The sequence below is a fragment of the Pleuronectes platessa genome, chromosome 11, assembly GCF_947347685.1.
Source record: "Pleuronectes platessa chromosome 11, fPlePla1.1, whole genome shotgun sequence".
NCBI classification, from domain to species: domain Eukaryota; kingdom Metazoa; phylum Chordata; class Actinopteri; order Pleuronectiformes; family Pleuronectidae; genus Pleuronectes; species Pleuronectes platessa.
This window is the reverse complement of record NC_070636.1, coordinates 12,831,329-12,975,507: the sequence shown is the minus strand read 5'-3', so window position 1 is coordinate 12,975,507 and position 144,179 is coordinate 12,831,329. Positions and strand designations below refer to the sequence as shown.

General features: G+C 43.5%; 2 protein-coding genes across 5 annotated transcripts; one reads left to right on the top strand and one right to left on the bottom strand.

The window, feature by feature from the left end:
- The first annotated feature begins 40,088 nt into the window (after positions 1–40,088).
- Positions 40,089–134,383, top strand: ralgapa2 (Ral GTPase activating protein catalytic subunit alpha 2). Of its 4 annotated transcripts, XM_053433878.1 has the most exons (41): positions 40,089–40,377; positions 56,680–56,790; positions 57,785–57,834; positions 66,967–67,024; positions 69,029–69,072; positions 69,533–69,713; positions 69,846–69,961; positions 70,498–70,636; positions 71,054–71,262; positions 72,043–72,288; positions 72,512–72,694; positions 73,263–73,394; positions 73,526–73,674; positions 73,766–73,877; positions 74,069–74,306; positions 75,029–75,208; positions 78,168–78,290; positions 79,533–79,618; positions 79,721–79,811; positions 80,023–80,196; positions 80,862–81,041; positions 81,734–81,927; positions 82,226–82,324; positions 82,676–82,831; positions 86,577–86,705; positions 87,584–87,712; positions 88,387–88,445; positions 88,528–88,636; positions 91,174–91,284; positions 91,538–91,606; positions 91,880–92,017; positions 95,138–95,315; positions 96,914–97,745; positions 99,404–99,475; positions 100,102–100,225; positions 100,327–100,482; positions 103,247–103,405; positions 106,179–106,306; positions 125,643–125,764; positions 129,589–129,627; positions 131,651–131,771. In XM_053433878.1, the coding sequence occupies exons 1-40, from the start codon at positions 40,272–40,274 to the stop codon at positions 129,591–129,593; spliced, it is 5,877 nt and encodes a 1,958-aa protein (XP_053289853.1). In that variant the 5' UTR covers positions 40,089–40,271; the 3' UTR covers positions 129,594–129,627; positions 131,651–131,771. The 4 variants fall into 4 exon arrangements, 3 of the variants coding, with proteins under 3 accessions (XP_053289853.1, XP_053289852.1, XP_053289854.1); XR_008340008.1 differs by having other exon boundaries at positions 125,643–129,627; positions 131,651–131,783; XM_053433877.1 differs by lacking the exon at positions 129,589–129,627 and having other exon boundaries at positions 131,651–134,383.
- Positions 134,384–137,543: 3,160 nt separating this feature from the next.
- insm1b (insulinoma-associated 1b) lies at positions 137,544–139,034 on the bottom strand. The gene has a single exon (XM_053433883.1). It carries the CDS (start codon positions 139,032–139,034, stop codon positions 137,544–137,546), a length of 1,491 nt encoding a protein of 496 aa, XP_053289858.1.
- Between the last annotated feature and the right edge of the window lie 5,145 nt (positions 139,035–144,179).

Genomic DNA, 144,179 nt, shown 5'->3' with positions numbered 1-144,179 from the left:
TTCGGTGCAGTATCTCTTTAAATTCACAAACCAGCAAGCTGCGGCCACGCTGCTGCAACTTGATTTTATTTTCTCTATTAAATGAGGAAATAAACAAAGACTCTATCTGTGGCTGCTTTAGCTAATGTCCAAGTGTCCTGATACCTCGACAGAATCTCTCAAATAGGCTACGTGCCGGAAAACAGAGGAGGGTTGAGAGGAAAGAAAAAAAAAGAAAGACCAAGACAGAACCTTGACAAATATCATCCATAACATTAAAATGGCCCCTATTGTCATTACGGACCGAGAGATTAAATTCATCTCATCAGACGTAAGTATGACAGGTGCCTCAATAGGCTGATGCCAAGCGGCAAGCCAAGAAGATTAGCAGGGCACTGATATCATTATTTCCGCCTATCAGGGATTCAGCAGGGAGGCAATTGTAATTTCTAGGCTTATTAGTCCATACTCGGAGGAGAGAAAAAACAGTGATAAAGCCGACTGTGACAGCCGGGCATTCCAGCAGCAAGTGCTGTCACTGTGACACTGACCAAATGCCAGTGTTGCCTCTGTCCCTGTAATCCTGCCTAATGGAGGTTAACACACAATACAGAGAGGTCCACAATAATGATCACAACGATCCACACATTTGCATTTTTAAGTTATAAGAGCGGTCACGGAGAAAATAAAAAATTTGAGAGGCGGTAACTTGTGGAAATGAAGAGACGCCGGGAGGAGGGAGGAGGATTTGCGCGGAGCACGTATAGGGATGCGAGCGAACACACATCCACACACATCAAGTGTGTTTTAAAGTTGTGTGGAGAAGTGGAGCAGCAATCTTGAGGGTGGCACGCAGGCAGGCAGATCCTCTTGGCAATTTGAGACATCTGCCTGGGCAGCCCGTGCCAACACCGGCCCCTGGTGAGAGCGCCGCTCCCAGTACACTAAAGCCCAGAAGTGTTTGTCGAGCCTAATAAATATTCCACAGCGCCTCCGCTTTATCTCATGGATGTTTGTGCATGTCTGTTGGTGGCTGTAGATATACAGTAAACAAGGGATGAGCATTAAGCTCTTAGAAAAAGACCAAAAAAAGATGGCTGTCATCAACGCCATCGTCGTCCTCCCTAGATATAAAACTTTGGTCGCCTTCCTTCAAACAGCAGAGCCACTGAAAGACTTAAAGCACACAGGCATTACTATCTGCTCCCCAGCACCTGAGTTCCTCCCCCTCTGTGTCTCCGGGCATGGGATTTCGGGTTGCTGTCATATTTTGGGCCGTGATGAAGATATCCGCGGCTCTGTTTGGCAACATGTCTCCTTAATTATGCCTAATTTGTAGACCAAATAGACGCTTATCACTCCCACTGTCTGTGACAGCTTAATAATCTCTAACCTCGGTGTGGGTGTGTGTGTGTAAGAGGGAGCTGGGGGAGCGTGACCGGGACCTTAATATGATTTGTGTATTTTGATGTCACGGTTTAACAGTTTTATAAGCCAGCCTGGTGATAAGTATCATGTTATTACGGAGTTACATATTTGACTTTATTTTTTTGCCTCAAAGGAAGCCACATTGTGGCCAATTGTATTACAATAATGGCATTAATCAGGGGTCTCCTGGGAGGAGGAGGAAGGCGATTTGCATTGCAGCAGCTGACGGCTCTCTGGTAAAACATGTAGCTTTGTATGCACTGTGGACTCTCAGTGTGCACTACAGAGAAGGTTATTCGTAGGAAAATAGAAACAGGACCTTCCTCAAGCTATAAAATGCCATTGTGGTCCTGTTCGGTTTAAGAGGCCTGGTAATCAGCATTGTCTTTTCCTCTCCCGCTACATTCCTTCTATCTCTGCTGTTTCTACGTTGATTGTGTGTGTGTCTGTGTGTGTGTGTTAGTATGTGTATGTGTGTAACATAAGGAGGGGGTATGGGAATGGAAGTAGAGGTGGGCGAGAGGGCTTTGATGGCCCTGCAATGAAATCTGCCTGAGCTTGCCTCTACCAGCTGCAATTATCATTAAGCCGCCGATGGAACCGGTCCACTCCAGAGACACCTAAAAGCTGCCGTGGACCCACACATAATATTGTATTAAATGGGACCAAAAAAATCAATACACAATGCAAATGAAAAGCAGGGGAGTAGGATCCACTCAGTATGCATATTTCCTGTCAAGTACACTTTCTGACCCGCTGAACGCTGTTCGCGGCGGAACTCAGTACTTTTGAAAATTACTGATGATCTCTTGTTATGAGCCCCTATCTGCCTGCCTGGCACTATTTGTGATATGCTTGTCTCGCCTCGTGCGCTGCGAAAACCCGCTCCCTTCCTCGCTGAATTAAAAGAGTTTGTCCATGAACTGAGGAGAATGTGCTGCTTATGTCCTTTTTGTACACAGTAAATGGAAATGTTGATAAATACCTCCTCCCATGAAGCACTTGTTTTGTGGAGGCTGTGTGCGGCGCACAACGGCACAAGAGAGCTAATTATGAGAAGGATGAGCCGGGGTGAGGAGCAGGGTGGGCAGCTACTTATTTTGCCGCCTTTCTTTTCATTGTGTGTGGATATTATTTCTGGGATGTAAACACGCGCGCTGCATTTGTGCGTGTTTGCTCGCACGTATATGTCGGATGGTGCATGCATGGGAGAAATCCTCCAGCAGGAAGGAGGGAGGAAGAGAAGGAAGCCTCTGAATGCATGTGCTCCCTTAGTGCAAACAGATAAGTGCTTATCATGTACCTGTAGCCAGGAGGTCAAATCCAATATAGCCAAGCAATTCCCAAAAAAACTTCCCCTGGTTGAATTTGCAATCTTAACTGGTGGGGTGGTCCCTTCCATTGTGAACAGGGCACACACTGGGCTGTCAAGGTATTCTCTCAGAGGCCCACATTCACTCTGTCCCACACAAGCTATTTATTCTCTCTCCCTATCTCTCTCTCTCTCTCTCTCTCACACACAAATGCACGCACGCACACACACACACACACACACACACACACACACACACACACACTTCTTGTTTACTGGAATCATTTTCAGATATAAGAATTTGATATCATGCAGGATTATTACACTATTATTTTCTGTTGTGGACTCTATTAATATTACCTACATAGTCCTGACAGAATTTAACCAACCAAATATTTTGTCCAACTTGATTTTTTATTCCTTTGTTTAAAAACGTGATAATAGGTAGATTAGGCTAAATAAGATACAATAATATATTCAGAGTGTTTAATTTAATAGCGCATTCCACTCATTGCTACGTGATCATTTTTCCTCTATAGTTTTTCTGTGCATGCATGTTGAACTTGTTTATTTTTTCAAAATAATTGTTATGTTACTAAACTAAGTGATGTCTCCTAGGAAAAAACCTGAATGACCTCATTTCTAATTTTTCATTTTCTATGAGAATAATTTTTTAGATGTATGGTAATTGTAATTTTCCAAGATTTTATTCTTTATTTTATTCTGATTCGCTATCCTCAACATAATGTGCATAGTGTAAAACATCAGAGCCCTTATAAAACTTGACGTTTCGACAACAGATCACCAGCTTTTTGTCGTCTGTTTATTTCTGCACAGTAAACATTACAAGTAAGTAGCAGGATCTTTATCACGCACTCGTTTCAGCATCACGATGCAGAGATGGGCTGTTATCTAATTAGCTCCCAGCTAACACGCCTGTAAAATGAGACTTTACACACGTGCAACGTTTGTCACGCTCACAGATCTCTCCTCTCCCTCCTGCTTTCTCTCTCCTACTTGCAACTGCACCTCGACGGTGGAGAACATTTGTGAATTTGTTTTAGGTCAATGGTTATGACGTGAACTCATTATAGCAAAGGTCAGACCCATACATAAATGTATACCATGGCTACACCGCGAGCGTGGCCCGTCTCAGAGGAGGATCTCAGGATACTTAAAGGGGCTCGCCCCGGGGAAGGGAGAAGGGCAGACCTCACAGGAGGTTCACAGGAGCTGGCTACTCTGTCTCAACCAGTCAGCCAATCCTGTGTCGCACTTCGCTGATTATGCACCCTTCCCAGACCGCACCGGAGATACTCCACAGGGAAAAGGGGACGAAGAAGCAAGGGTTTTATATGTGGCCGCTAAATAATGATGCCGGAGCCATGAGCACGGGTGCCCGCTGTATTCCCCTTGGAGTTTTAGTTCATGGCCTGTCGCATCTCTGGTTAAAGCTCCTGCGTCTAATGACCCATGTCAAAGACTACCTCGCACAGATGTAATGACATATCATACCTCATCACTTAAACCCCACACTGACAATTATAATCATATATATGTGGCTTTTCCTGCCGGGTCAGGCCACAACTATGACAAATTTATGTGGGGATGAGAGATGTGGAAGTGGAAGAAGGAGCTGAAGGGGGAGGCAAGAGCGGGGGAATGTGTCTGAGCACGGAGCACAGCACCGAGGGATGACTGAAGACACCTAGTGAGGAATTGCAGTATCAGTGTTCCTTACACAGGGTTTCATTCTTCACGCAAGTTATTGTTCATTCACCCCCTTGCCCCTTAAAGAGTCATATCCTGCCCTGTTTGGCTAAAGAACACTTTCTGTCTGTATGGGCCCTGTCACTCCCCTCTTGTTTCCTACAATGGGGAGGTTTAAGCTGCCACACTAGATGTGTAAAACCCTTCCCTCTCTGATGGGGCTGGGGCAAGGACCACCAGCATACTTGGCCCCTCTGCCCCGTGATGCACCCAAAACAAAAGTGCATTGAGAGTCCCCCCGGTTTTTGTTCCTCGACCTCGAGGTACCGACACCCACAAAGCACTGGACTCGCTTCCTGTGCAGTTCTTTGCTGTACATTTATTACCCTGATCTGCCAATAACAAGTCCTTCAAGCTCCGAGATGGATGTTTGCTGAATGAGTTAACCTTGTGTACATTTGACAGTGGCTACTGGTGGTCCACCTCTTTGAGGCTGACTTGGCACAAAGGGGCTTTTTGTTCATGATTTTTCGGTGTCTTTTTCCTTGTGTTCTTCTTGCTGTCCTTTGTTTCCTGCTTCCTCATCTCCTATTCTAAAAAAAGAAGCACCCTTAAGGGCAGGCTTTGCAATTCACATCTTTTTTTTTATTTCCCTTTGCCACACAATTTTCATACTTCCACAATATCTCCCTCTGGTCCAACCCCCCAGTTTCTATCCCCAGCCCAGCCTCCATGCCCCAGCGCTGCCTGTCCTGCAGCAGATTTAGCTTTTGTTGGCTAGTGTTAATAGGATTAAAATGGGTTACCAGCTCAATCACAGAGAGCTTCAAACCATCCCTAAATGTAAGTATCTCATGGGGGTCGGGGGGCATTGTGGTTCTGCCTTTCCCCCCTCGGGCAGCCCTCCTGATCGCAGGAGAGACCCCGGGCCTGATGGGGGTGGCAAAGGTTTGGCCTCCAGGAAAATCCGCAGGATTATGTCAGCACTCATTACAATGTACACAAAGACCACAGGATCAGTAGGAGCACAAACGGAGCAGTTAAGTCAAATAGGGTGGGCCAGGGGATTCTCCGCTTCCACCCTGACAGTGATTAGCCTTTGTGCCTTTGCAACTCCCAACATTCAGGCTGCAGCCGCTGGGTTACCAATAGGCGATGACTAAAGGTAGCAGTAGATTTTATACTGGCTAGAATCTACATTTTAGGCTTAGTCGTACTTGTAAGTATGGAAATAATAAATAAAGTCGACGTGTTTAACATGAGCAAAAGTATTTAGGGCAAATATTTAATGCAAAGTTATGGATTTTTACTCAATAGATAAAAAACAGTCAGCCAGCTATGATGAAATCAATTCAGGCTTGGCAAAGTGGATACTGTGGGTATACTGCACCGTTCCCAACACCCATACATAATTAGACAGTGGATGAGAATAGCAGGGGATCTATTGTGATAATGTGAGGTCACTTGGCTCTTGAACATCCATAATGACCATATCCGATGAAGTTGTATCCATTAGGCGGGCTGAAGTGTCCAGTACCGCATCCACACAGCCCCGAGACAAACACGCACACACACGCGCCGTACACCTCATTTGCATAGCGTTTGAACAAAAGTGAAAACAGATCATTAAAAAAAATCAAACACAATAAATAGGATTAATTTTCTGCTTGTCATTAAAAAAATGCCACAGATGCATGCTGGGTGGAGCTTGTGCCTGACTACTACAGCGGTGCCCTCCGAGGCTGGAAACACGAGGGGGCCCGACCAGCAATTGATGTTTGTGTTCATCTGAATAAGTGCTCAGGGGCCGAGTCACACACTCGTGCATTCACGTGCACTTCTTCACCTGCACTTGAAGATACATATACTGTTGTGTTCCCGTGCACAAACGCACAATGCACATCTTATATCGCACGCAAATGCTTTGTGCGCACACACAAGTCATTTGTGCTTGTGCAATGCTAAAAAAGGCTGATGAGTCAGTGTGTGTGTGTGTGTGTGTGTCCACTATGGAGCCATCACTGCAGTGACATTAGAAACTTTGCACCAAAGCTGAATCTAGTAAGAATTCATTTTAATATACCAACAAATAATATACAATCTCCATGTAGCCCACATTCAAAAGGTTGCACAAATGTTGCATTGCCAATTCGTCCTGGCTAAACAACAGGAGGCGATTGAAGGGATTTTGTTTCCATTTCTGCTGCATCAGGTTCGAAAACAATGCACTTGGTCAACAGTACACAGTGATTCCAGCTAAAGTAGCTTCTCAGTTAAGATTGCTGAGGTCCTTTAAGGAAAATTACAGCCATATGGGTTTTCCCTCCACACATATCTGTTTACTTATTTACCTAGATTAGATCATAAAATCGGGAAATTACCCTAAAATTGCTTTTTCGAGAATGCACACAGCATATATAGATATATGTTATTTTTTTCTGTTTGCCCCTATCCTCTCCTGTCAGCGTATTCATAAATGTTGTTGGAAAAATTTCTTATTTTAGCAATCCTCCAGATAGCCAGAGCCCATTTCCATAGCTTTAAATAATGTCAATCTGGGCATACCCTGGATTGAAGCCCCTGAGCCGGAAGGCACAATTTCTCCTTTGCCTAGAGTCTGATAATTTTCGGAGCTATTGGCAACTTGGGAATTTTGCAGCCTTATCACTTGGGCTCAGCGAAGTTCACTGCCACTAATCGGTAAAGGGATCACTCATTCAAGGATTGCACGATCATGTTTTTTTTTCCTTCCGGGGCAGTGACAGCTGTCTGCACCGGGGCATTAGCAATGCAGATGAAGCAGCCTAATAGGTTAAAACGTAACACAGAAAAATTTGGTTTAATCCCCGAGCGAAATAATCTAACATTTTCAAATTCCTTGATGTGGGAATAGAGACACTGCCTGTGTCTCAATTAGGCGCAATGCAGATCAAAGCAAATTTATCTAGAGGATGCTCGCTTGATCCCCATCACGCAGCCGTGTGTGTTTGTTTGGATTTGTGTGTGTGTTTGTGTGTGTGTGTGTGTGTGTGTGGGTGTGTGTGTGCGTACATGGCAGTGTGGGATATGGCAGTGTGCCTGTCCTCATAATGCCGCAAGCAAACCCTGGGCGGCAATAACATCATCATGACAGGACCTCTGCCTGCTTATTTATTCCCTTTACTTACTCACTGCTCAAATAATGTCAATGCGCACGGACATACACACCCTGACATGATGACATACACACACATGCACACACACGCACACACACACACATTTGAAAATGAATAGCCTTAGCCATGGAACCTGCGGAGAAGTGATAACTGAGACGGTGTGAGCAGCCTCCATCACAGCAGCAGTGTTTTCAACCTAATTGGAACTAAGTACCAGACACATATGGGAGCAAATATATGTGGTGATTCATATGCATGTGGTCAGGTTGGGATATATTTCTTATTCAAATCTAAATTGAACGGGGGTCGGCTGAATCCATTCCAAATGTAGCACTAATGGTGGATTCTAGCCTGCATCCTGCCCCATGATTACTATTAATAAGCTCCTGCCATGTGTACATCGCAGACCATATACAGTGCACTGTAATGGAAATGGAGCACCAGGGTGGTGGTGTGTGTGTGCACATGTGTGTGCACGTGTTCATGTGTGTGTATCATTAGCAGGGTGCAGCTGGCCATTAGGGTCCAAGGGTGGGTGTTGTTTTGCTGCTCTCCTCACTGTGTTCCTGTCGGGTTATTCTCCGACGTGTCACTGTTGACCACGGCCACTTTGGTAGAGGACAAAAACATTTCCTCATTGCCTCTCGCACAAGTGTGTGTGAGTGAGGTCGAGTCTGATTTCTCAAAGCAGGTAGCGAGTAATGAAAGACACACTCTAAGCCTCAGCGAATTGGCAATCGAGAGAGGAGAGACGACTTCAGAAATAAGCACTGTTTGGGGATGGCGAGCGTCAAAATGCACCAATTACTATCCCCAGACAGTTACCCCTCCAAAAAACACACACACACACGGAAATCAATGAGGACACAAACTGAACAATCAGCTGCAACTAGCCATCAACAATGGAGTGGAATATGCAAAAATGTCCATTAAATGTGTTAGCATACGCAGAGTTTTATTTTTTGTATGATATCCCAACATCTGTGGCATTAGCCGTGGCTCTCTTTATGTAAAATAGAGACAGGGAAATGAATACGCAATCTACCACTGTGTTTTCATCATTAGTGCGCTCCAACTCGCGGCTCCGGTGCCTCCCCAGCCGTCTGAGTGGGGAGCGAGCGGAACATTTGTGAGCCCTCGCTTGCCAAATTAATTCTTGTCTTGACATCTTAATTCTCGGTTCTTGTGTGTGGTCAAATCAGCCTACTATGGAAAAGCAATCAAGCAATTATTCCCAAATTATATTTGCCCAACACACACTGATTGGTTATTCTTTTCTTATTGAGTAAGCTCATTAATTCTGAGCAGCTTGCTTGTTATGCCTCTGCCATTACTCCTTTCCCCTCTCATCCCCTCACTCTCCCTCTCTCTCTCTCTCTCTCTCTGTCTCTCTCTCTCTCTCTCCGGGTCTCTCTAACACCCTGCTCTTCATCATGCACACTCCCTCCCAGCTCTCACTACCTCCCCCCCCCACACACACACACACACTCTCCTCTTCCCCTTCTCTCTCCAACAGATGCACCCTATCTTGCAGCCCCAGCCCGCTGATGTTTTGGAGATGACATACACTACAGAAGCCCCCATGATCTGTGGCATTGTCTAGTCGGCCAATTACTATTCCCATCTCTGATTAACTTTGATGTGGAACCTAATGAGATAAGGCGGCTTATCAAGGCGGCAGCTGATAGTGGTCTCATTTATTCCTGTGTCTGGCACCCGAGCCGAGTGACGAAGAAAAAACTAATGAGGAGGAGTTTGTTTGTGCGAGTGCAGGTCTGAGGGAAGTGCGAAATTGTTCATCTGCAGTTCATCAGCTCCCGCCTGAAATGGCCTCGGCGTCGTCGGCATGCGGCGTGGAGACACTCCACATAACAGTGCCGTGGATCACAGTGGAACAAGAGACCCCATGTTTCTCCCTCTCTCTGTCTCTCTCTCTCTCTCCCCCTCTCTCTCTCTCTCACCTCCTCTCTCCAGCATCTTTCTCTCAACAGCTCCTTTTCCCTTCTCCAGGCTCTAATGGTGCAGCTAATTGCTCAGGTTGTTTAGTTGTGAGGAATTTCAGTGTGCGTGCGTGTGTGTGGTGTGTGTGTCTGTGTCTGTGTGTGTGTGTGTGTGTGTGTGTGTGTGTGTGTGTGTGTGTGTGTGTGTCTGTGTGTGTGTGTGTGTGTGTGTGTGTGTGTGTGTGCGTGCGTGTGTAAGAAGCTCTTCCCTTTATCTGATCTCCAAAGGTGAAACCTTAATTTTCTACTTCTGTCACCTGTGTTTATTTTATTTTATTATGTGTGAGTGAGTGTTTTATTTTTTTCCACTCAGAGAAACAAATAGAATAGAAAAAAGAAAATAATAAAGCTATATCCTATTGATTTGATTAAATTACATTTGTTTACATTTTTTTACATTTCACTGTTAATTTTGTTTTGTTTTTTTCAATCACAAAAAATACACTAACACTAATTACTGTTTACTAAGGTCTCATTAAATTACCAGCCACTACAAGCAGTTCAAATAAATCAGCTGATTAGAGGTAAAAATAGCCTCTTTCTTATTTAAAATAAAAAATGTGGTTGCTTCTCGTGTTTCTGTGCCACCGCATGGCAATGTAATAATTACTACCCTTTAAAAGGGTTGTTAATATTTCCTTATCAACAGCAGCACTACATTGTAATGAAGCAGTCCTTTTAAATAATACTTTTGTTGTGGAGCAGCAGCAGCACATTCTTGTAAAGACGAGGAAGGAAAAAAGAGGGAAAAAACACCCTGAAGTGAATTGAACTGTGAATTCTCCTGCACGGACTGTGTGTGGAGAGGCAGGAAGTGTGTGCCTTTTGATTTGGAGTATAAAAGTAAATAATATTTGTACATCTAACACATACTCGAAGTGAATGAGCAGCCCCTGAATGTGTTTCTATGAGCGAGTGGAGAGCTCTACAGACTTTAAAGCCAGAGCCCAATTAAGCCTCGCCTCATCGGGAGAGGGAGAGGAGCTGAAAGCTGAATACATAAGATAATGCAGCCTCACTAAAGCAGCCAGCTCACTCAGTGTAAAATTAGAGAGGGGAGAAAAAAAAAAAAATCTTGATAAAGGGAGAAGAAAAAACAGGGACAGACATAGGGGGAAAGAGGGAAAGAAGTTCCTTTGGGCCAGCTCCCTTTGAAACTGGTTAACCAAATGCAGCTATTCATATTCAGCACAATTAATAGTGTCTCTTTCTTGTTCAGACGGCACATCATAACGGGCAGAGGAGAAGACAGAGGAGAGGATTTCTTTCTCTCTCCAAATTGTAGCCAATTTAGGGACAAAGCGGTACCCTCTACTTCCCCCAGAATGGGAGTCGCACTCATAAAAGAAGACTGACAGTCGACATCCAAATCTCATTCAAGGACGCAATTTCCAAATGCTAATCATAATCTGCAGATGTTGGCCACTGATACATCCATTTATTTATTTATTTTTGTGAGCATGTCTGTGCCCATTTGGACGACGTGTGAAATTTGAAACAAAGAGGGGAAAATCCCTTCTTTTTGAGGCACGTCGAGCAGCGTGTGCGAGACCCACCACGGCACGGACATCTGCACCGTCTTCACACGCATGCACGCACACATGCACAGAGGGAAGTGTACACGCCCATCTTCTTCCTCCCTTTTTTTTTTTTTTCTCTCTCTTTCTCTTCCTTTCTCTCCGGGTCGTTCTAGAGTACCTCAGATGTGTCATCAGACATTGGTTTCTATCTGAACCTGAGGGAAAAAAGAAATACTTGACAGAAAGGTATATGAAAAGAGGACACTCTGAATTTTTGACATTCTTCGCGCAGCCGCTTCAAAACGAGTGGGATGGAAACGCAACTCCAAGACGCGTGTTTGTTTATTTGCTGCCTTTTCTCCCTCCCCTCTTTCAGGGAGATGGAGGCTAGTGCGAGGCCACAACTCACTCATCCTTGTATAGGCCGACTCGGTGCAGGGCCATGAAAGAGAAATAGGAATGGCTAAATGAATTCTTGGATTTCTGCTATTCAGCCCATCTCAAAAAAAGGATAACCCCCTTTTTTTCCACTTAGAGACCAAATGCAAGGTGAAACTCAGCTCAGTTTGTCGATGAGGTGACGTTAAACGGCTTCCTTCGATAGGCGCAGAGATAACTACAGCTGCCAAACAATAAATAGATTTATTCAAATCCTGGCTTGTGTTCACTGATGTATGTTTCTGGTTTTAAACCGAGCCGGCTCACCATTCTTCACATACTTTCTATTTTTACCTTATTTATTCCTTTCTTACCCGTTTTTTGCTTAGGTGGAACTTTTTCCTATCTTTATTTGTGGGTGAAGCTGCCGGTAAATGCCCTCGATAAATAAATAGTTGGAAAACATCAATTTTTTTCCCCTCGTTCAGCTGCATTCAATTTGCCGTTGCGATTTAAATATGGATCACAGTACAGTGCACAAACAGCCTCAAGAGCGCGTTGAGAACACGGCGAGCACTTGTCTAGAAGGCAGTCATACAGCTCTACATGCCATCGACTGATTTGCTCTGTTTGTGTGATAATTAATATTCATGCTTCTCGACCTGCGATCCATCCTGCGATGGCCGCTCGATGCTATGGAGCCCACTCTAGCTCAGTGTGATGAACACAGACAAAAGCCATGGATGGTGGTTGTGCTATACTGTGCTGGTACATCCATACTACTATGTTTTCATTTGAAAATGACATTTTTAAACCGAAAAATTCTCTTTCCACATCTCATTTTGGCTTCGTATCAGTTTTAATCCCTGTCCATACTAACAGGCCTGCAAACACATATCATGTGACTGCTCACATATACTGGTCATGAATGTGCTGGTGTTAACAGGAAGCATTTGGTTCTTAGTTTTCATAAAAAGCTAGGCTACAATTGAGAAGCAGCATGTGCTCTACACTGGTAGAAGAGACTAATGCTAGTTGTTTCCTTCTCGAAGGGGTCATGTGATAAGAGTCTAACGAATCAGCCAAGGATACATTCTGTGCTAAAGGCCCAATCAACACGTGGTTGGTTTCCAAACATCTCCAGTTTTCAAACTAAAATGGAACCAGCAGCGTTTCCAAACTCCAGGGGTATCCGTAGCAGAGTTGATGCCTTCTCAAATGAAAACGTAGCTTTAGAGCAGCTTCCTTTGTGTTTCCTTTGAAGACTTTCTCTGCACATTCCCCAAAATCCACTGTTGGCTGCCGTGGCTCTCTTTGTTGACTTTGTCCTGCTTTCCCCCCCCCCCCGATAAACAATCCTCCCAGCTGATAGTGGGCCAGGTTCGAAAACAATCAGTTCTCGTGCCCCTCTCAAGCATGCCAGGCCAATCAAAAGGCAGGGGGAAGACAGACAGAGCAGTGCAGCTGTCCTCCGAACAAAATGAAGCACTTCCGGGGGCCAGCGGGGAGGACCGGGGCGCCGGGTGCACCCTAAATAGACCATTGTACTCTCCCAGAGAGAAAACCCTCAGGATCACACAGCACCCAATTGTGGGCCACATGTGACACCCCAACCCACCCGCCCACCACCCATACCTACAAATCACACATTTACCTTGACCCAGCCCAACCCTGCCCCTTCATTCATCCGCTGCTTCCCTCCCCCTGGTGGGTGAGACTTTGCTTGTCGTCTCGTCGAGAAGAAGAAAAGACTCACCCTGCCACAAATAGGTGGACTGGCCTCACAATCCCCCACCCATCCTATTCTCCAGTCTGCGGCAGACACCGAGCAAGAAACAACTCTGCATGTCTAGCCGCCAAAAACACTCAACATGCCACGGTAGTCTGACTAGGGTGTTGAAAGCAGTTCTGCATTTTAATATTCAGTGCACCACTTCATTAACATTCTATTCGAGCCCACAATAGAGACTGGAGAGGCTCTGACCCTGCAGTTCCCCCGATCAAGGTCAGCAACTAAGAAAATAAAATCTGAATTGCATCCTGGCACACAATTGGATCCTCCAGCCCTGCCATATCCCCGCTTAAGAAAATAAAATCACCCAACCCACTCCCTCACTCCCTGCTTCCCCCCAACCCGATGAACGCATTCACCGTGTTCTCAATAGAGGCACTTTGGAATGAAAAGACTACGCTTCAAAAGTAAAAATGTATTATTTTGATCTTGCAATATGAAAGGCAAATTCATCTTCAGGACAAGCATGTTGCAAAGTACTTCTATCGCCGTGAATGGATTTGTTAAAGTTTTACGTTTTTATGTTTAGGTTCCACAATGCTCATGCACATTGCACGCACAAACACACACACACACACACTCACAAAGGCAGCCACAAAAAGCCCCGTGAGTTTTGTAGTTCCCCCCAGCAGCTTTATAACCCATGCCAGCTATGCAGTGCAGTGTCTGTAAAAGGTCACTCTTACTATTTACGTCCCTGCACATATGGACCCACACACACGGAGTCAAGAGAATAAATCTAGCCGACCAGTCGATTATGTGATTGGGTGCCGTGACAAAGGGTGAGCATGTTGCTAACACGTTCCCTGTCAGTGGAGGGGCTATATGTGGGCAGACACAAAGCCTCATTAAAATACATACAGAGCCAGTGCTGCTCTGGTGGGTGGGAAAGATGCTCCATCAAGATGTCGTTACAACAACGCTATCTCCACCCACTGGCATGTATCTCCCTCACACTGTCCTCCCCCATGCCTGGACAGCACAATGGCAGGCTCCTTTATAGCCAGTGTGGGCCATTCCCTCCATTCCCCTGCGAGGTCAGGGCCTAATCCTCGGGGAGTTCTCACATTGTGTTTTAGCGAACTGGGGTCAAACTGTTTGAAACGAGGGGGTTTAGTTAAACATCTATTAGGCAGGCCCAGTGTGTCGGGGTGCGCTTGATTTATGCGCAAAGCTGTTGTGCTCAGCTGTCTCGACGCTCGGCAGCGTATTGGGCTACATGTTCTTTAAGTCCTGTTTGTGTCACCGCGAACAAAAAGAAAACCCTCGGCGTACACCGCCTTGAGTAACGCCCACTGACCCGGCGTTGCAACACATGTCCACATTCGGTGTGTCCTCCACAAGGATGGAGCGAATGTGTTCCTGAATAGTCCATGTGCCTGTCATCTTCTTTGCCACTGAGAGGCGCTGTGCTGGGTTCAGAAGAAAAAAAGGAAAAAGGAGGGGGTTGGGGTGGGGGGGGGAATTAAAGAAAAAATGTTGCAAGTGTTGCTGTGTTGTCAGCAGTGCCTTGCAGTCCAACTGCCCTGTTAGTGAGGCTGACATTCAAAGAGAGTCGGGACGCTGACAACAATCCCACTACCCCCTGCTGAGAGAAGACATTTCGTGTGGTGGCCGAGCGCTTTGATACGGCTCTTGTGATCCTCGCTGACGTGGCTCTGAGAAGGCACACACACAGCCCACAGCCTTGGCCGTCGCCATTATTCACCATTTGAACACAGCGCGTTTTATATATTCCGGGAATCTTGCATCGCCATTGTCATGATATCACCTCTTTCAGCCTGGTGTTTGTTTGTATGGAAATTTGGCTGTTTTGGCCCAAGCATTTATTTTTCATTGCTTGTGTCCATATAATATATAGATAACTAGAAAGAAAAGAGGTGTTACATAGCACCTGTTCAGATGCATGAAAAGTATTCCCCGAGAAAAGACCTCTTCATTTAAAGCTCCCTCTTGTCATAAGCAAATACAAATGATTAAAAGACGTCACTGTCCTCATGCTGCCCATTAAAAGCAAGCCTGTCTCAACAATTGGGAAATGTGACTGCGGGAAATAAGCAGCGACGCAGGTTAGTGGATATACAACCCACTTTCAAGACTAAAGGCAAACAGGCTCCACTAATTACTGAAGCACTATGCTGTCATTTTTCAGAGCAGGGGTTACTGAATGGTTGCCTATTACTTCACTCTCCCTGCACCCAATGCTTAAGATAATGACCAGTTACTAATTGGTGCTTATACCTTATATCAGTTTGCGCAGAATATAATTGCGGCTATTATGGTTCTAAATAATCATTGGAATTAGCATCTTTTGGTTAAAAAAACATGCTAAATAGAAGTACGGAGCATTTTCCAGGACAAGGTGTCAGTGTCGATGCACCACCGGTTGATTCATTGTTAACTCGAGGGTTCAGGGGCAGAGGCAATGGCTGTCGTGTTGTGGTGTCAGTGCATCTTCTACACCAGCTAATGGGGTGTGTGGTGTGTTTGTGTGCATAATGTAGATGTTTGCATGTGTGCGTGCTTTCCACCAAGTGCACAAACAAGAGGAGGGAGGTCTATATTCTATGCAGATCACGCTCCCCATGCTTCAGCAGCTCTTCCTTTGTGCTGGCCCTTCCGTCAGCTGTTGACTTCCTAAGTGTCTCAGACAGCCGTGTTTCTGTCTGCGCCTCTGTCCACTGCCTTGTCCTGCTCACATTTCTGAAGTCCGCTGACTGCTAATGGCCGTGTCCACACAAAGAACCCACTCTGTGGCCACTCTGCAGGGCCAGGCCGGAGGCCAGGGACAACCAGGAGGCTGGGGTGGGGGGGTCCAGGGAGGAGGTGACACAGGGTGGGCTGGGTTTGGGGGAAAAGGGAGGGCTGAAGCCGGGAAGAGTGCCCGGCACTGCCTGCCTCTCTGCACTCATGTCACGCTTGTGTGACAACCACTCCTCTGTGCTTGTTTGAACTGTCCTTCCCAATTAGCGCTAATAAGTCACTTTGTAAGGATGAGCAAGCATAGTGTGCCCAATCACCCCCTGGTTCACATAGGCATAAACAGATTTGTGCACAAAACGCAAACACGCACATTCTTTCTCCCCCCCCCCCCAGGCTTAGCAGCCCATGGAAATCCCAGGAGCACAGCCCCACTAATAGACAGAGGAAGTCCAAAACACATCTCGTTCCCGGCAAACAAGTGCCAGTAAAGAGGCAAATTAATGACAAGTCGTTTGAAGGGTTTGCCTGAGAATAATTTGACTCTGGCGTCTCACTACCACTGAAGAATTGATTAGATCCCTGCTCAATCAAAGTGCCCGAATCAATAAAGCGCAGAGCAAGGGATGCTCCAACTCAATTTATTCACAGCATCAAACTAACGTGAGAGTCACGGAGGAACAGAGAGAGAGAGGGGGATAGAGAGAGGGGGATAGAGAGAAAGAGAGAGAGAGAGAGATCATCGCTGACAGGTGAGCGTCCTGCTGAAACTAAAAGCCAGTGTTGATGGCAGAAGGGCAGGTGTGCCCCAGATCATGGCCGAGCACTGCTGATACTTCATCACATTAGCTCCAATGACTTCAGGCCTCTATCCAGGGATTCACTTCCCCGTCGTCCATTCAAATCATCTGACTAATAAACTCTGCATTTATACAAAAATATGACACACGGAAGGAACAATAGTTATTTAGTTTGGTGATTCAAAGTTCAGACATGAGCACAGACATGTTGAAGAAAGCCGAGGAACTCTGCAGTAATGACTTCACTTGTGTGTTGTCAAAGTAGCGAGCGGAGGACTTAGTCAAGCTCGGCTTTGCTCGGCTGTTTCTTGTTGCCTGCTTGTTTATTGTTATGCAAAAGGCAGAGGAGGTATTAAAGGCAGATTTCGTCCGTATTTTAAAATGTGGTGCTGAAGATTAGAGCGCTTGCCAAACACTGTGGAAACACTTAATTGATTTCCTTTGGACTGTTTACCTCCACTGTAGCCCTCCTAGAGCCCAGCACCCGCGCAGGCACACACAAACACACACACACACACACACACACGTAGAGTACAGCCCTGGCCCCATTGACGCCGACACAGGCCTGCCAAGAGCCTCATTAGTATTCACAGCAGTGGCATTTGCCAGCCTGAGCGTTGCCGTGGTGATGCTGCCCACACAAGTGATGATAAATGGTGCTTTCAGCTTCTCTGCCTTCCATAGAGCAGAGCAGGGAGCTGAGGAGTTGCTGGCTAGGACCCAGCTCCAGCCGCGGCTAGCAAGGCCTCATCCCCGGCACCGGGCAACTGACGCATGACTACACAAGCCCGGGGCTGCTTGAAGGCTTTGGGCACAGGGGAGTGGTGGGTAAGAGGGGTTTGGTGTGTGTGGATACGGAGAAAAGAGATTTAGGTTTCTGTGTGTGTGTTTGTGTGTGTGTGTGTTTGTGTGTGTGTGTGTGTGCGTGTGTCTGAGGGGGAGGAAGGGGCATGTTGGGAAGAAGTGTGTGCTTGAACTTGTTATTGTTGGCTTAAAAAAAAGTGATGTCCGCTTCAGTGTTTCTCGAGTGTGTTTTGTTCCCTAAGTATTTTTTTCCCCTCAAAGTTATGAGATAATCTGATTACAAGTCAGTGTCATAAAATATCTGAAAAAATGAAAGACACTTTGATATTGTTGACTCTTATTCATTTTCGTCATTAATAAACAGATCCAAAAAGTGAATTTTATAAAAAATGTTGCAAGATGAAAAGCAAAAAAGGCATGGTGAGATACAATACATATATACTAGTATTTACATTCACATTAATGCACGCAAAAAATATTAAGATAGAAAATGATCAAATAAACTATTATAAATTTAAAAAAAATTTAACTGAATTATTGAATTAATAAATTAAACAAAACGATTACTAACATTTTAGGGATTTGTGAGTACTGTTATTTGTACCTATTTGCATCAAATGAAATAATCACTACTGTTATAAAAATACAATTTGATTAAAGATATTCTTCAGAGGGTGAATCAAATGCTTCCCTGCAATAAAAAAAAAACATAATTTATGAAATACAGTTAATTCTGCAGCAGGTAGTCAAACTCACAGCAACCTAACACACCAATAACTGATTATTGTGTGAATAATTGTTTCATAAACCAACAACAGAGTGGAACAAATGACTCTGAAAGCCACTGCAGGCGGATTCAGTCCCTCCCCTGTCTGTGTTTGCTGCAGGTGTCGCAGCGAGGGCTGTGTGAGCCCTGAATCAGCGTAGACAAACAGAGGGTTAAGGTATCCAGCTACACTTTTCCTTCCCCAGAGCCCTGCACACACACACATGTGTAACTGAAATCCCCCTGATCCTAGTTAAACAGAGGGAGACGCTGTTATTCCCACATTATGGTGCACCGGTACGTAGAGCATTAAGGGCCTGATTTAAAATCGCGGTGTCTTATTAGAAGTAGCGCGACAACGGAAACGCACAGTGTCGCTATCTGATGCAAATTTCTAGTTTTAGCATCAACAACCATTAAATACACAATATTAGTTTATTGTGAATCACCTCATTGTATTTTTTTATTCGTAATTTTGTATAATAATAGCTAAATAAGTTTATGGAAAATATATGCAAAGGCAGGTTGACCATTCGAACGAGGACTATTTACATTATAAAAAAACGGAGAGAAGAGGCACACATCCTACATTTTCTTAATCCAATCCTGGAGTATTTGATTTTATTAAATTTTATTATCTCAAGGCTTCCCATTTCAGTGGCATTAAACTTGTATACAAGTAAACATAAAATTTCCACCTTACAATTACCCTCCAGCTGGTGCTTTACTCTCTACTTACGTATACTCCTACAATATTCCAAGCATGACAAAGTTGTTCTGTTCATCTTTTCCCGTCTGACTCTGTTAAATTCAAAACTAGGCAGTGAACACGTCTAATGCAACTACAGTAATTCTTGCCCAGACCACGAACACTGCCGTCTTCGTTCGAACTTGGGGGGGGGGGGGGCAACCGCCCCTTCAAAAGATGGCCTGACCCTTCCAAAATCAAGCCTGATTACCCATCTCTAGGACACTAAGAAGCGCCCGACTTCAAAAGGAGCAGAGACAATCACGGGTGGAGCGGCACAGGGAAGGGCGGGGGGGGGGGCTGGATGTTCGGAAAGCTCAGCCTCTGTGCTGTGGTGGTTTTGGGCCAGACCCGAACGACGGTCTCAGCCAGGGGGCCGGGGGCTATCAAAAGATAAATTTATTTCTCTGTTCCATTATTCATGATGCGAGGAGGTGGGGACGGAGGGTGCAGGGAGCCAGAGGCTTAGCGCAGCAGTGGATCCCTCCTCGGCCTCGTCAGGGCCAAGGCCCCCACTGCACCCAGAACCCTGGTGCAGGAGAGGGCGAGCGGGGCGGGCGGGGCGGGGTGGGACGGGCGACAGCTGTGAGGTGACAGAGGGATATAGAGAGGTAATGCAATAGTATGTATTCCCACGCACACTCACCTTAAACATCATAATTTAGTTTGATTTGAGATACATTTGTAATATTAGTAAGTAGACGTATAACATCTTAAATCAACTGATCACCTCGTCATTTCAAAGTCAGTGTCTGCTCAAGTGTTTTTGACCTGCATCAGACTGTGTTGCCGAAAAACCTCTCAGCTGCTGATTAAGTATTAAGGGTTTGGGCAAATATTTTGGTCACATATTGGACTTCTGCGACGGAGCGAAGGGAGAAGTGAGCTTTTGTGCGACTCGGCTCAGATCTGCGAGAAAAGCAGATTAGGATGACCCCGGTGTCACTCATTTGGAGATGAGTCATTGTCGAGGAAAACCAAACACACTGGAGAGAATGTCAAACAGCGGCGAGAGATAAGCCTCATCTGTGTGCTGCTTTTTCTTACAGGCAATTATTCTATTTTTTCTCAATGTGGATCATTTAGATTTTTGTTGATAATTCAAGACAAAATATGGGAAGGCTTTTTCAAATTAGTTTTAATTACATTTGATGTAAACATTTTTGCTCCAGTTTAATATAAGGAATAGAGTGATTAAGGGATAAAAACAATAGTGACTCACATGCCTCCGGATGGTAGAAACTACCTGTTCATGTTCTAAACAAATGCTTTCCAAATTGTTTTATAATTACATATAATTGAACGCACACTGGGCAGTTTTGCAGGTTTATGCCAGTATTTAGTCGCTGCAGTTGTTAAAATTACACAGGCTTTGTGTTTGCCTCAACAATGGCAATCAGAAACAAAACTCACCGTGTAAACTGTATTTAAAAAAACGTGTGAAAGTATAACTCACTGCTTTTCATTTTCAAGTTTTAATTTGATTGATTTAATTTAATCCATGTGCACATCATCCGTTCAGCAGACCAGAGTTGATGTCGCGTCCTTTGAAAAGTGCTTTTCCCCCTCGGCACAAGTGTTCCCCGTGGCTTATATTTACACGTTCGAGATACATTATAGAGGCATAAAATGCACACACGGATGCTGGGGAGAAAAGACGAGCTCTGTGACAGAGTGGAGGGTGGTCTGAACACATCAGTACTCCTGACTCCATGCTGGGATCATTTGTTTCCAGATAAGAGGGCGCAAGGGTGGGAAAAGGGGGGAATACAAGACGAGCAGGAGCTGTGTGCGGTGTGGGAGTCGCTGACGAAATGTGTATGTTTGTGTGTGTGCACTCAGATGAGTGTGTTTTATCTGTCCCTGTGTGCTTGTTTATGTGGATCTCTATTCTTGCTCGGCCACTTTACGCGTTCTGGCCTGAATTACCCACAAGAGACAAAGGGCTTCATATTTGCGCTTGCGTGTCAAGGATTACTTGTTCCATTGAATGTGTCCCCCATTATCTGCTTATCACTCTCTGTGCTCTTTAATCTCTTTCTTGTCTCTGCTCAATGGCTTCCTCTCACTGTCTCCCCATCACAAACGTAGCCTTTTCTCCCCCTTCTATTTTTTAACACTTACAAAACTGAAAAGGCCCGGCCTGGTCTGGGCCACCTGGAAGCACCAGTGGAGCTTTCTCTCCCAGGGCCTGGCTCCCTGCCACCAGCCAGCTGTAGCATTGTGAGTGGCCCATCTCAGTTAATTCCATGCATTGCAATTGTTGCCGGGCACTGTTTACAGCCACCTTCTACTCCGCCTGGGTAGCCCCTCCGATTGTCCCGGGGCCTCCCTTGTTTAATACTGTTTTGCAAGTTATTAAGCCCTGGAAGTCCATTAATCACAGTTCACGGGCTGTGTAAGCCCACACAAGGCAGCCAGAGGTGGGGGATGGGGAGGCACACTCGCTGTCCTCAATGGGCTTAGACGGTGGTCCATTCAGATCCCTAACAAGATCATTACCACTAACTAAATACAAACCTGACCCCGCGACCCGCTGGGAAATTACGTAGGAGCTCCCCGGTGCAAGACATTAATATACACCCCACCACCACCCTTCTTCTCCACCCCTCCCGTTTTCCTGCACCAGTGCGTAAACGCCCACCCCTAAAGTCTCCCAATGCAACCCAAACCGCCAGCACCCCCTCCCCTCCTCTCTTGTCCATTCTCACTTTCTTGCCAATGGACAGAAAACTAAACCTGTCATCAAAAGAGGCCTAATCACTGCTGTGATTGTGGTAAACCAAGCCTGACAGACATTTCACTGAGGCCTCAATGGCCACATCAGTGCCACCTCCCTAGCCAGCCCCCACCCCAACTCTTCTTTCTCTCGCTTTCTCTGAGTCCCTCGCTCTCTCTTTTTACCAGGCCTCTGGCCAATGAGCAACAAACACCCGGGGGCTTTTCAGATTACTTGACACACTGTGTCCACTTTTGGGAGGGAGACCACCTGGTAAGCTCATTTTAATACAAAACCAGTTCAGACTCCTCTCCCTTCTCCCCCCCCCCCCCCGACTCCTCTAATTCCGCCTCTCAAGCCAAGCTACCACCATGAATTCTGTCTAATCCAGTGACCCCCACAGAACATTCCTGGTTTTACACTCCTCGGAAGAGGCTGGATTTGGGCGGATTACATGCTTCCAGTTCTGTTTGGAGGCACCTGTGACTGGAAGTGGAAGGGAGGACCAACGATGACAGTGAAATATAGAAAGAGAGGAGTTAGAGAAAGAGAGAGAGAGATCCCTCTTTCTTCTCAACCTTTCACCTTTTAGACTCATTTTTTAAATCCTGCCCTGTCACCTTCCTGCTCTACACCTGTAACTTTTTGCCCAAGCAGCCTCAGCGCGGTCACGGATTGGCCCAGGCGTGGGCTGAGGGCGGGGACGTGTGAGGAGGGATGACAGTGCAGGGAGTGAAGGATGAGGGTGGAAGGAGAGGTTGGTTGGGGGGGTTCTCACTGACTTTCACTTTAGCCCCCTCAGCTTATGTTAAGATGTTGTCACTTTCACCATCTCAAGTGTTGCCACTTCAGATGCTGGAGCTTAGGGCTACAGGCGCTGAGGGAGGGAGCAAGGGCAAGAGAGGGAGGAAGTCTGGGAAGATTTCCATTTTTGAACAAGCGTAACTTTGTCACACTGTCACCTGACTGCCACAGCACCCCCTTTTCAGCATCTCCCAACTTCCTGTCGTCGTGTCTCCTTCTCTTCAGCTGCCGCTCTTCATCTCTCTTGAGAACTCTTTAAGGCGGCGTTTCCACCCTGAGTTCCTCTGCCAATTTGCAGAATTGTATCTCACAGACTTTTGAGTTTTGTGGGTGAGGCGCTTAATTGTTTCGCTCTTCTTCTTCTTTCCCTTTTTTTTTCACGGCAGCTGCTTAAGCTGTGGATGCAGTCATAGATGTGCATATTTTAAATTAGGTGTAATATTCCCCACTTTAATCCGTGATAAGATCTCAATTGTTCCATGATGTGAAATGGAGATGCGGCGACAAACCGGGGCTGAAATAAATGGAAATCTTAATTTACCTGGATATTATCCTCCAGTGAAATATAATCACTCACTGAATAACTGGGCACACCAGCAAACTCTTAATTGACTCTTAATGATTGTCATGGAGCATATGCTTGGGTGCAGATGCACAGACTAGGGAAAGACAGTTCAGTATAAACAAAACGGGGGGGGGGGAATGAGCCAAAACATACGACCATGACTGCATGCAAACATACTCACATAAATGCACTCGTGTTTTCAAATTATCCCCTCTGGAAAACATAACTATAAATACATAATTACACAGAAAATCCCGCGGCATAGGCCGGGAGTAGAGTGTCTACCTGGCGCCGCATCGATTGTTCCTCAACACTGACCAATTCTAAGCTCATAATGATGATCTCTGGCACGACAAGTGATTTTAACCTGCCTGCGGTCCGCCCCCGCACAGAGTCACAGATCAGCTGCCCCGCGTAAACAAAAACATCAGGAGAGCGTTCCACATTTAAGAGCATGCTAATTACAGTCATTCCCATCTGAAGTACTTTCTGCTGCAATTTGCTCAGATCACCAAACCTCCAATCCCCTCTCATGTAAACAAATAAACTCTCACGCAACAAAGAGATAAAGTAAATAATAAAATAGACACTGGCGCTATCGGAACTCGCTGGGGGCACTGTATTTGAAGTAGGCTTCAAATAGTATCATGCTACTCTACAGCGTTGAGTCCCCATGTTGTGCACATCCTCAGTGAGGGCTGTTGTCGAAGTGCTCAGAGGAAAACAATTCGTTTACTTTGCCATGGCAGAGAGATTAATGCAATGGATGCGAACAAAAAAAGAATTAAAATTGTCTAAATCAAATAAATAAATAAATTATACTTTGATCACTGCAGGGAAGCTAGGGTTTTTGAAATTGGTTCCTGCACGGTCGGTACTAACTGGACTAAATCACAATGCAGATTTAAATGCTTTATTTCGGTGCTGCAACATAAACATCACCGCCTGTGTCCAAAGAACATTACACTTAACTCTGGTGGCTACACACTCTCCACATGGCTCTGGCCGTGCGTAGCACAGTTTGCTAGTAGGTACCTGAAGCTAAACAATCGAAAGTAAGCTGTGTTTCACAAGGTGAGATGTTTGATAACAATTCTGTGAGAAGGGAGGAGCATGACAAACTTAATGAAGCACCCGCCGGCCCACAGGAAGTGTTTGAAAGCACACAAATGCCGAAAGACTTTTGCACTTATTTGTATATTTAAGTGAAGTATACTTAAAACCGTTGAAATCAACGTTTCTAACTTAAACGATCTCTGTCCACGTATCAGTTTTAATCCCCGTTCATACCAACACAACTGAAAAGCATATTCTCAAATGATAGCTCGTCCCCTACACATATAAGCAATTGGATCATTGGATCAACAGGTTCAGCAATGCTTATAATTGATTATCCATGTGATATTGGCCTGACAGCGAAGGCTACGGTTGTGACCAAAAATAACCAATCAGAAAGCAGTTATGAGTGTCCACATCATTGTTTAAAATAAATGTTTGCTCGTCGAGACTAAAACGCAGCCCGTGTTCAAACTTCTCTGTTTTGGCGACTCCACAGTAATGTGGTCAGAAGGCACAACTCCGCCAGAGTTGATGCGTAGTGTTTAAATGTAGCATTATCGATTTAGCACAAAACCCAAACAATCCCAGCCATATTTAGAAGTCCTGATCCAGTTTCTACAATGATGTTTTTAGAAATTAGTTTAAGGAGCTCTGCTAATTAATCCAAACCCAAGGTTTTACCAAAAGTTCACCTCTGCTTCCAGTTTCGTCTTGATAATGATTACCTATTCACCAGATCCCTCCGTTTCTATTCGCTCTCAGCCTTTCACCTTGGCCAATAGGCACCGGGGCTGATCCACGACAGGAGATGGGGAGGGATGAGGTTGGGGGTTGAATGTCACCACAGCCGCTCTCCAGCCCTCCAGGTGAGTGTGTTTCTCCAAACGGCGAAGGAAATGAAGCAAAAATGATGGAGTGTTTGTTTGGTGACATTTTGTCTCTCCGCGGCCTCATCAGGGCTGAGCCTTGCGCACGTCAAGTGTTAATTTGGGGCTCCTGCCGAGCGTGAGCCTGTCAGCGGTGCAGGCTCGGAGAAGGGAGGTGAGCTCTTGCAGAAAATGACCCTTCTGGTCTGATTGTCTTCTGGCCCGCAGTCTGGCACTGAGAGGAAAAACAAAGACATGGCGAGGGAGGGAGGGAGGGAGGGAGAGAGGGAGAGAGGTGGCTGACTGCTAATGCACCTTGCAGCAATTAGAGAGGTTTACCTGAGTGTGTGACCATGGCAAACACACATACACAAAAGGGACACACCCCCTTTTAAAAAACACATACTGCGCACTCAGGTAAATACATATGCAACAGCTTATGTCAGCACGAGCACCAATAAAATGAAACACTGTGTCCATTTTAAATAACTCACCAAACACACACATACACTCAAACAGACACACACTTTCACCATGGCCCATTCCAAGTAGATGGCTTCCTGCCACTGTTTAACCCAATGATTAATTGGCCTGAATTTGCGGTAGTCCAACCCTTTATTCGGTGAAACTTAAACAAAAAAAGGACAGGCCTCTCTGAAGATTACAGCAGCACATTAACCACAAAGTGAACCATGAAATTGCTTTTTCCCCTCCTGCAGTGTTGTCACTCTATAGTGGTCACTGCCAGTCACGGAGGAGGGTGCACGGGCATTAGTGTTACATCACCGATAGACAACAAAACCCAGAGGAGCTTATAGCCGATCGGTGCAGATCAGCTGACCAGAGAAGGTCAATGGTGAAACAGACGCTGGTTTTGGCGGCGAGAGAAAATCGCCCACTGTGCCGATGATATGTACCGCTGATTTATTTGTCAAAAAGTCAAGTTTTTTTTCCCCCAAGTCCAGAGCATCAAATTCAATGTGATAAAGAGGGTTTAGAGGGCTGTCACGGTGGAAAGAAAGGTTAATTCTGCAATTATTTCAGTGTGAAAAATAAGTAATATACCCTCTGCCTTTTTCCATCGTTTCCTAATTCACTTGGAAATTCATTTTCTTCCCTTTTTTTTTTCTCACTCCAGCTCGCCCAATTCAATCACTTGAGTTCATCTGCCTGTGTTATGCAAATCTGAACGGCGGAGATTGAACCCATTTGAATACCTGGTTCAACTCGTGAGCGCGAGGGGCTGATAGAAAAGATGAATTCTTCCGTTTCAATATGCCTCCCTTTTTCACCCAGTCGTGTGGTATCAAGGCTACCTTTTTTCACGGTGCTCTCATTTATTTTAGCCCATTGCACAATGCTGCTCTGGCAGTCAAATGTATGAATAAGGGGAGGGAGTCACTCTCGCGCTCTCTCTTTCGCCGAGGGGCAATGTCTGTCTCTAAGATCATGGACACTAGCAGTGTTTTGACGAAGTGAGAAGAGGGTTCATTTGGAGCTGAGGGATGCCCAAATAAATAAAAAAAAAGCCTCCATGGCTGCCACTCGCTGTTTTTCTTTGAAAAAAAGGAGACGACAAATGTGTCTTGTCAGTGTATCAGGGGTGTGCTGGACTGGGCAGATACAGTATGCTAGCTTCATGACATCCTGTCGAACTGGTCATGAGCTCTGATTGACAGCCGGTTCGAGGCCTGAGCAGGGCCGAGGCCGGCGTCTCGGAGGGATGCAGACATAACACCATTATTCCAACTTATCCCTATAGGAATAAACCCAGGCAGCCAGGGGCACAGCGGGAGGCTAATAGACTAGCCCCGAGGAGCCCCCCCTTGACGACTGATGCATTGTGTCAACGCCTTGTCTACTTCACGCACATTAAGGATCACATGCCACAATTTCACAGTACAGCAGGGGGACCGGCCCTCATCCCAGGATCTGATTGGCCTGTGATGGATGGTGTTGACAGTTACAAGCCGAGTACCAAGTGGAGCAACACAAAGGTCAAGGTTGAAGCTGCCAGTGTGGTCTGGTTAACAATGGAAGGTCTCCATGGTAAGAAAATGCTGTTTATGCTAAACACTAACTATGCAGCGTGTTAATATGCACACAAAGGACTCTTTTGGTCATTTGAAGCCATGGTTTTGGTTACACAGGCAGGGTTGCTAATCCCAGTGTTTAGAATTTAGGGGCCAGGCTATTGTGTCCGTGTGCCAACAAGTGAAAACACAATAATCGTCTTTTGAAAATAAATAAATAAATCCAGGATAAAGGAAAAGAATCGCTTAGAAATTGTTTGCATGAAGAAACCACCTTGTTCCAATTGCAGGTAGTGGTGGTCGTTGTAGTCTGGGCCAAAATCATTCTGAGTGGTGCAGAATAAAACAGTTCTTCCCACTGCAGTGTCCTGCAGGAGTGAATTTCTTCAATATAGCACTTCAGGTTGAAGACATTTCTCCTGTCATTTTCCTCCAGTACTTCAGTGTAATTCTTTTTTTTCCCTCTCCTCTCCCCTTCATTTTTTTCCCCGGCGACTGCAGTATGTGGCAGTCTGAATTGTGTGTTATTACCCAGCAGGAGACAATATCATTACCACATATTTGCTGTCAAGGGTCTGCAAAGAATGGTGCTGTCTTGGGCCTCAGTGATCTAACAACCTCACACAGGGCTCCAGAATTACCCACTCCTGGCTGGGGGAAGTCAAACACTACCAGTTAGAGAGGGGAGTGAACAAAAGAGAGGTACCCCCGCCACCGCTGCCGCCGCCACCCCTTCTCTCGCCCTCTCTCGTGAACACAGAAGGGGACACACCTCCTCTGCGCCAAACACAGGACGCAATCCTTCCGCGCCTCGGTAGAAATATATGTTTGGTTCAAGTGCTGCATGATACAAGACTGCAAGGTGGATCTGAACGGGCTGCATGTGCGACAGTCACACAAATTGTATTTTCAAAGGTGTAGTATTAGTGTTGGATGAGTATCACATACTTTTCCTGCACTTGTATCAAGCTTTTGCTTGAGACTGCCCCTGAAGTGTGCACAGTGTAAAAACAGGATAAGGTGTTACAGTCAATAATAACGTAGGTGTATATGTGCTCACGTTAAATGTTAAAAGTTTCTTTTTCTTTTGCTTCTCCTCTTAACATATCACACCGTGACAGGGGTCCCAGCTTTTTGAAAGGTTTCATGTAGATATGTCATATAATGTCTCGGGGGAAATAACTTCACAATGGACAATCCCTATCATGAAAAATACCATTCAGACTTTGTAACAATGTCTTCCTCGAAAGACAAATAAAATTGCTATCATTTCCGTTGACAGTGTACAACAAACGCACAACAGTTTATGCATACTGAGTGACAAAGCCATCTATTTTCTTTCCGGAAAAACAGGCAATACACACGCTGGCAATTGAGCCACAAATGAGGAGTGAAAAATTCAAAACTTTCTCTCCCATCCACCATCATTTATACAAGCCATAGAAATATTTGATTGCTCTTGCATATCGCCTCACGCTTAAGGAGGCAGCCGAAGCAATACGCCACCACGCCACGTAAACAAAGTCTGGGACTCTGTATGAGCCTATCATTTAAGAATCCGGGCGAATCAAGCTTGCAAACAATCAGGGGTTGGGGGGGAGCTCAGTGAGAGTGTCTTCCTCCAGCAGCTTTGAAGGTGTAAACAGAGACTCTTATTTAAGATAAGATGTGGCCGTGCAGCCTCGATACACCCCTGTGCTGAGCCACGGCGAGGGTCCTTGACTTTGCACAAACAATATTGGGCCAGCTCTTGAGGAAGACACAGTCATATTCATGCATTAAGGATTAATATTGAAAAACTATGAACATATACCTGCAGAGGAACATTTGAAACTCGCAAACCATAAAGATCATGCACTATATTCGTGCTATATACCTACTAATTAAACAAATGTCTTTCCGTCAGTATGTGAAAAGCATATATCATCTTAGCGGCTTCACACTTGGCATGTGTGTTATTAAGTGCCTGCTGTAGTGCAGTGTCAAAGTTATTGCTATTTGAACGCGTGATACATTCTATATTAATAAAATGTAAACAAACACGCGACCAGCATCTTACAGTCAATGGGGGTGGGGCAGGTTGGTGGAAGCTGTGGATCAAGTTGAACATGTTACATCTATGTCCTTGCAGCTCACTGGTTAAAACTGGCCTGCTATGAATACTATCTCTCCAGCCAGCTCATTTTGATAATTTGATTCATGGGCACCAGGGCTGCCTATCTCTGCCAATGTTCTGGTACCAACATTTTTCAAATTAAAAGCACAACTTTGGTTTTGTTGGTGCAATATATGCTTTATAAGTAGCTCCGGAGCATTAACACAGACCAGGTTCAGAACGGGAATTACTAAAAATTAGTTTCTAAAAAAAATATTTCTAGAGTATTCACTATGAACAAGAGGATCTCTATTTTGTATTAGATTTGATTGAAAGTTGGGCCTCCCGGAAAAGACGTAGAATGGAGATGTGTGGAGATAAGAACAAGGGAAATCAGGTTAAGCTGAGAGTTGAATGGTAACTAGCTCGTCATTTTACAGAAGAAGTACCTATCTGTGTACTCAAAGGTGGACCACACTGTAGGCTTATTATAATTGAGGATTTAATTAATGTGCTGCTCCTGCATTCACCAGTGTGCAAGTGATATCCAAGATCATGCATCAGTCAGATATGGTATCTGACATGATTAAATTTGAACAGGTACACCTTACAAACAGAGAGCACTCAAAGACACCAGCTGATAGGACAATACGATAAAGTTTTGAAATTGTTGGCACTAAATTAACCCGATTCTAATTGGATTTTAGGGAGATAACATGGGGGACGACTGTTTTCTTTTCAAGGCAATATACAAAACTGGAAGTTCTTCAAATTGATTTTCTATTTCCTCCCGAGATGCCCTCCCCACCACCCATGCATTTTCATAATTTTAGATGAGGCGATATGGGCATTAATATTCCCTATCTTATCTTGTCACATCCTGAAATTGCTGGAGAGGATATGATTAGCGGAACAATAGCATGAGAAATGCACTTTATGAAGGCTATCCAGGTTTTTATGACAAAGAGAGAGTGGAGAGGTGGAGAACGGGCCAGGAAGCAGACAAGATGGCAGGCCAACAGCCCCCTTGTTTTCTGGATCTAGATTTGTCACGGCAAGCATTCAGAAGAACCGGGGATTTTGACGATCCATGCATGCCCACCGGTGTTGGCCATTCACACATGATTAGCATTTTATTATTGTTTATAGGCCATTTAGGAAGCAGGAAGACAGTGCCGAGCCAATGGTGCAAGGAGGGATCCAGAGCACAGTGTTTTGGACCGGTTAAATGCGCCATTAAGCCTTTTAAAATTAGCTCCACCCGTCAGAGACTAAAAACAAACGTGGCTTTCTGGGTATCAATGGGCACCACTTAGAGGAAACAATGCCCTGTTGAGGCCCACCAGTTTCCTCATCAATGAACATCAAAGATGAATGAGCCCTGGCTGACAGCTTTGTTTTGACTCTGATACCCACAAAGCCCTGCTCAATATCATCCTGCTCCTGCTCCTCTGGGCTGCCCTAACAGGTGCGACCCTTCTTTTCAATGCACCGTTTGACAAGACCACGGATGGACAGGGGTGGTTGTGTATGGGGAGTGTGTGGGGGGGGGGGGCTGCTTTGGTCCACATCCTCCTTAATCCATCCGACTATAAAAACACTTTGAAAAACAAACGTTTGTCTGGCCAAAGTCAAAGCCCTGGAGCCCGGGGCTCATCCGTCTGTCTGCACAGGCTTTCTCCCCTTTTATTCCTGCCCGGTTTTTGTCAGAGCCTCAACTCTTCCCTGCTCATTTGGACAAGGCTTTAAACAACACCCAGGAGGTTGTAATTCGCTGCCATTTCCCACAAGAGGGACACATACAGTTACAACAGCCAATTGTTTGGATATGATAACAGTGCCCTGAAGAAGAAGAAAGAGAGAAAAAAAAGGACAAATCTCCACAGCCCCAAAAACGTTCGGTAATGAGAGAAAACAGCCGAGGATCGAACCTGATTACCATTCAAGTTACTCTTTTTTCCTGCAACGAGGAACTGTGCATCCTCCTGCCAGTGATAGCCTCCCACTACTTCATGGGGAGATTAGAGCTCCTCCACTCAGGGATATAGAAAAGACCTTCAGCCTGGCAAAGAGAGAGAGAGAGAGGGGGGGGTGGGGGTGCCAATGTTGAGCATTTTAATCTAGAGTCACACAGATAAGATGCAATGGCAGATCAATGTGTGCTCTATGGTGGCAGCTCCCTGAGAACTTGTCTCTCTGACTGTGCACCGAGAAGCCTTTCACCCTGCGCGCCCCATGGCTTCATTTCCAGCGCCGACCAGCCGTATCTGTAGTGACTGTCTCCGCCCTGACATCTCACACCAGGGCATGTTTAACCCCCGACACCACGCAAAACAGACGGTGAATATCTAAATGGGATCGCCTGTGAAATTTGCCACAGTAAATCTCTCCAGGAATCGCCCCGGCTTGAATATTTGATATCACATCTGTCCTCGGCTAGCTCAGGGGTTGAGGCAGGTACGATAAGAGAGAGTCAGAGGAGTGATGAGATAAAAGAAAAGCCAAATTCATTTTTGATTGAGGGGGATGCATGGCAATGGTATTTGCACTCTGCCATGTCTGTTTGACTGAAGTAAAGTGTATAGGCGACATTCAGGATGTCATTTTTTACTTAATTTGCTCTCCTCCGCATCACCGTAGCATTCCATCATGCCAGCATCATCAGATGCTCTGTCAGTGCTCAGGCACTGCAAGAAAAAAAAAAAAAACATAAAAATGATTGTGCGCTTTCGAGAGAAAAACGAGACACCTTGAACTCTGATCATTTTCAGCCAGATAAATTGCTCCCACTAAACGGCGTTATATTTTAGGCAGGCACCTAACTCTCATACAGATATCGACTTCCCAGCAGTCCCCGTCCGTCCATCTGTCCATCGCATTACAGCATCCTGCCTCTCACAATGCTTTTCAACTGTTTGCTGAAGAGAAATACATCATTAGGGTTGAAAATGTGAGGTATTGTGATGTTTTTTTTTGTTTTCATCCTGGGCAGCAGTTCAGATTTAGTAGTAGAGGCTCAGAGCCAAACACAGCCCTGACAATCCACAGCAAAACACTGCAAAAAAAAAAAAAAGAAGAAGAAGGGAAAGTGCTGAAGCAAATCAGCATTTGTGAGCACAATACATGTACTGTAAAAAGACAGCTGCAGTGCTTTGGGTAAAGGGTGGATGCTGCAAGATGTGTGTGTGTGTGTTTGTGTGTGTGTGTATAGATGAGCGTGTGCATGTTTGCATGCCCGCGCGTTGTGTGACAGCAGAGCAGACCTCGCCAAGGAGGACTAGCAATCACTCCATTCAGCATCTGCTGCCACACAGCTCATATTGTCATTCCCCAGTTTAAAGGAACCTTGAGCGGCTTCAAAGATCTTTTCAAAGCCTTAATCCTAATAGGTCGCGGTTTGTTCTGTCACATCAAAAGAGGGAGAGAGGAGGTAGGGGGAATAATGCATCAGGGCCTGGCAGAGATTCTTAAGGGCGGAAGATTGGCAGAGGATTTGCTGCGCGGGGAGGACTGAAATCTGAAATATCGGACACAGAATGCCTGCTGTAATAGATATGAAATAGGTCTTCTCAACAGCATGAAAGGCTGACATTTCCAGAAAGTTTGTCACAAGAAGACCCTTTTATACCTCGGCGTCTATCTGTGTTTGTACTGCCACCTTGTCCACAGAGGAAATTCGCAAGTGTCACTCTAACAGGTTATAGAATAGGATTGGACATTTAGAATTTTTTTTTTTTACCCACCGCTTCCGTTTTTCCTTTTTTTCATAGAATACTTCACTTAGAGTCATTTCTGGAAAAACTGGCATCGGCATGGCACTCCACATTCAGCACTTGTTTCCTGACCCTGTTTGATAGCCAACTGAAGGAAAGCTCAGCCTTAAAAATATTAATTTCAAAGCAACATCATTTCATATATTCACACATATATTATAAATTAAGAGTATTAATTAGATAAGAAAGGTGAGTATGTGAAGCGCTTCGTGGACAATAAAGCTCACATCGCATCCGCCATAGCATGGTGGGTGTGTGATGCCGTGCCAGACCATGAGTGTCACTTATGTGTTTACTCCTCACCTCTCTGACACTTTATCAGCTCTGAAGGTGTCCCCTCATGCATCTCACCTGATCGACTCGGCAGACAAAGAGATCCGGCCTGCGTTTCAACAGTGCACAAGTGTCCACACTAATTAGGTGCTCATGGGAAACCGGGCATTGATTATGTGTCAGTGTTCGTCTGCCCCCCCCCCCTCCCCAGAATGAAAACAGGGCTGTTTGTCTTTTCCTAATGATGCACCGTGAGCCATTGATAACGGCGATAAAACAGGCCGGGGGGGACGTAGCATCAGCAAACCTGGACACACCATACCCGTGGGAACCCATATATAATGATGGCGTTTAATTGTTGGTAGAGGTGGTGGGGGTTTGAGGATTAGGAAATAGGTAGGCTGTGAGAAGTGGGAAGTAAACAAAGTTTGTTGGGGGATGAGAAATGGGCCGAGTTTTTTGACAAAAATAAATATATAAATATATATATGTTCTCTTTTCAGCTCTGTAAAGGCGTGAAATCCCTCTTGTGCTTGTTATTTCACACTCCTGTGGCTCCAACTTGGGCCAGCGGTGGCACAGTAAACAGACAAAACACGTGAATTCACGCAAACAGCACACACACACACACACACATATATACTGTACGCACACAGTATACTAAAGAGGGGCGGATTTTAGATGTAAACTTACTAATGACCTCACATTTTCAGGATCCTCACTCACACAGAATATGAATCCTAGATTTTTTGCAAGTTATACCAATGCAGTACATTTCTAGCATAAAAAAGAGGTGTCATCTATATTTCCAGAATTAGAAAATAGCCAAGGATGCCACCTATCTCCTTCACCCCCCCCCCCCGACACACACACACACACACACACACACACTTTTCTCAGTCTGAGGAGGCAAACACGGCTTTGCTTTGCACCCAGAGGAGTGCTATGTATAAATAATGGTCTCAGTATCATGCTGGCCAGTGTGCCAGCCACCTGCTGCTCCAACCGCACGCAGGTAGCGCCAGACTGGGTGACACAGGGCGGCAGACGCGGGCTTTCAATCTGCCAGCAAACCAATCAGTGAAAGGGCTGAAGTCCAAGCTTATCCGAAGGGGTCACGGATGTAGGTGGAGGAGGCAGTAGTGGGAGAGCAGGGATGCTTTGCGCCGCCACAGCAGGGTGGCACGGGCCCTAGAATAGGAGAAGGCACGAGTCTCAATGCGGCAGGTTGGGAGAGCACAACCCGGGCAGTGAAGGAAGCTTTGCTGCCTGCCACCCACACATCACCTCAACACGTCTCAGTCGGATGCTAACACCCTCAAGATTGACTATGATATCATAGCTCTTCGCCTTGCAATGGATATCTCGCAGCCATTGTATCATTGTCAACACACATTTGTGGGTCCAAACACAGAGTTATTATAAAGTGCAGAGTGTAAAGTGTAAGAGTGATATAGAAATTGATAAAGAATTGCCTTGAAACCCATGCTTGGTAGTGCGAGAGCATTATTAAGTATTGCATTGTCTCTCAAGCACCACCCTGCTCAAGACCACAATTCATTCCACTGTATAAATGTCTGTCTTTGAAATGCAAGGCCCCAGATTGAACAGTTTGCCTTTATATCCCAACGTTATTGCAGCTCTTTAACTGATCCCCCGCTGGAAACCAGTCTGTATCAGCATTTAAAGGTACACGACTGTAATTCAGGAGGTAATTTCCCATCTTAACAGAATCCAATTAAAAAGCACGGGTGTTTCAATTAAACGTTCCCTCGGCTTGTCGCTGCAGTGTCACACCACAAGTTGAAATTGGAATCAGATTATGCCGAGAACCCCGAAGAAGTATTTTCCAGTGCAATGAGGATCACGCCATCCAGATAGAGACCCCTGTCATGCATACGGCGGGGGAGAGAAATAGCCTTCCTTCGCCGGCATTAGTCATTTAATTCTCCCTCCTTATTAATTTCACAGCAGATTACCTGAGAAGATACAAAATGTTGTCGGCAAAGAGTTTTAATTAAGTAGGGGGTATGTTGCCGTGAGTGCCTTATGTGAAACTGCTGCCTTATAATGCTCTTGTTTTAATTACTTCAGAGTGTCCCCCTCATTAACCTCTATGGAGATGTGCTCCAAAGTACAGTGTGCCTTACAAACACTAGACTCGGAAATTGCTTATATCCATATACATAACTTCATCATTCCGCCTAGACAAAAATAGGTTGTGAATAATTCAAAGCATGAAGATGAACCGTTTATGGTTGTGCTGTTAAAGGAAAGTGTCGATTTTTTTTTTTAAATTTCACAATAAAAGAGAGCAGAATAATGGATGTTGTGCTTTGAACTTGTTAATGGTGAGATAACCTTGATGGCTGAGGGCACCATGACGACCCCTGCTGGGAGCCACAATGCGCTCGTCTGTGTTTTGTTTGTAAAACCTGCAGTTAACAAATGGTAATACTTATATAGGTCCTACTATAATAAATCAGTGGGTCTACAGTATATTTTCTGAGATGCATCCAAGACATTTTATTCATGTAATTCTTTTAATGATTTCCCTTCTAAAGGGGCTCTCACTACCGACACAGAATAATAGAATAATACCAAAAAATGAAATCCAAAATGTGTACGTATGAGACGCTATGAATCCATGAGCCTGCTTGATAGGGTTTCTCTCATTATTTCATTTCTCCGTGGCTCATCTGTGTCAAGCAGCTGTGGGTGGTCTCGCAGCTTGAAAATCAGCAGCCCTGCGGACATCTTCCCTTTTGATCCTTTTCATCCTGAACTTCCTGAATGGTCCGATATAGATTTTTTTTTTTTTTTTTTTAATGCACCCAGTGTTGGCTCCTATTCACAGTAGGCCTATGCGGCGGGATAACTGTCCCACTGTCCACCTCACCACCTTAATGTGGTTTAACAGGATACATTAGCTTTTAATGGCACTTAATTGTACAAAAAGGAAATCCATAACCACATAAGGAGAAAAGTCAAGTATTTCCAAGCTCTTTATAAGAACAATTTAGAGCAGACAAGTGCTTTTCAAACCTTTGGATTGGAATCAGTCCGACTGCCTGGCCGTGAGAAGAGGTGGCTTGCATTTGTAAGGCTACAGTGCCACCATTTGGTCAGGACGGGGCCTTCATGTCACTGCCAGGGCTCTTGCACTTGACAATCCAAGGCTGCAGGAAAAGGTATAAATTATCATGGTTTATTCCCTGGAAATCCCATTTTAAAATAAATGATCTCATTCAAAATGAATGCCACTGTTTGCACTGTAATCGTCTTATTCGGCACTGGACTATCTTAGAGAATGCAGGGTGGGGACTCTGCAGCAGACTATAAAGCTGAATCGTCTTAGACTACATGTAAATCATTTAAAAAAGAAAAAGAGCCAAATAGCAAATACTTCCAGGTGCATGATTAGAAAGGGGAGAGAACATTCAGTCCCACTATTGTTGTTGATAGATCATCATAGGTACATGCCTTCGAGGGTTATGAGCAGTAACCTACCCTTTTAGAACAGGGGAGGTTTGCCAAGGATGAACGGTGATTACAATCAATTAAGACTGATGACAAAGCACCAACAATAACCCTGTGGGTCTGTGTCTGTTTGTGTGCGTGTATACATGTGTGTGTGTGTGTCTGTTTGTGTGTGTGTGTGTCCTTGTATTTTATTCACGCATCCCTCCAAACTACCCTGTTTTGTGTAATCAACATCTGTTGTGACAGGCAACCTCCTCCTTTCTCAGAATGGCCCACTTCAGATAATGAGTGTCATACCAAACTGCAGGGCAAAGGCTGATTTTACTCCTCTTTTTTTTTTACTCCTCCTCTCTGGCCTCCGCTCTCACCACCCTCTGTTCCCTCTCGTATCATTCAAGACGTTCACTATGGAGAACCTTGAGAAAGAAGAGACAAGCGCTTTCACAGCATCGCCAGTGCTCAACATGTGGGGGTGGTGGATGAAATAGAGGACAATCGTGTCTTGTTTACTGAGAGTATAGAATCCTTCACAGTTGACTCCTGAGCTCTGGATCTCTAGTGGGTGCTTTAATTTTAAGATTTGATTCAGTCAAACAAAACACAGCTTTATGAAAATGTTTTTATTTTCTTTTGTTTATAGTTTCTAGCGCTTGATGTTATATCAAATCTTTCTTTTCATTTTTTTATGCACTGATATCTTCACGTTTGAATGCCATGCACGGGGCATAATGCCCTCTATTTTAATGGTAACACTCACAATATTTCTAGCCTGTACTGGTATGTTTTATTTAGATTGCCAAACATTGCGTTTAGGCGCCATCTCCTGGTAAAGCCCACTAAGGTTTTGACCACGATAAAGAGCCAATAAACCTGTTTATTTATATTATCTCATAACACTGGGTCTTAAAAATACATCATTAGATAATGTAACATATAATGGTGGTGGACTAAGGCTCAGATAGTAATACATTGTTTTATAAAAGCAGACATTATCCTAGTCAGACTTGATTTTCCTCTTTAACTCCATCTTAACTCTACAGCCTTCAATGAGTTATGTCTACAATTTATAAACATAGTAATTTAACCCCAACTTAGCCCCAATGTTAATACCATCCAAAAGAAGACAGATAACTTCAGACAAGTGTGATGTTGCAAATAAAGAATGAAAATTTATAAGAGTGGATTAATACATACATGCAATCTCGTCAAACTTAAGATTCATATCAGAAGCTGTTTCTCTACCAAGATGAAATATGCTGTCGGCACAACCAAGGAGAAAACATTATTTTGAAAATCCATTCATGTCCTGGGCACACTGAACTCTGTTCTAATTTAACGTTACCTGCAGGAGATGCTCCTCCACTTAAACAGATTCCCTTGGTTTCCTACAATTCATCCATAAAAACTTGCAGTTTAAAATGTCAAGTAGCAGCGGCTTGAATGAGGGGGAAAGCTATCATAGCCTTTTTCCATGTGTCACCATAGCAGGTTGTAAATATCAGGAAGTTCATTCATAACTACATCGTGCTGATAGGGACATCTACAACAAAGAATTAGATGCACTGTAATGTTGATATAGACCATGACTACAGTGTTCCTGAGCTGCTGTGCACCACTGTTAGCACAGAGATTGGGAATTATTAACTATATTATATCAAATTATTGTTAATATATTATTTGAGGACAACATTGTTATTTGAGCTAGAACACTAAACCTGCCTTTAGTAAAAAATATTTTTATAGTGGACACTTTATTCCTCAATTACACACAAAAATCTACACAAGTGTCCTGGTAAACGATATCAGTGAGTCAGCATGTAGAGTACTTAAAGCCCTAAAGCCACTGCAACTCCTACTGGATGTCCATATCACGTCCATATCGCAATAGAAACTAAATAAGTAAAACACAAAATACAGCACAAAAATAATAGAGCACAATCCTCCCACTTTTTAAGTCCACAGGGATTAAAACACACAGACCTTTGTTTTAATGCCAAATATAGGATGAGTTGCTTGTTTGGCTCAGTCTTGACTTAACTAAGACCCTAATGACAACACTGTTTGAGAGTCAAATGTAATGCCATAGTGCACAGCACAACTTGAACACACTCTAAGCGGTTGCTAAACACCTTCACTGTAAGGAGTAACGACAACTAGGGCACGGTTAATAATACCCCCCCCCCCCCCCCCCCCCCTCTGTGAAAAGCCATTCCATAATTTGGCTCCCCTCTCAATCTTATTAAAAATTTACCTCTGCTAGAGCACGATCTAGTTAAATAAAAGTGGTCCTGGGATTTTGGTTTGAAGTGAGTCTTGCATTTTTCAGGGATATTATTTTCACTTGAGTGTATGTTAAAACTAAAAACACATTTGTCGATACATATTCATGTCATTAATAGTAAGAATCTGCATTTACTGAACTTTAGGAGGAGCAGCTGCTGCTTGAACACTAGAGGGCGCTTGGGAGCTATTACGACAACCAGATTCCAACCTGTTATCAAACCCTTCTATGAAAGGAAGTGGATTCTATCCATAAATCGGTTTCAAACCACTTAATTGTGTACAAACACACATCACAAATCAAATACGGCATTGAGCAGTGAGAAGGTCTTAAGACATCGGACAGGCATTTCCTCAAAAGGCTTTGAAGCGGATATTTGGGAGAAAAAAGGTTTAATGTAATACCTTTAAAAGATATGACAGAAAACAAAAAAGTGGTTTTCATCAGCCTCCAGTTCTTCTATTAAGTTATGGAGTTTCACTGAATTCTTCCTCTACATTAATTTCAGTGATAAGTAATGACACAGTTTTTTGAGTAACATTCTTTTCGAAAGCACACCGAGAATTGCATTTTCGTTTGTCATCATAGAGCCAGAGTTTTCAAACTTAGGATATAACAAGCGATGCAGATCTTCTGATTCATAAAATATATGTTCTGTTGTTTCAGACACAGAGGGCCCACTTGTTATGATCCAGATCAGATCTATGACCTGAAGGAAATTTGTCATGAAGAAAATCCAAAGTGGACAACCTTTGATTTTGGTGAATTACCTTTAGGAGAAATATTCTAATACGGGATTTCTATTTGTCTACAAACTGAAACTAAATGTTAGTTTACAATCTAAAACAGTATAGTGCACTAAAGCTAGTCTTTCCTTGACGGAGAAGGAGTTTGCTCAATGCGAAATCTTCTCCTTGCACCAGAAACATAGAGTCAAAGGTGAAACACTTCAGAATCAAATGCACGACGAGGACAAATGGAGGTGCAAGGTGGAATGGTTATAAACAAGGAGGCGTGTTCATCTCCGGTGACCCCTCCTCTTCTGTCAGCCTGCGCTTCCGTGTTTACACACCCACAAAAAAAACGAAGCAGGACGCCAGCGGCCGTCAGCTGAATGTTTACCGAGCAAGTATAGAGGGCTGGAGCGGAAAGTGACGGCCACACTGGAGCCCTGGTGCATGGTGAGACTCAGGTGATTTCAGCTTCCACGGTCGCAACTCCCAGCGGAATGTTCACTCGCAGGGGCCATGGAGACGTCAAGAAATCTACACAGAAAGTTCTGGACCCAAAGAAGGATGTGCTGACCCGGCTCAAGCACCTACGCTCGCTGTTAGGTGAGAGAAATGTCACCGGGGCTTCTGGTGCTGCTGCTGCTGCTGCTGCACCGCCGAGGCTAAGCTAGGCTAACTGGCTAACGTCAAGGCGACGGTTAGCCGGCTGGCTGTCACTGCGGCGACTGAGCTGAACTGGCACCTTATATACATTCAGAAAATGGCCCCAAAAATTTGGAATTGCACGTTCAAGTGTTTGCCACTCACAGCCAGTGTTTGTTCATATTTTCTGACTTGCTAAAAACAGACAAGTGCCGCTGTCATCAGGCATGGATGCTAGCCTCTGGGAGCTACCTCTCCTTGTTGCTAACTAGCCAGCCGATGCTAGCTGATGCTGCCTGGTCAGAGCATCCGTCGCCGAGCAGCAGATACTTCCCTCAGCCTTTGTTGTCATTGTTCCTGGGACATCCTCGCTGCTTTAAAAACGTAATAATGGGATCAGCACGTATGCAGCTCAACGCTGGGGCGCACAGACACACTGTGAGTCGCTGGTTGAGTCCTTACAGGTGAACTGTGGCAGACTGGTTGTCTGGTTCAGTTGCCATCAAGTGTCTTTCATTGATCAAGGAAGTGCAGTGTTTGTGTCACAACACCGAGGCTCAGCTGGTGTTCCAGCCCTGCCTTCGAAGTCATAGTCAAACTGAAAATACAGTGTAGACCATGGATCTTAAGGATGATCATCAGAAGATGTTTAAATTTGATCTGGAGTAGCTGTAGAGCACTGTATTACACGTAATGGGACATATTTCCAATCCACTTTAAAGGTTTAATGTGTATTGATCAGCTATAATAGAATTGTAAAGAGAAGAAAATTGGGATGTGTGTATTTCATTGCTCATGTAAATGTCTAAAAGCAAGTTCCACTATGCAAAGCATTGACGTACGAGACACATGACAGGGCGGCTTAATAGTTTAACGTCCATCCTGTTTTGTTTTACTGAACCAAAGTCCACATACTTTTATGAGCAGACGCACACTAAACAATGCTTGGTACTCTACAGCATTACCTCCTTTATTTTAGATGTGTGCATTGACATTTTTTTCAATTTCGTTCCACCAGAATACTCACATTTGGTTAGATGAGCTTCATAATATTGGGTAATGTAGTGTACAGTATATAACATGTATTCTACTCTCAGCACATCACAAATAAAACAGGGTTAGTAGGTGGAGAGGAAGAAGATGGTCAAGAGGGAACAGTGGGGCATGTAGAAAACATGCTCCTTATACCATTTAGTGTCTGGTTTCGTAAAGACGGACATCGAGTGATGCAGATTAATATCGAGGCTTATCAGCTTCTATATGTATTCATAGTTACACAATTATGTTGGATTGTAACTCCAGAATAGCTCAAAACAGGATCGGTTTTAAGTAGGACATGGAGGCTTTGAATAGCAGAACATCCCTGGTCAAGCTGTGCAATCAAGATTATTATTGTTGTGGTAATTAGCTTTATCATTATTGATATTTACCCAAATATCATAAGATATGGTTCAAAGTTACGTTTCTATATGTGTACAGCTGTGGCCAAAGGTTTTGAGAATGACACAAGCATTGGTTTTCACAAAGTGTGTTGCTTCAGTGTTTCTAGATAGTTTTATCAGATGTTACTATGGTATACTGAAGTATAATTACAAGCATTTCATAAGTGTCAAAGGATTTTATTGACAATTACATTAAGTTTATGCAAAGAGTCAATATTTGCAGTGTTGACCCTTCCTTTTCAAGACCTCTGCAATTCGCCCTGGCATGCTGTCAATTAACATCTGGGCCACATCCTGACTGATGGCAGCTTATTCTTGCATAATCAATGCTTGGACTTTGTCAGAATTTGTGGGGTTTTGTTTGTCCACCCTCCTCTTGAGGATTGACCACACTTTCTCAATGGGATTAAGGTCTGGGGAATTTCCTGGCCATGGACCCAAAATGTGGATGTTTTGTTCTTCGCCTGCCTTATGGCAAGGTGCTCCATCAAGCTGGAAAAGGCATCGTTCGTCATCAATCTCTTCTTGGATGGTTGGGAGAAGTTTCTCTTAGAGGATGTTTTGGTACTTTTCTTTATTCATGGCTGTGTTCTTAGGCAAAATTGTTAGTGAGCCCACTCCCTTGGCTGAGAAGCAACCCGACAGATGAAAGGTCCCAGGATGCTTTACTGTTGAAATGACACAGGACTGATGGTAGCGCTCACCTTTTTTTCTCCAGACAAGCTTTTTTCCAGATGCCCTAAACAATCGGTAAGGGGATTCATCAGAGAATATGACTTTACCCCAGTCCTCAGCAGTCCAATCCCTGTACCTTTGGCAGAATATCAGTCTGTCCCTGAAGTTTTTCCTGGAGAGAAGTGGCTTCTTTGCTGCCATTCTTGACACCAGGCCATCCTCCAAAAGTCTTTGCCTCACTGTGCGTGCAGATGCACTCACACCTGCCTGCTGCCATTCCTGAGCAAGCTCTGCACTGGTGGTGCCCCGATCCTGCAGCTGAATGAACTTTAGGAGACGGTCCTGTCGCTTGCTGGACTTTCTTGGGCGCCCTGAAGCCTTCTTCATAACAATTGAACCTCTCTCCTTGAAGTTCTTGATGATCAGATAAATGGTAGATTTAGGTGCAATTTTACTAGCAGCAATGTCCTTGCCTGTGAAGCCCTTTTTGTGCAAAACAATGATGGCTGCACGTGTTTCCTTGCAGGTAACCATGGTTAACAGAGGAAGAACAATGATTTCAAGCACCACCCTCCTTTTAAAGCTGCAGTCTGCTATTCTGTCTCAATCAGTTGAGAGAGTGATCTCCAGACTTGTCCCTGTCAGCACTCTCCTGTGTTAACAAGAGAATCACTGACATGATGTCAGCTAGTCCTTCTGTGGCAGGGCTGAAATGCAGTGGAAATGGTTTTTGGGGGATTAAGTTAATTTTCTTGGCAAAGAGGGACTTTGCAATTATTTGCAATTCATCTGATCTCTCTTCATAACATTCTGGAGTATATGCAAATTACCTTTTATAAAAACTGAGGCAGCAGACTTGGTGAACATGTATATTTGTGTCATTCTCAAAACTTTTGGCCACGGCTGTATATATATATATATAGATCCAAAATCTTTCAGATGTGTGACTGATTCTGGTGCCATTTAACCTAAATTCATTAAGGCATGAAAACTGTGAAGCACTAGTACTTTAAAACCACATGTCCTTACAGGAGGGACAGTGTGACCATAGCAGGGTTTGAATATCCCTTTCCTTTTAGCCGCTTGGTAGTGAAGTTATGTCTGCACTAGCAACCAGTAAGTGGGAATAAGCATCTTTGGGAACAAGGTGCTGTTGAGATGTTAAAGGTTTCAACCATTTGTTTGACTGGTGCATGTGTTGCCCGTAACCTTTTCATAGTGGCATCGTTGCTGTTTTATTGATTTTTTGCACAGTGGGGCAACTGACAGCCAATCGTGTTTAGAAGCTTATGGCAAGAGCTTGCTGCTGTCACAGCACACCTTCAATGTGAAGACTAGCCCAACCATACAGGAAATCAACATGGAACTCTGCACGCCCTCTGTTTTTCTTTCCCTCATGTGCCGTTAAAGATAAGGTTGGTTTGGCCAGCGGCTGATGGTAGCCTACGTGTCACTGTCCGCCAGCGGTGCAGATTTTTACGATGCCTTCAGGAAGGATTTCCTCCTGGTGCTGCTGGTTCCTGTGTGGACAGGACACATTGATGAAGGACGAGGACAGGGACGGAAGAATACTGCTGCCCTCACACAGTTTTCAGAGTTTTTATGTTAACAACACTCTTGATTTTATTTGCAAGAGAAGCCTTTACACTGGATAAAAAGTTTAATTTTCTCATATGATGATTGTAAAAATCTCACAACATAAAAAGTTTCAAAATGCCTCGGTGGAGAGCAGTTAAAGCTGCATTTTTCATTTCTAAATTAGGCGGTTGTCAAATTAGTTTTACTAATTTATTTACCACAATCTAATTTGTTCAAGGTGAAGATGATGTTAAGAAGAATATTAAGATAAATGTCTCAGGTTTAAAAATGTAACAGCATCTTTTCGAACAAAGTTGAACAAGTAAAAGTTACTAGCAGCCTGTTACCTTCCCTGAATTCATTGCCTATTTGGCTTCAAGATGTCTGATTTCAATATTACATAAGTTGTGTGTCATTGTCTCTATGGCATTTTTACCAATGACGCCAGAAATTTGTTAAGCGAGCTTGTTGAATCCAGTCATAGTATCGGCAGCACATTGTGGCTGAGCGCACAATCTGTGGTCGGGGCTATTTTCAGAGAGGCTCTGTATTGGTTTTCTGCTCACTGAGCTGTGGGATGGAGTGTGAAAGCTGCTGCATGTTAATTCACTGGTCATGCCTGGATTGATGTGGCTGAGGGTTGTTAATTACAGGAGCCCGGCAAACCACCTGATCACCCACTGCTTCTCTCAGTGGAGGCACAAACTGCTATTCCTCTAGTGTCGTGCCCTGGCCCAACTCACTCTGCATCCGCTGCTGCACCAACAGCTCCTCAAATAAGTCCCAAAATAAGCATGAAGTTAGTGGTCAAAAGGCTAACAGTAGGAGATCCATCACTGACTGTTGACATGGACACCAATATTTCAAACCCCATAAAGCCAATAGTCTGAAAATAACAAAACAACATTTTCTGATTTCCTAAACCTCAATAAGGTCATACTCGGAATAAGCTATTATTGAAATAAGACATGTGGAGTATTTTTATCTCAGTGCATACGTCTTAATCGCATTATCATTATTCTGAATGAAGTCAATAGTTGGAATATTAGTGTCCATGCAGACATAGTCACATTTTGTCTACATGAGTTTTTCTGGGGTAATAACATCTTGAGTCGCGACTGAGATATTTTTCTTTTCACTTGCTCCCTCCGCAGGGAGGTCAGAGTGCCAGCCTGCTAGGTTTGCTGTGGAGCAGTAAGTGCTGCTGGAAATAGTAGTCATTCAGTGGCAAGCTCAAATATGATGTGCCACTATCATGAGGACTTCGGCATGAGCTCAATGGTTGAAGGATAAGTAACTACATGACCTAATCAACTTAATAGAAAACGCAAAGTAGATGTTTTTCTCTCCTTTTGTTCTCCCCCAAGAAGGTAAACAAGCTAAACTTGAACCTGTTTCTGAACTGTATGGGAGCAACAGACAATGTGTTGTCAGTGATAACAGTCAGGTATGTTTGTTTGTGGGTGGAGGTGTTTGAGTTTGCAGCCCAAGGTAATGCGTTTTTTAAAAAAGCCCTACACTCAAAAGAAATGTAATGTTATCGCACCCTACCTATCTCCGTGTTCAGGCTCTAAGTGTTGCCGAGGTCAGGGTCAACTGAAAGCACTGCTGCTATAAAAGGAAATCACAAGGTGAAGCACCAGAGGAAACAATGAGCGCACCTCGGGAAGTGCTCTTAAGAAGGTCCTCCGTGTGGCTGAAGTAAAAGCTGAGATCACTCGACTTCTGATTCTCCTCCTTTGTGAAACCCTCAGATTAGACTTGTGAACAACTTCAGCCTCTTGTCATCTACCATGCTACACCATGTCGACATGATACCAGCACTTAAGGGGTTTTCTCCGAGTGTGGTTCAACTGCCACAGTGAAAAAGTTATAAATGGGTTTTTATCAACTTTCACTAAGCTTTCACACTCTGAAGTTGTCTGAAGTTAAGGCTGTGCACTGATACGGATAACAATTCACCAGCCCCTGCTCCAATAGTCCAGTTTTTGTTGCATAATGTTACAGTCCCAGTCAAGTGACCCTCTGTGGTGTTGAGCTTCGGAGTGAGATTCCCTTTCCCTCATCACTTTAACCACAGTCACAAGTCGATTTGAAACGCCAATTAAGCTACTGTGGTTAATGTTTTGTTTTGGGGAAAAAGCAAAATACGGGTCCTATAATTATGGTGAGAAATTAGACTCACAATGCTCACAAATATGTATTATATGATCTATATATGAAAAATAAGATTTATTTATTTATTGTTATGAATTGTGTGTTTCCTATCGACACACAAATACGAGTCAATTTGAATACACGTGAAACACATGTCCAATTTTACAAATGCATCAAAACCAGAATAAATGTTGTTACATTAACATTACATCCATATTTCTAACTTCAGCTTTTCAGTTGACTTTATTCGGAAGAAGATTATTTATCAAATCAGTAACTGGTGTTTGTAGTTAACGAGGGATGTCTTTAATGGCTATGGTTTATGGGTTTCTTTGCTTTTTGTTTTTAATGCCCCAGAAGGTTTAGATCAGTAATTTCTCATTAGTCTCTATAGAGCAGATTCCATAACTATCTGCCCTGTTAAAATAGATTGGAGTTGAATCATGTAAAGCTCGCATGACATAAATATTTGAATCTATTTCAGTTTCTTGTTTGTGTCCTCATTTGCACTTAAAATATAGAGAAATGAACAATTTTTTATGCTTTTTGCGATCAAGTACATTTCACTGATTAAGCAATATTTCTTTATTTCTAGCAAGCTGCTTTTTCTACAGGGGAGTTCAAAGTTTACCAATTATAATTTAGGTTTTTATTAGCCTACAAATTCTGTAAAGATGTGATTAACCCCCACGATGTGTTATATTCATGATCTATGAAAGCTTGGCAATATTCTTGGCTTTTCCCTTTTCAGTATTTGTGTTTACTGTCATGTGTCTCTGCAGCTTCCTTAAAACCCAAATTTCAAATATGATATAAATCACATGGTGCTGAATGAAAGGCTCTTTTCAGTTCGCTGCTGGCCTGCTGGCCTGCTGGAGAGATAAAGTTATGAAAACACCAGGGCCCAGTGTTCTAGGTGATAATATCTCTGGGAATTTTACATAGTCAATGAAAAACCAGTTTGTCTTGTTACATCGTGTACCTGTCCTCCTTTTTATAACTGAAGAAACTAGCCCAACACATGTGGTTTAAGTTGGGAAGCATATGTTAACAAGATTTGATCTCAAAGTGGATTTTACATTTTATGTTGCTCAAGCTCTAACTAATCTGCTTTGGATTTCCAGCTTTAACGCCAGAGGAAAAATAAACACTTAACTTTGGCTTACAGTGCTAGCACAGGGCTGCAGTGCAGCAAAGTGTGTTAAGACCATATTTTGAGTTGAGACTGGTCCTAGGTGATAAACTAATGTAGAAAAGGGAAACAAGTTTTTATTTTTTATTTAAAGCTTACACTTTTTTAATTGACTTTGAAGTTAATGTAAACTATGATTAATGCACTAAGGCCAGTGTCTCTGACCAAAACAACTGAGTAAAGATACACCGTGCACAGTAAAGCCGACAAAAAGCAAATCAGCTAACTGCCCTGCAGACTGGAAAAAATTGATCTGTTGTGTCTTTACAGCAGATTGGTGCTCCTGACTGTGTCATAGCCTCTGTGTGACATGCTTTGGTTGATAAACATGTTTTTTCTTAACTCATTTCAGTGCTGTGCTCACTGGTGGCTGCATTATTGATGGTTGTTTATGCATAATAGACCTTTCCAACCTATACAATATGACACACCCAATGACATCATCATGGTCTTCAACTGAAAACCTGCTTTGGTTTGGTTCCAGCTGGGAACCAACCATTAACGCTCCGAATCAATTTATCCTTGGTCGAAATGCTCTGACGGTTCAAAATTAGGAGGATGATCAAGAAAACAAACCACTCTGTCACCAAGCAGCCAGTTAGCATGGCTAGAACTTTTAGCATGCCTTTGCCCTGCTGAGTGTAGCCATAAACTGTATAAAATGATATGGATGAGCCGTGGTGTTTCTGATTTAACATCGCTGTGGTGGCAGGTGTGTTTACAGTGTTAGTCACAGCATGGAAAGGGGGCGAGGGGATTTACATTTCCTCCTGGGTGTTATGTTTACATCAGTGCTGATTGGAGCTGGAGCCATGTCACTTCATAATTGTAGGAAGGGCCAACGGTTTCACAGGGAGCGACTCGCACACATGCACCAACATGAACTTGTGCCCAGACCAGTTCTCTCCATTATTACACAGATAATAGTCGTTGGCTAGTACATCGAGATAACCTACTCATCTGAACCCATTACTGCATATTTATGTTGAATTACTACCAGAGGAAAGGACCTGTTGCTAAAACATTTTGTTTTCATTTGAAGTGTATTTAAGGCACCAAGGGTGGAGGCTCATGTATGAAAAAATACTTTTAGACCTTTCTTGAGAAAAAAAAACATCTCATAAGGTCTTTGAGGAAAATAATACAATCTTAAGGCTTTTTAACTACAACCTGCCTGTAGTCTGACTTTTCCCTTTAGATTCAAACACAAGAGTTTCTTGACATGAATTGTGGCATGTTGGAGGGGAGAAAATTATTGATATAGGAACATATTGCTTTTAGATTGCATCTATCCTTAATTTGAGCTTCTTTGTCTTTCAAAACAGTTTCAGTCGTATTCCAGGGAAATGAATACAAGCCCTATGTTGATAAAGATAAAAAAGTTATATCTACGTGAAGAAGAAAAATGAAAGTTGCCAGTTTATCAGCTCTTTAGTACTAAGCTGTAGAGATAAGCCACTCTCTAATGTGTGTGTGCTTGGACTGGGGTTGGGTCAGGCGTTCCCATTTTCTACCATGGATGTTTCACACTGCGCTCTGTTTAGATTCATTGGCCCCAATCTGTTACACAGCCAGACACTGACTGCAAGTCAAGAGGCATTCATGCAGTGTTTGGCACATTGGCATCATAATGAAATTACATGCATCAAAAGTGTTGCAGGAAAAGCCCTTCATAATAATTACATTTCTTGAGATTTATTTTATGGTAGCTTTATTTTGTACTGAGCTCTGAAATATAACACAATATGAATCATAATTAATAATAACCCACTTAATAATCCTAATAAGGATTTGATGACACTGCTGCTGTGTTTACAATGAGCTTCCTATTATTTCAGAGGCGTTACAAGGCTGTTGACCTTTTAAAGGTTCAGTTAGCACAGACGGACAAAGCCTATATAAAATGCAGCTCATCTCAGAGAGAGAAGCATTGCTTCATTGCTTCAGTTAATCATTCTCAGTGAATGTATTTCTCATAAAGGATGATATATGGCATGGCCAAGCCAAGTGTTCATATTTTCTCACGACTAGCAGTGGCAGCTCCAAATTGTCTACCCCACTCTCCACAATCCCAATATTCTGCAAACTGAAAGCTTTATAAACGACGTAAAGAAGACGAGTCTCTTGTCACTACAGAGAAAAGAGGAAGAGGGAAAGTATTGGCACAGCTCTGAGCACATTCAACAGCAATAGAGGCAGTTGTGTGTTATCAAGCCGCCCAATGAGGCTCGGACAGCCTCCTACCTATTGTTATTGTAACTGTAAATTGCATCATGTGACAGACTCGCTCTCCTCAGCTGGTTGCTACAGATTTATTATTAACCGCCATTCATTGTGGTCAAATATCAACCTCCTCACCCAGCTATGGATTACATAGCAGCCGTTTACAGCTTATCTAGTTTTTTTTTGTACACGTCATTTTTCTTTTATCTGTGCGGTGGCCATTGGTTTTTAAAATGTGGCAATAGACAGCATATAGAATACAATATACATCATTTATTAAAAATAAGAATTTTCCAGTTCATATCTGAACTTTTAGATGTGATACAACCTTGAAACAGACTAGAGAACTTAAAACTATGCAGCAAAATATATTAAAAGTGGTGTGGCAAAAAAAAAGAAAAGATTTTCTAATACTAACATCGCCTTAATCATAGAATTGCGATGTTTGATATTAAAAATGTATCTTTTGCAAGAATTTTTTTGGAACCCCTAATAATATATATGTCGTTTTTTATTTAAATCTCCTCCAGTCTCTTTGATTTTCTCTCGGTTCCCCTTTTGTTTGTAGACCATTTAGGCAAGGAAGTGCCTTCTCAGCTGCATCCATCAGCTTCCACTTTAGCTAACACCCCCATATCTCTTCTGTGTGTCGGCGCCCTCCAGGCATCCCTCTGCTGGGGCTCTTAAAGAGTCCTCTGTGTCAAATCTGAGCATACTGCCAATGAAACGTATCACTCTTTTCTCTCTGCCCGTCTCCTCCCTGGCATGAATATAGTGCACCTGCAGTGTTGGCCTGCCCAGAGCTATTGCAAATGAGGGCATGTGTGTGATCAAAGGGCAGATTAGACTGCTTTCTGAGTATAACATTGCATATTAATGACTTCAGAGGGTCTAAACGACATACATTGTAAGTTGCCCAGAGGGTCAAACTGTGGTTTGACACAAGCCTTTGAGCATTAAATGTGGGCTCTTATTATTGCATGCATTGTGTGAGGATTAAGTTTGAACAGGGAGCGGTGGGCAGAGAAGCCTGACGTTTGGTTTTTGATTGTGTAAATATGCATGCGCTTCAGCTGAGTAGATGACCTTCACCCACTTTCGCTAACAAGCCCAGTGTGCACTCCGCTGTGTGCACTCTCTTAGTGCATGCTGGGAAAACCCACTTTAACATCACTTCATTTGAATAGCAAGCAACAGAGCGACCAGTTGGGTGGCATCCTTCTTTCAATAGTTATCTTACTGAAGTTGTTACATATCGAAGGATAATGCTTTGAGGCGTTCAGCATTTCCATGACCCTCAGTGATGTGATGAAATCACTTAATATTGCCCTTGTTTGTGTTTGCCCATGCTCAGATATGAACAATTTTATGTCACAAAACAAATAATGCAAAAGGAAGACAAAAATTTCTATTAATTTCAAATTTGTTATATCTACAATTATTCTACAATAATAACAACAAAAAGCTGAGACTGAAGACAAGCTTATAGCGCCTACCCTTATCACACATAAAACTCTACCTCATGACGTGACTGCTAACACACTAGTCAGCATTACTAGTGCATAAAGCCAAACCCAATTCTACAATAATTCATTTAATATTTATCAAATTATCATTTATCAAGTCTTTGGTATTTTTCTATAGCTCTTTTTGAAAACAGCCTATTAAAACTGTAAATTGTATTATATGCTTTTCAATTCAGTTTCATAGATTCACCCCTTTTTATTTAAATACATTTAGTATAAACAAATATATTTATATTTATCCAGCCAGATGTCGGAAAACAATAACATATTGGGTGGGATCATTTTTTGTGATAGTTTTTGCTGGAATGACAGTGAGCTGATAATATCTGTTTTCACAGAACCGATATTGAGAAGATGCTTTTGTTTTTCTGCCTTCCAATATATTACATTATCCTTCAGCCCTGACTGCATGTTATTATTTTCCGGTCGGTCCTCTGACACGGGGGTGGAACATCTGTTCTTCCCAGACAGTTCAGCACAGGAAACGCTTCACAACAGGGGAACGTCGTCGTCCAACCCAAACCTGCCGCGGCTGCTCTGTTTGGCTGCGTTTATTAATTCCACTTTAGAAGATTGCAGGTCTGCGCATCATTAAGTCATCACTGTCAGCAGTATGCAGTCTGTGGTTTATTCCGTTCATTCGTCAATTAACGACAACACTGACTTAATGATCCCTTGGCAGAACAGTTGAGAAGAGTTAAGGCGGCTGATAAATGCGAGCTGAGTATTTAGCTTAATTCAGTACGAAGTAGAATTACTTGGAAAGTATTTGGAGCAATTCTCTTCTGGTTTGTTACCTTACGTAAACTTGGCTGGGTTCTCTCTTTTCCCTTTTCATTAACTCGTTAACATTCATCAACAAGAAAAGTGTTGAAAAAAAAAAAAAAAATCTCCTGGTGAAAAAGTGCTGATCTCCGCAGCAGAGTTAATATGTCACTTCCTGCCTCTGTCCGCTGCACCCGGCTGCTCAACGTTTGCCTGCATAACACAGACTTGATTTGATGCTGTTGTGAATGCATCTGTGCATGAGTGAAAGTCAAACTCTGGGTAAACTCCGTAGCCAATTCTCCGGATTTTACCTCCAGGTCATGCCGAAAAACGGCTACGGTTTTCTTCCGCCATAGCAGCTGTGAGTGTGACCCCGGCTCTCTGTAGCTGCTCTTCTTTCACCAGCGTTTTCCTGTGTTTGACTTGGGAGTCCTGCAGATGGAGGGATGACAATTGAAGGACACAGTTATTTTGTCGGCCTCAGAGGATACAGTGTCATCCCCTGCAATCCTAGGGCTCGGAAAACAGGTTCTGCCTCTTTCTGTCCACATACTGTTACCTGAGACTACAGTGAAGCCATTCAGTGAAGAGTCTCACTGGATATCAGCGCTCACAATGCTTACAACCATTGTCCAACTTCATCCTTCCATTCAAACGTTTCCTTTTTTACACAAAAACAGAAGACCTTAACCAGACCACTTGAAAAACTCCTCAGCATCATTGCTGTTGTGGATCGAGCTATATGAAGGGTAGGCAGTAACTCTGCAGCCAATTTGAGTAAAAAGAGCTAGGCTGGCCATCTGAATTTGACTACAGGCAGGCAGATCAGAGTCTTGTCAGCCTTTTCCAAGAGGGTTAGTGTCCACCTGAGATTCCTGCTCAGTGTCAGAATCCCTGTGATCCTTCTTTTGAAAGGTTTTCTTTCTCCCCTTGAGGCCCCTCCCACCATCCGTCACGCTCTGGCGGCTTGTTAGAGGCATCTGAGCAGATGGAGAGCAGGGAGTCTGTAGCCTGCAGAGCTGTGATCTGTGATGGATCGGTGACATGACATGTGAAACACCTCACCACTCAACAATATTCAAATTAGAATCATTATAATAAAAATCCTCCCCATCTTTTTTCTGTCATTCTTATATACACAGGTGTTGTAGTTGCAGATCAGAGTTTTTTGATATCAAGACGTTCTCTTAATTGATGTTTGATTAGAAATTCTTGAATCTTGCTTGATGTTAGGCAACAATATCTATCTTAAACTGATCTTGAGTCATGTTCTTACTGTAGAACACAGGCCAGTTGTCGGAGTAACTTTGGTGAATTTGAAAATTTTAAGCAAATGAGTTGGTTGTGGCTTTAACCTGTCCTACCTGAACAGCCCAACTCAAAATGCTTTGATAAACATGCTCATACCTTTTCAACACACACACTCTGCTGTGCTATGCTCTTCTTAGCTCCCCTGTTTACCTGAGTTTTTATTTGAAATCCTCCCAACAGAATAAACAGTGGTAAAAACTGAGACATGTCGGTGTCACATTTCTGCTCTTTAACAGCAGCACAACTTAAAAGCATTTGTCTTCTGCCAAAGAAAAGTGACAATACATTTTCTGAAAAACAAACCAAACCAAACCAAAATCTATTTGTACCCTTAAAGTGACATTCAGATCATTTGCAGCAACATTTCACAATAAAGTAATGTTTTTGAGACGTGTTTGTCTGGTGTAAAAGTCCATTCTCCACACTTGACTGCATATATCCTCTTGTTGAAGGCCCATGGGATTTTAAGACAGGAGTGTTGTTTTTGTACGGCAGAGCGGTTCATCATCCAGCTACCTATAGTGACAACCAGCTATCTGGATTAGCTGATGCTGCCAGCCCAGAGATAAACTCAAGCTTACAACACTGGGTGGGAAGAAACCAGCGTCTTTATTGTTTCTGTAAAGATAAATGGACGCTGCAGATAAAACAGTAGCCACAACAGTAGTATTACTTCCACAGCTTCTAGTGTTGCAGTTCGTACCAGAGCATTCACTGACAGCTAACTATCACTGGCTGTGAGACGGGGTCATTGCTTGGCCAATCATTACATGTGCTATTAAAGTGTTCCTCTAAGTCCATGGTGTTTGGGAGGGTGAGCACTCATCTGTGTCAGTGTTTGTGCTTGAAGGTGAATTGTGAATTTAGCAGATGTGCTTAACTTCAGGCCAGGAGCAAAGGAGCATTTAGTGAAATGTTTGCTTGTATTACTTGCCAGATAGTAGCAAGTAGCCTTAGTAGCTACAATAAAATGTAGGTGAAAATAGTCATTCTTTGTTTGTGCTGCAAACTAAATTGAAAGAAAACCAACGACTTTATCTGAAGTTACACATTAGCTTTACCTTGATTTTCCCCTCATGCATTTTCATCATCTTCAGGGTAAAGATAACGCATCTGAGTCTTACTACAACTACTGATTTCCAGCTCTGTAGCTGAGCTGGACTGCTTCGGGGCGTCCTCGAGTTTGCCATGTGGTAGAGGGGGAAATGGCAACAGAAGGTGAACTTTAATTGCCGTTATTGGGGCAGGGCTCCTCCTGGCCTATATTTGATTCTTCAGTCCAGGCCTTTTTATAACCACTATTCTTTAAGTATGTCAAACGAGAGGGATTCGTTACATGAGTTTAGGTTTTTGTCTCTGCCAGTGTGTTGCACGTCATCGGACCTCGGCTTGGCCTCGATCCAGGCCAGACTTTTTCATAATAATAAAAAAATCATGCTAAATAATCCCCAAACTCACTAAGCTGTGATGAGAATGTAACATCCTAAATAGCAACTAAATACCTATTTTAGGAAAATGAATTATCCTTCAGTATGTCACACCAGCACTTATTTACTGAGTGCACTTTCAGAAATGCTTTGACTCTCGATAAAAGAGCAGAAAATCCTGTGAATGAAACATTATCCGACATACTGTGGAGCAGCGTGTTGGTCAGCAGCAGTGAGACAGATACCCTCAAAACAGGAGCTTTCGGCCAGTGGCTCCACACGTGTGTCCTTGTATGGGAAGTCTTAGATCAGGCTGTATTGCATTATCAGCAGAAGAGGGATGTTTTGGAAATAAGAATTGTGAAATGATCATATGTGATGTGGTGAAGTTGCTTTTCAACATCTCCATAAAACCTGTCATCATCCCTCTCGTGATTACAGGTGGTTGAAGTCATGCGGGACAAGGAAGTGAAGCAATTTGCCTCGATGTAAAACAGATGTAGTCTGTGAAATGGGGAAGAAGTAAAAGTATGCAAGAGTGATTTTACCACTGACAGTTTTTAATTAAAGAGACAGCAAAGGGTCGGGGCTATTATCTCTCAGTTTAAGAAAGACACTCATAACGTACTCAGAAACAATCAAGAACCCAAAAATAATTTGGGTCAAATTTTGTGATTTTTTTTTTTTTTATTTGTCTACAGTGAGGAAAAATCAACGTTTCATAGGAGCTAGTGATACTGACAATCAAATATTGGCCTTTATCAATTAACAGTGACTGTGTTTTCAGCTGTTGGGGTCAGCAAATTATTTAAAAAAGATATTCTGAAGAAGAAAGTCATAAGCCATTGATGTTCTGACCAAACCAGAATATTTATTGTTTCCTTAAATGAGTTTGTGGAATTGTATTGTATTATTATCTGCAATGCAGCCACTTCCTTTCTAGTGTCCTTGATAATTGTTTTAACTCATTTGTCTGGGAATTATACCACGGAGCTAATTTACTATGTTTGACATTTTTGTGTTTTAGAGGCGCTATCGAGTCTAATGTTAATCGTAATGAGTCTGCAGAGCTATCGACGAGGTGGTCAATCTCAATGGAGCTCGGGTTTTTAAAGAATTAGTTTTGTTTATTTCTACGGATAATACGGGTTTAAATGTAATTGGAATTATTTCTTTAAATTTAGCTACAGCACTATCAGGTAGACATCTAGAAAATGAGTTTTTTATAAGTGGCATATATTCAGTTATTGAAAAATCGAAGGTTATTAAATTATGGTCTGATAGAACTGGATTGCGCGGAAGTACTGTAAAATGTTCAATTCCGACACCGTACGATAATACAAGGTCAAGTGTGTGGTTACAACAATGAGTAGGTTGGTGTACACACTGACTGAAACCAATTGAGTCTAGTATTGAAATAAATGCTACTCTAAGGCAATCTCTATTATTGTCAACATGAATTTAAAAGTCACCAACAATAATAATTTTATTGGTCTTTAGGACTAGGTTTAATAAAAACTCAGAGAATTCCGTTAAAAATTCAGTATAAGCCCTCGGAGCACGGTAGACTACAGCTATTATGATTGGCTGTTGGTGTTTCCTGGATTGGCATGGAAGACTAAGAACAAGACATTCAAATGAGTTATAGCAGATTTTAGGTTTAGGATTAATTGATAGACTGGAGTTAAAAATAGCAGCAACTCCACCTCCTCGCCCAAATTCTCTGGGAACCTGTGAATTTATATGACTGGGGGGAGTAGATTCATTTAGACTGACATATTCATCAGGATGCGACCCGTCTCAGTGAGGGACAATAAGTCTATGTTGTAATCGGAGACTAGTTCATTAACTAAAATAGCCTTAGTTATTTATCTACAAAGATGCATTCTAACAACAAGGTTGAATTTGTCGGCAACATTCTTCATTTAGCATGTCACTGACAGCGTTTCCCTTTTCTCCCACAGATATCATCGACAAGAGTGAACTGAAGGCATTCTTCGAGAGCAACTGTTCTCAGATTTATTTTATCTTCTATGAAAGTTTCATTACACTGGAAAGCAACTTAAAACAAAAAGGTGAGTTCAAACCTTTTTTCGGCTGGATGCTGAACCTCTGTATGTTCGTGAGCAAGTCGGTGATCAGTGTGTCGAGTACCGCCTGAAAGACTGAAGTTACACCATTGCTGCCAAAGTTTCTCTAGTGGCCATTGCTCTTTCTAAATGAGTTGGCATTTCTTTAATCGAACCCCTTTACCGACATTTTCGAATAAAGTATATGTAGCGACCTGTTTGACAAACCTTAGCTACTGTACTTTTAATAGAAGACAGTCCTGCCCTGCCAGTGAGAGACACACCTCTCTGCACTGCCTGCCCTGTTCAGTGAGTGTAATAGCGGGAGACGTCGCTGTGCACTGTGTGAGAAACCTTTCAAGAGTTTACCCTGAGGAGCTGCATTTCTGAACACAAATGTCAGAATCAGTTACATTTTTTTTAGACAGACTTAAACTTGCCAGCTCCCGAGAGCAAAGTCTATGTAAAATCAAATTGAGCTGATGTACAAACAAATAAAGGGCTGAGACCAGCTGACACTAAACAGGATGCAAATATGATAACGTCATGAAGATGTTAATCAACGTATTAACATTCCACAGTTTCCATATGTCCTTAATTTAGCACATTGACCATACACAGTTAGTCATACAGGAGTGTTTGACTTGGTCTGTTTGGTTTCAACGGCACACTGACTAGTTGACCACCACCCTCAATAGTGGTTCAATAATTAACCCTCTCGGTGGTGTATCTTACAGCGGGGGTGTATTTCCTTCTGCCCCTTAGCTACAGAGAAATGAGCCTAAGCCCATAGAAAAACAAATGTCCAGCATAACCAGTATAACCCTGACATGTGTAGGGGCTGCATTTCCACTGGGAGTATGCTTTCGTGGTAACAGCAGCTCCTTTGAACGAATGTTCACAAAGTGAACCCGTGTTATTGTTACATTATTGATGAAGCTAATGCAGTGCAGCTCCAGGCTATGTGTTTAAAGAGCTGTGTTATTTCCTTGTGTTTCAGGGAACAAATCTCAAAGGGAGGAGCTGGACTCTATCCTCTTTATTTTTGAAGTAAGTAATTTTGTTCTTTTTCCGTATCCATCTGTGATTTCCGCTCAACCTGTTTACTGCTGAACTCGGGGGTGGGACCGCAGTTTCCATGGTGCCATTCTGTATAACCTAGTTACTTCCTGAATTTGCCTCAAGTAGCCTGGAAATTAATTGGAGATTGTGCAGATGAAAAAAAACCTGGTTCTCCAGCTCTTGACAGGTTAAGTTTTTAATTTATTCCTGTTCTGTTTTTAAAACCTTGGGGTGTATACAAATTAGAGGAGGCACATCTTGTGTCTGCATGTTGTAGGGTATCCCTGGCTCTGTAGCCCCTCCCTCTGTTTTTCTGAACACTCATTTGTTGCACATTCGGGTTAAAGTCCCTAACCCTGTTTTCCCACCTGACAGCAGAGGCAGCTCCAGTTTCCAATACAAACAGTCAGCTCTCCAGTTACATTTGCACAGGGCAGGGCTGTACGGATGGCAGCAAATCAAAACAAGAAAAAAATATCTGGGACAGTCTGTTTGTCCCTCTTTGTGCAGTATGTGTTGTCCTAGTTTTTCTGATCACCTGGGACCAGTGTGTGGGTGTGTTCCTTGCATCATGTCCAGCGAAGAGTAAGTTCTTCTCATGAAAATGAAGACATCACAGCAGATAATAAAAATGGTATTCAGGCCAACTTCACTCTGGACATTTTGCGGAAATTTCCAGAGGGGCTGTATATGAAAACGCGAATGTCTGAGTCTGTTGCTGTGGACATTTGCCGTAGATTTTCCTGCCAGCTCCCCAGTAAAAAATGAGTGAGCTGATAAGTATCTCAGGATTAAAAAGACAAGAAGGGCACAGACGAAGATGCCAACTTCGAAAGACAACCAGATTCAAGAGGTTTTGTCGATGTAAACAATAACTTGTGATTCCCACAGTGCAATTTATATGTAACCTCCTGCTGCTCTACCCAGGTGCCACCCCTCATATGCATGTTCTGGACACTTTATTATCATAAAATATATTATATCAGTATTATATATTATTCATATGTGAAAGGCAAAGTCTGGAAAATGTCCAAACCTTATTTTCAGGACATTTTTGCTATGGATTCCTAATTTGTTTGTCAGGAATATGTACAACATGGCATCTGTTATCTTTTGGTCCTGTAGTTATTGTTCCTGTTTGCTTGATGCATTATGTCAAGTAGCACAATTCGTGTGTGCATTATATCCTATCTGTTTATTTGCTGATAGTTGGTGATAGGTTGGCATCCTTTTGTAGAATTCTGACTTTATAATGACGTCTTTTCTCTGGCCTTCTCGGGCCTGCTGGTTGAAAGCTTAATTACTAGCTAAATTAATTCACCAAGAATGGTCCTTCCTATCCCTTAACAAAGAAAACTACGAGATCGCGCTCCGGGTTTTCTCCACTCCTCACGTAGATAGCCTCCCTGCCAGTTCACATCCAGTCATCTGACCTGTAAATAAAGCCTGGATTCATTCCTGCTACATATTTATGGAGTCATCTTTTCAGGAAGAACTAATATTGAAAGCAGCTTAACCCTCGTTTGTCCCCTTTTAGCCCCTGCCTGTGACAACGTGTGCTTTTACCCATGCACTGAGAAGATAAGCTCACGTTGAGTGGTGTGTACAGGACAGATACAGGGTCGCTTTTATACCGAGAACTGAACTGACTTTGTGTGCCTATGTGACTTTTATGCCACATTAGATCAGCAATCAGATCATACCGTATGCGGTCATGAATATGGTTATCAATGGATGCGTTTGTGCTCACAAACATGCATTATTAACATGTGTAATATTATTTTAGTGTACGGTAACACAGGGACATGACAAATGCCTCAAAGATGAACAAATTGGATTAATTCCATACAAGCGAATTCGTAATCATTTCCTTTTTTCCTGAAGCAGCGATACAGTCATTTTACAAGCTGAACCGAAGCTAAATGCTTTTCAGAAATATGTGTCATTCACAGAAGACAGCGGACTAGAACATTAGCCTCTGCAGCCTTTGTCCAGCAAGCCTCCGAGCTGTGTTGTGTGAAAGTAGCTACTGGCTAACAGCTGCTGCGGGGACAAAAGCCGTTTTGAAACTCTGTGCTTTGAGATACACTATGTATGAAAGGTTAAGACGAACAACAAAGATCAACATCGCTGCCCCCTCTCAGTCACAAAGCCACAGTTATGTTCTCATTTCTCCGAGCAGATGGGAATTTGCACCCCCTCCCCTCAATATCCATCCATCCACCTGAGTCCCTCTTTGAATTCAAATCTGGCTGACATACAGTACAATTCTCCAGTGTATGCGTATGTGTTTGCTCCGAGCGGGCTATGTGCGGATTACTTCACTGTCATGATGAGGTATGTGACCCCCTTTTCCGTGGGTTGCTGTGTGGGGGAGTACGGTCCCCACGCTGAGCCCGTTTCAGAAATGGATATCTAGAAGGGGGTAAGCTTTTGTCCCTCCCCCTAAACTCTGCCGGAACACCCCACCCCCACCGCCACCACCACCAGCCATCGCCATTGCCTTCTAGGATTTCTTTGTGTCTGCTGCCTCAGAGGCATCCATGGCAGTTTGTGATGCTGCACCAGGACTGACAGAGCAGAGACCTGATCTCTGTGAGAATGCAGCAACCCTCGTACAAACATATATATATATGCAACATATTTATGCCTTTACATCTGAAGTATTAATCAGTTTCTTTTCTCAAAAGATCTGTTCTTTACGTTGGAGTTCTCGCTCTATTATCCAAATGCAACAATTCTGCATTGCCAATTGTTTACCCTTTTGAACATTACTCACCTAAATAATCACTGGCCTTTAAAATGCCTAACATGGGATTCGATTGTATTCGAGGTGAAACAAGTGATTTTAGCTAAATAGATTTGTATATAGAAGTGTGGTATAGTCAATTTCCTGGCAACACATATCTCATGAGGACAAAGGAACAAAAAGGCCTGTGAAAAGTGTGAGAACATTGTGACGTGTATCTCACCAGTGGATTAATGTTGAACGAGGCCAATCAAGGGTTTTTCCCCCATCTATCTACTAGTTCAATAAATCTGTCTGTCTGTATGTGACCAGCATATCTCAAGAGCCGTTCCTCTTGTCGGCTTCTCACTTCGCGTGTTTATTGTTTTGGACCCGAGGAAGAACACTGTCGATTGGCGCATTCAGACATGTTGTTCAATGTCGATAAGCTTTGAAAAATCAGTCGTCCAACGCTGTGTAGTGGCGTCAGTAGCGGCAATGCCAACTGATTCTCCAGTTCGTGGTTCTGCGTACTGAGTCAAGCTTCACCGAACTTTGACTAAGCAGGTGAACAGCTCTTTGTTCAGCAGCAGCGGAGGCTTCAGGATTCTTTGGGCGGAGTCCTGCAGACGGTCTTTACTTGCTGGGTCTCAAATAATGCAACGAAAGCTGCAAACAGCATTAGCACAGGCCAAACCGACAGACTATTCCGAATCAATACTTGGCCAGTGTTTAAGTTAACGTTATTGACAGTTGGGTTCTCCCTTGGGCAACCGATTCTATATCCTATAAGAGTTGGATTCTGACCACCTTTATATCACCTCTTTCTGCTGTAAACCTACACAAGAGTAAATATGAGGGCATAGTAAGAAAGGTACTGAAAATCTGCTGTAGACTAACACAGATTTCACAGTAAGTGTCTGTGTTTCTTGGAGAGAAACTAAATCAAATAATGTTCTGTCTTAATGGAGACTGGTTCTTAGTCACAAGACCAGAGTTAGCTTCTTGCTAAAGATCCTCGGGGACTCTTTACTCCCGTGACTGTAGACGGCAGGTCATGGTGAGTCTGATCTGAGGTTGTGGGACAGGTTAAGGGACAGCTCTGGGGCCACAATTCAAAGGGAAGTGTGTGTTTATCCACTTTCACTCCAGGATATGACCTTAGCATGACTCGTCTGTCATCCGGACCTGAGTCAGCATTCTGAGTTTCCCTTGCCATCCTGTCTGTATCCCCCCTCCTATTTTTTATTTGAGACGTGACCTGTTCAGTTGCCTTTCTATGGGTAAATCTGCCTATTAAATCATCTTCCCTCATTTTTGATAGATAGCTGTGGGATTAACCTAGTTAAGAGGGGATGGGAGTTTGGTCGTCTTTTAGAACGCAACAGAAAATTCGAGATTTGTGACTGGTTTATGTTTTATTTACCCAAGATAGTCACTTGAGATTAATATTTCAGGAGATCTATAAAATAACCAACATATATCAAAACTGAACCTACCAATGGGGAAAAGGGAAGACAAGAAGATGCATTTTACTAAACTATATATAACCATCATATTTGTCAGTTTAAGTGAGAAACCCCAAAAAGGAAAGCTGTAGTAAGGAGGGACGAGGTTTTTTAATTTCCACCTGGCAGCTCTTTCAAAGGATCGATTGTGCCTAATGTTCATTTACATCCTGCTCACGATGCTGTGTGTGTGTGTGTGTGTGTGTGTGTGTGTGTGTGTGTGTGTGTGTGTGTGTGTGTGTGTGTGTGTGTGTGTGTGTGTGTGTGTGTGTGTGTGTGTGTGTGTGTGTGTGTGTGTGTGTGTGTGTGTGAATTGTCAGACATGAGAAAGTAGGTAATTAGTAACAGCATCATTCTGTATCATGGACAGTCCTGATTTTCTGCTGTCTATTGTAATGTAATCTTGATGCACATCAACTGAAGCTATGCCGTCTAACACGTGTCTGAGAATTTAACCCAGAGTCATTTAGCTAAATCCCAGTAATGAATGACAGCTCACCAGTGGGATACCAAGTACAGCTTGGTTTCACATGGATATGATCTTGATGTCTCAGGCCTTTTTATAACCTTGTCTTTGACCTCTGAGCCTGAACTGCTGGAGTCAGCCACAAATTTACAAAATACTATTTTTGTCACATGCAAAGACAAAGATTCATAAGCGGTGCATGTCAATAGGCATATTTTTTTATAGATGTATTGCTTTGTTGACATGTATTTTGACATGATTGATTTGTCTGAAACTGTGTAGAAAGTGCTGAAAAACCTCCCTGGATGGTCTGAGCCTGCTGCAGGAACCTGAGCCTCCAGGCTGATCTTACAAGAGGACTTTGATTGCGTTCTGCTGCTGCCACCTACTGGCTGCATAGGAGAATGATAACATGAGAAAGAATAAAAACATCTCTTATTCATTGTGTTCATAGTTAACGGTATTTTTGTTAATATTTCAAAAATAAAAGTCAACAACGCTTTAGATTGTATTATATTTTGTAGTTGCTCAACATGACATATGCTTCACTGGTCGGCATCTGCCCAGACCTTCACCAGCAAATAATGAGGTCAAGCTAAGACATTTGGTTCGCATGTAAATAAGCAGTCTGGTTAGGTCTACACTGTGTGGATTTACCTTAAAGAGCATTGTAGACAAAGCAGGTGTCCGTTCGTCTGACGTCTTTTCTCACATTGTGCAGGAGTGACTGTAGCATCAAGGACTCATTTTATTTGTAGACTTAAATATACTAAATAATAAACAATATTATACTTGACATTCTTCACTTTTTACTGTGTTTTTCTTAATATCATATTATGTTTACTTGCGCCAAGAAGTAAACATTAAGGAACCATATTTTTGGTGCGGATCCGGGGGCAGATCCTGGATTTTAAGATTGCATTTTTCTAAAAAATTACACAGATTTCCCAGAGAATAATTTATAGATCTTGATGAAAAAATTTGGCATGTTTATGGAACATATCTGGGTGTTTCATTTTGTCCTGCTTAATTGTATATAGGGAACTTTTGGGCCTTGGCCGCAGGGATGCACTCTATAAGCTCCATTCTTAGGGATTTAGACCGTTGTTGTTTTCTGATTACACATGTACATTGTGTTAGCAGCATACTGCTTTCTGTCTCCTTTGTCTTTGTCTCTTAGGAGATTTTTCATAGTGCATAGATTGTACACTCAACTAGTAAAAAAGCTAAACAATATGTTAATGACTTCATTTCATCTGAGAGTCCTCAATGTCTGTTGCTGCCTTCTAAAAGCCCTTGTAGACCACCTCTGGGAGAAGTTTATTCTGTGTCATGTTCAGGCCCTGCTGCTGGAAACCTAAGTGCGGATCATGTAAATGTGTTAAGGCTGCTGTCCTACCACGGTAATGCCCCCATCTTTATGCTGGAGTATGGCTGCAGATTAGAGTAACTCCACCAACCTCTAGTCCAGCAGACTCCGCATTCGCCTCATATCAGCCAGTAAATTCCACATTGTTGCTGCCGCCATTCCAGCTCCACAGGGAGTCTTTCTGAGCTACCTTCTCCATCTCATTCCCACTCTCCCTTGCTGATGCCCTGTGAGGAGAGAGAAAGATGGTGTTATTGTGTCTGCACACACACACACACACACACACTGGCAAAGGCTTAAGCTGCCTACCCTGCTGTGTTACCGCCGAGCATAATGTGTCTGCTGCGGCAAAGAGACAGAGTGGACGAGGCCGGTGCAGAGCCTGAATAGACATGGAGTAATCCCATGTGGGATCAATAACAAGGTGCAGCCACACGCTTGTACATGAATATCATCACGTCTGTGGATCAGTGAGAAGTTGAGCAGCACAGATAATCATCCAGCACCCCCTTAAAGCGATGTATGTCTTTCACTATCTCCAGTGTCAATGGTAATGACGGGGATTTAGTCTCAGAGGACAAGCAGGGAAAGTTAAAGATGGAGGATGACATGGAAAGAGGGAGGTTGTCGACAAGCTGAAACACTCAAAGCATGAGATGACTTCTGGACCATGCACCACAAGTCCCAGTATCATGTGGCAAAGCACTGGACGACATAATGTCATCATCATATTCCAACTTTCTTTGTGATATTTAATGCATGACTGATTTATTCGCTGATGAGGCTTTTGACGTTTATGTTTGGCAATGTGGCCTGATATAAAAACTTTTATTTTGCAGAAAAGATCTGCAGTTATGTTTATGTTACGTTTAAATTTCTATATTAATTTGGTTGTATTTGGCTTTTTTATTTATAATGATTTATAACAAGTTTATGGTTACACTATTAAATATAATGTCTCGAATGTGTTTGATAGCAACAGTCTAGGAGGCATTTCCATTTTTTGTACGATATATATATAAATATATATATATTTATATGCCTAATTGGTATTGAAAACCCTAACCCTAACCCTTCCTAATATTAGAATTGGCTTCACCCTCCAAAAATCCATATCTGTCAGGCTTTAATATAGTTTTGGTAACATGACATTTTACACCAGAATATGATAAGTTGTTCTATTACAATAGAAACATGCAAACACATTATACTGGAACAAATAAATAGTGTAGGATTATTCAAATATTTAATACAATTTTTAACATACCCAATGTGTTTTCCGTCAGTCATTTACCTTAATTTAGTTTCACTTATCAACCAAATCTCTCAAGCCTGATTGCTATATGAACAAGAAAGAAATCTTTGACATTAAACAATCTGTCACTAAAATATTCCTCTATAGTCTCTAATGCGTTCTCTAATTTTAAATCATCTTTTATAGTTTTCAAGTTGGTTCTCTCTAACTTCATACTGCATAGCACTTTGCATCTGTGGTGGGAGAAAACTTCATCCTTTTACTTTGGTCATGCACATTGTTTTTGATAATTCTCTGTAACCATCTTCCCTGAGTTTTTAATTTTTTTTTTAATTTGTACTTTTTATCATTCCGACCAGAGATGGGTGTGTGGTCGTGAGAGCTTCACATGTAACACGGCAAAAGGACAGACTTGACCTCTACATTGTAATCATGAAGTCTTATTGATTCAGTGATTAGGGTTTGATGAGGAGTGAGCCACTGGCGTATCAATTGCTCACAGCGCACTGACTATTAATCTACCATTCATGCACACACACACACATCTGCCCTCCCCCCCGGCCTCTTTTCATTTCTCCAGAGGGACCCAGTTAACCTGTGGCTGCATTCAAGAATAATGATAGGCTGCTGAAAGGTTAGAAAGCTCTAATTGAGTTGTAAAGCGGTTCTCAACGAGGTGGTGACATTTCTCAGTGCTGCCCGGTGTCACGGAGATCTGCAGACATGTGAGGCCAAGTGGAGAAAAGGGGCAAGGCTGCAAAATTCTGTTTAAAGTGTGATGTTTGAAGTGTTTACTTCTTTGGTCACATAATTACACTTACCAAATTAAAGTAAAAGTGTTGTTTCCTGCCTCTTGGTTTATTTTCGAGTCAGGTTAAGAGAACTGATCCATATACTAATTAATTTCATTATCTCTTTATCTGCAGATTTTTTCCAGATATCATGTTTTGTCATATGTGGCTTTTTTCTCCTGTCTTTATTCAAGAAAGTGGTCTTTAAGTTTGAAAACGGGACTTATTGATTTTATGTTCAGATTTTGCAAAGCTCTCACTCAGAACCCTGCAATAATTCCTACTGGTGCTTGGGTTTGCTCTGCTTGTGCTCAAACTGTACGCTTGCACTCAACTGGTTGCTCAACAAAATCCAAGAGCAGCAGAAAAAAAAAAGAGCAGACGTTTCATCCTTGCACAGAAGCAGCATGAGCACAAAGAAAAGAGCTGAAGCTGGAGCACAGGCAATCCAGCAACATAATATCCTGAGTGCAAGGGCACATTTTTAGCCTGGTTAAAGCCCTATTAGACAAATTGTGATTTGTAAATATGGGCTATACAAATCAAATTTGATTGATTAAACTGAAATACCTCATTCTTGAATAAAGATGGGGAAAAAAACACTGTCAGACAACCAGTCCAAAATCCAAAGATACCAAGACTAAGACAATGATAAGGCTTGTTCATACTTTCGAAGCTGGAGCCACTGATCTTTCAACAGTTTCACCTCTAAATAAAAAACACATCAAATTGTGTTGTACATAGCCAACGATAGAATTCACAGCTCCAGAACAAACCAGTCTAGAAGAAACGTTTACTGGTTTTGCCCGTCTCATCACTTTCTGATAGGGAGTTTCTGTCGCATCCTGTGCAGAATAAGTAGCGCTTTAAGAAGAAAGGCCCTGCTATGCAAACTAATGCAGCTCTTATGATAATGCTATTACTTAAACAAAGCTCTGATAGCTAATAATTGATGCTGGACTGAACCTAATCCTTTTAATTCTCTTTCCTTTTTTTCCTTCAGAAAATTCTACAACTTCTGCCAGAGAAAGTCTACAACCGATGGCAATTTCACAGTATAGGTACGTACTGACAACTCAATGTGAAATACCTGCCACTACCATGAGGTCTAGTTATGTGCTGTCCCTGTGTCTGTCCTTCTTATGCTTCTGTGACCTCCAAGATGTAGTGGTGGCGAAAATATCCCCTCCACAACCACCTCGACCTTCCATAATGAAGAGAAAATAATTAGTCTTAGAGGGGGATGTAAATGCAAATGAGCTCGTCATTTGAAATGCAAATAAGTGATTGAATTATGCTGGCATTATTTCAGTCCCGCACACGAAAAATAGGAAAACCCTTGCACAAAAACGATAACCTCAATTTGAACAGTTGTTTGTCAGCCGCTGGCCGCTAAACCGTCCGGGTCTAGATCGGTTGTAGATTGGCCTTCCCCCTCAGGCTCGTCATTCCAAATATCTAGAATCATCTCGGGATGGGTGGATGGCCTGGACAATTTCCCTTTTTCTCTCTATCATTAGACGACAAATCTCTGCAGGTTTAAGCTGCCTCTTGGCCCTTTTCTGAACTTACTCAGTTTTCTTTGCCGCTCATCAGTTCACGTGTCATTGGTCAAGAAGATGTGTTGTCACTAAGTACTTTGGCCCTGAAAAAATGTGGTGGTGGTTGGATAGCTTCTCGCCATACCTGAGTTTTAATTGAATTCCTAAGATAACTTTTCTCTTTCACATCATTTTTTTTACTCCACATTCTACAGTAGCAGTTGCTGAAAGCATTTGCGTTCTCATTATAAATTCTTTGTGCTGGGTTGTTTGGATCAGGAATGGCTCTAATGACTTTTAGTGTTTCTGTCCTTGTAGCTCAGGATTTGCGAGGTTTCAGACATTTAACTCAGACCATTAAGAGCTGAAGAAAACCCTCAAACCTTTTATCCTCCTCTATCTGCTTACTTACACCAATCAGCCACCACATTAAAACCCACTGACTTGTTTTAATGTCGTACGATTCCTTTTGTCCCGAGCCCAAGACCTATGAAAGGATTCCTGTTCACCTTTATGTGAGCAGCACAGAGATAGCATTGGTTTGACCCAGTGAGAGAAGATTGAGAATAGCCCGACTCCGACACATATAAACTCATATGTAAACTTTGTAGTTCTTTTAGAAGAACTCAGCCAAGTTTCCGAGGCTACCACTTAAATATGACTGCGTATACATACCCTCCAGTATCCCAGTTATGAGTTTTATCCCGGTTTTAATCATATTCTGGATATGGTGTTAACATTGGACTATTGAGAGATCTGGTTATTCGTATCCTTGTTTACATAATGAAGGATAGTATCCTGGTTACCTAACTCTTAATGAAGGCCCCTTTGATGTATTTTTGTACCATGGTTACAACAACATAGTCTACCAAATATTTTGATTCCTGTCTGCTGGCTTTTGAAAATGAGGCCACTTTGCCTATTAAAGGCCAACATCGCGTTGCTTGCTTGACTTTACCTTATTGCCAACAATGGGAGGAGAGAGCCACAGCAAATATTAAACTTGGCCTCTTCGGCCGGTGTGGGGCTGTCACTGCCACTGCACAGAACTAGGCCGCAGTGGATGAAGATCCACAGCCATGGCTGTAGAATCAAGTCATTGTGAAATTGAGAGACATGTTCCTATGAGTAGGGCGTCCTTTTATTAGCTGTTCATCACAGTTGAACCAACTTAATGAGATGAGAGATTCTTTCGTTGCCTCCATGGTTTATGTTAATGCCTCAGCACCTGGCTGAAGCCGCTCCTGTGCTTGATGTCCTCAATGGAAACCGGGATAAAAAAGTGTACATGCACCAGATTGGAACCAGATTTCTTTCACAAATGCATGTCGCTGCCAACCGATAGTAATTTGAATCAAAGTGAAGCCTCTAGTTCATCAGCACCACCCATCAAGGTCAAGGAGCGGGTCCCTCATTTCACATTTGTGCTGTTTGTTGGGGGACTACTTGTTGTGTAAGGGACGTCTCGTGAAAATCTGCATTGCTAAACTTTGACTACTTTGCCTTTTTTTTACCTTCTTCCAGGTTCTATTCTGAAAAAGCTTCTACACACTGGAAATTCATTCAAGGTAATGTTTTCATTATTACAAGATAATTTGTATATTTCCAGGACACATTATGAACCATAACACTAATGTAAGTGTTAATTTAAAAAGAATGTAGCTACCCAGTATGCTGCATTTACACCCTGATCAGACCTGGTATAAACATCCATCCTGAGTGAGTGACACGATCACAAGAGCACATGTGTGTCCTCGTTGCATCCAATGATCTGATCCCACAGACCACATTCGACTTGTGTGCGGCCACTGGCATAATATCGGTCTGATCCCCACATAATAATTAATGATCTCTTCTATTTCAGCGGATCTCACAGTGTGGATGTTATTACCAGGTTTAAACAGGACCTTAGTTTTGTAATTTAAAGATTGGACCTTAGTTTTAAAGATGAATTCCAGACATGTGTGTTTATGTACATTGTTGAAATTGGCTTTTGTTGTGTATCTATTAATATATCCTTCCATCTAGATTCGATGTGAGGGGATCCGTCTGTTCCTGCTGTGGCTGCAGGCCCTGAGGGACAACTGTGCTGAGGAGCAGTTTCTTATCTTTGCATGTCTGGTGCCAGGGTTCCCTGCTGTGCCCTCCACCAGAGGGCCCTGCACCCTTGACACCATCATTTACAACCCCTTCTCCAATCCCCCCGATGGTGAGACAGGGACTTGCATTCTGTTGTGCTGCCTTATGCATTGAGGGCGATCCCTGAGGTCATGTGTTTTTAGTTAATAACTCTTGTTTTTCTGTGGTGAATTCACGTCTTTGTATCTGTCACTCTGAGCAGCTAAAGTGGTGCCTGAGGAGATCACCCCGCTCGTTCCAGCTTTGGCTGGGGAAAAAGTTGCAGAGGACCAGACCTGTTTCATCCTCGAAACCCTGCTCAAGTACATGGTCATACAGGTAACAACTAATCAGCCTGCGAAAAGATTTCACACCTATATACAATCACTTGCTATAGTGAAGTTGTAACTGAATCTCAGAACTTGGTGTGGATGCCTTGTGAGCATGAGGTGTTTCAGATTGACATGGCTTATATTGTATTGCAAAGTTAAATGTCAGATATAGAAAAAATTGTTGGAAAATTTGAAACAATTTAACCCACATTTTTTATCTCTGTTTACATTATATAGTAGCCAGGTTGGAGGAAAATACATCAATTGTGAATTCTACCTCAATTTATATGTTTGTTTCACCTTGTACATTATGCTTAGGTCATGTTGGTGACAATAAGATAGAAACAAGATACAATACGAGTTGTTAAGTGTGTCAAGTTGGACTAGTATGTTTACTTAGCCCAAACCCTTTTCCCTCTGTGCACTGTTTCTTAGAGGAACCTTCAGACTATTGTGTTTGAAACAATATACTGTCAGTGTGCTGGAAACATCTCCTCTCCCTGTCGCCTGACCTTGTCTGCCTTTGTGCCGTCTGTCTGCCAGGCTTCCAGTTTAGAATGGAGGAACAAAGAGAACCAGAACACAGGCTTCAGGTTTCTCTTCAGCCTCTTCAAGAAGTACTACCTTCCACATTTATTTCCCTCCTTCACCAAGCTCACAAACCTCTACAAGCCTTTATTAGGTAAGATGACATGTGCTGTGTGTCTATCTCGGCCTTCCTGCAGAAACCTTTTCAATATGATTCAGTTCAATACAATTGCACTACTTAAACAATTAAGTAAGAGAAAATAATGAGTTCATTCAAAAGTAGCTTAGCATTTAATAAGTTAAAGAGTAAGTGTGTGCTTGTGCGCGTGAGTAAAACTAAAGAGTCTTGTTTATTTCTATTTACAAAAGACGGATGTTTGATGTGTTGTGAAGAGAAAGGTATCTAAAATATAGCGTTGTAAACAGAAAAAGAGGTGAACAGTTTGATTCAGCTACCAGACCCTTGGAGATGTTTGATCTCTCTTGCTTCTACTCCTTGTGCTCGGTTTTTTACCCTCCCACTGTTACCATCTGCTGTTCCTCATTCACTTCTCCACTCCTCCGCAATCAGACCTCCCGCACCACAGACCAAAACCCTTGTATGTGCCAGTGACGCGGAACAATGAGAGCACCTTCTGCACCAGGGACCAGTATCTGGCGCCCCGTGTGGCCTTCATCACCTGGCTGGTCACCTTCTTCCTGGAGAAGAAGTATGTCAGCAGTGCTGCTGCAGCGCAGGGTGCAAAGAATGGCACCGAGGTCATACCCAAACTCATCCAGGTGAGTGCGACAGTACCCTTCCGTTGATTCTTACAGCTGTCATTTTAGTATCTCCGCCAAGGACCAACAGTCCCCTTATGAAACCACATTTAAATTCACTTATGCCGAGTTTCATCTCGATCTGTCACCTGATCATGCCTGATTTTTTTTTTAAATCAAGATCCATAAATGAGTGTCTGAGAATTTCAACGAAAATGTTGCAAAAACATCCAATCTCACAATATTGAACTCAATGGAACACATGGGTTCATTCCTGATTCATACCACATCCTACCATCAATGTGTCGTGGTAATTGTTATGGAAGTTTTCTGGAAGCTGGTGAAAGGAGAACTCAGGCAGCAGCTGATGTCTTATGCAGAAGGTTTTAATTCAGACTCGATGCATCAAGGAGACCAGAAGATGAAACAGTATAACAAGACTAACAGAGTTACAAGAGCAATTTCAACCCCAAGTCTGAAGATGTCTCCCACAGCCTCCCCATATATCTCCCTCTACTTGCATCACCCATTCTCACAGCACAGCCATGAAATCTCCTTAAGATAACAGTAAATCAAGTGACAGGAATCATGAGAAGAGACAGACGTGAATAAAATGTGAAATTAATGTTATTATGATTACATTATGATTCATGCAGCAGCTTAAAAATGACCCAAAAAATGCAACTACGGAAAGTCTTTGTCATTGAGACTCTCGTGATCATTTATTTAACTGGTAGTAGGAAGCCCTGTAGCAGCATACAGAAGAATTCTCACTTATCTATGTCTCGCCGTGGTGTCCAGACTGTCACTGCAGGCAGTAGCAGCCAGGAGAAGAAGGAGGATAAGATATCGGACGGGGATGCGAATGGACCAGCGGGGGAGCCTGAGAAGAGCCACTCCAACAGCAGCACGCTGTCGGATCGGCGGCCCAGTGATTCCAGTTTGTGTAGCATTGAGGAGGAGCACCGCTATGTCTATGACATGGTGCACGCCATCCTGCTGTCCACCCGGGACAACGTGAATTTTGTCAACGAGGTCTTCCATCAGGTACGGAGTGGTCACTAAGACATATTTCTTCATTTGATGTTGTGAAACTTAATGTCACTGTATATCCTCATATAGGTTCATCGTTATAATGCTGCCTGGATGGCAACACTGTGATAACGTGTACTATGTTGCCCTCTGCTGGCCGTTTGTTCACATAACTTGAAAATCCTTCACTTCAAAACGATTAAAAACACTGAATAAGTTAAAACTTCTCCCTCTGAAGGCTTTCCTGCTGCCGTCCTGCGAGGCGTCAGCTACCAGGAAGGTGATCAAAGTGTACAGGACGTGGATTCTGCAGGACAAGCCCGGCTTCATGACCGAGCCGGAGAAAACAACACAGGAAGATGAAGTGGATGACAGCTCTGAGCAGATTCTCAACACTGAGACAAACCACATTCATGTACAGGTGAAAGAAAAAATAATATATATAAAATTTTATATATATATATATATATAGTCTCAATATATACCCTTATAGTAGTTTTAGATTAAAAGGTCTGGTAGTGTCGTAGAGAATTTTAAAGGTTTTTACAGACATTTTAGTAGAGCACATATGTTGTCAGATGTTACTACCAAATGCAAAATACAAAAGCAAGTGATCTAATTGGTTAGCCATAGCAGTAGTAAAACCGTACCACCTTATCTGATCGAAGTAAGAATACACATATCGCAAATTGCAGAAAAACAAAACTGAGTGGGCTGTTGACTATATTTAAAAAAAAAAAAAACAATCAATATTTATTGTAGATAAAATAGTTTGAGGAACCTGAGAATCATCATGTGCCTGCATCACAAAAGGTCCAAACAAAGCTTTAGGTGCCTCCATTTATTAGAGAGAACCAAAGAGCTGATGTATACAATTTTACACCATGGAATGTTTTTTCTCAACAAACTTCGAGGCTCGTTTCTGAATAGCATCTACATCAGTATCTGTTTATGTTTCCACCTGACTGTCTTACCTTGTCTTCTACCAGACGGAGGTTCATGGTCACAGACGGTCATCGAGCTGGGGGAGGACGTACTCCTTCAGCAGCGCCATCAATCGGGGCTTCCTCACTGAGCAGCAGAACAGGGACATCAAGGCTGGCATCCAGCCTACACTACAGGTCTGTCTCTGTGTGCAGGGCTGTGTGTTTATCCTGAGAGCGCACCATGTTGTGATTATAATTAGCAATTGTCAACTACATGTTCTATTTGTTTTATCATGTGCTCATCCTTCATGCACTCATGCGTGTAGGTGTTCCTGACCAACTCGTCCAACGTGTTCCTGTTGGAGCCGTGCCAGGATGTACCCAAACTCTTGGAAAACCAGGTTGAGGTGTGCAAGGGGGTTCTTAGCATCTATCGTCACATGATCATGGAGCACACGATGAACACACAGACATGGTCAGTGAGATATTCAAATATACATGGAAGCCTCATTTCCTAAAGACTCTATCATGATATTTCATTTTATTTAATTGTCTGTGTCGTGCAGGGAGCAGATGTTGCAGGTACTACTGAGGATCACTGAGGCGGTGATGAAGAGGCCACAGGAAAACCAAAGAAAAGATAGTTTTGCTGAAAGTTTAGCATCGATACTCTTTAGGGTATGTCTGCATGTGCTTTGTTTTACATTAAGTCACACACAGGGTATTTTATTCATATCTATACATATTATAATACACTGTAATTACAGAATGTATATTCCTTTTTGAGCAAAACTTTTTTCTCGGGAACCCACTGCTTATTTACTGTATCTGTTTGTGTTTCTGTTTATACTAACTCATCTTGCATTCAGACCATCATCGTGGCGTGGGTGCGAGCCAACCTGTGCGTATTTATCTCCCGGGAGCTATGGGACGAGCTGCTGGCAGTGCTGTCCTCTCTTACCTGCTGGGAGGAGCTGGTGACAGAGTGGGCCAGCATCATGGACTCGCTGACGGCTGTGCTGGCACGCACCGTCTACGGCCTGGACATGGGCAGCCTGCCTCTGGACAAACTCAGTGAACAGAAGGAGAAAAAGCAGAGAGGACGTGGTGAGGGGGGGAATTTGGGAGAAAACGTGTTCAACAGTTTGAAAGCTTAATCTGGTTACCTTACCAGTTTCTGAATTTAACTTTATGATAGTTGGATGTATTTGATTGATTTACCTAAACTTTAAAAACTGATCACTGACTCAGTGTTTGAAAACATGAAAAAAAACATGAAAAAGGGGAAATTAATAAGAAGTTTTACGTGTCACAAAGCTGTTATTCAGAATAAGATTTATGAAGTGTCACCAAAACCTATACTTGGTGTTACTTCTTTACAGGATTCAATTTGATCCTTGACTCATCGATTCATTCTGTCTTTAATCATTAAACTAGAATGGCACTTAGCAGAGCACATGGATTATGTGGTCCTGAAGTTTCTGTCTGTAATCCTGCTAAATAAGAGACAAACACATGGAAACATAACTTCTGTGTTGGAGGTAGCAATGCTGAATATAAGTTTTTCCTAGTAAGTTACGTCGATTTTTTTTGAGCTGTGACATATTTACTGCCCAACTCCCTTCCAGCTCATGTTTATGCTTGTTCAATAACCACACTACATGCTAGATAATGTTGAACATGTTATTATAATGTGGGTGTTGGTTAAAGCCACAGAGGACTGTCTCGCTTGTTAGTAGAATTTGATAGTGCTAAATCTAAATATACATAAGCTTATTAATAGAAGATATACACTCAGTACTCAACCTATATTGTTCTTTGCACGTCAGGAGTGATCCATGACTCCCAGAAGGGCGCAGTAGTGGCACGCTCCTTTTCACTGAGCTGGAGAAACCAGGGGGAGCAGGGCGGGCCTGCGGTTCAAGAGCCCATGAGGATTCGCTCTGCCACTACGTCAGGAGCTCCTGGCGTGGAGAATGCCCGAAACAACGTCCGTCAGAAAGCCTCTGGTAGGTTCTTGTAACACTATTGATAACAGTGTTGTTGCGCTGGGCTGTATATTATTAATCCATCAAAGCAGGCAGAAGTCAATGACAAAGGGGGTTGCTTTTATATAATCTTCAAAATGCATATACTATTCTGTGTCCATGCTATGCTAATCTTCTCGCTTTGTGCGGGCTAACAACACAATACTGATAACCTTCTGGAGCAATACATCTGACCACAGGGTTTATCAAACGTATTACGGTGTGTGAAAGCCTTCGGACACGTCCATGTGTGCACAAGCCCAGGTGTCGTTGAAAGGCCCAACACCGGGGACAAAGAGACCAGCAGATGGCCCCCATTGTTTCCTTCATATGTCACTGGCCAACGTCAACATGTTTCCATGTCAGTTCGATTCTTCATCATGTCACCAGCCCTCTTTGGACACATATTGTCCTTAGCTCACTGCAGAGCCTGCAGACAGCCCTTATCTGATGGGAACGTGGCAGGCTGATTATAAGTTGAGCTGGAGAGCAGTTACTGGCTTCGGTGCTTGTTCTGGTTGTCTTCATTTTGTCTCGACAGAATCTTAATGCGGAGGATAAAAGACAGAGACGATCCCTTTTTCTTTTCCTTCCCCTTCCGCCTCTCCAATTACCACCAACGTCCTGAAATGACGCGCTTGTTGAGTGAGGAGGAGATGTATTTGTGCCTGAAGGATGAAGTCTTAGAAGGGATTTTGTGTGTCTCTCGCTTTCCCTCACATACACACACACACATGCACTGAAACATCTATTATGTGTCTCATGTGCGTGTTTATGCACCTTTTGTTACTCTGTTTATATGCATCCGCTTGTAAGCAAAGACGCAAATTAAACACTAGGCTTTCAAATTCCCTTCCCTTTCTTTGGCCTAATTGGATTTCACCAACATTGATCTTCAAAGGGCCGACAGCCCTCCTCCTCACTCCTCAAGAGAAGGCCCACCCATCAATTGCATGGCAGTTTTTGATAGTTTCATTAAGAGTGTAATTAATGCTCATTAATATGCATAAATGGGAAGCAGTGCGGGCTGTAGCAGAGACGATGTATCTCTCTCTCTCACTAAAGGGCATAATTAAAGTGTGCTGAAAGCAGAGAATAGAACTGCCCTTTTCCATTGCTCTCTTTGAGATTAACCCTGAAGTGCCATCCAGGCACAATGACAATGCCTCCGCATTGACAACTGTGAAAACTTGGTTGTACTTATTCATGCAAATCCAAACTAAGATTGTGCTGAGATCTTTTCTTGATAATTGAAAAAAGGCTGGTATTTCATGATGGGACTAATTCATCTTCTATAACACCAGAGATCCAGTTGAACCAACTCTGGGGTAAAAATGAAAATAATAATAATAATAATCTTCAATTGTACCATGGCCTCATCAGGGGTTTCAGCCTTTTAATCATAAGAACGTTAAAAGCTGAACCTGAGGGTGCACTGAGGCTGAAGGTAAATCTTACTGGCTATTGACCTATAGAATTTGTTGACATAAACACAAACATCAGACAAATATTGTTCACATGGATCCCTAGTTGAATGGTGACTAATCTGCACACAAGTTTACAGTTAAAAAACTGTCCTTAGTCTTTTCTGGTGAACAAAGTCCATAATGGTGATGTAGTTACTAAAACCAACTTTGACGTTTCTGTATTGAATTTCCTTTTCGGGCACAAATCACCAATTCAATATTTGCAATAAGCTAATCTTGGCTGATATCATACCTCACTATTTATCTTTTTTATTTATTTATTTGTATTATGGTATTTTTGGGGGTATCTTCTAGGAATCAATACTTTTACAATATAAGTTTGATATTGGCCTGTATGTCCCCAAACATTACATTATGGCTGTGTCAACAGGAATGTTAATGTTTTAATTCATTTAGGAGAAGTGTCTCCTAAATGTAGCAAATAAGACAATGCTACCAAGTTTTGGTTTCAGCTGGCAAATGTCCCACTTATTGTATATTGTGTGTAAATTTAATGAATCATTTTCAAGTATGTCAGTTAATGTTATTTGCAAAAGTGAAACATCTGATTATCTATTGTTTATATTATTCATATTTCAAAAAGTGTCAGTATGAAACTTAATTCTGTTGCTTCAATCTGAGCTTGGCATCAGTTTCTTCTCCCCCTGTTGTAGATCTTATCTGGGATTTAAAAAAAAATCACATTATAGTTGTAATTATCTTGTGGAATTTCTGTTATATATTAAGATTTCACTGATGTATTGATGTCATTACCTGGCTCTTCAGTGCTTTATTTACTCTGCTCTCCTGCTCATACATGTATTTATCAATGGAAGCAGCTTTGTAGCATTCTGTACCTTTAGCTGTCACTGAACTCTCTCGTGTCCTTTCTACCTCTTTTCTATTTCCACTGTCTCTCCCTTTCTCCACTTTTCTCTTCCCCTGATGGAAGCTAAGCGAAGCCAGTCCATCAGCAACTGTGTTCATCTATGCGAGGCTATTCCCACTACTAAAAGTGTCCCTATGCTGCTCCACACTGTGAGCTCTTTCTTGCCTGGTATCTCTTCTGGTAACTCTGCTTGTTCTCACAGACTCTCAGGTAAAGTGCATTGTGAGAGCTGCATGTGTTTGTGTGTCTGTGTGTGTCTCTCCATTCACCTGTCACTGTCTGTCATCATTTGCCAGTTTGTCCGTCTGTCTGTTGTGACTGTATCTAGAGCAGCGGGTTATTGTTTTTAACAGCAGTCTTGTGAGTTGAACATATTTTAAAATGTAACTGTGTCTAGGGGCCGAACTGGTTTGTGTGGAAATACAGTTTACATGTCTACATCACCACTGCATGTGTGCATGCCCCAGATTCTACCTCATATCTTCATGAATGCATCAAATCTTCATCTGTACAGTGACTGCAAATCCATGTTAAGATTTCCTTGTGGCACTGGTTTATCCGTGTGTCCTTTTTCGTCCTGATCCAGATGTGGAGGAATGTCAGCTGTCCGAATGTGGGGGAGAGGAGGAGCTGGGAGGCAGGGAAAGCCCTCTGCCACGTAGCAGCAGCACCTCCGACATCACCCAGCAGCTGTCGGAAACTCTACCAGGTGAATCATCTGAAAAGAAATGCCAATCAGCAGGCCTGTATTAAGATGATTTATCTAAACTACATGTAATCAATCAGGTAACAGTGAATAGGAAAAAACTAATTTGCCAGTTGAGTTGACAGTTTATTAATAAGACTATTTTGATTAGATGCAATCCAATGGAATAGCAATAAATCAGTCTATATTTAACCCGTTATGGAAACTTTTTGTAGACATTGAGTCAGATATTACAGGTGTCCAGGCCATAGTCAGGTGTGATGGCATCTGAGGCAAACTGAGGCAAACTAAGTTAATCTGAGGCAATCCTTTGATGGATAAGTAGCCATGCATTTTAAATTATAACATAAGATATAATGATTAGAAAAACTTTTTCATAAGGGTGACGAGAGACTGTTTTTAGAGTTAAATTATATGTATTAAACATCACATTGCATTTACTTTGACAGAAATTGCATTTGTGATATAAGTCAGAATTTTTTGTTGGCATGGAATTTAACGCATTTCATTGCAACGCAAAATAAAGGATGAGGATTGTGATCATTCTCTCATATTTTTTATATATCGATTATGATGCTTTATATGACATTTTCCCATCCAGAACCCATGTAGGCTAGGTAGGAAATGCCCCTGCGCCCATCTGAGTGCACATGGCTATGCTGGTCTTCAAATTAGATGTGGTCATTCTTGGCATTCTACATTCTTTTACTTTTGACCAACACAGTGCTCTCTTTTAATTTGAAGGGTGCAATCTGAAGTAACATGTGAAAGCAGACATACGCTGCTTGTTACACACACAGATGGTCATGAAGTGAAGCAGTTTTTTATGCAGAAATATCTTACTACCTGGAATATCTCCCCTTATAATGGCAATCGGCTATCGTGCACCTGGCGTTTAAAGGGACTGCAGAAAGCCCTCTGATTGGTTTATTGCATGCTATGCACACAAAAAAAGATTGATAAAGAACTTGCCTTTTAACTGTGTGAGTGGCAGAACATCTTCTTTATCAACTGGCAAGGATGGATTTCAACAGGTTCTGAATGCATTTGCGCTGAATGCTTAGATCATTAGAATAGAGCCCTAATTTGTAAATGTTGTCCCTGAAGTAATGTTAAAAATTAAACCTTAAAAAGTAATTGTTGCCTGTCCATACTTTTAAAGATGTGAATCCTAGAAATGAATTGTTATTTAGGATGATTTGAATATGTTCGCTTTGCGTATTAACATCTCATGTTGCATTTCAGCCCAGAAGAGAGAGTACTCCCCGACTTCCTGTGGCTCAGATAGCATGACGTCTGAGGGCAGGAAAGAAAGCAGTGAGCCACCAATGGTGAGAAGAATCATCTTCTAAAAGAGGATTATTTTAAATGAACGAAAGATTTGAATCCATACAAGTATATAATCTCATTTATACATATTTCTGTGCTCCTAGATCCTCATCCGACAGAGCAGCAGTACGGCTGAGACAGAGTGCAATGCTGAGGGCCAGACTAACTACACATTGCCCAAACTCAGAGAGAAAAGTTAGAGATTACATCAACATTTATGTCTTAAAAATCATTCTTTGGGATATCTGTATAACTGTGTGGGCTGTTAATATTTGAAGTAAATCATTAAAATCAAACATATCAATCAAAGCCTACTGTTTTGACTTAGTTTTCCTCACACAGCCATCTAATTCTCTGTATTCATCTTTTGTGTCCTTTATCCATTTCCTTCACTCACCCTCCCTAGGTGAGAGTATAAGCAGCGAGACGTCCAACGGCTACCTCAATGAAGCCGAGGTTACCTGGCAGGCCTTTGACGAAGAGGCTGACACTCAGTCCACACAGTCCACCCACATGGATGTGACGACTGACCCCCAGAGCCAGGGGAGCCTGCTGCTCAGCCACAATGAGGCTCTAGCAGGTAATGAAACAAGCAGCGAAACCAGATTTTTCTTCCCTGTATTTAACCCTGTGAATATATAATAATGTAAATGCTGAATAAGATCTTCAGACTCCTTTCAGGGTGCAAACGCTGGCCAAGTCCATTTGGTTTTCAGTGGCAGGTAAATGATTTTATCCATTGAGGACATATTGCCATCTTTAGAAAAGCGCTGCTTTCACAGTTCACTCCTATCTACACGTTAAGCACATCCATCTGAGGTTGTGCTACCTCCAATATCCCTCAAAGTGACTGTAAGGAATCTCCACCTGCTTGTCAGTGTGTGCTTCAGTGCTTCTTTCAGACGTTCCATTTTTTAAAGCTGCTGACAGCTTGTGTTTGAATTTTTGTCAACGGGGAAGGGACATGTGGTATAGAGATTGATTAAAACCCAGCGGTAATGTTTATGTTGGTAGTTTTCGATATTTTTATTTGAAAAACTACAGGTTTGAGTTTACCCCCTCTCTCTCTCCTACATCATTCCTGATTCCTGCTCATGTATCCCTCTGCCCCTCACACCCTTGTATGTGACCTTTTGTTTGTGTTGTCCCACACTGTGACCATCATGGAGTCGTCACTCCTCCTTTGTCCCTGTGCTCCTTTCCTCAAAAGCCGATTTTACCCCTTCTCCCTTGTCGTTTTTTTAGGTCCTGAGTGTGCCCTCCCTTCCCACTCCGCACCCCCGTCCTACCACCACCACAACCACTACCACTACCCTCAGAACCCCCCCGCCTCTCCAGCCCTGCTGGTGCACACAGAGTGCCCTCGGGACTGCCCTCTGGAAGACACCATGCATCAGTCTGTCTTACACATGCCACACCACTTGGGTACTGCTCCCTAGCTGCTACTCATCACATAGACTATATAGTCCTAATTTTCCATTGATTTTCCATGTTCCATATATTTTCTTCAGCCTAACCTTTTCTTCCTTTTCCATATTTTCTTTTTTCCATTCTCCCATTTCGCAGATCTCAGTCACTTAATTAAGTATATTGAATGACTTTTTCCCTTGGAATTATTCATGAATTCCCTCAAATTTTAGTGTAAATGTTCTGCTGGAAGAGCAAAAACCACAAAGTGTTCTGCCTCATACACTTCCCATTTACGTGTGTCCTCCTCAGACCTTCACACTCCCTGTCCTCCCCATCTTTCTTCTTCCCACTAGGTGGCACTGTCCTCCTACAAAGTATTTTGGGCTGATGCATGTGACTTTTGCCTGTTTCCCAAAAGTGTTTCAGTGCTCTAACAAAGATTGTAGTACTGGGATGCATTTGGGAAAAGAGAAATATGGATTTGGTCAACAACTGCTCAGACAGAAACAGTATGGCGCTGAGATTTAATTAATATTTGATGTGTTGCAAACAAGTCTCGTGGGCTGCATTTGTTGACTAAATCCTATATCCACAATAAAATGAAATTGCTTCACTTTGTATTAGGTTCTGGCAGCTACACATATGGGCTTTACAGAACAATTTATTTTGCAACTCAAACCACCTCAACACTCTCTCCGACCCTGCAGACAGCAGTGAGTGTCTGGCTGATGACGTCAGCATCATCGCTGGTGGGACCCTGACTGGCTGGCATGCTGATTCAGCCTTCGTCCTTTGGAGGAGGATATTGGGCATCCTGGGAGATGTCAACAGTATCCGCTGCCCAAAAATCCACGCCAAGGTCTTCTCATATCTCTATGAGCTCTGGCACAAGCTGGCCAAGGTAATGTGGAGAGGAAATCACCTAGATATGAAGCAATTAATCTCAGTTCGGGATAAACTACTTACCCTTAAAAAGAGGCTGTTGCCATCGTCAGAGGCCTCCATGAAAAGTCTAATAATCATACATTTTTATAGCACTTTTAACAATGTTCAAAGACACAGGCTTCCCAAAATAACAGAAAGGGAATAACTACAAATGAAATACATGTCATACTCACACATACACGTGATAATCAATACTGTATTTCCTTGTATGCAAAGGTTGTGTTCACTGACTGAAGTTAAATGTGTTCTTACAGATCCGGGACAACCTTGGCATCAGTGTGGACAACCAGTCTTCTCCACCCCAACCTGCCTTCATCCCTCCTCTGCGAATGCTTGCCTCATGGCTCTTCAGGGTATGAGCAGCAGTAACAGAAACTCTCCCACAGGCAAAGGAAATAGCGATATATCTAATCATCACATTCCAGCAAAACAATAAATACAAATATAATAACACTCAGTCGAGGGTATTCCTCCACCAACAGTCAATCTGGGAAGTTATCGCAATTAATGAAAATTTGGGTAAACATCTTGAATTGTAAGGGTTAGGGTTAGGGATCTTCCCCCTGAACCCTCATTGTTTGCACTAGTTTCCAAGGAGGAATTTAACAGTGTAAAAGAATAGATCAAATATATTAGCATCCAGAAGTCAAAGTTTTCAACTCTTCATAATAAAAACAACCTTTGTATCTCTCTCTCCTCCACAGGCCACCATGCTACCTGCAGAATACAAGGCAGGTAAGCTGCAGGCCTACAAGCTGATCTGTGAGATGATGACCAGACACCAGGATGTGCTCCCCAACAGTGATTTCTTGGTGCACCTCTACTACATCATACACAAGGGCTTCTCCAGCGACGACCAGGTACAGACATCAGGTGGCACCTCAGTAAAGCATCCTGTTGTTCTTCTGTTCAGCACTAGATGGCGCACCAGTCCAACGCACTCTACACCTGTACACAGGCCATATATGAAAATGGGAAAACGGATATTTGGAGTTGCTAATTTGCTATTCATTTTTTACTATGTGATGTGTTGTGTTATTATGACTTAGGCAACCACTTGATTTAACAATAAGTATTTATACCCAGTCAGAGGTATTTCGGGACTCAACTCATGTAGTTGTTCCGGGAGCCACAAACATGCTGCTGATTAAACCGTTGCACCCTTATAGTTATGCACCTTCCTAACAGCTTGTGAGGGGAAACCCCCCTTTTTATCACAGTGACAGTGACCTTCAGCTACTTCAGTTGGGAGTGACATAAAGCCAACGTGAGCCCCGTCACCCCACGGTCCGTCAGGTGGAGATTAGGCCAAATGAAAAGGCCTGAGGTGGCTCAATCAGAGGTATTTCGGGACTCAACTCACGGTCATGTAGTTGTTCAGCAGTCCTTGATTATTGAAGCTGTTTTGAAAACTGGCTGCCAATCAGTGGTGATGAAGAATTCTTCATTGTTTTGGCATCTACCACCTCCTCTAGCCACACCTTTCCTCATATTTAAATCTGGCCTTGCTCCATTCCTTTCAGACGGAGCTCAGTGGAGATGAATGGAGTACCCCAAAACAAAGGACATGGATAAAAGTGTGTGTGTGTGTGCGTGTTCGTGCGTGTGTGTGCGTGCCCCCTGATTGGGTTTCTATTGCACCTTGGCAGTGCGACAAGCTTGTTAGAATGTTTTCCATGTCGTTAAATAATGTTTGGAGCCCCTGCCGAGTATACGTGATTAATTAAGGATTGACGTCTGTCGCGCTCCGTTAGACTGACATGTCGGCCAGGGGCCCAGAGTGGGCTGGGCTGGCCTGCCTGTGTGTGTTTGAGAGTGAGTGTGAGTGTGTGCGTCTGCGTGTGTGTGAAGGAGCGGGAGGGGAGGCTGGGGAACGTAGTGTAGAGTAAAGCAATGAGGGGGGGGAGCACATGGAGGGACGTAGCAACATTCTCCAGCTTTTGTTGTGGCTCTGTATAATGCGTCAGGGGGCCAGAGCCAGGCTGGCCACTGAAGCATGCTCAAATTGGCCGGAGAAAAGAGTCCTCACGCCACACAATGGAGGACAGCCGCACGCCTGCTTACCATAAGAAAGTGGCTCTTACTACACCCCTCCTCCTTCCTCTCTGCCTGCCCCCGCAACCCCCACCTCCAAAAAGGAAAAAACATGCACTTTTTCAAATGCCTCATATTCCTTAAATCTCTTTTTTTAAACACTATTTTTCCAATCATCTTACATAATTAAACTTGTCATTGACTGGTCTGCAAATTATATAATGTGATATTATTTTGGGGGGGTTTAGTTTAGTTCCCCCCCCCCTGCAAAATTGAGGGGGGTATATTGATCAATATGTCCATCTATCCCTCTGCTTATAATAATTTATTTCAAATTATTTTTCCATGAAACTTCCCAGTTATATTATTATTTTATAGGTAAGTGGTGTCTTTTGAAATGTTGCGTTTGCCAAGGGGGATATCTAATCTCCGATCAAATCGTAAGAAATAAATTATTTTCTTTATATTTGTATCCCCAAATACTCTAAGCTTACAGGTTTGGGTTCTGTACTTGGTAATCCCATTCTATATCCTCACCATTATAATCAACTCAGCGCCACAGCAAATGACAGAATTCTCCTTTCAACTGACAGAGTGCCAAGGTCAGGGCTATTGTCCTGATTGTTTGTCATTCTCTGGTCACTGGTCTCATGAAGGCATGGCGAAACACAATAGCAGTAATCTATCTAATAGGTCCACACTCTGGACTTCAGAGGTCAACAGGAAATTTTGGGAAGTATAAACCCACATAGCTTTAATTGCACCTTTTATTTTGCATCTGTTAAAGAGTACATCACTCGTGCATATACACATATAATTGTTAATCTCGCAAACAGCATTTAAGGTAGGGTTGGTAAATTGTGTCTGAATCTTTAATCTCTGAAAAGCTTTAAGTGCGAGGTCGAGTTTTACAACACCAGTTCGACCGATCTACCTGCTTCTTGACCTACTTTGCGTTTGCACCTAAAAACAGAGCCAGATTCAAATGTGACAGATGACCCCGGAGCCACAAACATGCTGCTGATTAAACCTTTGCACCCTTATAGTTATGCACCTTCCTAACAGCTTGTGAGGGGAAACCCCCCTCTTTATCACAGTGACAGTGACCTTCAGTAACTTTAGTGTGCAGTGACATAAAGCCAACGTGAACCCCGTCATCCCACGGTCCGTCAGGTGGAGATTAGGCCAAATGAAAAGGCCTGAGGTGGCTCTGTTCAGAGCTGAGTTAATGCAACTTTTGTTGACGTGGGGACCATGCTGCTGCCAACACATAGCCACATGCAGAGCTGAATACCCATTTCTATACACACACTCACACACACACACATACACTAGGGGAAAAAAACACTTTGCATTCTACATTTGATTTCGCTAAAATGCCCTTTTCAGGCAATCACGCAACAGTTTGGTACATGCTAATTACTTCTGACTGCACCGCGCATTATGCTTCAGAGGTCAATTACCAGAAAATGAGGGTAAAATGGGCCCTCAATCCTAAAGCTCTCCCCGCCAATTTTCCTCATGCGGTGCGTACTGTTGGTTAGACTTCCTGTTTATTGCCTCTGCGTGTGTTTATTCTGCTTCTCTTTTGTTCACCTGAGTTTCCAATTTACCAAAGCCTCTGGGGAGTAATGTCACAGATAGACGGGGGGTACTGTGCGAGTGTGCGACCAGGAGAGAAAAACGTATGCTTGCATGTTTGCTAAGGTGCCCTTTCAGTTCAGCCAGAAACAGGCTGATGTTTGAACTGTCCGATTTACACAGGTTTATGGCCAAGAAGGCAGGTGTTTCTAGCCTGGACCTTGCCTTTGTACACAAATATGCACACGTATGTCTCCGATAAGAGAGAGATCAATCTCTCAGCCTGGCCGAATGATAAATTCTCATACCCGTATGTGTTTGTTTGTCAAATTAACCTCTTTGCTGCAGCGGTACTATCTAAATATAGAATGGAAAAACTGTTAAAAGCCTTTTACGCTCTCGCCTAGCATGGTATTACAGTGTACATACTTGAGCAGTTTGTGCGAAGCCCTCTGCAGTACAGCATATGTCAATGTTGAAAGAGCACCCATCTGCCACTGAGCCGCCTGTACCTCGGCGAAACAATACCTCGTCTCTGGCTTTAATTACAGGTTTGCTCGTGTGTGTATTTACATGTGACTCATGAAAGTTGAGGTCTTTTGTTCCCCCTCTTATCCATCTGCTGCCTCTCTCGCTGTCGCTCTCTCCTGTCTTTCTTCCCCGCTCCGTTTATTTTCCGTACTTTGGGGACATGTAATGTTGAGTGCCTCAACCTCCTCAACACACTTAACATACTCAGCTTACCTGTTGTTGGGGGGGAAAAAAGCTTTCTCCCTGCCATGTCTCTCACATGTTGGTCCTTTAATGTTTTATTTCTCTTCCTACTCTCCCATACTTAAATGCAAAAACCCCATGTAGCCATAAAGGTACCGGAGAAGTGCTAAGATATTCCGTTTTTTGAGAATGGTAGGTGTTGGTTTATTCCTTTTATCAAGTTAAGTCACACAGTAAACTTGAATGGCTTGTGGGTCTGTGTGTGTTTGTCATCAGGATGTTTTGAACACCATCATCTGCTCCTGCTCCCCTCGATTCTTTTACCTCGGCCTACCGGGCTTCACCATGCTAATTGGAGATTTCATCACTGCTGCCGCCTGCGTTCTCAGCTCCGTTTCCCCAGAGGTACCAACACACTCTTTACACTTGCACTTAATAAGCGAATCAAACTGTCCACTCTAAAAAGTAGTTAAAGTACTTGTGCAATTTTTGTAAGTGTGGAAAATCTTTTCTAGTTGTCTTATCTGTACTAAGACTTGTAAAGTAAAAATGTAAAGTATTTTTATTTTTTATGATTGTTCCTCCAAATTTGCTAGCTAAATATGTTTATTTCACTATCTAAATATTTTAATCGAAATTGTGCAGCCATAAATAAAAGTTGTTTGCAGAATAAACAAATGGATGTGATTATTCAGTCTAAATAGAAAATGTTAAATATGTTAAGTTTTGATAAAACTCTTAGTTGTACTTAATTAGCCAACATGATTGGAGTTATTATGGTATATAAATAATTTTTTTAATGTTGTACTTATTTGTACCAACGAGGAGAGATCATGCTGGCAGACCAATAGGAACGACTGTTTTAACACACAGTTAAAACCTAAACATAGGCAGATTCATGTTGACTGTCTATAGGCATTTTAACAAAAATTACTTCAAGTACATTTCTATATGTTTTGGTTGCCAGATATTTCCATATCTCCCAGCATGGACTCATTATCTGTATAGCAACTCATCAGATGCAACACCGTGTACAATCTGGTCTGAGCCGCATCCATCGTGCATTTAATTAATCATTTTGTTGTCCACCGCCTTCCATATGTCAAGAGATTCTGCACAACATCTGCAGAATCATGAAAAAGGAAAAAATTATTCCTGCTGGATCCTTTCAATCCTTTTTCCCTGGACGGCGTGCTTTCTGTTGCCTGGAAGTGGGTTGTTTTCATGCAGCTTTAGGGAATAACTGATCGCGTGTTGTCTTTTTCTTCTCTCCTTTCTACCAGGCTCCAAGGATGGAGGCTCAAACAGTCCTGGGCTCTCTGGTGTGTTTCCCCAACCTGTACCTGCAGATTCCTGTGCTGCAACATGTGCCTGGCTCTGAAGAAATCCTTGTAGGCAATGAGGATATCAAGGTAAAGGTTACCATGTGCTGCCATCTGCACACTGCATTGTTACAGAGTCTAAACATATGTTACACTAAGACATTTTGTATCACTCTTATGGAGACAAATATGATAACAGTTATCATTATTACCATGGTATTGAAAAGATGTGCTGAAAATGATCATATAAATTCACCAAGTTTGATATTTAAATAATTTATGTATAATCCCAAAAAAATATCCAGCACCACATAACACCATATTAAATGTGCAAAATTAACATTGAAGAAGTTTATCCAGCTAAAGACAATTTTTGTTTTACAATGAAAATATCCACTAATGTAGGTTCAAAGAAGTGAATTAAATGTGCACATAAAAACAACACAACTAATCTGAACAAAGTATCAGTATGTAAATGCATTACAATCATATGTAAACAAATCCAATGACAGATGTTGATGACAAAAAAATCTGCAATTTGCCGCCATTGGATGCTAGCAGTTTATTAACAATGGCCAGAGCACTAGCACCTTATGCTACTACAGTGCCAACCAAATCACCACAGTAATGATGGTAATTAAAGATTGAAACGGTACAACTAACCTCCAGGACCTTAACCACTGTGTACCATGATACCGCAAACTATTTCATCCATTGTTACATTGATGGTTTTGGTCACGTTGTCTTTATCGTTGTTGTTTTAGGATTACCTGGTCAACATCCTGCTGGAAACAGCAACAAAGGAACACTGTGAAGGGGCCAGGTACGCTATAGCAATATCGGTTGTTCATATTTCTGTACCATAAACCAATTAAATTTACATCAACACCGCTTCTGTCGTTCAGGTGCATCGCTGTGTGCAGTCTGGGCCTGTGGGTTTGTGAAGAGCTGATGCAAAAGAACATCCACCAGCAAGTTAAAGACGCCATCAACGTCTTGGCAGTAACACTAAAGGTCAGTGACCGTCTGTGGCAAGGAAGCTTCCTCCCATCATATAATGTACAGTTTGATACCTTATGTGTACAGTAGGATAGGAACTTGCATAATGGGTTGTGTTGACCATCTTTAAATAATAGAGTTAGCTTTGCTTGATGTTATCGGTTTTTTTCTGTTTCACCATTGAAAGCCCCAAAGTGTTTGACTTCAACAAATATGACAGCTGATTGCATGAGAGGAGTGCCAAACAATGTCTTCTTTGCAAGCCGAGAAAAAGTACAATAATAAAACTTATTCCGTGATGGGGCTCGTGGGTATATTTTGGAAGAGCCCTCTTTTTCTCCCTGAGTGAAGAGATGCAGAGAACCAGTGGCGAAAACCAGTGTTTTGTGTTTTTTATATCTTTTTCTCATGGAAAAGGGTTTGGGGTGGTGGCGTAATTTCCAGGCGGCTTGCTCTCAGTAGATGTGGGCCAATTTAAGCAGCTACATCTCCCAGCTTCCTGCTCGAGCAGCACCCCCCTTCCTCTAATGGAGCAGTAATCACTCCCCTGTACAACTTGACACACAGACACAGCCAGCTCCAAAATAGAGGGTATATGCTGGGTGGGGGATCTAGGGGGAAGAGTGGCACTGAGAGTCTCTTTTCTAAAAGCAGGTGCTGAACTCTCAGGGCCCCTTTTTGTGTTTGGCCATTTCTGCACTCCCCACATTGTCTGCCCTTGTTACATGTTGAGAGGCATTCAGCTGGAAGAAATGGAAAATTCTATTTCCCCACAAAGAATTTCAAATCACTGAAGAAATCAACATTTGAAAGAAAATTGTCACTACCTCAATTCTTTACTCCGATGAGTCTGAAGAAAATGAGGCATGGTTTGAAGTGGAAATGAAATTATGCTGATTATCTACACAGTAAGTGAAAAGCTAAATTTAAGGTAAATTACCCAGAATTTCATCACAGTCTACGCTTAAACTTTTCCTCCCCATCTCGACCAGCAATTTCCCTCTCGCTTTTTAGGATTTAGGTATTACGGTGACCTAAATTCAAGGGGGGGAAATGTTGAATAAAAGATCCTCCAAAATTACTCTTGTTACTATTGTGCATGTGTGAAAAGATAAAGGTAATACTTTGATTTCTGGGAATTAAGAATAATACATTGTCTGTTTCGTGAACACATCACAAAAGTCAGGCACTTTGTATTCATGTCATTTGTGTCCACTTTGGAACTTGCTTGTTGATTTGTCCTGGCTGCCAGCATCCACATTAGTCATTAATTTGTTTCATTTGTTTCAGTGGGGAGTCAGCACAACAAACATACCTCAGTATTGGTATCAATTTAATGCATATTGTTACATTTGTCTTTAATTAATGAATTTGTTAATTAGCTGATAATTGATCACCATTAAGCCTTTTGAGCGTATTAAAGTTTCAAGGTTCCAGTGTCTGTTTAGAATGTGCGTATCTGAGCTGACAGATTGTTCCCAGTGCAAGAGCCTTCTATATTATTTATTTTGTGGGAATTTATGCAGTTATCAAGTTGGAGACAAGCATATCATGTATATTTGTCTTGCTTTGTTATGATATTTTGCACTTGTTTATGGGTTATGTATAGTATGGGTATAAATGATTGGCCTACAAGCAGAGATGTGGTTTCATTGAAATCAAAAGATCAAAATGAATAGATTTTGGAATAGGCAAGAACAGATCTCAATATCTATATGGGCACTCAGAGAGCGCATACCTCTCACCATGTTAAAGAACATGATTTTTTGAATATCTGGGTTTTGGTTTTTCCCATAGACTGAATTTAAGCAAGGACAACACATCTCCATACCCTCCCAGTTTACAGAAATGAAGCCAAAACATCCCAGATACGGACATGGCCATCTTGCCGTTATGGCATTATTTGGAGCTTGGTAGTCAGAGCTCGCTAATACAGTTTTAAATCAGTCTCAGTTTTAAATCATTTTTAAATTAATTCTTAACAGACAGAACAATTTGCACTTATGAAAACCTAATATGAGAGAAACCATCTTTGAGAAAAATGTATTTGACTTATACTTTGACTTTATATTTTTGCCAATATCCCGTCAACTAACATGGAGGCTGGGTTTAAGAGCTATACTAGTGCCAGCCACCAGGGGTTGATCAGGATGATTTGGCTTCACTTTTGGGGAGCTGTCGTCCATCTTTATACACACATCATTTTTGGGTAATCCTGCTGACAGACAAAAACAAATGCCAATCGAAACTTAATCTCTTTGACTGAGGTAAAAATCACATTATTAGTGAAACAAGCAAGAAAGCAATGATTGTGGCCAGTGATCACAAGTTGAGCTATGCTAATCTTCCCTCAGTATGCGATCGTAACAGGATTTCCAGTTGACTGTTGTTTTTCCCAGTAAAATGCCTCAAACATTTTAATATATAATAGAAAAAACCCGTTACATTTTTTGGGGGGGGTTCCAAGCCGTGGCTGCTTACTTACTGTTCAAGGAGCCTATTCCTCTGCACCGTTAACCAGTCCACGTCCTGTTTTCTTGTTGTTTGTCCAGTTTGGGAACAAGGCCGTGGCTCAGGTAGCTTGCGACGTGTTTCACCTGCTCATTTCTCACTGGGAACAACTCAAGAGGTTTGAGTCCAATCTGCCGAAGAAAATCATTGAGGTAACCTTCGCTCAATCACACTTTCACACGCACATACAGTTTCGCTTCCACTACCCATTAGTGGCCTTTAAGAAGGCATCGTTAGCAAGATGAGAAATTCATGTCAAGTCACTTAAACTTTGAAATACGTTCTTCGTATACGCACACTCTTCATCCCGTGGCATCACATCCATTTTAGCACACAGCCCTGACTCGGCTGATGAATAGGAGTGTGTCATCCAATTATCTTTCTCCTTGTTTTCTCCCAACACAGATCTTTGTGGCCACAATAGCCTTTTTGTTGCCGAGCGCGGAGCACTCAACAGTGGAAGCAGACAAAAAGGTACATGTTGGAAAGGAGGGGACATGAAATGGCTGAGATCTAAAGGCCCTTGATCTATCATGTTGGAATGGTGCATTTGCAGAGGAATGTATCTACTGAAGTGCTTTGTTCTCTCCTTTTTTCCTCTTTAACTATCTCCATCCCCGCATTTTCTCTGCTGCTCTCATCCGTTACCTGTTGTCTCTCTGAAACAGTCCCTCTCTTTTTTAGCTATATTTATATTACATTGTCGTTTTGACGTAAGTTGACCGATCTACTTCCTTACCTCCTCAGTTGATGGTTTCGCTGCTGCTTTGCCTGTTGGACTGGTGCATGGCTGTGCCCTTGAGTCTCCTGCTGGAGCCCATCACCATGCCTTCAGTGGATGAACGCACTTCCCACAAGGCCCCACTGCTGGACTACATCTACAGGGTGGGTAGCTTCGCTGGCAGCTGAGAGTTTCAGTGCCAACTAGAATTGCACTCAATCGAGCACATCCCTCTGTCAAGGCCCAATAAGTCCCCTTTTCAGCTGGTCAGAAAACCAACTAACACCCACTAACATTTGGCTTTTCTGTGCAATGGGTATGGATACAATCGTCACTCACTCCCGGGTCAAATGATTCTGCTGTAGACGCAGGTTTTTTATCATCTCTTACGTACTCTCGAACGGCAGTGATGGAAACATGACACCTGAGTGAATGCACTTATTTGTCAAGACAACAAGGTGAGGGAGCTTCTTAGTTTTCAGTTTAATCATTACGTTGAACATGATGCAACAGGAAAAAAACTCAAACTCAAACTCTTCTGCTGGCAACTTGAAATATGTCAATTGCATTTTTTATTGTTTACCCCTCTTTTAAAAAACACCAACAGCTGAGTAGAAGTTCCCTTAAATTCAATCAAGCTGCGCCAAACTGCACCAATTATAGAAATCAATCCCCTAAATATGTCTGATCTCTTTTATCAATATCCATGAATCATTGAATTTTTCCCCTGTGAAATTAGTGAAGATATTTATTTAAAAAGCCCTTTACTGCAATGTCAGAGAAAGTGATAAAAAGATGTCTGGATCTGCTCACTGATCTGGATCCACACCAACGCTTAAAAGGTTTCTCACCCATACCATATCCTTCCACCAAGTTCCATGGTAATCCATCCTGTAGTTTTTTTGTAATCTTGTTCACAAACAAACAGACAGGGGGGGGAAACATATTCTCTGTGACAGAAATAACTAACAAACAAACAGACAGACCTAAAGGAAGCCCGCTGTGCAATGACTGCCGTCTCATATCCACTGAAATATACTATACATCGGCTGTTGCCTGCAGACATAACAACTTCAGCTTCATCTCCACCCCCACCCCACCACAATGAGTTTGCCACGTTAATAAGACTCATCTGCACTGTGACCTCATGACTATGCCTCATTTAACATTATAGTGGCCCAACAGCATGGAAGCGCCTACCAACCCATGCAGGAAATCCTCTCACAACTTGCTATGTAGTAGGGTGTACTCCATTTGTTTTAAACAGGCAAAATATTCAATACTGAATCTATTTCTCTCTATTCGTCTCCCAACCCTTTATTTTATGGCCTGACCCTGAGGATGAGGGCCAAGCTTAAGGCACAAATGAATGAGGTATTATTCATTCCCTCCTGTCTGGGCAGATGCGGTCAACGGCAGATCTTTGTAAGGATGTCACCCCTGATAAGAAATGGTCCAATTATTCAAACAGGACCCTTTGTCCACTTGATAAGCTCAGGCTATAAACGCTTGTCCTGGAGATTTGAATGGAATATGTCTTAATATGAGAGCAACTGCAGCTGCTATAAAGGCAAAGACAATTAGGCATGATTGGTTGTCTATCAGCACACAAAAGACAGGGCCCTGTGGGTTTCATTTGAAACAATATATGAGGCAAGGCATCACAAGGTATGACATTATTAACGCAATATCATAACCGAAATCTATATATTTCCCAAAACTTAAGCTGTTAATTATTCTCTGTACCAAGCTTCCCTTATTCGTAAATGCCTCATTTTATTCCATCTCTGAACACTGACGAGGTTCCTCAGCCACTAATCATTTCCCATGCTTCACCTTCTTTTAATTACAGTTTCATATTTTTAAATAACACCTAAAATCTGTTCTCTTCTAAGCCACATGCACATAACTCACATGCACATAACATGTACACATTCAATGATAAGGTAGTCACGGTCCTCAAGAGAAATGTGAAAAAAAGTTGTTTCTTGTGACTAACAGTCTGCAGATCTCCATTAAAACCTAACACTGCACTAGACCTCATTTGTTCACTGGAGTTGTTCTCAAGCTTTTCCATCTGCTCTCTCTGCCTGCCTCTGCAGCCAGCTGCACCACCCCCTGTGTGTGTGTGTGTGTGCGTATTTGTGTTTGTGTGTTTATGTGAATGTGTGTGCGCACCTGTACGCCTCTGTTTGCGTTTGTATTATTTGATTTATGTGTGTACATAGGCATACTCTTGTATCCATACAATATGTGCCCCTCTAACTACAGTACGCTTGTTTCACTGTGTGTTTCCTTCCAGGAACTGTTGCTATGCGAATTGCAGTCACTTAGTTGTCAAGCACAGCCGCGGGTTTTTCCCCTCCCTCCCCGTCTCTCCACCTCTCTCTCTCCACAGAGGAAGCTCTTTGGGGCTTTGGTGTAGCAGCTGTTTGGTTCAGGTCTTTTCAGCATCAAGCGTCCAATCCCTCCCCCTGTGCGCCCAGAGGTCTGCTCAGTGGAATCATCCACATACTGTCTACATTGCCGAACACAATACTGTTTCAGATGGCAGGGCCCAGCCTGCCGCTCTGAGCATTCTCTCAGCCAAGTGTGAGCGTATGTGTGTACTGAATGGGATTAGCCTTTGCATGGCTTTACCCAAGTTGCTCCACTCTGAATAAGAGGCCCCTTCTCATTTACATACATTAGGCATATGTTTTACCCCCCTCGAATGCAGCACCCTACCTCCGCACAGATTATACAGTGTACAGGTGTGTTTGTATTAGTGCACATGTGTATGTGCAGCCCAGCATGCATTTCTGCGATGGGAGCTGAGCACAAGGATAAAGTCTTAATTAAATCAAACAGTGTAAACCCGTCCAATGGCTGTAATCAACTGCCCCAGTGCGCCTTATCTAGCCCTGCCAACGGATGCTCTGCCATCTGTTATGTAGATCGATACACTCACACATCACAGGAGAAATGGATTAGTGGCAATAAAGACCCTCTTTTCTCTCTTTCTCTCCCTCCCTTCCACCACTGCCTTATGATGTAAATGGACCATACATGCCCCCTTGCCTTTGCTCCTGGATCATGTCAGTCTGAAACAGGCCGCAGGAGTGTCACTGTACATCGTCTCGCCAGGCAGCATCATATCTAACATGACGGTGTCTTGACACATCAGAGTCGCAGATTAGTCTTCAAAGTACATCTCACTGTCATGCTGTAGAATCAGTGGCCAGACGGAGCCTTTATGTGGAAATAATCACCAAGTCCTCCCAATTTGTTCTCCTGTTCCTCAGGTGCTGCACTGCTGCGTGTCCGGCTCCACCCTGCACACCCAACAGAGCCACTACCTCCTCAGCCTGTCGGACTTGTCCAATGACTATGACCTCATGTTGGGTCAGGTTAAGAGCTTTGAGCCACCGCCCTCCCAATCAACCACTACTGATTTTGGCAACCTGCTCACAGTAGCTGAAGGTAAGCAGTGTTTCCCAATAATTATCTAGACTGTGGCAGCCTGCCATATTATAATTTGTCCGTAAAGTTTTTACTGTCCAGGCAGACAGTCAGACCTCATAGCTGCAGTTGTGTGAGCACCTGGAAGTGGCAAGTTCTCTATCTCACAGGAAATCTTTGTTGTCTTTGTACCTGCCACTCGAAATCTGTTGTGTGTGAGATCAACATTCATGCATGTGCACCACTCCTGCTACCGACATAGATTGAAAAAATTATGTGGGAAACGCTGGAAAGGCCACATAGATATGCCAACACTGCATCCATAAGGGACAGCTGGAGTCATTCTGATGCTCCCTTGTCCCACCTGCTCTGTGTAAGATAACTCTTGACTGGTGGATTAAACCATGCTTGATTGATGGTGTATATAGGGTGTGCAAAGGCCTGTGTGCATAAGTATACATGCATGAGAGAAAATCGCTCTTAAAACTTTTAGCCGTCGCTGTCACGGCATATGTCTGAGCACACTACTTCTTTTCAGCTCCATACTACACTTCTTAGACCACAGAGGCATATATTCCCCCACCTAAAGAATCAGAAAGAGATTAAAGGAAAGCAAACTCTTAGTAGACCATCCATTTGGAGCCTGTCCATTAAATGTCAATATCTTATTAAAAGTATGAAAAGGAAATCAACCATCACAGGGAATGGAATGTTCGCATTAGTGCTCAGCCCTAGAGAGAAGACCCATTATGGGGTTTTGATAAAAATGTGATTTTTTTTTTTTTCATCTTTTTTGTGACCTTGTTATTCCATTAGGCAATGTATTCCTCTCTCTCCCTCTCTCATGTCCTCAAATTCTGAAAAGTCCTCAGAGCCCCAAACACACCGAATACATGTCTACTGAAACAATGTACAATTTTTTTCGCATGTGGCTGATAAATTTCACCACACCTCTGCTTTTTGTCGCACAGCTGCACAGAGTCTTAATAGAAATAACAAAACACTATTAAAGGGGCAAACCAAAGAGTGCTGGCCTAGTTATATTCATGCCCGCACCTCATATTGATCAAGTCACATCAAAGGGCCAGCGCATCTCTAATGCAGCTTGGCCCGCTTTCTAAAGAGCTTTCTCCTTTTGATGGAGGGATGATGGTATTGATAGCATCGTCACAATGCAAGAGTGCATCTTCTTGTTTTTCCCACATCCCTGCAGAATAAAGCATGACATGCCTTACACTTGGGAGTAAAAACCTCTGCATTTACATAAATGCAATTCACTAAGTAGATTTCTATTCAGCAGCCTGTAAAGACGGTGGTTCTTATTAGCACTCGGCTAGTCTGATGCTTGTTCATTGTAAAAGACTCAATGGGCTCTTCAAAGTTGTCTCTCATGATTAGATGCTACCTACTTAGAGGTGTGCTGGCCAAGCTATTGTGAGAAATGAATGCAGTTCTCCTGTTAGTATTCATTAATGAGATTTGGCCTTGTGTAATAAGAGCTAACAGAGATGATAGCATGTCTACACACAAATAGGAGGCGTTTGTAGTAGGGATAACGAAGTCTGTGTTGGTCATGCAATAAAAAAAATTTAATCTTCCTGCCCTGATTCTCCCTCCAGAAAAGCGACGTCGGCACATGGAGCTGATACCTCTGACAGCACGCATGGTCATGACCCACCTAGTGAACCACCTGGGCCATCATCCACTCAGCGGTGGCCCCGCCCTCCTCCACAGCCTAGTGAGCGAAAATCACGACAACCCATTTGTGGAGTCATCGGAGCTGTCCTCCGAGGTCTTCAAAAGCCCAAACCTGCAGCTGTTTGTCTTCAACGACAGCACGCTGGTGTCCTACCTTCAGATCCCCACTGAGACGCCCACCGTTGGCCAGCCCCCCAACACCTCTTCCCAAGTGCGAGTCATCGTGCGGGACATCTCGGGCAAATACTCCTGGGATGGCGCAATCCTCTACTGCACCACCCCAGAAGACTCCGTGGACATGGGAGTTTTTTCTGCTGTAGACCGCCCGCTTTCTACAACCACTATTGCTCACAGCAGAAACCAGCCCCAGTCTCCGACAAAGGGGCCGCACAAGAAAAAATTCTCAGTCTCTGACTCCCTCTCCGACTGTTGTGAGGAGGAAGAGGTAGATGTTCTGGATAAGCTGATGGAGGACCTCGGCCACAGCAGCTCAGAATGCCTGACTCAGCCGCAACTCCAACTCAATCAGCCAGCCTCATCGCCCCATGGCATGAACATAGAGCAAGAGAGCGCCATCCGGGAGGCCATCCTCCGTCAGACCCAGGAGGAGGAGGAGCAAGTAAGGAGATGGGACGCTGATGTAAGCTGTCGGGCTGCCTGCCAGGGGGAACCCTCCTATCAGGACCCAAAAGCTCCTTTCTACTTCTGCCGGCTGCTGCTCAATGACCTTGGCATGAACTCTTGGGACCGCAGGTAAACTGCCAGCTTCATTCTGCTGCAATTATATGTTGGATATGAGGAAAATAGTATTGGGGCCGTAGTCGAAATTATGCAGGGTTGTGTTGCTCACCATAGCTTTTTATCATTCAGTCTTTGAAAAGCATCTTAAAGGGATAGTTCGCCGAAAAATTTAAATTTACTCATTATCCACTCACCACTATGCCTATGTAGGGATGGGTGAAGTGTTTGAATCCACAAAACCCATCTGGAGGCTCAGTAAATGGCAGAATCCAATATAATTGAAGTCAATTGTGAACTCTTCTTCAGACGTAATAAAACAACAGAAAAATATGCTTCAGTATTGCTCATGTGGTGTCCTCCAAGTGTCTGCAAGCCAAGAAATTGATATTCGACTGAAAAAAATGTATATGTGTGTTTACAGTGTGCCCGTGCGTACATGAATGCGGCTCCGAGGAGCGTTAGCTTAGCTCGCGAGCTAACCGGGCCGGTGGAGCCCGGCTAGCGTTAGCTCGCTGCTGTTACCCGTCAGACATTTAAGTGGCTGCATAAACAAGGGACCCCCGGGACACCTCTAAACGTTGACTCAACAGTGTGGAAGGATGCTCAAACTCAAACTCCCACTGCTCCCACTGCTCCCACTGCGCTGGGGAGCTGGGGCTCTTGCAGCCAGGCTTCGGCCCACCTGACTCTGGTTCAAAACTAAATGGTTGCAAGATTATATCTTCGTCTCCAGTTGCCATATTTCTACAGAGGTAATGGATAGCTAAAAATCTGGGTGCTTGTATCTCGTGAAGGAGGGAGGGGGGGCGGTGCACTCAAAACAGGTTAATCTGAGGAGGGCTGTTTTAGACATGGTAAAAAGGTGCTGTTTAAAATTATCCTTGTGGTATTTTGAACAAAATATGTTACAGACATTTCATTAAGACCCCAAGGGGGTCATCAACTTGTGGTAAAATGGGCATAATATGTCCCCTTTAAATTATTTATCTATGTTGCATTTTACACTGGTAGTCGAGACGAATGCCACTTGTTTTCTTCTGGAAGGGGGTTCCGTGGTAGGAGCCTGTTGAATCAGCGAAGTCTATATCATGTCCCAAATGAGCCAATCAGCAAGCGGTTGTGAGTTTCTACGTTATTGTTTCTACCCGTTCAGACTAAAACGCAGCCCGGGAGTTTTCCGTTTAAAACTAGGCCAGCAGCGATTCCTAAATTACAGAGTAGTATACACACCGGGTGTATTAGTAACAGAGTTAATGCGTTTTCAAACGGAAATGTTGTAGTATGAATGTAGCCTCAGAGTAACTCAGCTGTTGTCTCGATACTCTTAAGAGAGAAAGAGCAAAGATAAAAGCTCACTGCAGCGTCTTAATCTCCTCTCCACAGGTTAAAAGTTTCCAGCTGTTTTCACTAACGTACCTTACAGAGCAACATCGTTGCAGTGCTTCCCTGCAAATTAAAAGCTTACACCTCGTAACAGTGATTGTGCAACATGCACACAGCTAGTAGGAGATGCTGTTTGCACCTGTGCCTTTTTGCTTTCAGTATTCTTGAGTGCAAAAGAAAGCTTAAACTCAAAAAAAAAAATGTTTTGCTTGAAAATGATACCACATTTTTGAAATGGCAGAACTGAAAATTTTGCACTTATCAAGACTGTGTTTTTTTTCCAACAGGAAAAGTTTCCACTTGCTGAAGAAGAATTCAAAGCTCTTAAGAGAACTGAAGAACTTGGATTCCAGGCAGTGGTAATGCTTCTTTTAAGTTAGAAACGGGATATCAATGAACGCATGTAATTGTTAATATTTTATTTGCCAGCGTTCATATGCCACTTCAGCCCTCTAGTAAATCTACTCTGATTACAGTCATGCATTGCTCAAAGCAGCTTCATATTGCCCCCCCCCCCCCCCCCCACTCTCTTCCTCCCCCTTGATTTTCCTAATTTGTTCCACTTCCTGCTGATTACAGCTCTCTCTGTCCTTTTTTTTTTACCGTGTCTCGTTTTGTCCAATCAGTAAGTATTCCACACATTGTTAATGAAAGGAGCTTATTAAATAACGCCCCCCGGGATTGGAACTCATACTCCCAGATGGCCAGACACGGTCAAGCAATAACGACCTGTCCATAAGCATGTTAAGTCAACCCCAGCAAGGAGAGGAGAGAGGAAGTGGATAAGGAGGCTTTGTTTCCATTGTTTTTTTTACATTCTGCTTTGCCGATTCTGTAGTTCTTTGAGTCATGGAATTCACATTTCAAAGCATTTTTTTCTGAAGTGCCTGTAGTAGTGAGAACCTTTACAAATTCTCCATTTGTCAAATCAGCTTTTGAGGTGTTGCTTCTTTCAATATTGGATCCTATATATTTTGTTCTGTAGTCGAGAAACGCACAAGATTGCTGTGTTCTACATTGGAGAGGGACAAGAAGACAAGTGCTCAATCTTGTCCAACAGCGCAGGCAGCCAGGCCTATGAAGACTTCGTGTCCGGACTGGGATGGGAGGTACACACAACCACACGGTCAAGTCAACTTACCAGATAAAGCCTAAATATGCAAATGTCCAGATAAACTCAGAACATTGAATTGTATTTTTTATTCACCAGGTGGACCTAGCCACACACTGTGGCTTTATGGGTGGCCTCCAAAGGAACGGCAGCACAGGTCTAACAGCTCCTTACTATGCTACCTCCACTGTGGAAGCCATCTTCCACGTCTCCACGCGAATGCCATCTGATTCTGATGACAGCCTCACCAAAAAGGTAAAACAGTTTTGTTTTAAAGCTGTGCTATTAAAGATTTTTCCCAATTCCCGCATATGTACAACATTTAGATTATCGCAATTTCTATTGTATTAATTGAACAGTATGTTAAGAAATATGAGGAAATACCGCTTTGCCTGTTGGATGCAGTGAAATGGCTATGCAGTCGTCTTTGCCCATAGCAGTATGTTGTTGTAGCCTTCAGCTCTGTGTTAAGCTGTGATCAGGAGGTGTGACTCCAGAGTGCGGGCATTGATTAGTGACCCTGGCCAAGCAGGCCTGAGGAGTAGAGAGTAACAGGCGCATGAGTGAAGAGAGGGCATGTGCCGCTGTGGTAATGACTGTGATTCAGCTAGCCCCTGCCCCCCTCCCTGTGTGCTGTGACCAGGGCCTGGATTCAGCCATTAGCTCTCCCTGCTAGGGCAGGCGCCGGCCGGATGCCGGCAGGATCCTTTTATCCAATTCCTGCTGCCGCCACAGGAGCGATCGATTGGGTTCTGCAGTGGGATTCTGAGCTGTGGTGCAGCAGTAGCAGTTAGCATGAAGAAATGAGCCGCAAGGCCCCTGCCCGTGCTGCCAATCTTCTCATACAGTACCCCGCTGAGAAGAGAAATTCATCAGGCTCCTCTCACATCCAACCTGCATTTAGTCCTCCATGACCTACGCTCTCTCTTTTTCACAAATAACCACCTACTCATTTCCAAACCCATCCTGGACCTGTGCTTATTAAGAACAAAAAATATGCAACACTGAGGGAAAATGTTGTCTTTGGCCAGCCAGAGTGAGGCGCTGGTGGGGTGGCCGTGCACAGAGCAGAGTATGCTGCCACTTCAACTCCACTTATTTCAGTCAGCGAACTTCTGTAATTGCTCGGGCTCACCTTGCATGGGTCTCCTCACCGGCCACAAGCCCAGCCGAAATTGGCAGGCTGGCTGCATGCACGGATGCTTCAGAGAGGAGGGCAGGTGGAGACAGAGCGGAGAGAAATGGGGATGAAGAATTGGAATGAGAGACAGGCTTTGTCTGTGTTCAAGTAGGATGTTTCCCTGTCAATTTAAAAATAACACTTTTAGTCCAACAGTCACCCACTTTGCTGCCTCTGACCGGACAGACATACTGTGGGGAGAGCTCTCGCTGGACAGATTGCATGTTTGAAGACGATGGGGTTGGGGGAAAACGGCTAAACCAAGAAGAAAAGAGGGAAAACCATGAATTCCTCAATCCAATTGTGGGTTCTTCGGGCAGTGCCGGCTGCAGCAGTAGCAGCTGGCTTCAGTAATGTGGTTACAGAAATGACCTGCAGGGTTGGGGTCAGGCCATGTACTATGTCTGTATATATGTGTGTGTGTGTGTGAGAGAGAGAGATAGAGAGAAAAAGAGGAGGAGAAAGACGGACGTTCTTTAGTTATCACTCTCACCCCCAGGCACTGCAGCTTAACTGGACTGCCTGCTGCAGGTTGTTTTTATAAGGAGCCTCTTGTGTTCTGCGCTCCTCTGCTCTGCCGTCACCATGTGTGTGAAGCCCCTTTTGGCTGGGTGGGGGGGTCAAAGAGGGCTAATTGGACAAGAGCCTTTGACTCGAATCACATTTTATTAAAAAAGTCTCAAACATTTGGATGTGATTAACAGGGGAATAAATAGAGTGGCGCAGAAGATGATTGACTCGAGCATAAGCATCCTCATTAAAGTTGTGATTCAGCTCATCCACATGTTAATATCTTAACCCAAATTAACATCCCAGCATCGATTGTCTCCTGAAAATGCATATTCCAAATTTTCTCTGAAATTGTCCCAGTGACTGACCTGGTTTGTACCTGCTGATCCTTGGACAGACAGACTGAACTGGCAAGCTCCAGTAATCAGCATGCCGTGGATTTGTTTAAGATTAGCCTATTACCATAATTAAGGGCTTATAATAGAATGTGCTAATTACATTTTTGGTGGCGAGGGCATGTTTCTTAATAGCTCATTTGGCCCACAGTACATTGGCAGATGTTTTCTTCTGAGTGGAGGCTCACTTTTCATTGTCCATGATACCCCACAGGAAGGGGGGGAGGACAGCTTGATTCAACATCACTCACCCAATTGTTAATAAGTGATCAGCAGTCAGCCAGAGAATATAATGTTTTACTTTAGGAAAAGTGAGGGGAAGCAGTTTACCTTTTTCAAAACTAGCATCAGTCAATTTCCCGTCATTAAAGTGTCTTTTCTTGTCCTGCCCTGTTTCATTTGTGTTTGTGAATAGACTGGAAACGGGAAGCAATTTAATCTCTGATGGAGAAAGTTAATTGGATTTGAATTATTTGGTTTTAAAATGCTCAATTTTGTTCCTTTTTTTGTTTGCAATTAGAATTTTGAAATGAAAAAAAGCTATAAAAAGAGTCCAAACCGGGGCCCAGACCCCTTGTTTAAACCATTGTTTTCGGATTTAGCCGTGAGCAGTCACCTTGCTCTTGCACCTGCTGCATTTATGTTTTATAAAATAAATCATTAAATTGTATATTGCTATACAGAATGATAAATGCCTGTTATGGCAAATTACTTATTGAGCCTTCCTGACCTGCTAACGGTTAATAATATTTTACAATCATTCCTCCCCTCAGCCGGCTCTTGAGCCCTCTGTAGGTCCTAGGTTGCTGAGGTGGCAACTGCAGTGACGAGCCCTAATCTCACCAAATTTGTGTTCTTGTCATTATCACCGCAGGGATGAAAATTACCTGCACTTGCCAGGGACTTGATTAGATGAATTTTGTTTGTTTGACAGCTGCGTCACCTGGGAAACGACGAGGTACACATCGTGTGGTCAGAGCACACTAGGGACTACCGACGTGGCATCATCCCGACTGACTTTGGAGACGTGCTGCTCATCATCTACCCGATGAAGAACCACATGTACTTCATCCAGATCATGAAGAAGCCACAGGTAAAAGCACAGGCATCTGAGAGTTTAGTTAACACCATTGTTAACACTGCACACTGGAAGTGGGAAGTTACTTTAAATGCTCGTCATTAAAAAAATATTTTAGTTGGCTGCTTTTTCTTTTTGCGCCAGGATGACAACTTGTATTATTTTCCAGGCACAGGCTATTTTCAGCGTTGCCCTAATTTCCAGTATCTGTTTGTGAGTTAAAGCAGTACCCCTGTTTCCTCTCTGCTCATACTTTGCTTTAGCTTTTATAGGATGTTTCTCCTGCTGTAGTTTTAGTCTGAAGGCTCTTACTCCAGTGGTGCATTATTACCCACACTGTGGGTATGTGCTTTCAGCGATGGTTACTAGCCTTTCTCGGGTGGCTTTCATCTTGATACTCCATGCTACTGCACACACTGTGCACTTAGTGAAGGCAGAGACATTTCTTAGAAAATTCCAAAAAATCATCCTGTGATATAATCTGTTTGCATTCCACCCTTTTAAGGCATTAATTATCCATATAAATTGTTATTTTCCAGAGAAAACACAATGATAGAGACAATAGTGTCTCAGCTTGCTTTAGAAGTGTGGTTCAAGCAATGGCAGCTACAGACCCCAGAGGCCCAGCTCTCAGAAGCTCTCAGAGCTCTCAGAAGAAATGTCTGCAGCGATCTTTTAGTGCTTCCCATGTTGTTGTTCAACCTGCATTGCAGTATTTCCTCCTTATTCATTTATTAGTGATTATTCTTCTATAAACGTTAAGAGTTTATCATAGTACCAGGTTATTTTTCCTTTCTGTTGGGATCAGAATTAATGGTCGCATATAGTCATTATTACTCTGAAACTAAATGAGTTTAATAAGACCCTGTGAGAGATTTTTGATTGTTAATGCACTATATCCACTTTTTGTATAACAAAGCAAAATATGACCTTGTCTTTGCTTCTTTAATAAATAGTTTACACATAAATACTTCAGTGGCTGCAGATGGTTCAGAAATTGGTGAACCTACAAATTCAAGCTTCAGCACAAATATTTTAAGAAGGAAATATTTGACCCTTTTACATATTTAATATGATGTACGTGAACAAATAGACAAGGAGATTGCGTTTTTTCAGTCTGGGCTTTGACGAGGCCACACCACAACCCTCAGTGTCTTCTTTATCTTGCTCAGGATCATTATGCTGCTGAAGGGTCCACAGCTAAAACTTTAACGACAGATGGCCTCACTTTATCTTCAGGCACTTTTTGATATGAAGTAGGACTCATGGTTGAATCAATAACTGCAAGCTGCTCCATCCCTGTCCTGAGGGGGCAAAGCAAACCATAACATTCCCACCACCATGCTTCACAGCTTTCATGAGGTTCTTCTGCTGAAAAGCTCTTTGGTCTGTTCCAAACTTCTTCTGCTACTCTTACTTGGCCCAAACAACTCTATCTTTGATCTGCTGTCCAGAGCAGATTATTCCTAGAGGTCTGGTCTTTGCCTATATGTTCTTTGTCAAACTGTATTCTTGGTATACTTGGTACTCTATTCTTTTTGGACAGCAAATGCTTTTTCCTGGCACACTTCCCACGCAGGTCTAATGTGTGCAATCTATTTCTGATTGTAGACACATGCAAATTGGTGAAGTTTCAAGGATTACCTGCAAGATCTTGTGAAGTTGTGGGTTTCTTTGAGACTTTTTTTGCGTCAGACAGTGAATTGATAAATTCCATAAAATAGGAGATATTTTAAAATAAATTGTCAGAATCATATGCATCCCCAACCTTTTCTCCGAAGGCTTAAGAGAGCTCTTTAGAGCTTTACACAATGACAAACTATTCAAAAGCAAAGAGAACACCAGACCCTAGATGTAAGAGTTTTGAATGTGATAGATTCCACCTGCCGACTCTATGGAAGCTCTTATAATTGGCCTCTAAACTTGAAGCTCGGGTCAGAATTGAATGAATCTGAAGGTAAGAGAGATGTCGGGGTTTCCAGACTTTTTTCATTGTTTTTTTGGGGGGGTGGGGGGTTTTACTACCAAATGTAACTTTTCTGTGTCATTTTTTTGAGTAGGTCACCTTTATTCTTTCAAACAGGATCAAAAGTTTGATTATTCAAACATATTCAGAATTCAACAATTTCCATAAGGTGTACTTAACTTTTCACATGAATGTTAAGTTATCTACTCTGGTATCTGATGCGTGTTTCCACAGAGTCACTTCAGTTCTCTAACATGATGATTACTAAGTTAATTGGTCTGTATCATTCCCAGTTAAAATCCAGTCATTGTTTAATTTGACTGGTTATTATACTCGCTGAACTGCCAAGTTGAAGACAGCAGGACCTTTTTGGAGAGACTTTGACATTCACGTCAACTTCCAGGTCAACGACCATAGAGCTTCAGTGATTAAGGGCCCCCTTCCAATATGCATGAACAGACGCGTGTACCCACACACACTCACACGCTGTCGCTAAAATGGATATTGGCCCTTTTGTGTTTGTTCGGTAGCTCAATATGAGGGCATTGTTTAGTATTGATTGTCATTTTAATTTCATTTACCTAACATTGATTCACATTAGATATGTATGGTTGTCATGCAAAGTTAGGAAAAATCCAATTTCAACTTGAACCTTGCCCCAAACAGATGGAGAAACGGTTAGGAGCCAAAAAGATGCATTTGTATTTTTACAAATTTGTTTATAAAGGGTATGAAACTCAACAGATTAATTGGTGAGTATTGTTGATGCTTTTCATGACTTATTTACCTTTTCTGTCTTTTCTTCTCTCTTAACTTTCTCAGGTTCCTTTCTTTGGGCCTCTGTTTAATGGCGCCATAATCACTGGGACACTGCTGCCAAGCTTGGTGCGGGCCACCTGTATCAACGCCAGCAGAGCTGTCAAGTCCCGTCTGACTCTTTACCAGAGCTTGTATCCTTTGCTCCCCGCGCCTTCTGCTTCACTGTTCACTATTCCATACAGGGATGGCTCATTGGAGGAGTGCAACAATTAAAAAAGATCAGCCCTTTATTAGCCATACAGCTGAGACCATTAAAGTTACGAGCATACATTTAGCAATATTTTTATGATGATTTCATTAGATGCATAACACCACTTAGCATACATTTTCAGCACCACCAGCAGCCCATTTGGGTAAATTCATTGAGACATGTGGCGTGCTTGTCATGTCAGCCAACGTACACAGCTGAATGCTGACACTGATTTTTATGGGCTGGCTGATTTACATACAGCTATTAGAGCGGGACTGTTTCACAGCCTGGAGCAGCATGGGAGGCTGCGTGCGGCTGTTTTGGGTAGGAGCGCAGATAATGTGTCATCATCTATCACTACCGTTTTATGGAGAACGAGGAGAGCCAAACTAAGAGCAACCATTAACAAATGCACACAAGTGCTTACAGACGCACACTCGTACCTCCACCCATCCGTCCAACAGTGTGCCGTTAGGAGCCTGACTCCAGCTGTAGTTGTCAGTTGGTTTAAAGGCAGTGTAATCACCGATGGAGATGAATTAGCATGTGAATGCCAGCAACACGGGGTGGGGGGGATGAGCTGGGGGTGGGCAGAGCCGGGATGGGCCCTGAGGGGGGGGGGGGGGGAACCTGATCTCCCCTAACGCCCTGCTACTCCTCGGACAGCATGTACAGCACCGCCTCACCAGAACCACGCTGCCCCTCTGGTGGTTGCTATAGAAACGCCCCCCAAGGAGGTCCCATTTAGATGGAAGACAAGAATCTATTGTTTTTACATTTTTCAAGTTGCCGCTCTTATTATCAAGTTCTTCTATAAGAGGTTTCTTACCACACAGGATTTTGCTGCTTAATTATTCTACACCACACCCTGTGTACGTTGTTTACAGTTGGGCATGTGTAAGTATGTGCCTGCCTGAATGTGTTCCACAGTGCATCACATCCCCAGGCCCCCCCACCCACCCCTATATCAGGCCTTGTCTGTGTGTCCCCGGGGGCATCCTGAGTGACAGATGTCTGTTACCCGACGCCAAGTGAATTAGCCCAGTGTGACTCTCAGTGCCAGAGGAGGGGGGGCGGGGAGCAGCCACAGGCCCGCCCGCCTCAGGGTCTAGGGGGTGGTGGTGGTGTTAGTGGGGTGGGTGGGAGACAGTACCAGGCCTGCGCTGGGCCACAAAGCCTTACCTGGCATTCCTTAGCAGAGTAGCAGACAGCACAAAGGCGTGATCTATGAGAGGAGATAAGCGCTGCCTCTGGAGTTCTGGCACCGATTGGTTGCCAGGACTCATGCACTCCAAGAGAGGAGATGAATGAAAGTGCCAGGCAAAGCACAGTGCCAGCATAAGTATCTGTGTGTGTGACATCCTGTCTGTCTGCTGTTTGTCTGCCTAGCTCAAGGGGCCTGTGAGGACAGAGGCAATACACAAACTAACAAATGACCACAATGCTGAGATCCATATTTTCTACATGAATGTGATGATCTAGTTTCTCGATTTCTATAGAGCTCGTATGGCAGAATGTATATCCTTCCTGCAGAGGTGGCTAAATATACTTGTGTTGAAAAGAACTGATCAAGTACAGGCCCTGAAATATACTCATAGTATACAAGTAAAAAGGTTCCCCTCTGAAGGCCATACCTAGAATAACATGAAAAACAATATACTAAAAACTGGGTTGAAGGAATAAAAAGATTTGTGAGTATGAACATTTTTCAGGATGAAATTTGTACAAAATAACGAATTAAGTATTCTTCATTTAAATAAAGCCAGGGATGTGGAATGCGATTTTTGCAGATACTTCTCTTTCTTCCAAGTTGTTACTCATTTGGACAGTGTGTGATAGTGTCTATTTAGTCCGAAATCTGTCTTGATATTTAGAAGATGATGCAAAAAAAAAAAATTATAACCCCCCTCAAATGCATTAGGATTAAAATAACAAGCCTGTTATAGAAGTAAAACTAATCAGAAAATAATTATTCAAGTAAAATATAGATCAAATTTAATTCAGTACATTAACAAAGTATTTGTACTTCGATACAATGTCCAGCAATGGTATGAACACAACAGCGTAGAGTGGCAGGTGCAGCTTCTCATTTCATCATGGGATTTGTCGTTTGTATTATAGCTGCCCTTTTGCACTTTTCCCCCTCTTCACTTGTCATTCTTCCATCTTCTCAGGATATGTGGCTCTTTATCTTTCTCCGGCTGGAACAATAACTTCATCTCTCGGATGTGTTTTTTTGTGCAAGATGGAAAATCCTCATCCTTAGTTTACCCCTTTACAATGCCTTAACAATCCGCAGGCTGCTCTCAGCCTGTGAGGCCACTCTCCAAGGTAATTAGTTGAATATTTCTTCAAAGAGAAGCTATATGACCCCCGTGTGTCCAGATAAAAGGCCAGTGTGGCGCTGCAGCCCCCTCTCCCGCTCCGTCACAAGGCTCGAGAGGACTCCAGCAGTCAAATGCAGCGCTCAGAGGATCTCTCGGGCTAATAGGATTTGATATTGAAAAATGACCTCCAGCAACATTGTCAGAAAATACACACAAAGATAAGCTCAATGTGTTTTTTTCACATGGATACATCCTCTTGCTGTCTCGCTGTCTTTTTCCCCATCGCGCCCTTTGTCTCTCCAGCTCGGTTTTGTTGAGATTTGTGAAATCTGTGTCGTTGCATTGTTTTTCTTTTCTTTGCCAGATTTCACTGTCACTTAGAATTCGTCAGTTTCTCCTGTCAAGGCGCAAACCAAGGCCTCGTAGACATCGTATCACAGGCCTCTCACAGACAACTCATAATGTATCATCTATTATTTATATGCCTGATGGAAAATGCAGCTGGTCTGGCTTTGTGTGTTCTAAGTATATTGTCTGCAACTTGTCCACACTACACAGCTGCAATTCAATACCACAGGACCACAAAATGTTCAATCTAAACAACCTCAGTTTTTCATCAAACCACAGTTGTTTTTTGTGGTTTATTTGCAACACAGTGGCCTCGGTTAGGGTCATTTTATACTTCTACTAGTGGAGCTTATCACAGCACGCACAAAGTCTGTGAGTATGTTTGTGTCACCTGAACCCCCCCCCCCGGATGGCCTTGCTATCTGCTGTCATATACGCGATGATGAGCATCCTTCATACTGTCACTGTGGAATAATGTCTTTATCCCGAAACTGGGATTCATTTCTCTCTTCAACAAGCACTTGAGTTTGACGGGCCATCAATCATTCTTTGTGATGGGGCTATTGTTGAGGGTTAAAATTGTCTCTGTGTTTGTGCGCGTGTGAATGTGTTTGTGTGTGTGTGCGAGACAGCAAGTTTCTAATAGGTGAGACAATGCGGAAATGACCTTGATTCAGAGACATAGCCTTCCTACTGGACAGAATCAATAGCTTTTGCCCAGTGCCCTTAGTCCCCCATCCTCTGCTCCGACACACACGTAAACACACACGCGCATACGCACAGATCCCTCTCCAGGCAGCGATCAATAACCATAATCTGTTTCTGCCCATCGCCAGTCATGCGAGCCAGGCTTTTAGTGTGTGTGTGTGTGTGTGTGTGTGTGTGTGTGTGTGTGTGTGTGTGTGTGTGTGTGTGTGTGTGTGTGTGTGTGTGTGTGTGTGTGTGTGTGTGTGTGTGTGTGTGTGTGTGTGTGTGTGTGTGTGTGTGTGTGTGTGTGTGTGTGTGTGTGTGTGTGTGTGTGCAGTAGCAACCAGAAGAGAGGGAGGCTTGATCCTTTCATTGGAACCCAAAAAGCTGCTGAGGTCTTTCATGTGTTCCTCACAGGCTCACATGAGCATATCTACTGTCCCCCAGCTCCACAGACGATGTACATAAGGATAATGGATGTATACTGGAAACATAATGGATGAGATATCCTGCCTGCACTGCTTTTGTGTGCTTCCGCTGCACCCTCCAGATGCCAACATAATTATTACAGTCACTGCATTGACAATGACATATTCTCACACCGCTTCTGAGCAAGTTATTGTCCCGCTCGCGCTGTGTCTTTGTCCGACGGCAAACACTTTCCTTTGTATACTGTAAGATTCCTCACCTAGCAGAGATGAAAGTGCGTCTGCACGCATGATGGGGTGCCATGAATAGGATCTGCCACGTTAGTGTTGTCTCACATGAATTATTTAGCATGGCTGATAGGTCTAATTTGCCAGCTGTTGTGCCATAACTGTCGGCAGTCTCATGGATAATACTCAGCAGTCTATATCACTCTGAAACACAGGGCTTGACTGGGCACAGTGAGACGCCAAGCTTGTCATTAGATGCTGACCTGAACTGATGTGAGTATGACTAGCCAACTTCCTGTTTATGGAAAACAGGGACGACCAAGTAAATCCTCTCTGAAGAATCCCCCCTCATATTTTGTAACTTACAGTAAAGTTCTTAAAGGGAGGTTTAGATTTTCTCGCACAATGTGTGATATAACAATCTTGTCGTGTAACACAAACCCATCTGTTGGAGGCAGTTGACTGTATTTTTTGGGGGAGGGGGGGGTATTTGGGAGTTGGGTGAAGGACCCGTTCTGAGGGTTTCCTGCCTGGACTTGGCCAGGATGGTTTGGGCACTGGTTTAGATCGAGTGGTTGAGAGTTTACGCAGTATTTGGGAGACTGCAGAGAGAGGAGGGGTCTCTCTCCCCCACTGAATGTTTTAACCTAATCCCATTATCAGTGTACCGCACTGCCTCCCATCTCTTCCCCCCTCCTTACCCCCCCCTCCTGCCCCTCTCTCCAGCTGACCAGCTGTTCCTGCCGGGACTCACGACAATGTCCAATGTGTTCAGATCACTGAGTACCCCCCTCCCTTCCAATACACACACACATACACATACACACACACACACACACACACACCTACACATCCACATAAATAGAGCATAGTCCGTGCACAACCAAAGCATTTGCCTATAGCCCATAGCTGGAGCCTCGGAGGGCCAATAGGGAGGAGGGTGTTAGTTGGAGGAGAAAGGGGGTAGCTTTGGGGGTGCGGAGGGGGCAAGCACAGGCCTGTCAAACCAGGAGCCCTGACTCAGGAGGCAGCCCTGCTCGGATGGCATATGGTGTCTAGCTTCATACAACATGCAAAAGTATTCCCTCCCTTTGCGCCCCCTCCTATCCCCCATCGTCTTCCTCCCCTGCTGCTAATGCAGAATGACTCATAGCATTACTCATTTTTTTCCCTTTAACCCCCCCACCACCCCTCCCCACATCAGTTCCTCCTCCTCTTGCCACCCAGCCTGTAACAAAAGGTGCTGCGAGGCACCCACACCCTGAAAGCCCTGGGGGCCTAGCTCAGCCCAGTCTGCGCTCCGAGGTCTGAGCTTCACGGCGGGGCTGCCCCCTTTTTTAAACACAGGTAGAGCAGGCATGGAACCAGACGGTCAACAGCAGGGACCCAGAGCCCCGCCTGGGGTAGCGTACACACACACACTGCTGGTGTCAAAATGTTGTGCCTGTTTGCGTGTTTGTGTTTGCATGTGTACAACAGGAAGTGCTTTTATTTTGTAGTGCCTCTGGTGTTGCAAAATTACTGTGCTTTAAGTGCTTTCGGGTGGGTTCTTGTTTGTGTGTGTGCGCACAGTGCTTCCTATTTTTGTCTCACTGCAACCTATCAAACAAACAAATATTGTCTCTGTTTGGTTTCGGCTGTTGTTTGTTGCCAAAGTAATTTCATTGCTTCCTTTTGGTGACATTCTTTGGGGCAGAGGGGTAATTTCAGTTTTTTCCAACTTTTGATTTATTTTCTTACATTTGATTATCTACATTTAATAATATTCTATTAAGGTGTTTTCAGTCACTTCACTAACCCAGTTTTTACAAAGAATATGATCTAATAGGAAACCCTTGAGTTTTCAGCTAACATTAATATAAACCACATAGCATGGTGTAACCCAAAGAATGTAATGCTCTGTGTATTTTTAAACTTGAACCCCCCCTCCCCACCACCACCCTCAGGCCCCTCCCCTCCTCTCTCTCCGTCTGTTATGCATTCATGTCTGACATCTGTCTGTGAGCGGCAAAGTGAAAGCCAGCAACACTGCCAGTGTTGTGTTGTGTGGGATCATCTTAATGTTCCCATCTCCAAACTCAGACTTAGTGTATGAGGTAAAACGACATAAACAAGACCGACTCTAGTGCATTATAGTTTTGACACCTGCTGGACTTATACCAAGATTATGTTATTAATATCTTTAATATTATACTATAATTTTATTTTGTATTATCTAACTCAAAAGAGCAGCATGCATTTTGAAATGTCACAGGTGTTTTTATATATATATATATATATATATATTAAACACTATTCAAATTTTTTCTTCCAATTTTATTTCCCGGCTAGTACGAGGGCACAACAGTTTTTTCTGGATTTGTATGTATTTAAATTTTAATACCACTCATTACTTATACTGATTGTTGAAGAATTTTTTACAAAATCAAGATTTAGTTTTATCATTTACATGTAAACAAAAGTATGTTTCCATCATATTATGCATACACTTGAACATGTAGGCCTTACAGTGAGTAATGGCCCCAGATTGGCTGCTAATGTGCAAAGGAATGAATGTGTTGGATAGCCATCAAAGTTGTAACCTTGGAAAGACGGATCAAAGAATACATCAGTTACCTATTTTGCCATACAGCAACAAAAACTAAATGAACATCACGCTAATAGGTCACAGGTTTCTGTCAATCATCCCGAATACCCCGGCCCCGGTGTCGCTGCTGGACTTGTACTGACTGCACTGCCGTTGAGAGGACAAGTTCCTGGTGATTGATGTGCAGTGGTGGCACTGTTTGTAGCTTGGGTGTAATACCGGTCTGTCTGCTTTAAGTGATTAGAATCCAGCTAGCCATTCCATCTGTTCCCCTAGCCCTGTTTAATTAATGAACTTTCTTTCTCCGACCAGTAGCCAGCCAGCACAACACTAAAGCAGAAAGCTGTTAGCCCGCTCAGGTTATCCAAATGGATGCGTGTTCTTGCCCCCCCCCAAATGGATGCGTTCTCATTGATTAGTTATGTTTTGTTTTCCCCTCTTTTGTCTCAGGGTTCTTGAAGGGAGGGTTAATGAGCTTTCCTGGCAAGCTGCAGCGCTTGGAATCCGGGGATAAATGGGAATAATTTTGTTGTTTTGTGTAGTTTTTTTTGTTTGTTGTTTTGTGATGGACTTGGCAGAGAAGTGAGGCCTCGTGCCACCATGTGTTTGTCTGCGCATGTGTGTACGTGATTCATAATGTGTGTTTGTTTGGATGTGTATGAATGGCTTTGAGGCGGGGTATATTGCATTTCATCCCTGCTGGTCCATTATTCCTCTTCAGAGGAAGGGAATCTGGAACACGCTTTAACAGTTGGCTCTGTCCCTATTCATCTTCCAGCCATCTCAGCGAAACTCTTGTCCTGTCCTCCTTTTTACCACCACGTACTCTCTCTCTCTTCTTTATGCCCCCTCTTCCTTCCATGTCTCTTGTTACAAGGCAGTGGACAGCCCTTTGTCCAGCTAAAGCTGCCCCCTTTTGTTTGCGCGGCCTTTTTTATCCTTGTGCTAATCGCTATGGTCGTGTGCCTGAGTTGGACCCCATATTTCACGCTCGGCTCTCCTTTGTTTGACACACCGCCCCTGATAAGAATCCCAATTCTAGGGCCTCTCTGATATTGAAATCCAACAGCAGCGTAGAAAGAGCCTTCAATCATCCATTATCTGTGCTCCAGTGATTACCATTCAATCTCGCAGGGTCCAGGCTCCTCATCACCGGCCCCAGAGCTGAGGCCGTCCCCTGAAAGAGCCTGCATCCCTTAACGCCTGTTCACATTCAAGCATATCCATAGATATTTCTGACGCTGTCTTGATACTGCCGCGCACTGAACGCTGCTGGGAAATGTCACTGAAATGTCACTCATCGCTCTCCACTGGAATCTCTCGGTCTCTGATGTGGCCGTGTGTTTTTTTTGTGGACTCTTGTGACATTATTCTTTGTTCCTAAATGTCCATTATATTTGCAATTCTCTTTATTTTTTGTTCAAAGACTGCTCTTTTATTTCCTCCTTTTTTTTTTTATTAAGGCTTCGTTGCTTTTAATGTCACCGACTTAATTGGCTGTTTTAAGTTGATTATTTATAAGTTGCACATTAATGCCTCTTTAAATGGTTCAAAGGCAGTGTCTGCTCCACCGATGTCCTGTGGCCATTGTTCTCTTTTAGAGGATGTCCTTGTGCCTCACAGCATTTGCATTTTTGCACTAAATGGAATTTTCTGCATTAACAGAAAAGGCAAGGCAAACAAAGCAATAACAAAAACAAAACATTTAAGTATGAATCGCTGTGCATTGGCGGCCTCTTCTTCCATAAAGCAGCCTTTGATGTGTTAATACTGATAGTCTGTGTTTCATTGTCAAGTGGTTGTCTCTGAAAGACGAGCAGGGAGAAATATTGGTGAAATCTTCCTCCGTCTCCGTTGCAACATGTTGTAATAATATCGAGTTTAATTTTGAAACAAGAGGAAGTATTGTTGGTTGTAGAAATAGGCACAGCATATTCCAAATCCCAGTAGTGTGGTCATCTTATCACAGTAACTTGAGCGTCTTTGTCATTAGAATGAGCACTCATACGACACACAATTATCCTTTCTGTGTTTTCATAATTTAAACTGCTTATTCCTATTGTTTTGGTTGAAATGTATGAAAGGCTTTGTGCTGCAGACATCCACTTATCCAACAGTCTGTGTAGATACACAACAGCTCTCAGCACCTTTGTTTAATGTAGTGTACACATCTTCATTAGTTATGTATAGCCTCTAATTACTATTGATGAGACTAGCTGATTGGGGTACAAATCTATAGCTTTTGTTATTCTAATGAGCGTTATTTACCCTCAGATCTCCAAGCCAGGGGGCTTTGGAATGGGGCTTTGTGCAGGCAGACATAGCCGGGCCCGCTCTAGCTACACCCACTTGTTTTGTATCTTGTTTTTGTATTTCCCTCCCCCCCTGCACCATCACCCGTCTGCTTGGATGTATAGCACTTCCCGCTACTCCATCTGTTTTTGTCCACCCATAAAAAGGTCCATTATAATCTGCAGGATGCACAGTTGACATGTTGCGAGCGCCGCTTGAGCCAATCAAGGCGGTGTACCTAACTTGGGCCACAAATGCAAGAGGCTCTGTCCCCTCCCCCAAGTTAATTTTGATTATGTGGGCTCTCTGTCTGGGATCTTCAGCTGAACAAGTTTTTATAACAACATCGCCTCCATCATCCCCTTTCCCCCATAAAAGCTTCCAGTTTGAATGGAGCTCAATGCATGCCCACTGGATGATGGCAGGCTCGTGATTAACCCTGGAGTGACTAGCTAATGTCATTGAAGGAGGGCCACCTGGCTGTGAGACTGTACAGTCAGCTGCCACTGAAGGGCCAGAATAGGAGACGACCAGGTGTTGGGCTCCAGCCCCCCTAATTGTTGCCATGTAATAGCCTGCTTGACTGCACAATATAGCCTAGGGGCGAGGATTAGGAAAAAGCTGTTGCCAGCACAGAAGTCCATTTTCTTTTTTGCCCAAGGTTTTGTGTTTGAGTTTCTTTCTGTGTGTGCACGTATACGTACACACACACACACACACACACACACACACACACACACACACACACACACACACACACACACACATATGTACAGACTTATTTTGGGCTGAGTGCTCATTATAAGGACGCACTTTAAACTTTCCAAAATAAAAGTGCCTTCCAACAAAAAAAAAATGTCATCATATCCTCAACAACTACATTATTAAGTCATCATCATTATAACCGTATGAACAACTTGGCCTCACAGCCCGGTGTCGGCACATGTCGTTTTTGTTAAGACTTAATCTCTTTGTCATCACATGGCATTAATTGAAATATGTCAAAAATCCAAATATGAGGGCAAATGAGATTCCACTCTTGTCCCCAGCAGCTAACCCTCTCCACTCGCTGCATTCACCACAGCTGTGATCATATGTAACCTGGCGCTAATCATTATCATTCCCGCAAAATGCCTGGCATTTTGCATAAGGCTAGGCAGCCTAATTGGCACGATGAACCTTTCATAGAGGGGGCATTGGAGGAACAAGAGGCTTAGTTTGCGGCGCGTCTTGGCAGGGGGAAGCAGACGGAGACAGTGGGCTTTAACGCATCACAGTTATTCTTTTGCACATGCCACGAGCATCATTAAAATTGCAAAAGCCTCTGTTCATTTTGTTTTAATATTTCATCAGACTGAACAGCATCGTCATAGGGTAAAGATCAAAGCCGTTTGGCATGACCCGGAGTTGCCACACTTGTCTTGCAATTTATGTGTCAGAGTTAGGTTTCCTAAACGTATCAAACAATTTGTAGAACATCAGTGTGCTTTGATTGCTATTATGCTTTGAGTTGGCTACAGGTGGACAGAAGCTGTGTCATCAGCTTGTTAATATTTATCACACTGTAAACTTCATGAGAGTCTGAAGGGAGAAGAGGTGAAACTGCGTGCAGGTAATCAGATGGATTCCAATCAAAGTCTGGCTCCAGCGTGCCCTTCTCGGTTTCATCATTTGACTTTTTATTAAAAGTTCAAATTGAGATCAGATAGATCCTGTTGTTCCCTGTCTCAATTCTGAACTATTCAAATAGCAGAAACCGGAGGGGGGGGAATATGACGCATATTCACCTCAGATAGCTCATAAGATGCCCACCTTTGTCCTGACCTAATAATGTTTCCAGAAGCCTGCAGCATTCATGTCGCTGTGGTCATCATCACAGGACAAAAGGGACCTTCAGAGGGAACTCTTACCCAGTCAAAGACCTGTATCTGTTAATCTTCATCCCTATCAGCCTTTTGTGGCTCATCTTATTATGACTTTCTGTTAATGCTCGATGGAGGCCTGTGTGACTGTCTGGCTGTAATGGGCCTGTGTTTGATTAATCATGTCCATCCATTGTGTTTCACATCTAAGGCTGCTGTGTTAGGACTCATCAATAGAGACCAGGGTTCTTTTGAAAATGAGATTGGAAGCAGGCTCACCTCATCCGAATACATAGACACAGTGGGCTTTGATAGCAGTTAATGTTGTGATGAACAAACCATGCTACAACAAATTATGATGTCACCAGTGTCTTGTGACTGTCCTGTTTCCTCTGGTGTGTGAGGATGACTTGTTGCTTTATCATTTATATTCTGCGAACCCCTCAACAATCGAGTGTGTTCTAGCATAGTTTAGGGTTCAACGCTGACTTTGGGGTTAGGTGCTGCTCTTATGATTTGTTACGGTGCAGAAATCGATTTTTAGTGCCCCCCAGAGGGATGGTGGGCTGCCAGAGACTTAAGACAATGGGTGACTACTTCTTGCAGTTGGCTCATAAATAACCTGCTCATGCCAGCCAGTAGACATCAGATTTTGTCTGCAGCTGTGGCAAACCTGTGTGAAATCACTGATGGGCAGTGATGATGTCATAGGTTAGGAGTGATGTCACAGCCATAACTTCCCATCCCGCTGTCTCAAGGCCAGATGGACGGTAGAGAGGTGTGGAGGTTGGAGCTTAGAGAGGCTCTCGCTGTGGGAAGCTCTCCCCTCAGGAGGTGTCATTAACCTGGGCTTACAGGTTGACCCAACTCCTCTGGGGCTCACAACTTCCAGTTTCCTGGACCTGCTGCTAATTAGGCCACTTGTTAAAACTCTCTGGTACCAGCTATTCCTCCAGAGCCTCTGATGTTGTGTGTGTCGATGCTCGGCCAGAAAATGGACACACAAACACCTCCACTCATCATAATGCATGTGTGACACATTCAGACATTTTCTGTCTGCCTCTGTCTACAGAAAAAAGCTGTTTAATGAGACACCAAGGTTTGAGTAGCTGCCATATAAAGCGGGAGTGGGACATGCACACATACACACACACACACACACACACACACACACACACACACCCAGTCGAAGTCACACTATACCATCACCCTACTGGCTAGTATCTGTCATACCCACTCTCACTTTATCTGTCTGAATCTGTTGTTCCTTCCCACTCTCCCCATTATTCTTGCAGCCAGCTTTATTGCCACATTCACTCTCCCGGTCTCCATCTTTCTTTCTTCCCATGTCTCTCCGTCTAAATGTCTCTGTCTTCCGTCCCGTTTTCCCCATAATCACCTCACACCTCTGAGGGCCTCTGCTGAGACGAGCTTCACACCTCAGCCCTCGCTGTAACAACAGGTACCGCTGGCACTCACGGCCCGGCCTCTCTCTAATCAACACCTGAGCGGCTTTATCCCTCTTTCTTCCCTTTCTCTTCTCCATTTGCCCCCTCCCTGCCTCTCCACCCATCTTCACCTTCTTCCCCCATATTTCTATCCCTCGTTTTTGTGTCTCTTCCAATCCCCGTGTGCCTTTTCTTGTGTACACAGCCTCTCTGCCTCTTATCTCCTTTTGCAGAATGAATAACAGTTCATCCATATGTACTAGTTCATTTCTCCATACCAATGCCTCCTGGAGATGGCACTGTGATCCCCTATTGATTTAAACATGTGCCTGTTACACCATCTACACGTCTGCTTTCATTGTCTCCTCTGGTACTCAGTGTAATGGTGAGTGACACCAGCCATGCATATCATTCAAAGGTTTGTGTAGTTTTGCTTTGCCACCAGTCATTTTTCAATTCTGACACCTTTTTCTGCTCAGGTCCCAAAATGATATGATAAATCATTTTCATATATAAATCTGGAGTTTGCCCCTCACATATGAAATATGCAGGAGGAGATTCTCCGGTCAGACACGTTAACAACAACATAAAAGTATGACAGTTTGTGTGTGATATCCAGCAATACCGCTTTAAGTCTGCATGCAGCATGAAGAGGTGTGGCACGGTGCCTGTTGCCAAAAAAAATAATGACCACATCTGCTTTTATTTTTTTTAATGCTGCTTCCACTGGCACTCTGGTACAACCAAAGCACTCCCCAATCCCTTCCTCTTAACAGGCCAATTATGTGACTGTGGGGAGTCAATGGCACTGTGAGCTACTCCTGAGCTCCTCTCCTCACCAAGGTCAAGCGGACGGGCCCAGGTTAATGGGCAGATGTGGAGCTAAGAGAGGAGGGGGTCAAGCACATAGACACCCTCCACCTCATTTCTAAACTGTCCCTCTTCACTATAAGAGCCCCCTTTTACTACCAGCACGCGTACAAACAGGATTAACCTTGGCTGCTGCTGTAGATGCCCGAGAAGTGTAGGGGTTGTTTCTCATCATGCAGGGCAAAGATATATATTTTTAAAAGGTTTAGATTTTTTATAGACGTTCATTAGGTAAAACACCCAGAATCATTTGGCTTGATGGTCAGCCATGTGTCATCTCTTCAGGTATTATAAACCTACAGTATGTCCTTATTGTGCGCTTTTGTATATATTTACTTAAGCATTATAAAAATCTGTACCAGCAGCATTCCTTTGCAGATTTTTTTCTTTGTTTTATTTTTGAGAGAAGGGCTAGTGAACTGTTCTGTGATCCTGATGGCTGCAACAACAAAAAACAAGCTTCATTTCTCAATTGACCTTTAACTTTGCTTTCCACACCTTCTTTCTTTTTCTCTTTTTTACTATGACAACTCTCAAATTAAGCAAAGAGGGTTGTCAGCTTTTAGCAGTGGGGAATCTTGGACCAAAAAAAAAAGATCAGTGGGCAGCCGCTCTCCCTGCACCCGTGATCCGGCTTCTGGGACTGGAAAGTGGATAGAAATGGAGCTTAAATAGTGAAATGTCAGTAGGGGGCATCTAAGACCTCTTCTAATGCTCCTTTCCCTAATCTGGACCTTCACCCCCTGCCCGGCCTTATCAACAGATTAACTGTTAGAGTGAGTCTCTATCCCTGTCTCTCTCAGTTGTTTGTTCATATGTCCAGTCACCGAAAACTGGGAGTTTAGATTGTTTATTGTTTATCCCATCATGCTCTCAGAATCATTGAACTGCCAGATGGCTGACTTACAGGGGGTTCTTGGTCATTTCTTGACCCATACTCTTATAACACTAACTGATTTAGGCCACATGGTGACCTCAACACAGAGTCTTCATGGTTCCAACCACATTGCATTTCGCTGTGATGGTACGCCCTTGAGTGGTATTTTTACCCCTGTTGATTGGTTTGTTGGTTCACAAGCAAGATAAGGCAACAAACTACTGGATGGATTATCATGACACTTGGTGGAAGAATGTGGAATGGGTCAGGGGAGTACCCACTCAAATTTGATACGGAACCCCTAGGATGGGGGATTCAGGATAATTTTTTTACGCTTTTCTTAATTGTTACAGATTTCCCAAGGAATAATTCATGAATCAATTCAGGCATGTTCAGCTTGATTGAATTTCTGGGGACTGTTGAACCTTGGCAGACGTATGGGCTTTACTGAGTGTCATTCTAGACATTTCTTAAATTGTTTTATTCACACTTTTTCAGAATCTGTGTCTCAACACAGATCTTGTCTATAATTCTGCTTTGCATTTCATGATTTAGTTTTCACTCTTTGGAACTGTGGGGCCTTTTTCTGAAATTAATTTCAATATAATCTTAGCCCGTAAAAGTAGCCCCGTAACAATGATAGGTAAATCAATTTTTTGGGCATATCAGTTGGGTTTTGCGGTTCCCTGTTTGGTTTGCATTTCCTGCCGTGCCTGCACCAACACAAGGATGTTAATGAATAATCCTCAACATTCCTGCTTATGGTTTCATGCCTTTCCATTGATTTACAGCTAATCATGATTATGCATTGAGATTTGTTGCAGTTTTAAAGATTATTGTGGCCGGTGGTGAGAAATGGCCGGAAAACTGTGGATATTAGCTGTTTACATTAAGTAATGGAGCACCAGCTGAGGCCGTGGGGCATCAATGTCCCTGCTGGCTGTGTGTGTGTTTAAAAGATGTTCGAGTGTGTGTGTCATGGGCCAGTGATGGCGTGAGGCCTTTTGTCAGCAGGAGGACTGAGAAACACAAAGACGGTCAAGATGCTACTCTCCAGAGAGACCCCGGTTCAGAGGTCACCATTGGCTCTTTTGGGCGGTTTGTGTGTGTGGGGGGGGGGTCGAGCCTGCGAGCCTACTTATGCACAAACGCCTGTGTGTGAGCATGTGTACGTGTCTGCGTGCTACGGGTGGGGCTGCACACTGCACAAAAAGTATCCCAGTGGACCAGCATTTTTTTGGACAGGTCCCTGTGGAGCGAGAATAGAAAAGGAGAGAGAGATGAGGAGGGTCGGTGGTGGTTTGGCCGATGGGGTCCAGCAGGGATGGAGCAGCCTGCTAATGAAGAGCCATCTGAGGCCTCCATTCACCTTGAACATGGGCCACTGCAGCTGCCCTGACCTTGGCTTTGATCCACAAAGATGCTTGACCCCCACCATTCCCCCAGAGCCACCCCCTGCCATCTGGCCAGCAGGCATGCATATGTATACATACGTGCACACACCCACAGATACATATGTATGTACATGTAAGCTGACCCATATGCACATGCACATTATGTGCCGGCACAGGTACAATCTTTTAAGACTGTGTTCAGTTAGGTTTTTTGACCTGTTAAGTGTGTGTGTGTGTGTGTGTGTGTGTCTGTGTGTCTGTGTGTGTGTGTGTGTGTGGGTGTGTGTGTGTGTGTGTGTGTGTGTGTGTGTGTGTGTGTGTGTGTGTGTGTGTGTGTGTGTGTGTGTGTGTGTGTGTGTGTGTGTGTGTGTGTGTGTGTGTGTGTGTGTGTGCAGAGAAGTCGGTTATCCACCAAAACACATTATCTTGAGTATTTTAATGTTGTTAATAATGGATTGGATAAATTTTTTTAATAGCTTCTGCTCCCTCCTCAACCTCTAAACTCTCTAACCCCAGCCGACCCATCTCCAGATATCAGATTCTTAACTGAAGTTGTTTCACATAAACTCAGACCTGCATGGAGGATTTCTTTCTGTCGTTACTGTTGCCACGCTCCGTAGACATTACATTGGTCTCCCTCTCTTCTCTCTAATAGGAATGCAGTCGCTTGGAACATAGGGCTTCCATGGAAATTCCCAAAGTGCTGCAACACACTCCTCCCACACTGGCTTGTCTTGCTTGTCCACCCAGTTCGGTTGAAAATGACAGTTATGTCACGGGTGACTTGAATTGCAGTCCATCTGTGGAAATGTGGACGTGTCTCCATTTTCATTTTTATATCTCACCCCTGGCTTTATGCAAGTGGTTTTATAACCAAAAATAGAGACTAGCTTTTTTCAAAAACAGTAATAGAGTTCATCATGAAGGCTTTCATAACCCATGGGATTTTTATTTTGTATAACAGTTGGTATTTTGTTAGTTTGTCACAAACATGAAGCTCTCGCTCATCAATAGCCATGCTTATGTTTTTTCTTTTCCCCAAAACTAGGTCAGTGTTGGCAGGTTAAGTGTCCATGACATGGACATGCGTCACTGTTCTGGACGTGTCCCTTGATTAAGTTACTGCATGGAGGCAGCAGCATCTGTGCATATGCAGGAGAACAAGCTGTGCCCATGGCTTAGCAATTAGAGACGAGCAGAAAGATGAGGGAGCGCAGTGGAGAGAGAGAGAAGGCAAGATTACGCCTCACCGTGCATCGGCTCTGATTTCTGTGCAGCAATTTTTTTTTGCCCTCAGATAGCATCGTGCATTTACTTAAATGAGCTGATTACGTCTCTCGCTTTCACTCAATCTCCAAAAGGCCTTTTATTAGTCTCCCGACCTCCCTCACCGCCTGTCCCTCTCCCCCACTGCCTGCCATATATTGTCCCCTCATTTCTTGATAATTCCACGCTATCTTCCTTTATTTTATTCTTTTGAAGTTTTTTTTCCCCTCCTCACCCACGATAATCCATTTGTCTAACTTGGACGGACGGCAGCGGAAGGAAGTAGTGGAGGAGAGGCGTGTGTCGGAGTCAGAGGGAACGTCTGCTCCAGCTGGAGTCAATATTTGTTTAAAGAATCTCAATAACAGGCCTCCAGTCATCTGCATCCCTGATAATGGACAGCCATATGGCTCTGTTGACCCACGCTGTGCAGAGGGTCTCTTTCTCTCCCTCTGTCCTTCCTAGTCTTTCACCTTTCGGCTTCCCTCTTAACTTCTCTCATTTCTTCTCATCAAGTTGCTCCGTTGTCCCATATTTTGTTTTCCACTCATCACATATCGGCGAACGTTTTGTTCTTCTTTTCTTTTCTTTTTTTTTACAAACATTCTCTCTGTGTCTGTTATCCATAAAACCCTGGATATGACCCACCACACAGAGCTGTGACCCACGTAACCATGGCAGCAGAGCCCGGGATGCTCGCTCTTTGTCCAACACTGTTTCCAGCAAGTGACAGAAAACAGTGATGTTACGTGTCTGGCTTCGACTACGAGACGGATATAGAGCTGATAGGGAAATGCTTTTATGTGTTTAAAGTCACACTGCTCAATATCTCCAAAGTGAAGGTGTTGGCCCCGTAAAGAATGGTCAACCACACACAGAATAATAGCAGAATGGTCTGCTGCTTTTTTCTGTTTGCCTTCCATGTTAAAATTTTCCTTTTCTTGATTTTAATTATTAATAAAAAAATACTAGACGATCATAAATAAACATCACCAACATTTACTTGGGTATCCAAACCCACCCTACTGCCTATTTTTACCTCCACCAAGCAGGTTGGGTTTCCCCCCCTGTCTGATTGTTGGTTGGCTTGCTTGATTTCCATGAAACTTGGTGGGAGGATGGTGAATGGGTGAGGGTAGAAATCATTCATCTTTAATATCATCTTTTTCGTTTGTTTTTTTAAACAGGCCCAATAAGGGAAGTGTGTGTGTGTGTGTGTGAAATATGGTGAAGCTTGGCTGAATTAAAGGGGAATGTTGGGCCTTGTGGAAGGTATGCACTCCAATGAGTGCTATCCCAGTTCTCTCTTAGTCAATCTTTTGTGGTATTCTGCCCTCTGTCCATCCCTGTCTGTCCCTGTGAGCAGCTTGGCCATCGCCGCCTCTGGTGTGTCCCGGCTCAGGTGCCCGTCACCCCCACTTCGCCACGGTTCCCCTCAAAGCCATTGGTCATGGCTACCTTGGCCCTCGCTGTGGTGGCATGTGCCCACAGCAGGCCCCCTTCCCAGTCACTGTCTCGTCGTATCTATCTAACCCAGACCGGTGCCTCTCAGCCCAGTCCAGCCTATCTCAGCTCAGCCTGGTTCAGCCTTGGCGTCAGCCGCAGCCCAGTGCCACTCCACCCTGGCAGTCATAATGAGGGGGATGGGGAGAGGAAGAGTCAGTGCTCAGTGACTAGAGCTGTAAGTGTTTGAGAGTGAGAGTGCCTGTTTTTGTCGAGCAATTTGTTAGGTGTCGTCAATCAAGGAAACATGTCTACCACAGACAGCCGTGAGCATAATCGGGCTCATCGTCAAACATGTGCAAACACTGTTAAATCTCAGACTGCTTCACCGTCATTACGCCATCAGATAGACATTTCCGCCCCAATAGTTACCCGCACCATATTTTATCCAGCACTTGCCTCCATTCCACAGCAGACTAAGCTTGATATATCTATGATAATGATATGATAATGGCCATCAGAATGTTTCCACCCTCACTCGGACGCCATGTTGCCGGCTCATTTTATTTATTTATTTATTTATTTGAGCTTTCCCATTTCAAATCCAACTATCCATCCTGCATGCTGGCTGCCCAGGCTCCAGTCACTGCTTGTCACTCTGAATTTCAAATGGCTCCAATTTTCCCCCTGATGGCATGGAGAAGTGGCAGGCAGCCCATCGGGGAGGGTGGTCCTAGACATGCTGCCTGCAGCAGGGGTTCTATTAGAGAGAAGAGGGGTAGAGGAGAGGTTCGGAGCATCACGCCAGTAGTGATGTATTCTTTCTTTCGTTTTTTATGATTATTTTGGAGACTGCTGTCTCATTTGGGGCTGTGTGGCATGGCTGATTGTTCCATCTCTGCTTCTGGCTGGGTCGCTGATGGCGGAGCCGCCCTGCCCAGCAACGCTGCCTCTCACTCTCGCAGCTCGCGCTCACAGTGCAGAGTACACCTGCAGTGCAGCACTGAAATATTCAATTTGCTACCATTGCTCTGATTATTTTTATTCGATTTGTTTGTACTGATGATCTGTTCAAAACACATATGGATGTTTTATCTCTATTCTGAGATGTGATTATTTAAATTGAATGTTAAGAGAATGTTACTTTACCTTTTAGCCTTTATTTTTCATCTTCTGTCCAACATGTCATTATGTTTTGTGCCTTAACAAGAGTTAATCAGCTATGAGGAGCGGGCACTCTACTTGGAGGCCATTGTTCAGAACCACAGAGAGGTCATGACCTTTGAAGACTTTGCCTCGCAGGTCTTCTCCCCCTCTCCTGGCTACCCAATGAGTGGGACAGGTGAGAAATGAACCAACCACATCTCTCTCGTCCTTTATGTTCTTTGCACTCCATCTTTTTCTGTCCCTACATCTCACTACTTCTTCATCATGTCTCCGTCGTGTCCTCTCATGGCTTTTTCACCCCTTCTTCCTCATCTCTTTTCTTTCCTCTTTATTCATATTAATCTGTCCTCCTCCTCCACATCACACCTGTTTTTTCCCTCGCATCCCCCTTCACCCTGCTCATCCTGTCTCCTCTTCTTCCACGCCTACGCTCACTGATGAATATCAAACGGCGGGCCCCGGCTCTCCACGCCATCCAACTGACTTCAAACACTCCCGCTTTCTCCACTTCCTCCAGCCCCACTCTACGCTACTTTGTTCATCTCTTCTTGTGTGTGCACCTTTTCTGTGCAGTTACTGTCCTATGAATATAAGCAGCCATGTTAAATGACAATTGCAATGTGTGCGTGCATGTGCGCGTGTGAAAGATAGCTCATTCGCCAACACTTCAGAGATCCGGCCGACAAACAGCAGCTCGCGGATGTCAGCACAGCACTCTTATCAGTCCATGATGAATAGAATAGCAAACGTGTCTTATCTTGTTCTTCCTACTTGTAGCAGCTCTGATCGATCTGCTGCGCCACTGAAATCAATACAGAATAGCACTTTCCCACTCTATTGGATCCCCACACACGTTCTGTTTTGACAAGGAAAGCACTCAACAATACCACACCATAGTGTCTCGTCATTGTCAGACCTGTCAGTGCTTGTATGTTTTATAGAGATCTTTAAGTTTATGCAACGTTTTTATCCTGTAAGCTGGTTTGTGTGTTTCCTAGAGTCCTAGTTAGTGTGTCTTTGTGTGTCTTTGTGTGTCTTTGTGTGTCTTTGTGTGTGTGTGTGTGTGTGTGTGTGTGTGTGTGTGTGTGTGTGTGTCTGTGTGTCTGTGTGTGTAGGACTTCAGATTGTCAGATGCCAGGTGCAATATTCAGGCAGCCAGGAGGTGGTCTGCCACATTTCCATACTCTCCTGCAGAGGTGTTAAATGTTCCCACACTGACCTCTTGTTACCACCTCTCATCTTGAAACCAGAAAATGAAGGAGAAAATAAATACTGATAACAATGAAAATAGAGGAAGAAAACGCTAAAAGGCCCAAATATTGTTCCGTCTAGTCAGTTGGCTGGTGTTATGGACCATTTTAACCTTTAGCTTCCTCTGTGGCTGGACAGGGATAGTTTAGAGAGGTTAGCCAGGCTTGAAAATAATTTTTCACAGCATGGGACACATATCGCTGTGGCTAATGTGAGACGCCGTAACATAATGAAGTCTGTGAGGCTGTTGTGTCGCCCCTCACTGCTGCGGAAACTCGTTCTGAATGGTAATTTGTATTTCTCCGGAATCTGCGCATGTAAATAGATTAATAGATTAATATGAGGGTGTGTGCATGTGCGTGTCTGGCCATTCAGATTTTATCCAGAGCTTGCTTGCCTCATAGGATTCTGTAGTGCAGTTACTGGTTTGTTGAGAGGGAACATAATCCACTGTGTTAAAATGCATTGTTAGGTTCAGCCAAAGCCAATGTGAGAATATATTTAGTAGGTAAATCATGCAAGGAACAATTCCAGCCAGCTACTAGAATAGCATTCATAAGAGTGAGAGCATAAACCTCAGCCAAGTCCCATTTAATCATTAATTGATTAATCGATAATTTATTTTGAGCAATAGCATTTATAAAGATGGACATCGTCAAAGCTCCAAAATGTGAAGCCCCCAGGTGTCGTGCTGCAATATAATTCCCTTCCTCCTCCATGTGTGCGGATTGGACGTGGTCCAGAATAAGAGTCAGTACACATCAGACAAATCTATCGCAAAAGTTTGATTTTAATTTGTTTTTTGATGCTATGAAAAAGGGGGTGAAGCATCGTGACTGACTGATGAGACTGACTCACGACTAGTCAAGTGCCTCCCTATACTGCAGCTCTGGCCTCTGCACAAATGACGTCATCAGGAATATTTGAGCTTAATTTCTGGAGAGTAGGAGGAAGTTGAGATTCATCGTCTATCTTTATACAGTCTATAGTTTTGATATATCTTTGTACATTTTTAAGTTGTGACCAAGAATAAGCTTTTTTTTCCCCCAAATCATAAACATGACATATCTAATACTTTTTGCTACAGTTATATTGCATCTGAATACATTTTTATCATTGTCTTTCATACCTGATCCTCTGTGTCCCATACAGCTTCATTGAGACAGTGAAGGCTGGCTGACACTGCTCCTCATTCTCACCCTTCTCAATTGTGCTTCTGCCCTTGATGTTTTTGTCCTGTGTGAGTGTGTGTGTGTGTGTGACTGTGTGTACGGTCGTATGCAAGTTCACCCATCCACCCTGCTCTGGCTCCCATTGCTGCCACTAACATGTCATCCATGCTCCATGACAGCGTGCAGGCGTTGGCCGGGGATGGTTTGGGACATGGAGTACCCCTGGGCCAAACTGGACTGTAAGACTCTGCCTGCTTCCTCCACTCTATAGGCATGCCGCCCAGCCACAGCCCATCAACATTTATTCATTAATTTAGGTCCCTGTGAATAACTCTGGGTTTGCACTTCATTTACCTGCTTTGTGAAAGCAAAGCTGGTCTCAGTTATTAGTTCAGATCCTGAATGCATGTTTTCTCCACAAAGATTTAACCTCTGCCCCTTCCTGTCAGTCAACAATACCTCATCAGTGTCCTCCACAGCTTCATCCTCCATGATCCCTGAATGCAACCTCGGGCTACATCCTTACTACTTAGTGTTAGCTGGAAAACACGCCTGACGGCCACACTACTCTGACGTTTGTGAGCTGCATTTAAGTCTGGACGTGCAGAAACGGAGACATTTGGAAACATTGACGTAGACACTCACGAGCGCTTGTTGATTGGGTCTTTTTGGTCATAACTTAGCCTTCACTGATTCGTCAGGCTTTTATCACATGACCCCCTTCTGGACAAAACAACTGGCATTAGCTATAGCTACAGGTGAAACAACATGCATAAACAAATACAAGCTGTTGTCTTTGCTTACAGTTAAACTCTGCATTTTACTATGATTCAACCGCTCCCATGTGGAGGAGACAAGCTTTTATTCGAGCGATGTCTGTATACACTGGGCCACACGTTGTTAGTATAGACACGATTAAAACTGATCCGGAGCAATAGCGCTCGTGTGGACAGAGAGTGTTTGAGTTTGAAATGTTTGGATGTAGCCTCAGTCTTCCACAGCTTCTTGCATGAAGTAGTCCTTCGTGTCACATGAACCCAAAGTCTCCATCCTCAGTGTCCTGCCGTGACTGTCACAGCTTTAAGTGTTTGTTATTTTGCGTCCATTCTCTCAAAAATAACTGCACATGAGAAAAGTGATGCTTCTGTCTGTGGGATAAAACAACACAAACGTTGTCATGACCCCAGCATCGTGTACTCTCTCCCTAACCCTCTCTACTTGTTAACACTTCTGGTAGATGTTCCTCTGACTGTTGTTGCCATGTGATCTGCCCACCATCTGTGCTCTGGGTTTCATTTGAGTTGAAATCTGTGAACTGGGCAGCTTCCTCAGGTACCACCAGACACGGTGTCCTTCCAGGTGTCTCCAGAAACACCTAGTGATCAACTCCTTACATCAAATCATCTTTTATTTAACCCTCCAGTGAGAAACTAACCACGACGCCACACACGCTGCCAGAACGGGTCCCTCCACTCTGGACTTCTCCGCGGCGTTGTGTTGTGTTTAGCTGCCGTGTGGTTTTGGTGTTTGTCCACTGCTCTCTCACATGTTGCTCTACTCTGTTCTTCCCTTTTAGATTAAAAATATCTTAAAGGTCCAAATGTAAATGGCGAAGGTAAGCCCCAAGTCGGACCAGAGGCTTGTTTCCGTCCCGCGGCCTATACCTACACCTTGCTTGTTCACTCATCCTGGCTGTCTTTCCCCCACCCCTTCCTCTTTTTTTAATTCAATACTAACCAAGCTTTATTTACTGAGCACACTGACAAATGGAAGAGGACAGAGAAACCAGGCTGTTTATTTGGGGGGAGGGGGGTGTCCTACTGTTTAGACCAGGCTGGTAATTGAGAGCGATGCACAGTGGGGACAATTAGCACCTGACTAAGTAGCAGCATGAACAATACGGCTACACTTCTGGCCCTCGCTTTCTGCATGTGACACGCCTTTATCTGATCCCCCAGCAAACACTTTTTCTCTTTTCTTTCTTTCCTTTTTTTATTTTTTTTACCCCCCTCCCCTCCCTCTCAGTCCCTCCTCATTTCCTCCTGTTGGAGTGTGCCTGTTTGCCTGGGGCAGACTCTGAGACTAACACCTGCCGCACTGGAAGACGTCTTTGTCATCCGAAGCCTTGTTTGAACTGCCACAGAGGGGAACCAATGGGATTGCAGGGCCATTTAAACTCATGTGTTTTTTTGCCTTCCTTTTCCCTCTCTTTCCCTGGGTCTCTCCCTTCTTCTTTACACGTCAAATTAACCTCGGCGTACGGCAGTTTGGGCCGAGCAAGGGAGCGGAAATACTGGGTTGTAATGGCAATAATGACGACACATTAGCCTCTTCTGGATCTGGGTTATTTTTCTCACTCTCTAGCGCACTATGATAATTAACAGTTGCATAAGGCTGCACAAAGGAGAACAGCATTTAGAAGAGGTGCAGCCGTGGTCAGTAAGTGCCACAGTGGCAGCGAGGACTGTTTAGAGCAGTACATTTTAATGGCTGCCAAACGAAAAGGGGAAGTCTGGTGAGTGGGTGCTGAACTACAATATTGTATTAGCTTAAATAGGTGGTTGCCTTCCTCCTGTGTATCATTTACTTTACACTAAAGTTTAGGCCTGGGAGACAAAGAGTTTACTGTAGGAATGAGCAGAATACGGGAATGCAGGATTTGTTGTGTCCATAAGGCCGGCCCACATTTTTAGCCAAGCCCGTCCCCTTTTTATATTCATATGCAGATTTGAGAATACACACACACACACACACACACACACACACACACACACACACACACACACACACACCACACCCACCCTCTAGCCCTTCACAATAAACACGCACACCAATGTTTCATCCACAGCCCAGCCCTCCTCTCTCCCAGTGATCAGCAGCCCTGGATGCTGCCAGTGTCCACAGTGCTGCTGAGTGTCTGTTACTCCGGCCATCTGCCGTCCCTTTTAGCCGCTGCAACTTGAGATGCCCCTCGGAGAAGAAAAAAATGGCAGGAAATAAAAGGATAGGAAAGAAAATAGGCAACCCGATGCCACCTCGACAAAGCAGAAAAGTTGTTTAAACTCGAGGCATGGGGCAGAGGTGGGTGATTGGGGGGGAAGGGGGTTGGTCAGGGGGCACACAAGCATTGTCCTCACAAGCATTTCATGCCCACCTCCCAGCTTTTTGCTGTTTGCCATCCCGTAATCATAGACGTAAAAAAGAAACTTGAAAAAGGACAACGATGAACAGTGGGAAGGCTCAACATGTTCACAACAAGGGTATAATGTGTAATTTTTATTTACACAGGTCACCTTTCTATCATATAAGCCCTCGTCTAGAGGGCATGAGGAAAAAGCATGGGATTCCTCCAATATTTTCATTCTCTCTCTGTCGTCGCACAAACTCAAATCCTAACCCGTGTCTTTTTTTTTTACAGCTTGTATTGTGAGTTTGTCAATGTTGGTGACAATCCTATCAATTGGATGATCTTGGTTTAGGGGAGCAGCCACACGCATGACAAAGCATGCTGGGATGTGCAACAATCACGCAAAAGCCCAATGAACTCTAACCAGCTCTGTCTCTCCATCGTCGTCTTGTTTTGACAGTTTGTACGTTTGTGTGTGTCTACCAACTCTGCATCTCTCTCTCTCTCCCAGGTTCCTTCACCGGCAGCACGAGCACTGAGGCCAGTGCTCAAGCAGCAGCAGCAGCAGCGGTGACGGACTCTGTCGACCAGGTCTCTCCTCCCATGCCCCGTGCCACAAAGAACCGGGTCTCTGGAAAGCTCCGCCGGTCTGCCAGCGCTATAAGCAAATCTTCCAACTGAGCTCTTCTCCTTCCCCTGATCTCTCTCCCCCCCTGAGTGCAGCCTTTAATATTTCTCCTCAAAGAACCTCACACACTGAGCCGTGACTGCAAGAATCGCCTGTTGTTTGTTTGTTTTTCGCCCGTGTTGTTGTTTTTCTTTGTTTTATTATAACATGTAACTGGAGCATATTGCAATTTTTTTAATTTTGAGTGGCAATCATTGATTTCACGTATACATTTCCCTTCATTGTGGTGTGTGAATGCATTAATTGCAATGGACGTGAGACTTAGCTATTTATGTTCGTCCCTGGTGGTTTCAGCTTAAGAATCAGCAACATAGGAAGTCTTAAATCAGCCTGTGGTGACAAGAAAAGTCACTTTTATCTCATTTTCTTGTGCAGGCCTAATGCACTAGAGAAACGCAAGGTTCTTTACTATAGTAAGGGAATGGGAGACTGCTTTACCCTGTGTCTGTATCTCATCTAGCTCAACTCTTAATGTAACTAAGCACTGAATGACACAGTTGTAAATGGCACCATGCTAAAACTGCACAACAGATTGTAATCCGTTTATAAATGTGTCTGCCTTTCTACTTCTGTGTGCACCTGCCACAACCTTCCTGTGTCGGGGCTACCGCTGGAGTCAGTGAACGCATCCTGGCTGCACCAGTTTGGATCATGTTTGTGGATCGTCTTCCTACAGCAGAAGAAGGATGAAGGACTGATGCATGGGAGAAACCCTCCCCGGAATAATTGGTACTCACTTCACTGCTACAGACTTCCTGGATGTGCAGTCAGGGGCTTTTTAATGGTTATGAACCCAGAGCGGACAATCAGTGACATCTTTCTAACTTGAGCTGGATTCTTTCCTTTTTTTATCTCCTAATTTTCTTTTTTAAATGAATTCCGATGGATTGTGTCACCATTTGATTCATGCGACTCCACTGGAATGAGAAAAGAGTGCGTTTGTAATTGTTTTTCCGATGTTGTTAACATAGGCTCATGTCCTGTAATTAAATAAGTTCCCTGTCTCTTTCCTCTGCGATCAGTTTCCCTCCGTGAGGCTAAGACATCGACATTCCAGCGTTCCCCAAACAACGTTTTTGCACTCGCTGTCATTGATTATGTAGAATGTTTCTCTGTGTTCCTGGATGTACATTGCTTTAAATTTTATTTGCTGATATGTTTGCTAGATGTATATATAGAGAGGAGTATTTGATGAAATTATTTTGCTGTTGTGTTTTATGTAGTCATTTGCTGTTTAGAGGAAAATTGCACCAGAGCCTCAGGTGAATCTTAACTCCATGCACTGGTGTGCATGAACTGTGTGTGTCCATATGTGTGTGTGTGTGAGCGTGGGTTTCATGTCCGGGGGAGCTTCTCACAGTGCCTGTGTAACGTCTGTCCCAAACCACCTCCGCTAACAATAATCAGATTTTAGTTCCTCCTCTTTGTCGTGTGAGACAAACCATGGCTGCCCTGCATCACCTCTCTGTCCTCTCTGTCCTCTCTGTCTGAAAGACACTCCTCTGTGTCTCTAAAGCTCAGCGTCTTGTGCTTCCCACAACAACAAAAACAACAGCAGATGGATTTGGAGTTGTGGGTACCTCTGTTTTTTTCACTCTTTGCGTTGCTCTGTCTTTATCTGTGAATTAAGTGGCACTGGCTCCTCCTTTTTCCCATGATCCTCTCCCCATGTCGCCTCCTAGGTCCACGGGAGGCTGGGTGCATGGGGACGTGAGGTGGTGGGCGTGTTCATGTGGCATGCCAGAGCTGAGCTCTAACAGCCCTCCTGGCAACAGCCAGGCCGGTTCTCACTCCTGCAAGCTGCCCTGCTCAAGTTGTCATGGTAGCCAGGTGTTTTCCACACACACACACACACACTACGCTCGCACCCTCTGAGGGCTCCACCCAAGCTGCAACACTATCCCCATCTGTTGCTCTACTATGCCTTACTCTCCCCCTGCTTCACCTGTCCTTTCCCTCCCCTCTCCCACGTCTTCCCTTCTTTTGTTTAACTCCCTGAGCAGGAAACAGCAGGAGTGTGAAGGTGGAGAGCGTCCATTGTCGTTCCTTTGTTTGTTTTTTGTGAAGAATGTATAAATACATAGGCCTGGATCACATCTATGCTTTTTTATTTTTCCCCCAAAGCCATTTGAAGGAACCACCCTGGATGCTGATCTGAAGATTGTAGGTTATAGATGATGTCTGTTGCCCCCCCCCCCGTCTCTTTTTGGTGGCTTAGACACTGGAGATGTCAGTTTGGACCAAGATGAGGATTGTGTGTCTTATATATACGTGAAGAAAAACGAGCTAGTGTTAGTTCCTAGTATGTCGCCTCTTTTCTTCTCGTTTTTCGAAAAATCCTTGTACATTGTGTCAAATTTGAGGGCGTCAGCGTCCTCTAATATAAATATATGAATGCCTGTAATATAATCTTTGTATAAGAGAGAGGAGGAAAAAAAGCTTGAAGATTTCATCATTACTTGTCAACATATCAAACTGTTTTTAACGACCGAAGTCCTGCTATCTTTATTAGAAATGTGAAAAATTTAAACATTTCATTAAATCAATTTGATCTGATCTTACTTTGTTGCGTTTCTTTTCTCTCCACAGCCCAACTTGTGTAACCTCAGATTTTGTGTGTGTGTGTGTGTGTGTGTGTGTGTGTGTGTGTGTGTGTGTGTGTGTGTGTGTGTGTGTGTGTGTGTGTGTGTGTGTGTGTGTGTGTGTGTGTGTGTGTGTGTGTGTGTGTGTGTGTGTGTGTGTGTGTGTGTGTGTGTGTGTGTGTGTGTGTGTGTGTGCGCGCGCGTGCGCGCGCGCTGACATGATAGTGCTGTTACCATGGGCTTCCTGACCCTGGTCTGTGCTATAGCAGCAGCAGCAGCGGTGGCGGCAGCAGGGGTAACCTGACCCTCCTTCCATCTGTCTCCCCTGCTGCTCAGCCCGGCTTAGAGGGGGCGAGCATAATGGGTCCTCACCAGGAGGTACAGGTGCAATGGTTGCTGCACCTACGGGTGCCCTCGCCTTGCCTGGTCCACAAAAAGACGCAAGAGAAGCACTTGACTCTAATTGAAGTCCCTAAAACAGTTTGTGTGAAAAAGGAGGGTGAGAAGGAGCCTAATGTCGCCTCATTTCCATCCAGCTCGGGGCTTCTTTCCCTCGCTCACTGTGAGCGTTTAGAGAAGAACATGCAGGAGCTGGGTGTCTCAGTGATTATTACCACATACTTCAGTCATATTACATGTGTCACACTGATGGCTGCAGTGTATTTTCACACTTTAAAATAACTCGGCCTTAATGTGTTGTCTCTGATGCTGTGAGGAGCAGTGACATTTATTTAAAAAGTAGGTCTTGTGCTTTCCGGCCTTGGGCAGGTGCAGAGAGTTAGTGAGCAGCAGCAAAAGAAGAGAATCAGGAGCTGAAGTCAGTGAAAAGGTGACTTGTGTTCACTAATTACTCAATATCACTGAAGACTTTAAGGTTTTAGCATCAGTGTAGATGCTCCACGGGTGAAGTCCTGGTCAGTGTGTGCCTGTGCACGGCTGAATTACAACCACCTCGCTGCTGTCCACGCTGTGGAGGTCAGACATGAAACCCTGACGTGTCCCAAATTCGCAAGAGACCGCACAAAAACTCGAGCCGCGTGAGTCCCGCAGAGCAGACAGATGTTTTACTGCTGCAGAGGTGAGCTCTGATCCACCACCTCCTTGTCCTCCTGTCACGTCCTGACGTGGTATTAGGCAGGGGATTTATGATTAGGCCCTAAGTGCCTCTCTTCTGTGGCAGGGAAACGGGGACTATTGAGCCGCTGCAGCGATGATTTACTGCGGAGCGAGGCTGATAAACGGGGGGAGGCGAAGGCGAGTGGCAGAGAGAGGGCGGCTGAGGTTTGCGCCTCCTGAGGATAACAGGTGCGCACTGGGTTCGTCGTGTGATCAGATGTGAGGGAGACGGAGCCGCTTAAAACTGAAGTCGTGTGAAATAAACTTGTTTCTCATCAGTTCCTTGTTTTGCCTTATTTGTGGAGGCCCGCGGACCGCAGTGTGGGAACCAGCTTTAAAAACGGATCGGCCCTAAGAGCTGAAATGAAACTGCACTTGTTCTCTTTTCAAAATGAGAAAGTATCGGTGATATAAACCAAAATGTGACTCCATATTTCCAAGACCCCGAAATCCACTCAAAACTCTGAAGCAAGTTCGAATGTGTACTTTTAAATTGAGGTAATTTGTGAAAGATTTCTGAGGTTAGTTTTACGCACAGGATCTAATTGAGTCCTTGACGAGGCCTTTTATATGTATTAATAAATCAACCCCTTCATTTATTCTTTCGTGTGATAATTTAAATTACAATATTTAAATGATAATATCTTTGTTTTTTTATAATACGTTTGACAGGACATTACTATCAGCCACAAGTTTCTCCAAATGCAAAACATTACAGAAACTTTTCCTAAACTCTAACTTTTTCAATAAAACAATGATCAAGAAGGGGATTAGCTCTAAATTGGATTCATTCAATCGAGTTTCTGCAAAAATAGAACTCACACAAGAAATATGACGGTTACTTGCGTTAAGCAATAAAGTTCAGTCGCTGCTTCTCGCGCGTGAAGAAAAGTTAGAGCACCTCCACACCACAGGTCCTTTTGAAAATATTTTTTTTATTTCGATAGACAACAACGATATACACGTACAATCAAAGCGCTATAAAAGCCAACATTTAAGAAAAATAACTTGTCCTTAAAAAAGATTGCATCTAAGGTAAGAGCTTTACGTTTTGTTTTTTTAACTTTCTGTTTTAGAAGAGCTGTGGAGATTGAAGATTAGAAACCGACCCACGACCCAAAAAAAGCGTCACAACTCATAAAACTTGATAAAAGAAAGAAAGGAACATTGTTTAAATTAAAAAATTAAAAAAAACATTTTGGCTATACGACATGTAAACTGCCAGAACGATTCACAGGGAAAAAATCACAACAAACACAACAATAAGTTACATAAAATAATTCCAATAAATAAATAAATAAACATCGTGATGAAAAATATTGCAACAATCTTCGATAATAATTATAAAATATGTGCCAGGATTCAAAATTAAAACAATCTATGTTGACTTTAAGGCAGTTGTACAGCGGGATTTGGATGTAGACTATTTCACACTAGGCTTTTTTTACTAAAGGCATTTGTGGTTCTACTAAAACAGGGAATGCTTCAGTCACACTTTTAGGATTTTCTTCCCACCTGGACAAAAGTTGAGAAGTTTTGTCATTCACAAACAAATAGCGTAAAGCTACGGTGATGGGGCAATCACTGTCGGTGAATCCAAAAAGGCTTGGATGGGGGTGAGAAAAGAGGGAATTCTGGGAATTTAAAGACATTTCTTAGGTCTAGAAGCTATCGTCGAGCACATGTGCTGTCCTAGAAAAATACCTCATAACAGTCAAACTAACGCTTTGTATTCTTTTTTTTCTTGATAAACTAATTTGAGAGAGAAAGTCTCAAAATAGGCCTATTCAAATATAGAGAAGCATTCAACAATCACTGATTGGCATTATGGAGAAAAAAAGACACCTCATGAAACACCACTGAAACATCAAACCAGCCCTGCCTCTCATTGGCCTAAAGTTATGGCAGCGAGCATCACCAACTCTTTTTTTTTTCAACCTCATAGCCACTTTTTCTTGTTGTTATTTTTTTAATTCACCACATCAAAGGCACGTGTAGAGTGTTGTCTCTCTTTTTCCTCAGCAGGCTGGGCGCACCGGCATCTGGAGCAGGATCACCTGCCTGTTCTCCGACGGGTGGCACTTGTTTATGTGCCTGGTGAGGCCCGGCGAGCTGTACAGGGTGGCGGGGCAGTATTTGCACGGGTAGATCTGGGAGGAGTGCATGAGGCGCAGGTGTCGCTCCTGGCCGGCCCTGCTGGTGAAACTCTCCCCGCACACCGGGCACAGCAGGCAATCCACCGGGCTCAGGTTGAGGGGGCTTTGGTTTGAGGCTTCTTCTGAGCAGGAGGAGGAGGAGGAGGAGGAGGATGAGGAGGAGGGTGGTGGTGGTGGTGGTGGTGGTGGAGCAGTAGAGGAGGAAAGTGGCACCGGAGCCGGCTCTGCAGCGCGCTCGCCGGTTGGAAACCCGTGCTCCTCCATCACTTTCTTTTGCAAGGCCTGGTGTCCCATGATATGCTTTCTTAGGTATGCCTGACGCTTAAACCTCTTCCCGCAGTACTGGCAGTCATACGAGCCGTCCTCTGAGCCCGACTCGGACAGACCGGGACTCGGGGTGTCTCTGTCACTCATGTCTTTGGCTTCGTCGGCTGCTGACTTGACGCCGAGCGGTGGGATTTTGGCCGTTTCAGCTTTGGTGCCCTGCGCGGGGGGCATCGCCTGTGCGCCGGTGGTCCGGGGCTTGTGCCAGCGGCGGTGGGAGGCGAGGTTGGCGGGGCAGCTGAACATCTTGTCGCACTCGGGACACCGGTACTCGACCCTGACGATGCGGGAGCACTTGTGCTGAGCCAGGGAGAAGGGATCCGCGTACGCCTCTTTGCACAGCTGACACACAAACTCCCCCAGAGGCTGGTTCCCTCCGGAGGCAGGCGCCCTCGGCTTCCCCTCCACCGGCCCCTCTTTGATTTTGAGCCCGAGCACAGGAGAAGTCGTCATCTCGTCTTCAAAGTTGAGTTTTCTGATGGCTTTTGGTTTCTTTGTGGCGGGTTTAGATTTGCGCTCTGTGCCGTCGGCGGTTCTTTTGGTGCCGGCCCGGTTGCTCGGTGCCGGGAGGCTGCTGCTGGTGGTGCCGCGGCGGCTGCTGTTGCTGGTGCCGATTTTCAGGTCGACCGGGACGTACAGGAGATGGTCCAAGCCGGAGAGGGAGGCAGGTGTCGGGAATGACTCGGCAGAAATAGGCGAGCCCAGATTGAAACTTCGCTCGAAATATCCCCTGTCGTGCTCCTTGCTGATGGGCCGGGTGGGGCTGTAAAGGGCTTGGCACGCCGCCTCTGGGTTACCGAACTGTGCCGGCTTCTCCAGTCTTGGCACCGGCGCCGCAGCTGCCATGAAAAACGGGATCGCTGCGGCGCGGTCCGGACTGGAAGCCGTGCAAAACGCCGGGGAGAGGTTCGTGTGGCTCGGGTAGGCAGCTGGGGTGGGTAGCTCCTGGAAGTCATCTTCGTCCGACCGAGTCCTGTAGGAAACATGTGCAGATTTCCTGTTTCTTTTTACCAGGAATCCTTTGGGCATCTTGGCGAGTGGCGGCGGAAAGGCACTTCGGGGAGGTGGGCGAAGTCTCGAGAATCCAGGTTTGTTCAAAATATGGCAACACCAGAGGCTTGTGGGACTTTATCTGCCCCGGTCTATTGATCCTTCTGTTGCTGAAATGTTTTCGTCTCCAAGGCATAGCTCCACTCTTTTTATGCCGGAATGATGCTATTGTTCTCGCCCCCCCTGTTGCAGCCTCCCCGACCAATCGGAGGAAACCAGGACCCCAGTGGATTTGATTGTGGGAGGGCTCAGAGTCTGGGTTTGGTGGATTTCGTTGGAGGATGTGCAGATAGCTCAGCAGATGCACTGGCGGTTTATTACATTAATGTGTGCCCCTCCCCGACAGAGGCACACGCCGGGACCCTCCTCTTTTTACGGTCTGATGGGCCCTTATACAAATGCACACGTGCCACGGCTTTGTGGCTCTCCTCTGGGGGGCCCAGAGCTGCTAAGAGGAAATGTCCGTCAATGCCACTATCATCACAGTTTAGAATTAAGACGGTGAGGAGACGAGCTTGGTTAAATACAAACCAACAGCTCAGTTTGGTCCTTTTTCTGCTTTGATGTTCAAAAGAGAGAAGAAACTGTAAAATCCTGCCATGTTTTGAAGGTTTTCTCAAAATGTCACCTGCACACGCTTCACAGCTGTTTATTCCCTCTATCCGTACTTCTTTACACGCGACCTTTACGCGCACTACGCAGGCCGTGCCAGCAAACTATACAGCCCGTGCAGTTTTTTATAGACCTTAGTTTTATTATGTCTTAAATAAACACCATGGAGGGAGTGCTTCTTTATTTTTGGGGCACGTGTCTGTCTCGGTAGTTTAACTCGACATATAAATCAGACATCTCGCTGCATACATAAGTAATAAGAAGGCCCTCTGGTCTTTGTGCACAATAGCCACGTCTGCCCGTGCTTGAATATCCCTGTCTTTTTTTTTTTCGTTTGAAAGGCAAATTGACCTCTTAACTGTGAAACGGGACGCACGGCCAATCTGGCCCACAGCGAGACGCGTGCTGGGCGGAATCCGAGCTGCAGACAAAGAAGGCCGCAGCCGATGGAGGCTTGTGTTGCAAAAAAAAAAAAGAAGCTGCACAGATATTCAAAGATAAGAACGGAGCTGCGGCTGGTTCCAATCTGGAATAGTTGTTTAGGGGATTTTTTCGCGGAATTAATTGTTGAATAAAAGCAGCTCCACTTAAAACACACAAATGTGTTTCATGATTTAAGTCTACACTGTGTTGGATAAAAAAGTGAAATAAGTTCATCCTGTGTAATAGTTTCTAAAATTCTTAAAACTTTAATTTCTCTCATTCTGCAGCCTCCTCTGAACACAACAAAGAACTTTACCAGCTCCCCTACAGTTTCTGTGCATGCACTTCACATGGTGTGTGTGTGTCTCTTTTTTCCTTGTAAAAAGACCAAATGCAGGCTGCAGTGCGCCACTTGGCACAGAGTGCATTCTTCTTTCCTTTCACTCGGCAGACCGGGGAGGAATTAATCTCCATCGTCGTGCATTGTTCCCCTCATTTGCATAAAGCTGCAGTATGACCAAGTCAAATAATTACACAATCGGAGCTGAGGCGCAGGCCCGCGGCTGCTTTTCTTTACAGGCCTGTGTGCCGGACCGCTGCCTTCTCACCTGCCTCTAAACACACAGCGCTGGTTTGGCTTCGAGAGGTTTAATTGACACATTTGATAAAAAACTAAAAATTAACAAACTGAATAAAGTTTCTAATTGTGGTTAAGAGAGTTTAACCAAATGGAAACATACTGAATGTTTTATTTAAGAATTAAATGTGGTATTTTCCACACTTTTAATCTTCTGTGTTTTTAAATCTTTTCTTTCTCAGGAAAAATTTGATGAATCTTCTTTAAACCTTGTTTCACTTCAGGAAATGTTGTGTTTACCTCCATGTCTCTGTCCCTAAACTCGTTCTCTCACCCTGAGCTTCTATTAGTCGTGGTTTGTTGGGAGAGCAAGCTTTGATGGCATTTTAACGAGTTCCTCTTTGCCCCGCGATCATTGCGGCGCGGGGCGCGTGCGTGCGTGGGCTGCCGCCGTGCTGGCTGGGCCTTGGCCTGTAGAGATGCGCATGCGCGTGTTTGCTCAGCGGCGCGTGCTGCCCTGCGCGGCATAGGCGCCTGATTAGCATACAGCTGCAGCCTTAATGCAGAAACCCCCCCCCCCCCCCCCCTAAAAAAAAACGTACCACATGCAGATATGGGACTTTAAATGTTGCTCTCCTTTATTCCCCTGCCGCCTGCAGATCCTACTGACAATGTACTGTTGTTGATTACAGATAAAAGTCGATCATATTAGAATAAGTATGTTTATAAAACAATTATTTACCGTTTTTCTTTCTTTGTCCACATTTCTAAAGATAACCACTTTACAAATCTTACTCAAATAGTTTTTTAACCACAAAGTGTTGAACCAGTGGTTTGGGTTAAAAAGCCATAGCACATGTTTCACCATCTGGCCTCCTGAGCCAGCTCTTACTTCACTGCACCACCTACAGGATGAAGGACCTGAAGGTGTAAACCAGTGCCCTCAGGCCTCTTTGCAGACACCACACCGCTTCCATCAAACATTAACCACGTTCACTGATAGCGCTGTGGACCAGTTTGCTTTATTTTACAATGATTACATTCCCTTTATTCTCACCAAACACATATAGGTACCCCCCCCCCCCCCCCCCCCATGAATGATTGGCTCCGTGTGCTGCGCCAACCCGAGCCAATTTGAAAGTGCAATGGGACATGACTGTAATTGGTGCTCACTACACGGCCACCTCCAATGCATTGTCAATCAGTTAATGTAATTGATTAGCCGAGGTCCTATTCTGGCCAGCTGTAATCTGATAGAGGGGCTCTTTCAGCACCATGGAGAGAGCCAGCGAGGGACCCAGATTTAATCAGGACGGCCGTGGACACAGCACAGCTCCAGCTTCAGCCTTTGTCCCCCCCGAAAACTGAGAGCGGGCTGCAGCAACAAGAGAACAATGACACAGGGGAAACAAAAGTGCCAGAGTTTCATGAAGTGATTGGTTTTTAAATACAGTTCTGGACAGACTCATTTAAACTGTTTCTATGGGGAAACACCTCGAAACTATGCCACCATGGCTCAGTTCTCTTCTGTATGTTGTAGCTTTTCCTTCACATATTTTGAGTTATCATACTTATATATTATACATTTGTTTATCCTGTTTTTGAAGAAAAACGTAGTATTTGGCCCAAGAGCACATGTGTTTGTTTGCCTTTAATAGAACAAAGCCCTGTCGCTATTTGTTGACCTGCGGTTTCAGGACAACGATGGTCCTTTAATTCAATTTCTCAAAAAGTAGAAAAGCTTCACTCCACTAAGGCAGGGAAAACAGTAAAGACTGTAGCACACTGGCTATGAGACCTGTTTACAAAAGTCAGTCTGAACCAATTAAGCTAAATTACAATCTTCTGTTGAGGCTTTTTAGATCTCAATTTTCACATAAATGAAGGAATTTAGTATTTTTTGACTTGTCACAGAAGCATTCAGTGAATCCTTGTTCGAGTCTAAATCAACCGACTTTGTCCAAATGATATCTTGATACTCCATTTTCAACATTTACACTAAAGGTAACTGTGGGTCATACATACACTAAGTCCTAATGGCTGATTTATCATGAGCAATCCCGGAAAAACCACGTGTGTGTGTGTGTTCTCAGGGAAAGTCAACATGTGTGTCACCCCGTGACAGCAGTCAAACTGCTCAAGGAAAGAGCAACAATAGGAAATTGTTTTGCAGCAAGCAATTCTGGAAAAGCAGTGGGACTTATAGTACCAGCGGGATCAATGGGGACATTGCCTGTTTGGCCATGAGAGGAGCCCAGTGGTCTGTGTCTAGACTTTAAAGTGTACTTTAGAAGGATGCCCATGAGACCAGGTTACTGTAAAGTGGTGCGGCTCAGAGCTTTAGACTAATGGACCTCAGTGTTGATGGAGAACGTCCCTGATGTTATCTTTACTTCTGACAATGATGATGGTGACTCTGTGTGGACAAGGACAGGGCTGTTTAGGGCTTTTATGATATTATGTTAGATCCTTCTATCTATCTATCTATCTATCTATCTATCTATCTATCTATCTATCTATCTATCTATCTATCTATCTATCTATCTATCTATCTATCTATCTAGTGGGAAGCTACACCCACATATGATTTTCTTTACTTGTATAGAGACTCGTATTTAAAAGAGGTCTTTCTGCATATCAGCCATATCAGTAGCTGGAGTCTCAGGGGCATGTTTAGCTCTAATTCACTCATCAAAAGCATCAGAGTGTCTCTCAATGATCTCTGCAGTCCATTGGTTGTTGGGGTGGAGTCCCCCCCCCCGTCAGAAAGCATGCCCTGGAATGTTAAACACTAATCCACCTCTGAGCTGCAGAGGTGGATAAAGCGATTGTTCTATCTGGGCGCTGATTAAAACGGGCTGTGGCCTGTTTTCCCCCTGTGCGTTCACCTCTGACGTCCGTCACATTCATTTCTGTATTCATGAGTGGATGAGAAGGCGCAGGCAGAGCGGCCGGCGTATTACAGATAATAAGGCCAGCAGGCACCACACTCACTGCCACAGGTTTCCCCTCCTGCCCCGGCTCATTCAATTACTTCACAAGAGTTCTCCGAGGCACAGCTGCACTATGGGGGTGAAGGGGATTAAATTGAGGTACATTCATGTGGACTTGCACGCATATGCACACACCTCGCAGATACAAAGAAGTGGAGGTCGCACACACACACACACACACACACACACACACACACGGCAGCGAGAGCATAGAAAGGATCTTACTGACAAGCATTTGGCTCAGTATTCAGGACATTTCTCACACAAGTAGACAACCAAAAGGGTCAGTCCTCTTCTCCTCATTGGCTCCCTGAAGATTGTAATGATACTGATAATGACTCCCTATAAGAAAAATGAAATCAGGGCCATTGCTCATAGACTCCATCTATGAGGTCACCATTATCTTGATGAAATTGCAGACAGCAGTTGTATCATCTATGAGCATGAGGGATGGACTCTGGCAAACCTAATGGGCCATATCCTTTATCTATTGACATATGGAGCCACACTCTGGTCATC

Bases quoted from the DNA above. Each gene is read 5' to 3' on its own strand.
- ralgapa2 (XM_053433877.1), top strand. From the start codon at position 40,272: ATGTTCACTCGCAGGGGCCATGGAGACGTCAAGAAATCTACACAGAAA. The intron at 79,619-79,720 runs GTGAGAAGAATC...CTGTGCTCCTAG, and splicing joins AAAGCAGTGAGCCACCAATG to ATCCTCATCCGACAGAGCAG. The intron at 95,316-96,913 runs GTAAGCAGTGTT...TTCTCCCTCCAG, and splicing joins CCTGCTCACAGTAGCTGAAG to AAAAGCGACGTCGGCACATG.
- insm1b (XM_053433883.1), bottom strand. From the start codon at position 139,034: ATGCCCAAAGGATTCCTGGTAAAAAGAAACAGGAAATCTGCACATGTT.